At 37.7% G+C, this 144,179-nt stretch overlaps 1 protein-coding gene across 1 annotated transcript; it reads left to right on the top strand.

Moving 5' to 3' along the window:
• The first annotated feature begins 62,254 nt into the window (after nucleotides 1-62,254).
• KITLG (KIT ligand) lies at nucleotides 62,255-118,978 on the top strand. The gene is made up of 10 exons (XM_064702036.1): nucleotides 62,255-62,535; nucleotides 87,995-88,108; nucleotides 97,157-97,219; nucleotides 101,721-101,900; nucleotides 103,787-103,949; nucleotides 104,824-104,919; nucleotides 111,501-111,610; nucleotides 112,141-112,217; nucleotides 113,688-113,771; nucleotides 114,964-118,978. The coding sequence occupies exons 1-9, from the start codon at nucleotides 62,521-62,523 to the stop codon at nucleotides 113,725-113,727; spliced, it is 858 nt and encodes a 285-aa protein (XP_064558106.1). The 5' UTR covers nucleotides 62,255-62,520; the 3' UTR covers nucleotides 113,728-113,771; nucleotides 114,964-118,978.
• Nucleotides 118,979-144,179: the final 25,201 nt, after the last annotated feature.

Genomic DNA, 144,179 nt, shown 5'->3' with positions numbered 1-144,179 from the left:
GATATAAAATAGTCTTGCTTCTCTATGCAATAAATTTCATGATTTTGGTATCCAGCAGCTGCCTGAGCTCTTCTCATGAGTATGTGCTTTCACTGTGACACAGAATCAGTTTAAGCCTCTGCATTGGGTGACTATATTCTCCTCAGACCTCTAGGATGTGACCTTTTTCATCAAGAAGCACAACCTCATACTTGGTTTAAATCATTTAACAACCTGGTTGCCATCAAAACACAAATGTTTTGATGGCATCCAGGTTGTTGAATGATTTAAATTCTTATATAGCATTGATTTGTCTTCAAGTGTTTCATTTGTAAGTGTTTACTGTTGTCATGCTTATAGCTCTGTCAGTGGTAATTTCACACCACATAATTGATAAAATATGTTAAAAGTGTTGAACTAATATTAAATTCATGTGAGATCTCATGAGAAATGCCAGCATTTAAGGTCTGTAATTTTTAAGCCACTGAGCTCTTGGTATTGCTCTCACATCAATCCACCTTACAAAAATATAGTGCCACAGTTAATCATAAGTCTCCACAGAAAATGCATCAATATCTTTACATACCATGCTTTTAGCTCATAGGGAGGAGTATCAGTACATATATATATATATGACTGTCATTATTCATAAATCTATTCTGACTGGTATTTATTAGATTAGCCCATTCAAGTATTTTGTTAATAATGTCAAGTTTTAGGTGCTTTCTATTTTGCCTTTAATTAAAGTTGGATGGGCGTGCTAGTAAATACACAGATCATTTTGTTTAGTTATTCAACAGTTATTGAGCAGACAGATCCCTTGAATGTTTTATCAGCAAATTTTTTTCCAGTGTAGATGTATTAAGAAAATGAGTGAAAACTTAGTATTAATCCTTTATTTCTTATTGTACATTAGAGAATTACTTACCTTTATACTTTCTAACATAATCTCCTTTTTGTACCTTTTATCTTTGTCAATAGTTTCCCATACTTTATGTTTGATGTTCAGTAGCATTAGCTTCTCATATCTTCCACTTCTTATAAGTATTTTTGTTAATTTCTTAATTTCCACTCTGAATGCTGAGGCCTTTTGTTTAGTTCCATTTGTTTGGTTTTGATAAGAATAATTTTCCTAATGGACGGATAGCAAGCTTGACAGCATCTAGTAAAATGCTTTAAAATAATATCCAAATGTCAGTCGTGCTAAATTCTTACTATTATCTGATTTAGCTATGCTTTTTTGCCTTTATGATAGGATCTTTTAAAATCATTACATATACATTTTACTTTTATACTACTATTCTCTATGCACATTGTAAATGTGATTTACTGGAGCAGAATGACAGATGAGGGAAGAGGCTGGGAGACAAGCTTGCCTGGCATGAAGACAAGAAGGCTGTGGGGAGGCTTAATAACATCTTTCCAGTACCTAAGGGCAAGTCATCAACAAGATGAACTCAGACTCTCCAACGATGGGCATGGCAGAGAAAAAAAGGAAAATTGGGATGCCACCTTTACGTACACAAAAAAATCACCATGGCACTAACCAAGGATAACCAATAGAATGCTGGAAAGCTCAGGTAATCTCTGTCCTTTGAGGCTTTTCTGACTAGATGAAGATGTGAGCAGCCCCATCTGATCACACAGTTGATCCTGCTTTAAGCAGGAGTGTGGACCTCCAGCAGACCCATGCAGCCTGAATGATTCCAGTTCTGCACTAAGATCACTTACAACTGTGCCAGTATTTATTTTTTTCGTTTGCAATTCAGAAGGAGGATAATGTCAGCATTCCATTGGGTTGGTTATGACCATGCTTTAGGTTTCAATTTTTAGTAATAAAGATACTTAGAAACTCTATGATGTTTTAGAATTAGCCATGTGAGACCAGTTTTTGTCATTCTGGGTAGATTACCTAAAACAACACAAGTTCATTAAACATGTGAATGCCTCTACCAACCTCTCCCTTGTTCTTTGTTTTGCATAGTAGATAGACTATTCTCTATAACATAAAATCACCATTGCATGTGCAGTTGTCAAACAATCATTTAAAAACTCAAATTTGTGTATATTGCCAATAGCAAGCTGTGATAGAGTCACAAATTAGCACTCAAGAGTTGTATCAGTACCTTGTCAGAGGAGTTCAGGTAACAAAAGTTGAGCAGTCATCTGTCAATACAAATTACTTGGTTTTCAAGTCCTAGGAGAGTTTTTTATGTAATTTGGCTGAAGTCTATTTCCTATGTCCTGTATGCCATAGGCTGACATTGAACATTCAATATTCCCTTGCACTGAATGTAATACACACAAATGTTTTCTGCTGACATGATGAGGGCCCAGATGGTACAACTCAGTTCTCTGTACGACTAAAGAATTTTGGTTTCAGGATTTAATGATTTAAAAAGAAAAACTCCAACTGTCTCTTTCCCAAACAGTCACTTTTGCTTGGCTTTCTAATCAGTCTTTTTTCATTGATCAGAAATATGTGTGAACATGCATGCCTTTTGATAAAATTTAAAGCCAACACCTTAAAGGTAATTATTGCCATAATACTGACCTTTTCAATGCAGTGTTAATGTTGACATCTTAAAGTGACTTCTTAAAATATTCATGCTAATGAGAATTCCTTTGATTTCATGTCTGAATTCGTGACTCCTTGCCATAAACATCAGGAATATGCCTGTAGGCTTATGACTCTCCCATAAAACCAGTCACACTAGCAATCTCATTTTGAAGCTGGTATTAAAGTGGGATAGGCAAGTGTTTCTGTATTAGCATAATCCAGACAGAACTTGCTGCATACAGCTGAAGCATAAAACTTTTCCTGTTACATAGTTTGACAGCTGAGATGAAGATTTTTGGCAGGACTTGGCCTACAATTTTGCAGGATTTTGTCTGTAATACATAACTATAGTGGTCATTAATTCTCCAGGCTTTGGCTTTACTATTCAAAATCTACAGTCTATGTATTTTCTCTATGTAGTCTGGGAGTAAACTGAAGGGGATCATGACATAATTTATAGCTGAATTTTTACAATATGACATAAGAAAAACACAAGAAAATATGTTTTATCACAGCATGCACAAAAGCACACTCTCAGCACTTCCTAAATAGACATAAGTATCTCGGTGAATGTTATTTCCTTTTGTTTAATGACATGAGTCTTCTTTTCAGCTGCCCTTTTAAATCTTTTCCTTCACTTCATGAAGAAACATAAATTACTACTCTTCTTTGTGGGAAATATGGAGTGTATTGCCTTTAGTATAGAGTAGATTCAGATCTACATTTCTGCATTTCTTTCAAAGCCCTCAAAACCAAGGAATTGATTATTTAATTCTGAATCTCTTCAAACAGTATCAGGTAAAATGATTTGTAATGCATGACAAAATAATTTTTGCATCATCAGAACCCTTTAACCGAGCCAAGTTAAAATCCCTTGCTTATTTAAGTAGATGCATTGGGAGGGGAGGAGAGGAAGACAGGGAGAAAGAATTTTCATCCAACCACTCCATTTTTCTCTAAGTATCTTTTGCCCATTTTCAGAAACAGAAAATGTTGAAAGTTTTGCATTTCTCTGATGTCTTTCAGATTTAGAAAGGGGATAATATCTGAAGTTTAAAGACTTGAAAAAATAAAAAACCAAAGAATAATAATTTGGGGAAATGACTATGTATCAGAAGAAATTTTAATTCCTCTCCAATGAAGAGTTCAGGCTAATATGGGCAAAGAGACATCTCTACTAACCTGTGGTGCTTGCTAGCTGGTCAAGTAATTGTTGTAGACAAGATGTATGTTTTCAAATCATATTTCAGCAATACCAGTCTTAAGTAGCTTCAGCCACCTAAAAGCTAGGCGTTTAAATAATTTGTCTTACACGTAGTTCTTTTCTTTAAATATTTGGTAGTAAGGAGAGATTGCTGCACCTCACATTCCAGGTAAGGTACTCACAGAATGGATTTATGAATGAGAGTACTTTTAGAGAAAAACTAGAAATTATAAGACAATGAAGTATGGTTATTAGAAGATGAAATAAGTTAAAGATGGGAACTATAGCTACTGTTAATTGAGGAATCAAAATTCCTGGACTTAAAATTTTACATAAACAAATTTTGGTTCTTAAATGTCTTCTCTACTTGAATTCTCTTCTGTAGACTCTTGTCTAGCAGGAGTGGTTAGCCATATGAGGCTCTCTTCTGTGGTTTTTTTTGTGCTTTCAATTATAGTACACTTCTTAGTAGATGGACAACACATTTTATACTAGGAAGCTGCTGAAAGTAGCAAGCCCACACTTAGAGATAAATTGCTAATTATTTTAATTTTTCTGGTATGGAATAAATGTATATGCTATTTTCTCCACAAATTTTAATTAGTCCAAATCAAATTTCATATATAAGCTGTGCAGCGGAAATGCCCAAACAATTTGTGAGAATATGGTTCCTTCATGTAATGTGAAGAAGCCTCTACCTGCTATTATTTTGTTTAGCCATCATAGGTGTTTAATTACATTCTTTTGATGTCAGTAAAATAATTTAACTTCCCCTGAAGACATTGAAAGGCATCTGCTATATTGAAAAAAGAATTTTCCCATGCCACAATTTGAGTTTTACGCATAATTACTTACAAAACACATATCTCTATCTTTCCCAGTTCAAAATAAGTCTTATGCTTTAATAAGAATTCAGCCATTATATTTTGCTTTTAAAGTATAGTCACCAATACACATAGCAAAATGTGTGTTTTCATAACAAATAATTCAATAGCTGGAGATATATTTGGCAGGTGTTCTAATGGTGCAATTTCAAATGATAGTATTTCATTAAATAAGAATTTTCTATATATCCAAACAGTAGAAACCAGAACATAGCTGCATAATTTATAATAATATTTCGAATTTAGGAGCTGGGTCAGCATATTTGATGGTGTATAAAACTAAGAAGTCAGTCCAGGTCCATGATTTTCTAATGCTTATTTTGAAATCAAATTCCTTCTATTCTATAAATATCAGTATACAAACATAAAAAATAAGGCTCAGGTGAGTGTGCTCATCCCTTTTCATTAACTCTAGAGGAAGCCTAGAAATTTTACATAGAGAAGATTTAAAGATTAACAGGTGAGATGTATTCCACTGTACATATTGTTATCTCAATTCTACAAAAACCTTGGCATAGCAAGTAAATTTAGATGCAAGAATCAACCTTAATTTTTTTATTTGTGACTTTCATTCCTCATTTAATCTGATATTGTTATAAAATATAAAATTACAATATATGCTGTAAATATGTGCTGTAAAACAAAAATAGAGGAATATTAACATGTAGAAGGAATGAGCATTAAAATTCTGTCTAGCGCCATTGTCATCCTCTTGGGTATATGTCTTACCTTATTATTATTGTAATAGTTATCTGGGTTTTGAATGTAACATATCCACTATTAAATATTTTCATGGTCTGTGAAAATAGATTTTAGTAAATCCAAACAGTCAATGATCTATATTGCATATGCCATTTGTTTCATATGCAATGAAACCCACCTATCTCCTGTGCCTAATAAATTTGACCAGAGAAATGCAAATACAAAATGCTCCATTTATTTCTTCCATATGGTAATTATAAAGTAGTACAAGCTATGAAACCTATATATAAATTTATTTATTCTTCAACTATTAGAATTCATCTAGAGCTCAATGCGAATACTTAAGAATTAATAGCATTATAAATTGCTCTTATAACTAAAATTTAAGATATATCTACTTAACACAAATAAAAATAAACACTTATTCAAAGCTTTAAGTAGCGTAACTATTAGAAACATGGTGTACCAATGTTAATTTCATTGGAAACTCAGCAAGCAGGAAAGATTCAGACACTACTTTCCAACATCTCTGTGGGATGTAGTTACCAGCACCTTTTTTCTGGCCTTTCAAAATTATGCCTTTTGGAACCTAAGAAAGAAGATTATTGTCTTCAGGCAGTTACAGACTAAAGTGATGCTAGAGGAAATATTTACAATCCTAGAGATGTTACAGAGATCACACCTGGTTGCATGCATGTGCACAGAGAGAAGGGAAAATAAAATGAGAAAGTGAAGGGACAATGAAAAGAAATCAGCATTGAGCTCTGTCCTAGCAGCAGCTGTGGTAATATGAAATTGGATAATACAATATTTTGTAGGCTTATGGGATTTACATCATCCTAAATAGCTTCTGAAAACAATTAAGCCACCATTGCAGACCTTAGAAGATGTGATGCTGCCTGCATCTCACAATTTGATAGCTCAGTAATTTAAGTGTTCTATTCCTTATCAGTTTCAGTCCCTGACTTCTTATATCAGCTTGATCAATAGTTGAATTTGAAAGTAGCAAATGAATAGAAAGGAGTAGCAAAAAGCTGCTTTGAAAAGATGGCAGATTACTGACCAGACACAGTTCTTACTGGCTAACTCATAAAACAATATCACCAAACAGTCATTAGGAAGCCTAAAATTGTTTTAAATTCCCATTTTTGTGAATTTTAGCAAGCAGTGGCAGACACTCTCAGTCTTTTTTCCTTTTTCTGTATCTGTTTCCATAACTGATTATTTGACATCTGCGTTCTGACAATATCGGTCATGGTCTGTGTTTCAGACAAGTTGCTCCTTTTCATGCTGCCAGTATACCCAGGTAATGTCTGCAGTCCTGTGCTGAAATGTCCAAGCCTCAGACACAGGACTGCATACAAGCAGTTCACTGACAATATCATTTCCTCTGCCTCCTATCAGATCCCTTAATGGGAATACACACTAGCAACAAAAAAGGGAACCCATGCTTGAGCATCTCTTAGCATAGACTACTAGCTGAGATTTCATCTAAGGACAAGAATGAAGAATTATTCTCTTTGCTTCTGTCAAGGTCTTTGGGTGCATCTTAAAGCTAGTCAGCAGAAAAGATCAGCAGATTTCATGAAAGATCAGTGTGGATATCTGATCACTATCTGTTTCTCAGAGGAAAAGCTCCATTGTTTTCCCTATGTCTGACATGAGCGTTTTGCATGGAAACCAGTTTTATAATTTCTGAGCAAGGAAGTTACTCTTCTAAACAGCAACCAAACCATAGTCATATTTGATTGATGTTGAGTCAATGTAAGCTTGAGAGCTGTGGCCATACACTCAGCAGCCACAATTTATAGCTGACAAGCTAATAAGAGAAGCTGAGACAGTCTTAACAAAGATCAAGGCTCTTTTTAAAATAATTTGTTCTTTTACAATACTGCCACAGGTAAAATAATAAATTGCTCATGAGTGTTATGATGAAAGATTGCTTGGCAGTCTGGCTGGATATCAAAATGGTATTTTACAGAGTAGGATTAGCTGAATAAAAGGTGAAGTGTCAACACATTTAATTTCTAAATTATCATGAAAAAAATATAAGGCTATTAATACAATGAAGTATCAGTGGACTCTTTACTATTCGTGACATAATCCTTGAGGACATGTAATAATTGCCTTTCAAGTTCTAGTATTAATTTGCTCTTTCATTTTCACAACTGTATAACTGTGCTTTTGTGGCCAGGCTCTGATGGTGTTAACAAGTTTGGGTTTAAATGTCTAGGATTAAACTAAATTTAACAGAACCAGTAGTTAAAGCTTTACCCAGAAATTTGGGGGAAATACACACCTCTTTTTGGTATGACGAAGACCAGAATCCTCTCTTGAAAGCATTGCATCTGGGGATAAATAAAAACAACTAAAGAAACAGAAGAATTTGAGAACATTAAAGTTGGAAGACACAAGGAAAGATTTCCATGTCTGTTACAAATAACCACTTTGGTGATACCTTCATCTGCTGCATGTGGTATCCAGCCTTCCAGACTCCAGGTCCAGTTGTTTCTTTGAAGATTCCTCATTTTTCTAACATAAAATATTCAGAGTAAATTAATCACACATTATCTCGGAGATGCAGTTTATGAGTGGCTGTGTTCATTCTCTTAGGAAAATGCTGGCTACCAGACACACCATCCTGGCAGCACCCTCTCATCTCATGCAACTACTGCACCTAGTCATGATGGTGCAAAGACAGACAGACCAGAGCTTTGCACTAAATTGTTGTCTTCATCAATTGTTGGCACATGTCCCACCCAGAGGAATCACTGGTGTTGGAAAAATAGCCTTGGTCATAAGTCATTATTGTTTAGCACTGTGCTCAGTAGGTAATAGGAAAGATCAATGGGGTTTGAAACAGAAAGAAGCCTGAGAAAATAAGGGGACTGAGCAGGCAGTACATAAAAAGTAGGTGATCAGTGGGCTTGCCTGTTGATGTTCTGCACAAAGGGCTCATGTGCCTGGGTACAACATCTGTAAAAACCAGAGTGAAAGCAAGCACCAAGTCCTGGGAAGGGATCAGGGCTCAGAAGCCATGTGCCCATGGTGTGAGTGAGGATGTGCAAGTGGGTGTGTGAGGACTAGCAGGGCCTTGGACAAGCTGAATTTGCTGCAAGTATGTGACGTGGACTGGGGGCAAGGCAGGTGTGTGTGCTTCCAAGGGTGAGACCACAGGAGGACCTGGCTATGGAGGGGACTGGAGAAGCCCCTACTGTCAGGGGGACTATGGGGTCTGGGACCATAGGGTCTGGGGGCTCTGAGGATGAGATCAGCTGGACAGTAGATGGTATCTGGAGCAGCAGCTGGAGTGGGCCTGCAGACTCAGGGGTTCATGTGTCCCCCTGGCAGCAGACGAGGCTGCTGGGAGCCAGGGGCCACGGCTGCCTATCTGACTATCTAGGTGGATCCACCCTGTATGTATTCCCGCTAGAAGACCTCCACCCTGCTGAGCCAGAGAGGGGAGCTGTATGGGGCTGTGGGGTCCTGTTATGTGCATGGCTGGCTGTGCGCACATGGCTATTTGTGATGGGTGGGTGTGCATGTGTGCCTACTGGGAATGCATGCTTAGGTAATGTTGCATCATAAGCCAAATTTAAGGGTTAATTCATATAAGTTATGGACATATTATTTCCTAAATAATTATAATACATATTCTATGAATAAATGAAAAACAATACCAGGCTATCTTTAAGCTAACATTTTGCTAAATGTTTAGTTACTGATTTTTTTTCAAACTTTCTGTCTTTTGAGCATTGAAAAGTAAGGAAAATTGCACCTTCGAAAGGTTTTCTTAGACAACATTAGAACTCTTTTCACACTGTCCTGGAGAGGTGTACTGTACCAGAAGTTAAATGAGACAAAGCTCTGCTAAAAGGTCTATCTGGTGGGATACAGATATCTAAGCCATTAGTTTCCAGTGGTGATGAAAATAGAATAGCTGAATAACTAATATAAGGACATCAGTATTGTCTAAATATATGTTCAGAATTGGCATACAATAGATAAATAACATAGTAAAACTGTAGAAAAAGAAATTATAATTATTCCTCTGACTGGTTTTTTAAAGACTTAACCCCCCTGAAAAATATCACAATAGCAATGCTGATGCTGTCATTTACCCTTCAGTGAGAGTGGTGATAGTAAACCTGTAATTGTAAAAGATTTCTAGACAAAAATAAAACCATTAATGAACTCTTAATTGTTTTTCATCTCTTGCCATCTCCACACCAACTTCTAATGGACTGCAGAAAGTGCTGTATGACTGTTTTACTAATAGAATAGTGATAAATATCTTATTTTCTCTTTAAAAGAATCAACCTAATTTTATTTCCAGGTTGCTTTTTACAAGTTAATGAAGGTATTATGAATTCAGAAACATTCAGAAGATGAGCAAGAGCCTATATTTAAGAAACGAAAGCATCTGCTGACTGAAACTAATTAGCAGAAGGCAAAGAGATTTTTATTCAGTTCAGTGATACTGTTTTATTCAGAAAATCAGCTGTGCCATGCTTGGCCTCAGTTTTGCTAAGAAAATATCAGTAAATGTCAGTTAAAAAGACAACATTACTGTTCCACTGAATCACTGCTGCCCAAAGGTACAACTGCTCAGTTCCTACAGTAAAGCAACCTAGGATCTGCAGTTAATTGAATTGATTAATTCTATCCACATTACTTTGGCCATTGCCGACAGCATTTAGACTGATCTTCAGGAATGGGTTTATTCATCTTCTGACTTGACTCTCATCAAAATAATCTTCTCATCCTTTTAGGCATTTTTCTCTGTGTTCTGTGAATCTTCATATGTTCAAAGCAAAGTGAGACGAGTCTATAAGCGAAGCCTTTCATTTTTGTTTTGCTCATAGCCTATTTAAACAACAGTCTCAGAAACAAAGGTACCTATGTGAAAGTTTTCTGTGTTTCTGCTCCTTTAGTTAAAGCTCATAAAACTCCCAGTTGCCTTCTCTGAGACAGACAAATAGGCAATAAAAAACGGGGGATTTGAGTTGAAAATAGACAGACATACAGGAAGAAGACTCACTCTGTTCAAATATTTCAGACATGTATGCCTAACCATAAAAATAACAATAAAATCACCCCTTCATTTAAATATAATGAAGACCACAAAAATATAATACCTAAAATTAATAATTATTTATAAAACACTGGGTGACTCTGAAGTTGGGTTGAGTCATTACCGTATTGCTTCTTAAAAATCTGTGGTTTACTTTTCAAACTCATGGGTTTTCTCCTGGACTTTTGAAATCTGAAACCATGTCACACTAAGAATATCATATACATACCTACAGTTAAATTAGAAAAGAATCCAGAGTCCAAAGACCATTTCCCATTACCTCTACTTACATAGCTTTAAGAATCCAGATTTTATGCTGCTGCAATGTTTCATTCTCCTCAGAGATAAAAATTTTTCCCCAAACTCAAACCAGACTTTTTCTTGCTGTTTATGCCCATCATTTTTGATTCCATCCACCATGGATTCAGAGAACAGATTGTGCTCTTTTTCGGCAGGTACTTTGTTTTTGAGAGAAACTCAGCAACTTACGAAAGCCCTGCCCTTGGCAAAACTGCACATTGCACATGAGTTACATTTTTTTGAGCACAAAGGTTCAAGTTTCTATCACTACATATCTACTACTACTATACTATGGCAAATTCTGAGACCTACAGTGATGTAGGAATACATTTCATTTCATTTCCACTAGGGACTGGGTAGAATATAGAGGTGGGCAATCACTGGGATGGATATAATCCTGTGCAACCTGCTCCAGATGAACCTGCTTTGGCATCAGGGATTGGACTAAATTATGTCCAGAGAACATTTCCAACCTCAACAATTCTGTGATTCTACGATTCCATTGCCAGCGTCTCACAGTAGAATTCCCCAAGGCTAGTTGCAAGATCTTGTGGGTCAAAACAAACATTTTTTGGATTTGGCATAGCAAGCTAATTTCTTCCAAATCACCAGCAAATGTACCCAAAAAATCCAATTGTTTTTCCTTTTTGTGTTGTGCTTTTTCTTCCTATTTTGCAACATCCAGCACTCCAGAAAATTTTCCTGTGCAAATATGTGAATAAAACCGATAAAGGGTTAAAATGTCATTCTGTCTTTTCCATTTATTTGTGAGTCATATGTGAGTAGTAAGTGTTGCTAAACAGAAGACTAAGTGGTAATATTTTCCCATGCAGCAGTTACCTGAGCATTAGCAGAATCCCTTCTTACCACCAGATGCATATCTCCCAGACTGGAAGGATATGCTCATCCGGCTCTTTGATTCAAAGTAATTAGCATCAGACTTCCTGAATGAGAACATGTCCTGTGGAAACAGAAGGTGGTTCACAGCATTACTTAAGATGTTTGACCGTTTTCCATTCTGAAAGGTCATCTTGCAGAGAGAAGCTTTCTGGACAATTTCTATACTTTTCCTTCTAAAATTCTTTAAAATATACCTTTAGAGTGGTTCCTGAAATGAGAATCTTGTGTTGAGCTCTGAAAGCTGAGGACAGTCTTTTCCAGTCAAATGTTATCTTAGTCTCCATATTTCCCCTAAATCAATAAGAAGATTTTTTTTCTCCTAGATATCATGTTAGTATTTGGATTTCATAATGCAATTTCCCAGTGTTTTCCATAGAGTATGAAGGCATGATAGACTAAAATATTTTCATTAAAAAAATGTGCAAAACATGTTAGAACTATTTTCATTAAAAAATCATGTGTTTCTTCCACTGGGTCACAAATTATTTTATTTGTTATACAGTACATGGATGAGTTTCAGAAAGTTATTGGATAGAGATATCAGAAAAATATCAGAAATAGCTGAACAGGACAAGCAACATAGTTTGTGTATTGTTAGGAGGGGTTTTTAGCAGGATACACGTTTCTCTGCAAACTCCTACTTCCTGTGTGTGATATTTTGCTTGCAGCTTCTGTGAGACAATTCAATTTGTGTTTAATGTCCTCAAAAAACTCATAGAGAGCAAAAACTTTTACACTGCTGTGTGTAAAAGCAGTGCATTCAGGGAGGACAAGACTTCAGAAACTCTGAAACTAAAGTGTGTGCCACAAATCCTTCCCCATCTCTAGAATTAGCATTTATAGAAGGCAAAGGATGATAGCGTGATACATGATGGAAGGGATCCCATCTGCCTCTCAGTCAGAGGGGCAGTTCCTCCTTCATTTTCAAAGAAGAAGGAACTGAGGACCTGGACACCAAACCAAGCCAGTTTGAATCGCTGAATCCCATAGCAGAGTCAGCTCTCAGAGTTAATACCAGTCCGGTATACTGCTGGCATGTAAAAACTATCTTGTTACTCAGCAAATGCAAACACAAAATGAACTGCCTTGAGCCATCCAAGAGTCATGTGACCTTGGGAAAAAGGCAGAGTGCTTGGAAGGATGACAAAATCAGAGAACATCCAGGTAGGAGGGGACCTTAAAAGGATCACCCTGCCCAACCCTTCATGGGAAAGGGAGCTTGGATGAGATTTTCTAGCATGGGGTCCAATCACATCTTGACAACTTCAATGAAGTTTTCAGTGAAAATCTTCAGTCTTTCCTCATAAGTGAGGTTGTCTGCCTTGCAGCAGAGCTGATCAGGCTTGGTGGCACAGTTTGTTGTGCAGTCTCCTGGTCTTGCTTCCTTTGGAACAGAAGCAGGGTGAACTTGTGTCTGCTGAAGTGGCTGTAGGTAATACGCCCTAAAGAATAAAAGCAAAGGATTAGTTTCTTCAGGAGTCCTGAAAACCACAGTAATGTGCAGAGAATTCCCTGTGGTAGGTTTCTGGTGCTTCAGAATTTTTTAGCACCTGAGGGAGATTTCTAGAATGTCATGCTTAGGCACAAACATTAATCAAGTTATGGAACCATGAATTCTCTTCTAGAAATGAGCCTTAATGAAGTCTCATTTACTGTAATGGAGTAAAATACTGGCTGGGCACTTTTAAAGTTATCAGCCATCCTACACACAGAAGGAAGATGGGAAAATATGAAAAAAAGCTATTTAAATATCTAATTGAACACTACATCACCAAGTACATATTCATGGATAAGGAGGAAGGATAAATCATATTTGTCATAAGTATCTTGATATGATGTTGCCTCATTCCTCAATATAATGAAGAACAAGTAAGATTTAAAAAGACATTGTAGGAATAGCAAAAGAATTAGCAGCTGAGAAGCTGCACTGTGCAAAGGAGGACACTAGAAAAGATACAAGGACAGTTGAACACAGAGGGTATAAGGAGAAGAAGTTTAAGGCAGAAAATATTAAAGAGTTAAAGGGTTAAATGTTAAAGTGTCAGCAGCTGAATAAATGAGAAAGGCTATTTAATTACTGAAACTACATCTTATAAGTACCACTTATAAGTAAAATTATGTTATATTTTGGGTTTACATATTTTATTATTTCAATATCTCTCCAAAGAAAATGCTAATAATCTCAACACTCTTTGGAAAATGTTTTCACAAGAAGAGGATATCAAAGGGTAAGTCTATTGTTTTAAGCACATTTATAGCATATAAATCTGATACTGTCATCTCAAAATACTAATAAAAAATTAGAATTAAAAAGGAATTTAATTACGAACTTTACATGTAGCTTCTCAGCATTTTTACTGACTCAAATTTAGATGTCCAAGTAACTACACAGTTCCCTCTATTAACACATGATGTATTTCTGCAGACATCAAACTGAACACTCAATAATCAACAGTTTTCCTCCATATATTTCATGCTATCTATTAAAGGAAGAGTTAGACATTAACTAACAATATCTTTTTCATAATACATTAATGGCATCTCATTCTGAGCAGCCACCCATTCACACATCAAAAAGATTTTGCAAGACCACCTTGTCAAATAAAAGGATTTAATCATTAAAGAGTTGATTTTTACTGCCTACTCTTTTTATGGAATGAGGCAAAGGTATTTAAGGGAGGCCCAAGTCTGCAGGGTGCTTCTGCACTAATACATTCTCTTGAACAAGGAGTGGTAATGATTGTTAAACTTCTGGGCAATTTAGACAATCAATAGTTCAGATATTGTCATGTTTAACAACTATTTGACTTCCCTGCAATATATAAAGACTTTCAAATTCATGTGCATCCAGTAACACTTTAAATATGAGAACAAAATACTTGTAGAGAATTCTTCACAGAATGCTATGAGAGATCCAAATCTATTGCTACAATAATTATCTCAACAGAATTAAAATATGGAAACCTCTAATCTTCTTTATTTGACTTCTGATCTTGTTCCAAAAACTTATTACAAATGTGTAAAGAGGTTCATTTCTGCTGGAAGATCTTTGAAACATCATACAATTGTCTATTCAATATAATTTTGAAAAATGATGTACTCAGCACTCAATATATTTTTAATGATGATCATTTAATAATTTGGTAATTATAGCAAACACTTTCATATATGCTTCCAAATATTTTTGCATTCTTCAGACATGTAGGTGTAGTTTCTGAATATTGGGAATATTTCTGGCTGTAGTAAAAGAACTGTTTTGGAAATAGTCCCACCACTGGGGTTTTTTTAATGTTGATATAATAAACTTCAATATTAAGTATGTACATTTCTGTTAGTTTGGATTTTTTAATAACTTTTCTTCACATATTTTCAGTGTAATGAGAGGTGTAAAGAAACAGAAAGCAGTCATTATAGAAAGGAATTATAACTCCTTAACAATTATAACTCCGTAACAAATTTTCATATTATTACAAGCTTATCAAGGAACCAAAAGGAATATAAAAGTTTTACAAAAATGTGCAAGCTTATCTGCATGGTGAGAAGTTTGGTAGTAAACAAAACATTTTCAAAGCATTATGATGTATCTTTCTTAAATGACTATTTTCCCACCTTTTCTCAGACACTGCCAGAAGAGTTCCCTTAAAAGTGCACTCTGCAATACTGCAGAGTGTCAATGGTTCAATATAAAATAATAAACTAGAACATACATGCTTCTTACCCAATTGGACTGATGTAGGCGGATTATTAGATGTATGAGTTTTTTTCTATTCCAATAAATACCTCTCATTTACAAAAGGCTATCTTAATTATTAGTAAACAATGCAGAATACTGCTGGGTCTTTTAGATAATTTTTTCAAGGCAGAAATGTTTTGTCAATTAGATCAATAGTGAGGAAAATTAATTTCTTTCTCAAAAAGTTGTGCTGCCATTTCACTGAAAAGGAGACTTTTTTTTCTTGTTACATGTTCCAAAACTTACAAAATATTTGTGAAAATTTTTTTTGAGCTGGTCCTGCTAGCTGACATGCAGCATAAGGCACAGAGTTTATACACATGCCCCTCTGCATCTTCAGGATAGAGTTTACAAACACACATAACACTGTGTCTTACAATATTCCACAGATATATGTGACTTGATTTCTGAAAAAATACATAAAATCTTTTAAATAGGACTTAATACCAAGACAGTTTTACTGGGTAGAACTAAGGAGAACCTGGTTGTTGGGTCAGGACTCAAACTGCTGCAATCTATAACCTCTCTCTAAATCACAGAGAGATTACTATCAAGCAAAAGGTGACTCCACGGGCTAAAACAGATTTAAGGAATTTCATCCTCATGTCACCTGTTCTGACAAGTTTCTTTCTCTTTCGTACATACCAGGTGCTAAAATGAATGCTGGAATTCCTGAGGGCTGATTCCTGGGGGCTCTGCCTGCAAAGAAATAGAATAGTTACGAATGATATATTTTGTTTGAGTCTCTTATATTTTTAAAATGTGTTTTCAAATAAGATGGGGGACATGATGAATGAACAATTTCATTCAATTCTGTTTGAAAAGACAAAATTAAAGCAGTGCATCACCCCTGGAACTTTCTGGGATATTGCTTCAATAACATGTCAGTGAAAAAAGGTTGTCCATCAAAAATGCCCAGGTTTGATGGTTTGGAAAAAATTTTTTTCAATTTTTTTCCTCCCCCATGAGAAGTATAGCAGTAATACTTGGGGTAGCATCCACCTAGCTGGGAACCTGTGCATAAAGGACTACCACAATCATACTGAGTCAAATCAGCTTTGATATTGCTTTCTCAAAAATATATTCATGGGTTCTGCCACAGTAAAAACCCTCGCACAGGGCTGATGAATCCTTGCTTCCATCTGCCACCACCATTGGGTTTTATTAAACACAGTCTTCATCATTACTCTTCACAGAGCAAAGACCACACAGTCTTAGAGCACTGCAACTGTTGGACTAGGATTAACAAGAAAAAGAAAAAGAAAAAGAAAAAGAAAAAGAAAAAGAAAAAGAAAAAGAAAAAGAAAAAGAAAAAGAAAAAGAAAAAGAAAAAGAAAAAGAAAAAGAAAAAGAAAAAGAAAAAGAAAAAGAAAAAGAAAAAGAAAAAGAAAAAGAAAAAGAAAAAGAGAAGCCAAGAGGGATAATTCGTTTCTCCAGGGCAAATGATAGCTACAGCAAACAGCTTTACAGGCTCTCTAAGGATACCAAATCTCTGACATTAGGGTAAGTATACAAATCTAGATAAAACACCTACATGCTTTCCCTTGTCTCAGTTTCCTCAGCAGTTTGAAGCACTTCTTTGATGTCAGATTAGAATCCCCTAGGGTTTTTTTGATCTCTGCCCCTGTAGCTCATGATTCCTGATCTGATCCTGTCTCACTTGTGTATCCAGTTTTCTGCTTCTGGTACTTTCCCCTTCTTTTCTCTTAAGCATACCTTGGTCACTTGACTACTTCACACTGTCCTAATAAACTTCCAAAACTGGCAGCTATTTCTTAGTTATTTTCCTCTGCAACTCCATGTTAAAAATTGGCAACCATCTCCAAGTGTCAAAGGATTATGCAACCAGAGACCTTCTTCTGAAGAGAGTGGCCCACCATTCAACAGTGAAGAAGAGAGCACAAGCAGGCCCCAGACAAAGCAACTTCATTTTGTGTCCAAGCTGCAAGCCTTCTGTATTTTATTCAGTGTATATAAGTGATCACTGAGGCAATCATGGGCACACGTTTGAATTATGAAATGCCTTAAATTTGGGTGATTTTGAAGAATTCACTTTCTTGATGAAAAGTTTGAAATTTCCAGGAATACCAAAGTATGCTTTGCCTTTTTCTAGACTAAATTGACATTTAGGCATTTCTACCAAAACCAAGTTCCAATCAAATGCCCTAAAATTGGAAGGATTACATACACTTTGTTTGACAAAGTTGTAAACTTATTTTTAAAGATATACACAAGCATATAATATTAACAAACTGCATAATCTTTGATGTGAAGCACAGCAAACTTTTGGAGAAACTTTGGGAAGCAATTATAAGGAAACACGGAAAATGAGTTAAAAAGAACTACAGTTATAACACTTGCAGAATATTGGGTCTGAGAAACCTCATGAGATGTAAGATTCATTTAATAACTAGGAGCAAAACTTTGAAAGGCATTCAAAACAGGTATGGTAAGCTTATTCCTGATGCTGCAAAATATGATAATGCTACTCATTCATAAGAGAATTCTAATGGCAAAAGTAGCAAGCTTTGAGAATAACACAAATAATATTTCAAATAGACTTATGTAAGGCCAAGAGGCAACTGCACTGATAACAGCAGGGTAAGAGTCAAGCAGTTAGGCAGATTTAGATACTGGAAATAAATAATTTTTTAAAATCAATAAATTTTCTATAAAGTTTGTATATCTAGTTGTGTAGGAGAGAAAAGTACCTTAACTAAAAATATTTCTGCATCTAAAAGCACTAGTATTGCCAACAAGTACAGAGAAAAATTAATGAAAAGGAACTTAGAAAGAACATAAACATCTACCTTTGGTTATCTTACTTTAAATTTAAGCAAGCACACTAAAAAAAGAGAATAAACAAGCATTATCAATGACAGAAAAAAAGATCAAAGAACAATAGAGAGGAGTTTGGGGATGTGCTCGTATTGAACAGTAAAGGAAAAACGGGAAGAGGAAATTTAGCAAATTAATAATACTTGAAAGTATATAATTTCTGGTTGACATGAGTTTTTTTCTTCTCCCCACTCCCTAAATCCTTAAAACACTTTAATGATACTTTAAGTGACTCTTCCTTAGATGAGGTCAATTTTGAAATGAAAACCACTATTCAGCACAGATATATACATTTTTCATCAGTAGATTTCATCTCAAACTTGCATTTTCTCTTCCTTTGCATTGGATTTAGATGCTATTAGGTTTTCCTTATGGGGTCAAAATAGGTACAATACACAATTTCTTTGCTGAGTGAGATTTAGCTAACATGAAAACTGATATAATTGCCACAACAATTGAGAATTTTTTAAATGAAGTTCCGAATACTGAAGAAGCAAGAAGAATTTCCTCACATTTGTCCTTGCTGATGGCTGCAGTTGTTAGCAGCAGATGCTCCCATACTAAGGCTAATAATGGGATACCTATTGGAGCAGATGGAACAAGCATTACTGCTGGCACAGCATAAAATAACTTAAACTCACAGGTTTGAAAAATGCTTTCTGAAGGAGTTTGCAAAAATGCATCAACAGACATGCAGCTAATGGTATCAGAGGTAAATAAGGGCATTGCTCGTTGGGAACGTAATGACACTACTTCTGTGTATGTGTGGGAATGCAGACACAGGACTATTGGCAAGGAGAAATATTTTAATGTCCTTTGATCAAAATGAAAAAGAAAAACAGCTAAATAAATTTTGAATTTAAAATACTAATAAAGCTAAAGTGTAACAAAGATGTGGGGTGAGAATTCACTGTACTATAAAACAGATTACCTTGTTATCCATAATCATAAGCAACTGTTCATTACTTTGCCAGTCTGAACTCTTAATTTGGTTGAAGGAGTCTGAGATTTTTGCATTTATACCCTGGAGAGCTAATTTTGTCTCCAGGATGCCCCAAAAGTTTTGGCAGTTGCTAGTGCTTTTCCTGCCCCTCCAGAAAATGGCTGAGTTGATGAAGACTGATAAGAGGAAATATTTGCCGTTCCCTTGAATACTGACAGGGCTGAAAGCTAGTTTTCCTGGATGGGACAGGAAGACGAACCATGTTATGGTATCAGTCTTTCCCACAACCATCTCATTGGACCTCAGCAGCAAAGTCTTTTTGGAAAATCTTTATGCTTCCTCTCTGCCTTCACACACTGGCCAGAAGGAGCATGCCTCCTTTAAAGTGACAGACTGCCCCCAAACACAGCAGTCATTTCTTCTCAAGCCTTTCTTCAATTCTGTGCAATCCAGGCAATTCTTCTCTACTGACAAAAAAAAAAAAAAAAAAAAAAAAAAAAAAAAAAAGATATTTGTTTTTATTTATGAATTGTGGTTTCTTTACTGACTCATTCACAGGACAGAGATTTGGCAGCCGAGACTCTTAACTGAGGCTCTTAAAGAGCACCCCTAATCTGTTCAGCCATTAAGATTAGGATCCTTGCTGCAGTTATCTAAAGGTCAGCTGGTTTCCCATTGCTGCATTAGAAAAAATGCTGCTTACACAGAGGTGCCATTAGTATTAGACTATTTGCATTTGAAATGCTCAAAAACTGACATCATCAAAGAAGCTTAGATCCTTGTAAACATTCAAACAATTAACATTTAAGAGCTAACATCTGAAAACAAAATTGCTACCTAAATGCAAAAAAAACCTAAATTAAAAAGTAAAGAAAAATTGGGCAATATGCGTTTTGGCAAGCGAAGTTTTGCACTACATTTCTAGAAATCACTTTCAACAATAATATTTTTAAAATAGTCCATAGCAGCATAACAAATACTTTTTCTGCTTCTTAATGAAAGAAGCTAGGCATGGATTGCCTTGACTAACTTTGTGAAAAAAATATTCTACATGGCTTTCAAAAGCCCTTTTGCTGATTTGAAACAATTGCTAAAATCACAATTTACTCTCCTTTCATGCCTATAAATAGAAATTCAAATGCTAACAAAACACTCAATCATACTCCAAATTGAAAAAAAAAAGTAACAATTGAACAGATATTTCTCACTTGGTATAGTATTACAGAGATTATTAAGAAAAAGCATATTTATAAAATGCATTTCCAAATTTGTTAAGTGGAGCTTTCACAAAACTTGTGGACTGTGAGGTATAAGCATCTCTTGAACCATCAAGATAATAAACTTTGCCCCCTACCTTTTTACAAACTAGAAAGAAATTTTACAAAGAAACCTATGAGCTCTTAACTCCTGCAAAATTTGTAGAATTTTCCTAGGAACTCTTTTTGCATTCGAGAGGCCCTTACAACACCAAAAGTTAATCTGAAGCAAGAAATACAGAAATATTTCCAAGTTACACCTTTTGCTTTATTCTTTCTCAACACTGTTGAATTTCCCTTCACACTAGGGATAACAATGTATTATTGTATGATGCTGAAAACTGTGAGATCAGTGTATAATTTTAAAATCAGTTGTAAAAAATTATGCTTTCAAAATTATTAACATCTAATGCCCTTAGGCTATAAAACTTTGCTCAAAAAAATCTACCTCAAGGCTCATAATTTTAGAGATAAAAAGTCTACAGGAGGCAAAAAAGGAGACAAAAAAGTCTACAGTAGATTGGATAGAATAAGTCCTGGACATTGATTAATGAAAATATTGAAATGAATCCTGTAAAAGATTTTGGTGAAGGCCTTAACTTTACCTAAAAGCACAATTATGAGCAAATATCAACTAACCTGTTCAAACAAAGGTATACTTAACATGAATCTGTAGTACCTATGTCGATTAAAAGGGAAAAAATACCCGAGGGAAATTGCTTAGCCATAAAAGAAGGATGTAAGGTACTCTAGCTTAAAAAAATCACAAATCAAAAGGAGTTAATTAGGCAGAGAGATGAAATATCTCAATCAATATCAATATATGAATATTGAATAGTCTAGGTGCCCAAAGAGGATGTGTTTCTCAAAAATAAAAGGAATTTTGTTTCCTTTAAAAATATCAAGGAATTTTGCACTATTCTGATTTCAAGGTGAAATACTTAGTAGTAGAAGTTGTTTCACCTCATCTTTACATATCTTGAAACACTTCAAGATATCAGCATAAATTTTAAATTAATAAATAAAAATTAAGACCAGAAGCACCATAGGACCAACAGGAGGTTGAAGAGCAAATCTTGCTCTCACAACTTTTACATTGATTTTGTGAGGTTTAAATGGGGATATGAGGATTAAATGGAGATACGGAGAAACTTGCTTTTTCTTTTCTGTTTCACCATAAAATTGCCACCTTAGATTAGTTGGTACAGACTCATGAGAATATATTGTTCTCTCATTTTATCAAAAATATTTTTTCATATTATATACCCTCTCCAAACTCATAGGGTTGTGGTAGCCATCCTACTGCTTGTGAAAAAATGCATTTGAAAACATTCCTGAAATTAGAAAATTAAAGACATGAGCAGACAAACAAGTCATTCCAAGGTGTATCAAATTTTGAAACTTTGCCACATCAGTTTCTCTTCAGGAACTACCATATGCAATGTTCTTACCCTGAGGCACATGTAGGTTAATGACAGAGAGGTTATTCCTCTCTCCAGAGGATAAGCTCTCTCATGTTTCCACAGAGTGAGAGTATGCAGACTTTCCTTTGGAGTCTGTTGCAAATTAGCACATAGCTTCACTTTGGGGAAAAAAAGAAAAGCCTGCTCATATTCTTAGATTTAAGGTATCAAATGGCTTCTCATGGTAGAGAAGAAAGTTGAAAACATAATGGCTGATGGCTAGTGTTGAAAAACATAATGGTTGATGAATTAATGACTGATACCATGTCTATTTTGCCATATTGGAAATGATTGGGGCACAAAGAATGCAGTGATCAGAAATAAATACTTGACATCATATTTCCTACAGAAGTGTTTACTTTGGTTACAAAAATTAACTAAATTATTAGTTAATTTATTAACAAATTTACTAGATCAATGAGTCTTACAGACTGCACAAATAATAACTCCATTACAGGTATAATAACTGGCATTTATCCAGAGTATAATTAATAAAGGCACTCCATTTGGGCAATAAAAACTCCAAGAGATGGAAGCATTTTAAGATTACGCTACCTTCTAAAATCTTGAGCCTTATTCTTCCTAGGAAAATACACCACAGTCTCTTTCATGTGTGGAAAGTCTTATTAAGTCATTGCTTCCTCTAATTTTTAATAATATGAACAGATTGAATTTCTTGTATGGAGTAATTTTCTGATATCAGAACATTTTCTTGTTTTGCTCCTATACCCTATCCAATTTTTAGAGTATTTTTAAATTGCCAATTATGGTACTCCACAACTGGGCGCAACTATAAACAGAATTTTCTTTAACTCATTAATGTTTTTTAAATATAGTCTCTACACCTATATATTTTTTTCCTCCTCTGGCATTCTTGCTGGCAAGACCTCCAGAATGACTGTTTTTTAATACAGCAAAAGAAAATTTGGAGGACAATTGAGAAGTGGAAGAGTTAGTTGGTTATTCAGAAATCTCTGAGAAGCAATACATGTGTGTGTAACTGGCCAAGAAAAACAGAATTACTTCTTAAAATGTTGAGAAACAGTGCAATGGAGGCTGGCATCAAAAACTTAGCAGAGCAAATTACCAGCATCTCAAGACTAAATGAAAAATGACTGACAAAATAAGAATATCCCATGCAAAACTTTGGCCAGCAATTGGATCTCATTCTACATCATATTGATGATAACCATCAATCACTATGATGTAGGAGAAAAACCTATAAATTGTACAGAGAGAAAATATAAATACAGTCAAGGGGTCTAGGAAAATGTTCCTTACAGTTGCTTAGAGCAAAAAAGGGCTCCATAAAAACTAAGCTGGGAGAAGATGTGAGACTAGAAAGACATTTGGAGAGGAATGCACAAGTTAATATCAAAGGGCTGTGCAAAAGTGAGTTGCTGGCCTTTGACCAGCTCACCATTCTGAAAAGATCAGAACCTCAGACTTCTTTCAGCAGCACTTAAATGGTTCCACTGAAAAAGGTCAGCTGGAGAGATGCAAAGCAAGCACTATTACTCTCTGACAAGAATGAAGGAAAAGTTGAGGAAAATTAATAACAAGTCTGAGCTACATACAATATGCTATCTCCTCTCCAAAGTTATTAAGCCTTTAATCGACAAAGTTATTAAGCTTTCCAACACACTTAATATCTAGTCAATGGCGAAAAGAGGTTTTATTCTGAATAATAAACATAAAATTAGACATACTGAAAAATAATTAATACCTTCCAATTTGGCCTCCCACCTTACAGAAAGCATGTTACTGCCCAGAATGTGGATTTCTGTATTTAACTCATTATTTTAATGAGGAAGACTGATAGCACTCCCTTCATTGCTTAGATCGCTATGTACTGAAAGACAAGTTCAAAAGGTAAGACAATTATGCAAATTATACTCTTCAAATACCAGAGATATTTTCACATTAGTTTTTCTGTAAAAATATGTTTGATCTGCTGCATTAAAATCACACTAAACACAACAAGTTGAGACATACTGTAAACTTCATGTAACTAAATCTACAATGAAGTCGCTAGGTTTAGTTTAACAAATTTCCACCAAAGAAGAATTTTCAGTGTTAGACTTACTTGCTATAAAACAAATTTCTTACCTTTTAATAATGTGTTATTTATTAGCACAGGTAGATTTTTTAAAGCATCATGTTGACAGTCTTCTGAAAGCCATTGCACATTGCTTAAAACTGTTCTATATCTACTTGTGTAGTGATTTCTCTACATTTAATTACACTCCCTTCATGAATTCAGGACAGTCTCTAGCCTCAGTAGGTATGGAATGATCTCAGATAAGAACTCAACAATGTACTTTTGATTTCCCATGTACAATTGTTTTCCATAGTAGCTGCACAGAAATATAATTTTCTGCAATTATGAGAGTCTGGCAATCACTAATGTATTTCAAAATTGACCAGGTCATTTGTTTTCTCCATCTAAAAGCATTGGATACAGGGATAGGCATTCAGCAAGAGGAAACACATTAAAATGAATGGGAAATCTTGTTTTATAAAACAATAAAGAGATGCTTTCCAGATTTGTACTGCAATTAATTTCATTTGATTCTAAACCAAGACTTTTAATAAATTATTTAATTATCATTGTCGGTAGTTTCTTTTCTAGACAGCATTGGTCTGGGTTTTGGTTTTTTCTTTCTTTTTTTTTTTTTTGCTTGCTTAGGTCTTTAGGTAGCTGCACATAAATATCCTAATGTAAAGGCAGATACAAAAAAAAACCCCAAAAAACATGAAAACACATATCAAATGCTTTTAAATTTTTTTCAGCAGAAGAAGGTTTCCAATCTGTGGAATTTGTATATAAAGATGAAGTGGGGGCTAAACCAGTATTTTGCTTTTAAACAAAAGTGTGTATTTCCGATTTCCTATTTCCTTTTTAAAATCAAATTACCAATAGACAGAAAATGCAATTCACTGAACATCTGTTGTTCTTCTCTTAGATCAAATTGTTTAAATAGAGAAAGTTACTCTGTATGTGGCAAAGCAGGGGAAGCAGATGTCAACCAGCAGGAGTGGCTTTTCAACAAGAATATATTTTAAGACGGGCCACTCTTGTTGCCCCATTCTCCTTTGTTTGTCAAGTTTGAGATGGAAGATTATTTGCTGGACTCATCCTTGTGCCAAATTTTGGTTGGATTTAATTTTAAAATACTGGCTAGGGCTTTGCACTTCAGAAATTCTTTGGTTCAGGACAGTGCCCTGTACTCAGTAGTTATTGCAATTAGAAACTCATTCAACACATTTTAAACCAAATATATTGAAATTATACCTAATATATACTCATTCAAAAGAATAAAAAACCTGATATTGTAGGCCTGTTCTTTCTTAAAAGAGCTTAAACTGGAGGTATTTACATTGCTGACCTTTAAATACCTAACCCTAAATACCTAATTTCAGAAGCTAATTTTCCTGAACTCTTTGTCTAGCCAGCCAAAAGACTTGTACATGGAAGTTTTACATTAAAGATACCTGACTTAATCCAGCCAAAGTGCCCAGTCTGGGGAGATTACTGGAGTCCAGACAAACCATGAAAGATGTAGAGGATGGAACTCCAAGCTGACATCTTTGCTCTACAGTGTCCACTGTGACATGAGAAAGCAGCTGCATGTACCAGAGCCTCAAGGCTATTCTGTTTTCAAGTCTTTCCTATTGTTCATATCTGGAATGCTCTGATTCAGTTTCTTCCCAGCAGAAGAAGAACCATCTACTTTCCCTTGTGGGAATATTCCTTGGCAGAGTAGTAGACAACACATTATTTTAGTGCATTAATATTTATGTTTGAGGGTCTTATTTAAAGTACATCTTTGTGAATGCTGTTCAGACTTGCATCCAGAAAATATTTTTAATTTAAATCCAGTTCTTTCTTCGAATATAAACATTCTCCTTTCTACAATGTACATAAACTGCATAAATAAAAGGCCTTTTTCACCTCTGATATTTCATGTTTTAATACATTTTTCATCATTATGAAGAAAATGAATATGGCTTACCATATGTTAGCTGCTAGCTGTAGGCTAAGAAATGCCCTCCTGTCCCATAGAGACATATTTTCAAAAAATGTAATGAAGAACCTTCCAGGTTTTAGACCTGAGATTCACAGTGTTCATGACTGACCTTTCCAGATAAAAGCCAGATCTATCTTTGCTTAATATCACAAAATTATCTTTTTTTACATCATCTTCATTCAGGTCACAAAAATATATTTCCCATTTTAATCACAGGCTTGCTCTCATCAAATAATCAAAGGAATCAAATAAAAAAAGAAAGAGTTAAAAATTAAAACAGGGCTTCTGCAGGTCAGGATAGAGACTGTTGTAGTAAACAAGGGAGATGAAGCTCTAGTTTCATACACTTCCATGAAACTTACGTTACAAGTGTTCAGTTTTCTTCAGTTATTAAAGCCAAAGAAGTTGAAAAAATGTTGTTTTCAAATAAAAATGCCTTTTACTTTATGTACTCCTTACTCCAGATTTTATTTACAGAGGCTAATAAATGCTGTTCTGTTTAAATATTTTCTTCATGGGTAAGTGTTAGATATATGATAACAGCATTAGTCTAGCATCAAAAGTATACATTAAATAAACACAGATTTCATTTTCAAGCACATAAAAATACTTTCAAAGTTTTGTCCCTCATTAGGTATTTAATCTTCTTTGGTTTAGCTAATTGCAGATGTCCAGAGGCTTATACAAGCCTATTGACTTGTTTCTTTATCAAAGGTTCTGTAAGAACTTGTTTTAAAAGGGTGTTGATATTACACACTTAAAAGCTTTTTCTCATTTAATAATCCTGAACATGACAGCCAACTTTGGTTATGCAAACAAAACTCAGAGCTTTGTTTCATAATACTTTCTTCTGATTATTTTTGATAGCAAATATTAACTGCTTCCCAATTTCTCTACTCTTTATTTTGCTGTATATTTCTATACTAAATGATACTAGTACCCTTTTTCCTCTTTTCATTTAATAATCCTGTTGCTGTCACATAAGGATTAGGTCTTTCTGGAAGTAGTCAGTATTCTTAGCTGTTCTCTGGTAGCCCTTTTTTTCATTGTGCAAATAAAATGCTAAAATAGAGAAAAAAAGTTTTGTTTTTCTTTGCATTTTTTTTAAAGTAGGACAGCAGATATCAAAGAAAGAAGGGCAAGGAAACCCAAAGTATCTTCTAATTCAGTCCACTGTTCCCAGGCCAAACCAGCCATTCTTAAAAACATTATTGATGTATGTTCTTCTAAATTGTCTCAGGGAATTTTCAATGACATGAAGTTTCCTTTTGCTAGTAAACACTCCAATTGTCCAGGCATTTATTAAAATTGATAATATTTTCCTGCTCCTTGATTTTCTATTCTTTAATTCTTGTGCACTGGTCTCTGGAATTGAGTAAGGACTGTGATCTATTTGTAGTGGAAGTGCAGATGAAGTAAGGAATATTAGTTCTTAGAAAACCAAAGACATAAACCCCAAACTGATTTTATACTTCTACTTGCAATGGGACAGCCCACAACAACATACTTCTCACTTATACTGAAAACTTTTGAAGAATCCTAATTTTTCCTTTCCACTTCACATGAAGACCAGTGGGCATGATATGAGAAAGTCTGAGAGCACCAGGGATGAGCCTTCTTCACCACCTGCAGACTGAGATGACTGGAAGCCCAGCATGGGCTTACCACCCTTCCCTTGCCACCTTCTCCACAGAATGGGTTCCAGATAAGTAGGACAGTGGAAACCTTGCAAAATGAGTTGTGGTGAGCACATAGAGGTAAATTCTCTAATACTGGGGCAAAAAAGTATTGGAAGATGTGAAAGATGACGCATGCAAGCTTTTCTTCAGGGACACCTCCTAAATGAGTCATTGAACAGGTCTGGCAGCCAGGACACAAAAAGCAGTAATATCCTGGCAGAGGGAGAATACTTCAGCTTCTTCCCCTCTGCCTCTCCCCACCACTCCCTTCTCTCTGTTGGCTCCAAAGGGGAAATCCAGGCCTGACTTGAGAGGGCCTGGGACACAGGGGCTGCATGGCCCTTCCTTCTGATAACAAAGCATGCCGCATCCCATAACTGTGAGCCTCACTGTTCACACACGAGGGATGCCATCAAAGTACTCTTGGGCAGCTGTCAGCAATTAATCTTGCCAATGCCCACCCACATTCAATGGTGTTGTCTGATGGCACTGGATGCAGGTACACTGAGCTGTTTCTTGACAGAGTTGTTGTTTACTCAGTTCTATTACACCCCAGTGATTGCAGCCACAGTCCTCCCTCAGCATTGTCCTCATGCATGTCTCTCTCTACCTCTTTTCATAAACGCAAGTGGGTGACTAAAGTGTCCAATCTCCTCCTTTTCATCACTTCCCTCACCAAGAGATGCTTGTCTGCTGTCCTGGCCATGCTCTGTGGGTTTTCCCATTCCACAGCAGTCTGTTACAGCATTCAGATCCGGAGAGGCTAGTGTATTGACACCACTCCAGAGTTATTGAAAGTACTTGCAGCCATGCACAAAGCCAAAACCATGCCAAAGACCTTACTAATTTCAAAGAGGAGGTGATTGTGTCCCTGTGTCCGAGAGTGCTTCTGAGACTGTTTACTAATAATGTCATAGACTTAAGATTTTACAGGAAGTACTTTTTCCAAATCAAAGTCTTTAAGTGCAAATGATGAAAATAGTAATGAATATAAATAGTGTATCAAGATCTTAAAGTCTTCTAATTTACTGACTGTGCAGCTTGAACACTGAGGATTATCAAGCTATTTTCCTCTTTGGGTCTTCTATGACCACATTATAAGTATTCAAATGTCCCCTACTTCTTAGTTCTGTTTACCAATTTGCCTTGTTAACATTGATGATGTGGTGCTATTTGAAACCAGTAGTCTTATTTTAATGCTGTCCTCACAAGTATAGCTAATCTGTGTGGAAAGACATTCTCTGCCTCTGCTCCTTCTTTAGAATTTTACTCTTGTTTGAAGAAGCCAAAGCCTTTCCCAGTACCATAATCTGGGAAGAAGTCATTCATGTTCTAGGTTGTCCTTGTCTTCTCCTGGACCTTTTTAATCTGCCACCATTGATGGTGACTAATAAATGGTGAATAGTGCCCAGTCAGTCTCTGTAGAGAAGCTGATTCACCTTCTGAGGTTATTCAGCAATGCCCCTTCTAGCCAATTTATCCTTGTTACTGCTTTGCCATTGTTTACACTTGACTGATTATGCCAAATACTGTTGAATGCTTTCCAGTCTAACTTATGTTATTGGTATTTTTACCTCTGCTTTCTGAGAGATTGAGTAGGAGGCATGCCAGACAGCTTCCTCTTCCTTGCTTTCATTGACAGAAACTTTTGGCGGTAGTGTCCAAAAGCAGATAAAAGACAAGGATTGAAATGGGTGAGAAGAAAGGGGCAGGAAGCCCTCAGAGTCTCTGTATGGATGGGGTATGCATGCTAAGAAAATATTTGTCATCATTGGTTGTGATGATAATCATAATCTTTGACTGTTTTTTCATCTCTGAAGACTTTTCTTTACATTCTTTCCCAAAGCTTCCTTACTGCTCATGGTTTCTCTTCCACCATCTGTTAAATATAATAGTCTGTTAATCTGTTAAATGCTAAGCTCTTTTCTGCTTATAGCAAGTCCTGTCCTTTTGCTAGGTATCACCAGAAAGCAAAACCAGTGATGACAGGACAGCCACTTACACCATTTTCTTCTCAGCCTCACGTGGGAGGCCTAACACCTTCAATAACTGACATACACCCTTCAATACCTTTTTGTCCTCAACTCTTAAAAGAGGGTAAAGAGGATGGATTTGGATTATGTATTAGGAAGAAATTCTTTACAGTGAGGGTGGTGAGGCACTGGAACTGGTTGTCCCAGAGAAGTTGTAAAGTGTTCAAGGCCAGGTTGAAGGGGACTCTAGGAAACCTGATCTAAGGGGAAGTTTCCTGCTCATGGCAGGGGCTTGCAACAAGAGGTTCTTTAAGCCTCTTCCAACTCAAACCTTTGATTCTCTCATTCTACCTGTACAACACAAATAAAATTTTCTTACACTATTCCTGGGAGTGTAAGAATGCAGATATTACTTTAGTTTTTCATTCCTCAGTAAAGGATTGTTTCCTTCATTGCCAGAATTCCAGAAGTCCTTACCTCTAGCTGACAAGAAGCAGATGAATAAAAGGCATGCTGTTCTATATGCAGTCAGAAAGGGAGAAAATGGTGAATTGAATTCCACAGGAGCCCTTGTATCTGTAACGTCACGCCTTATGTATAGTATCTTTGTCAGCTTAGGTATTAAAATTATTTTATTTAGTCCAACTGAAACTACTAGTCTCTTAAAAATCTTGTTCTTTTACTGCATAGTGGCTTCAACTACCTTTGAGAAGACAGTTTTTATTTCTTATTGAATGCACAGAGAATTGTTCAAATCTCCATCTCTGAAATTCTTTCACAAGTAGGTGTCAAAGTACCTTGACACCTACTTTGCTCAAGACACTCTAAACATATTTTTTTCCCTGCCAGTGTGACCTTTCTATGCCTATTCTAAATTCTCCATTGAATAAAATTCAAGCTGCTGCTTCTCAGCATCAAGGGTTTTGTTCTCTCTGCATATAGTATCCTGAAAGTTATTCAGCCATGTCTCAAGACACCTTCTGCTCTTCCAGAAATACAACATTTGATTTGACGTCTTTCCATTATCTATGGTTCCCCTTTAAAAAATGGATTATTTTAAATTTATTTAATTCATTAAAACACTCCAATATTCTTTAAAGAATCCATCAGTGTTTTCCTTAACAGTCCTCATTATATCTTTAAGAAGGTGAAGAACTCCAAAATAGTAAAAGGGTAGTCGTATGATATTTTTCCATCTATAAAGAAAATACATAAAATATATAATTGTACATCTATTATCTGTATTGTCTTAATTTTTTCTAATATACCCTTCTCAGTCTTTTGAGGTTTCTGCAAACACCATTTTCTGCAATATTAGCAATACATTAAGTAAATTACAAAAATCATAGGTTATAATAATTTAGAAGTTTCAACACAATTGAAAATAATAGATTAGTATAAAGACATGAGTAAGAGTAAAAACATGAGCAGAATATCTCAAGAAACAGGCCATTAGACATTCTGGAAATCAATATCATCTTATATTACTATGAATTCTACTGAAATAAAATGCCAATTGTACCAGCTTTATTAGAACTATCAGAATCTCATTCAAAAGCAAATAACTGCAGTAAGTTTTGGAGAAGAACATACAGAGACAACATACTTGTTGAGATGTGTTGTATGACTGAAAGATGCCATGTTCAATAAATTAAATGTGAGAGATTTGGCAGCAAAAATACTGGCACCATCTAAGCTTCACACAGAGAAGAATTGTCACACTGCAAGGAATTATCCTCTATTAGTGTGGAGACACATGGTGACACTACATGTGTAATAAAATGTGTGTCAAAAAAATAAAAACATGGACAGACTAGCAGGTGTTCAGAGAAACACAAATTTTTAAAGTGCTTATAGAAGGAAGACTTACAGGAAGAAATTAATGGAGCTTTTATTTTTTCCTTATTAAGATATGGTTAGAAAAAAGAATTATTATTCACAGTTGTTATTTATGTCTAAATGCTTAGAAACAAAACCTCAGCTCATATAAATCTGTGCAGTTTATTGGAGAACACAGTAGTTATGCTGATTTTTTTGTGGAGGGTAAGGGACTAAAGAAATAAGTGAAATATAAGTTGATAAGGGGAAGAAGGAAGAGCATTTTAGTAGAATGTAATGAAAAAACTCAAACTGTAAAGAGCCATTGCATTTTAGAGCAGATTCACAAAAGAATTTGACCAATCAAGATTGCTATAACTAAGAAAGTGAAAGGTATTCATAAATTGCAATTCTTAATGGCACACGCGAAGGCCCACACAATATGACTGTGATTATTTCTTTCCCAATTTCAAATTTCTGAGGACAAACAAAAATACTGAATTAGAAGATTTTGAGGCTGTGATGTGTTTTTCTTACTTTTACATGCATTTATATATGGCAATAGGACCATAGATTCATAGTCTCTGAAATTATTATTCTGACTTTTATACAAACAAAACCCAATCATCACAGTTTAGAAAACTCCAACAAAAATATTTTAAAGCCCTGCTAGACAGCCTTGTCTGATACCTGTAAGAAGTGTTTATTATAGTTTGTTAGGAACTAACAGCAGCATTGTTGTTCGCAACAATCTTAATTCTGGCATGTGCTAAAAGGAAGGCACTCTCCCTGTGCCACAGTCATGTCATTTAGGAATTTTTATTATGTTCTCTTTTTTTATGGTGCCATTCCATTTGGCAGAATAAGATTTTTCAACTCATTTACTTTCTTACCTCTCTGCCTTTGTAAATATGACTGTTCCTTGCAAAATGGAAGACACAACAGGAGAGACTGAGTGGGTGTCTCTATGCTGCTGTATTAGCACAGGCTCCCTGCTCACATTTGAGTTTAGTTTCTACCATTGTGCATGTGCTTATGCATTGAATCAAACCATGTTAGCTGACCAGCTCAAGTACTTGTTGAAGTACTCACATTTTTTGCAAACCTCTAGGTGAGTAAACAATGGAAACTGAAAGCAGGCCATATGAACTGCTGAGGTGTTCCAGGGCGTCCAGAGAAGGGCAACAAAGATAGTGAATGGGCTGGAACATAAATTCTATGAGGAGCAGTTGACAGAGATGGACTTGTTGAGCCTGGAGAAAGCAAGGCTAACAGAAACCTTATCACTCTCTACAACTGCCCAAAAGGAAGTCCCACAACTGCCTAAAAGAAAGTTATAGCAAGGTGGGGGCTTGCCTCTTCTCCCAGGCAAGTAGTGATAGGACAAAGGGAAACAGCCTCAGCTTGCACCGAGGAAGATCCAGGCTGCACATTAGGAAAAAATCTTTTGCTGAAACACTGGTTTAAGCATTGGAACAGGCTTCCTAGGGAAGTGGTGGAGTCACCATCCCTGGAAGTATTCAAAAAACGAGTAGACATGGAATTTGTGATGTGGTTTAGTGGGCATGGTGGTACTCAGCCAAAGGTTGGACTTGATGATCTTCAGGGTCTTTTCCAACCTTAATGATTCTATGATAAGTGTGGCACTAGGACAGGTTGAGACGTACAGCTGCAGCTGGGGGAGTGTAGCACAGAGATGGGAATAATTGGGATCCTAGAAGTAGGAGAGTGACAACTCTCAAAGCAGTGGGGACAACACAAGATATGGGGGGGATTAGGAAAGTCATCTGAGGAGTTGAAGAAGGATTGATGAGGTAGAATGTGGAGTTGAGAGAAAGACTGTAAGCAGGAGACAGTTGAAAGGAAGAGATATGTAGATTGGAAGAAACCCAGAAAGAAGTAGAGTTTTCTGTGCCAGAAAATTGGGACTGGGAAGAGAATCAAGTGTGGGAAAGAGATAGGAATGGTTCTGGCTTCAAATTAGAGAACACACAAAAAAAGAAAAGAGAACAGGCTTTGAATGAATGGGCAGAAACATATGTATTCACAAGACATATATTTTCTGAAAGCCTTCAGTGGAGCTGGCATGGCCTGAGTCTCACTCAGCTTACTCCTAGTAGTGTTTAGAATAATAATATTCAGGTTTAATCTTGCAAGTTTCCTGTAATCAGAATTTCTAAAAGTCAATAACAAATCAGATCTATAACTCTCTGTTTGTTATTAATAAATGACTGTATCATGAAGTTCTTTTAAAAAATCTATTTAATATGTTTAAACAGAAATTATAAAAACAGAATGTTGCACAATCTGCTTTGCTATACTCTTGGCCAGAGTTAAATAAAATCTCATAATGAAATGGTTCAGTTCTAGCAACAGAACTCTGGTGGCTACACAGTAAATGCTGGTATGTATCCTAAAGGTTTCCCTTAGTTTTGCTGCAAAATGCATGGCTCCATGTGAACAGCATGGTAACAGAGGTAAAACTAAATATTGATTTAATCTCTCAGATGGCCAAAGAAGAGTCAGAACTGCTTTTACACTTTTCTGTCCCTGAAGTCATATCCAGGGTGGAACAGCCAAGAATGATTATATTATTCATTACACTTCTAATAGGTGTAACTTCCTTCTCCTCTCCTATATAGAAAGGTTATATGTAGTATTTTTGTCATTATTGTCTTAGGAGGAAGGAAATGAAGTAATTCCCTACACTGGCAACATCAGGAATCTTAATCTAGCCTTTCCAAAAGAAAGTTAAGGACAGAAGCTCTTAAAAATCACCTCTTTTATCTGCACATAAAAGACTGTTTTTGTTCCTATCTAATCATAAAGGTAGATATGGGGTTTTAAAATTATGATTATGATCTTAAAAAATAAATTGATGAAAGACTGTTTTTGTTCCCATCTAATCATAAAGGTAGATATGGGGTTTTAAAATTATGATTATGATCTTAAAAAATAAATTGATGAACTGGCATTGTGCTTTTTTTTTTAGTGTTGTATCTGTCCAATTTACAAATAATAAATGTTCTTGTAATTCTGCCAGACTTGCATACTCATTCTGAAATGTCACTCTGTGGGCTTTCTCATGTGTGTATCAAAGACCTGGCACAAAAGTGACTTGAAGTTAGTAGGAATATATCCATTGAACAGGCTTAAGATTGACTTAGAGGTTCCAGAGGCAAAATTTGAATCTAAATACCAGTATTTTCAGTGACTTATAAAGGTTTTAATAATCCCAGAATTTCACAGTGTACATGAATTAACTTTTTTTTGGTCACAATAGACAAGATAAATATCAAATATGAGCGTGTCCATTTCCCTGAGCCAATTAGATCTCAACGAGCTGTTCAAGTGTCCAGAACACAGAAAAATAGTCTGACTTACAAAACAGATGACAGTGTGCTGATGTGACACATGAGCTAGCTGCAAACGAGAATCAGAACATACTTACCCACAGACACAAGATCCAGTGAAAGCCACTGTACTTTGTATGTCAGAGATTTAACTCCCCTGAGCATCGTGCCAGAACGATGCTGTTATCCTCAGAGCTGCCTCACACAGCACTACAGCCTGGGGTGCCATCCAATCCAAAGCCCCTGTGCAGAAATTCTTATAATTGTAGAAAAATTACGTGTGGAAGGCAGAGGAAATGACAAATTGTTAATATATGTGATTTTATCTTCAAATTTCCATCAGTGAATTTACAAACCAGATACTTAAGCTGCACAGCAGCACTTATTAAAAACACATAAATACCAGCTTTGACATTGAAATAAGCATTAGTTTCTAATATGTGGAAATCAGATGCAGAGAGTAAGTGTGCTGTTTTTACAGCCTAATTTTAATTACAAATCTCTCTAACACCAGTTTCCAGGACTCTGTATTGCCAATACAATTACCAACATCCTAAAAATGGTTAGGTAAAGCAACATAACTACTGTCAGCATAATCCTATGCTAACATTAGGGAATACAGAACTGAAATTTTAGAACAAGCTTTTATCCTTAATCAGAAAACAAACCCCTCAGTGAACACTTTGAAGTGTTACATCTCATTAGTTAAATTCACAGCACCATTTTTTGTTAATTACATTTTCAATATTCTCCATCTCTCTCAGTCTGTGATGAAATCACAAGTAGAGATGGGTCTCCAGCTATATCATCAGCCTAAAAACCAAACCCAGATCACTAGCAAGATTGCTCATAAAATTGGCAGGGTGTAAAATTGCTTTTCACAAGGACTAAGCCCTCCTCTTACAGCCCTTTTGCTCTTCCAACTATATCAGAAGTCCCTCTTCCAACCTACCAAGCTCCCACCTCTCAGGTCTGCCCCAGGCTCTATGCACTAGCAGCCCAGTCCCCTTCCTCTCAAGCTGCTTCCTTAAAATCCCCATGCCACTTTCTTTCTTTCTTTTCAGAGGAATGAGGCAAATAAATTCCTTCCGAGTTTAGCAGGACTACTGCAACAATATAAGAAAAAAAAAAATCCCTTTTTTGATTGATTGAAATTTAAGAAAACTTGTAGTTTGTTACAATTTAGAATTCATGGGTATTAAAAAAAAAATATTGTCTTCTATTGTCCATTTTGTCCTGCTTCCAAAATAAAATTAATTGAATGCTGTTAAGATTTTTGAAGTATTTTAATGCATCTCCTCATTAATTTCCTTCTTTTAGCACCCTCTAACACCTTGCATTCCAGTCATAAAAGTACCAGGAAGATAGCTTAGCTGAAAAGTAAAATATTTTTCATTTCTGGCATTACATTGCAAACTAGCATTGTAGAAGATTACACTACCTTTGGGGTAAATGATCAAGCTAATTTAACTAAAATATTGAAACATTTCCCATTGACATCTTGATGGTAAACTGGTCTCTAACGCGAATCTCCAGTTCTAAAAACAAGAGGCTAAAGCAAGCTGTTTTATCATACAGAAAAAAGAAAACAAAGAAAGGAAAATATCAGTAAATGAAAGATTTATATTCTCTCTTCACCACACAAGAAGATCCAATCCAAAATATTTACAAGTGGAAGTGGCCAAAACCAAGCAGTCATCCAGATACACACACTATAAACAAGCAGGTAATGATCTTGTACACGGGTTTATTATTTAATGGTTCCACACTTCAACCAGAGACACTGTACAGCCAACAGTGTTTTTAATGCAACCATTTCATGCCTTCTTCTTCAATCACTGGAGTGTCATTCAGCTGAAGCCCCATTCATCAGGAAAGACAGAGGAATCATCCACCAAGAGCAGGGCAACACACACTATAGCTCCTTCATGTGAGGAAAAAGTGGAAAGAAGGAATTTTTTTGCAAACTCTTCCCTCAAGCATGATTTGTTGTTGATAAGTAGCTGCAGCAGCAATAGGCTCTGATCAAATTTGGTCCAGCCACTGAAACTGGGAACATAAAAGAATTAAAAATTTTTATTTTTAACATTAAAAGAGAAGGGACGGATTCAATAGGCAATAAATTGAAATAATACTCAGGGGATTGTCATGTGCAATTGCAAAGGTAATGCATGACGAGAAATAAGAGAGGTCTGATGTTTTGACTCTGAGCTTTCAATTTTAGTAAACAGTCTCCCTTTTCTGAAGTACATTGTGGGATAGTTTCTGTGGCAAATAGGGAATTAGCCTCCTCTGTGACAAAAAGACATAAGTTCCAGACTTTGGCAGCTAAATACATCACATCCCGCACAAAAATGTGAAGATTTCATAATCATATGAATTGCACAACTTCTGGTGTGTAATTTTCTCATAGCTTACCCTTTCATTGAAAGAAAATGTTCTTATTTTTTCTTTCCTAAAAATACAACATGTAGTGTAAACGAAGGTAGTGCCAATCCCTTCACCCAGATTTATTCTAAAATGCCTTCTGCCAACTGTAGATACAGGGAAAATAACTGTGGTGTCTCACTGAATACAGCCATCCTCAGGGTTGTGAGAGAATGTAGAAATTGGCAACATTTACAGTTTTATAAAGCAGGTAGGAAAAACTGTAACTGAGAGCGAGGTACTTTTGAAAACTCTTGTTTAGTCCTTTCATCTTCTTTTAAAAAAAAATCTCCTCTCTCCACACTTCAAATAAAATTTTCTACCCCAGTCACTGCAACAAATCAGATCTTTATTGTTGTTTCAGGTTCTTTTCCTTTGCAGTGGCTGCCATTAAGTACGGAGAGATGGTGCCTTGGAAGACAGCAGTTAGCAATCTCAAATGCTCTACTAATACTCATTGTCACAAAGATATAGCTAACAGTGAAGACAAAGTCTGTATATGTTGGATACATAACTGCAGAAACTTCTGCTTTTACTGTTTTCTCCTCTGAGCTCCCCACCAGTTCCCACTATTTTCTAACTCCATGGTGATCTGAAAGTCAGCCCAGCATAAAATTAATTCCTTTAAATAAAAATCCCAAATTTTAAACCATGCATTTATTTGTTGTTGTTTTGTGGACTCAGATGACTGCCAAAGCTGACAAGAAATGCAGTAGGGAGGTGGAGTGGACAAATAGAATCCTGGCAATGCCAGTAGAGATTAGCTTAAAAATTATGTTACAGCCTTATGCTCCTGCTTGAAGTCCTCAGAATTAGATGCAGGATACAGTTTAACTTAAATACTCTATCATTTGTTCATTCCTGGGGCTATAAAAAGGGTTATTTAAGCAAGAACTCCAACTGAACTGAAGAATACGTGTTAAAAATACATATAATTTATAGTATAGTTTGATCAGCTGAAGAAAAAACTTCTTAGACCAATAGTATCAAGAAAGCATTAACATACCTATGTGGATTTTATTTGGAACAGAAAAGACAAAGCTGTGCAGTTTACTTTTTAAAGAAAAATAATAGGAGTTATTAATTCTGTAAGAAACAGCAAGAAAACAAGCTGGTGTACTCTGTACCATATGTTCAATGACCAGTGAATCTCATCCCATAGTGATAAAATTAGTCAAGGGTGGCCAGCACTACTTACACAACTGTTTTTTGGTTCATTGGAAACAAAGGTGAAAATTGCTGTTCTGAGGGATACCGCAGTGCTTACTAGAGTAAATACAGCAGGTAATTTCAAGTCAGTTATGGAAGACATGAGAAGGTAAATAAAGTGAGGGTAAAGGTAGATATGATCAATCCATTTGAAATACGTAGACTCTTTTTATGTATTTTGAACATATGCTGTTAATTATGCTTAAATTATATTAGTGAGATTGAATGCAGTGAAACAAAAGGGCTATAACTGTGTTTTAAAGAGTCTCATGAAGGTTAAGTGAATCCCTAGGGTCCAAGCAGCCTGTTTTATTCTGCTATTCTGACATTTATTAGCATATGACTGTGCCAAGACATAGGCAGGATGATTCTGCAACAGAGCCTAACCAGATATACTAAAACATTTTAAAAATAATTGCCTGTATGCTCCACTTACGCTCTTAAACAGATGCTGATGCAATAGATTGCACTACACAGAATTGTTTAGCCTGTCTCTAGTCTGGATCTTAAAGGGAAGTTTGAGTTCCAAAATGAGGAATTCTAGGAAAACTTTTAGGAGAAATAATTGTATTTAGGAAACTGGACAAAAATTTTGTTTTTACCCTCTGGAGGTATGTTCTATTTTAATTCATCTGAGCTATATTCATCATGATTTAATGACAAAGAACTCCATGAAAGTGATCACAATATGCTCTAAAACATTGGCAGCAACAACAAAACAAAACAAAGTAGAAAAATAATGATTGCAGTCAGCTTCAAAAAGAATTACCTAAGAGTAAGGAAGCCTGTTAAAAATATGCTAAAGAGGGTAGCTGAAAGAAGATAAAAAGCTGACTAGAAGAGTTAAGTCCCTGCCAGCAGAATGAGCACAATTTAGAGACTACACTGAAGGTAAAAAGGATATGCATACTTCCTGTCATGAAAGGTTTGAGAAAGGCTAAAGGAAGCCAGCATGGCTAAACAACAGTACAAGAAAGATTAGCAAATGCAAGAAGGCAAGTTTGAAAACGTTGAAGTGGTGTCCAAATATGGAAACTAGAGAGGATGAAACTTTGGCAGGTTAAATATAAAAACAGAGTAAGGCAAACCAGAAGACCACTGGGGGAAAAATTGCAAAAACAGTAAATATTTTTTCAAATGTATCAGGCACAGGAAACCTGTCAGAGAGTCCAAAGATCCCGCAGATACTCAAAGGATAAAAAAAGTACTGAGGGAAGACAGGGCCATTAAAAAAAAACCAAACAAAATTGAACCTTATTTTTTTTGTTTACTGTGGATGCACATGAAGAGATTTTCAGAACAGAAAACTTCTTTACTGAGAACTCATTGAAGAGTTGACTGAAATTTAAGTGCTAGCTATGGAAAGAATATGTAAAAAAGAATGATAACAGTCAGGAACAAGTGTCATTCACCAAGGAACTCAAGAATAAAATAGTTCAGCCAGCAAATGTGATGTACAACCTTTAAATTAGAAATGTCTGAAATGTTCCAGCCTGTAGACTGGAAGAGAGCAGATGTGATACCATTTTTTTGAAATGGATTCCATGACAGAACCAATGAACTAATGATTAGTAAGCTTGCCATTTTCACTGAACAAATTGGACTAGTGCCTTCGACACACCTGAAGGATGGGATGCCATCCAGAGGGACCTCGACAAACTCGAGAAATGGGTCCATGGAAATCTCTTGAGGTCTAACAAGACCAAGTGCAATGAGCTACACGTGGGTTGGGGCAACCCTTGGTACCAGTCCAGATGGGGGAATGAATTGATGGACAGCAGCCCTGCTGAGCAGGACTTGGGGGTGCAGGTGGATGAGAGGCTGGACATGACCCAGCAATGGCACTCCCAGCCCAGAAAGCCAAAGGTGTCCTGGGCTGCATCCAAAGCAGCGTGGGCAGCAGAGGAGGGAGGGGATTCTGCCCCTCTGCTCCTGTATGGTGAGACCCCACCTGCAAGGTTCCAGTTCTAGGGTCCCAGCACAGGAGGTCCCATTGACTTGTTAGAGAAAGCCCAGAGAAGGCCACCAAGATGATGAGAGGGATGGAGCACCTCTCCTATGAGGAAAGGTTAAGGCAATTGTGATTGTTCAGCCTGGAAAAGAGAAAGCTTCCAAGACCTAATTGTGGCCTAACAATACCTGAAGGGAGTCTACAAGAAAGATAGAGAGAAACTTTTTGCATGGGGATGTAGTGAGGGCAAGAGGGGAATAGCTTCAACCTGAGAAAGAGTAGGCTTAGATTAGATGATAGGAAGAAATTTTTTACTGAGTGTGGTGAGGCACTGGAACAGACTGTCCAGAGAAATTGTAGATTCCCCGTGCCTGGAAGTGTCCCAGTCCAGATTGGATGCAGATCTGAGTAACCTGGTCTAGTGGAAATTGCCTGTGCCCATGACAGAGGGGTTGGAACTAGACGATCTTACTGAGCTCCTTCCAACACAAGTCATTCTCTGAAGTTGCTAGTAAACACAGCAATGAACAGAATCAGCAGACACATGCACAAATACAACATAGTGCAGAAGAGCTCGAGGCATTATTGCCTGTATAAAGGGAGGCTTTACCTTACAAGCCTCCTGGCATTCTATGAAAGAGATAACAAGCTTGTGCTGTTTCTTACTAGGATAGAGTTAATTTTCTCTATAGTAGCTAGTATGGACCTATATTTGGATTTGTACTGGAAAAGGTATCAATAACTCAGGGATCTTTTAGCTATTGCAGAGCAACATCAGGGCATTTTCTTCTCCTTATACTGCCCCAGCAGCAAGGAGGCCTGGGGTACTCAAAAAGCTGGGAAGGGTACAGCTGAGAGAATGGACCACCCTGACCAGATGGATATTCCACACCATATGGCATCATGCTTAGCATAAAAAACTGTGGGAAGGCTGACCAGGGAGCTGCTGCTCGGGGGCTGAATGGGCATTGGTTGTTTGGTGGCAGGCAATTGTTTTAATTTGCATCTCTTCTCTGTCTTGGAGTTTGTTTCCACTTTGTTATTTTCTATTATCATTATCATTATCATTATTACTATGCTGTTCTTATCTCAACCCATGTGTTTTCTCACTTTTACCCTTCCAAGTTCTCTTCCCCCCCGTTCTTCAGGGGCTAGAAGTGAGCAAGTGGTTGCATGGGACTTAGTTACCATGGGGCTAAACAATAACACAGCTGCTGCAGTCTACCTGAATTTCCAAAAAGCATTCAATGAGGTGCTCCATCAAAAGCCTTTGTGGGGACGTAGAATAAGAGTGAATATTTACTCACAATTTAAAGACAAATAAAGATAAAAACCAGTGTAGGATCAATTTGATACTTGGAAGAAGGTCTGCATGTATGCATGCTGAGATTTTGCTCCTTAAGCTTTTAGAAAATAGCAGTACAGTATTTCATGTGACTACTACATTATTGAAGGAGAGTGAAAACAAGCATTAGCTATGAAGTGTAGAAGGAAAGCAGGAGACATGACTGGATGTTAAAATGGCAGACAAAACTCAGTAAAGACAAGAGAAGACAAAAAAATGCTGATGGATCCCACAGGAATGAGTTCAAGGATGCAGATGTTTCTGTGCTCAGTACTCAGCAGCTGTTGGGAAACAGCTGTTTAACAGCTGTTTTTAAACAATGTTTAAAAGTATTAAGAAGAAAACAGAAAGCATCAGTATGCTATTGAATAGACTGTACCATCTTCCTTTGACAAAAAAAGGAATCATCAAATAAAACTTGTAATTGGCTGGGTGAAAACAGACAAGATAATGCAGCTGAGCTAAGGAGTTTTATGCCAGAAATTTTCAAAGAGCTAATAAAAGACAAAATAATCAAGAGGAACTAAAAGAAATATCCCTGATGCAGCAATTTAGGCATTGAGCCACAAATTCTTGGAAGTTCAGAGAGTATTCCAGGGAACTAATACTGTAAGCTTTCTTTACTGTATTTGTTGCCCTTGGAGAAAAGAAGACTTAGGACAGACCTAATAGCAGTCTTCCTTCCTTCTGGTACCTAAGAAGAGGCTACTGAGAAGACAGACATTGAACTAGAGATCTTCTGATCTGCCTTTCAACCTGAATGATTCTGTATTTCTATGATGAATTAAGTTTCAGAACCGCTAGAAACATGCTACTGGCTTTAGTCTAATCCAGTGTACTAGTTCTCATCATATACAAACGTATGCATTGGAAACACGTAAAAACTCATGGTCAAATCAAGCTCAGTAGGAGCTCACCATCTCTGTGAGCTGAATGTGTCACTTGTATTTCCAGCTTCAAGAAACAAGACTCATGGTCTGAGTTTTACCTTCATGTTTTCAAGAAGAAATAATATTGAAGTCCTCACAAATAATATAGATTCAAATATCCAATTTGAGTCCTTTAAGAGAGAATTTGAAAGCAGTTTTTTTCCCAGACTCTCCAGCAAGATATTGAAATATGCTCAGGCTTACTATTTTATCTGAAAGGTAGAGGGAATTATTAGGGGGCTACTGCCTTAGAGAAGAATAATAGGTAGTGGTTGAGAATATGAAAATGGAAAATAATTTGCATGCAACTGAACAGAAAATAGTGCAGTACCACTCTAAAAGGAGCAAGGAAAGGATGGAGTAAAAGCAACAAAACAATGACAATTAATCAGTTGTTTTAAAATCTAATTCTGGCCTGTGTAGGTTTGATCTTGTGCAAAGACAGACAAAAGGAAAAGTAAAGCATAGAAGCAAGTACTTACTGAAAGAAACCTTATGAAACACACAATTAACCTGATACACAAAGAATAGAGGAGGAATGGCTTTTGCTTCATTAGGTGCAACTGAAGCAGAAACAAATCATACAAGAGGTGGAACACATCAAAACATACATCAGAAAGAATCAGTATAGAGGAACAGCAGAAGTGTATGAGGTAAATCAGTATAAAAAAACAGCAGAAGTGTATGAGGTAAATCAAGTGTTATTGTTAAGCCATTGAGAAGTAGCAGGTGAAGAGAGCTGGATAAGAACAGAAAGGATTTAGCAGGGTGCTAGAAGACAAAGCAACATGGTTTTAAATGGAAGCCAAAAGAGGAGTGTCCTTGTTCATACCCCTTAACTCCCAATCCTACAGAAAACTGGTTGTGCAGGAGCTGGGATGGGAAATAATCAGGACCTGTATAGAAACTGCAGACCTGAGCCATATTAAGGATATGCCATTTTTATACTATTTCAGGATTTGTGTCAGTTTGTGAAGAAAGTTAATCCAGTCAGACTTGAAAAAAAGCACAGTAAATTAAATAATCTGGCTCAGGTTCTCCTGAATAATTATCTGTTCAAAGTAGCTTGGGCTGGTGAGTAGCTAGAATATATTCATTACAGAAATTACTGCACTCACTGATGAGCCTTTTGGGCCTTTACTGGCTGAAAACTGGTGTTCCCAGGAATGACAAAAGCATAGGTTGGGTGTACTGTGGGAGGGGTGATGATGTCATTTGCATTTATATCTTAAAGAACATTCATACTGTCACATCATAGCAGAAAGAAACACTTCTGCACACATCAAGGGTTTCTACAGGAAGGCCACACAAGAGTTATGCAGCAGTACTGCATCCAGAGTAACTTCAGCCCAATACAGGAATGACTCAATCAAAATCCAACAGTCTTTGTACTCTTTTTGTAGGCTGATGAATCCATCCATGAATATGTTTCAGTAACATGTGGCTTACTTCATGGGTGTATAGAAGTCTTTCATTCACATTTGTTTTATGGAAGTTGAAGATTTTATGAATATGTCTTTGATACACATGAAACTTGCTATTAAGATATGTCACAATGAAAAATGAAAACATATTTTAGAATGACCTTTAAGGTCTCACTGAAATATAAAATATGCAGTACTGTAAACTGCAGAATTGTGTAAGCTTGTTTAGGAAAAAAAGGCTTCTGGTCTTGTTAACACCAGGCAAACACAGGATATGTTTAATAAATTTGTATAACAATAAATATAATTATTCCATACATAGGGATAGAAAAATGGCATTATTCATATAGGTATTGAGGAGTGAAGCAGCAGAGACATTCAGGAACCAAGCAGAAGCCAACCAAATTTTGTCTTAGAATTTATTTTCTGTTATATTCTGTGACATGGATTTCGTCACTTTCATCACTTTGAGCTCAGCCAATAAACAAGATTCAAAGGTACATGGAGTCTTATGCCTCTGAGCTTTTTATATCCACTGGCAAGTTCAAGAACAGATCAAAGTTTTAGCTCCCAACGCGGAATGAAATAAGAGCATCTAAAAACAGAGTCTCTGTTTTGTGGAGTGCTTTTTGCTTCCCAGGAAATGAAGGCACAAAGTATGTATTCCCACCAAACAACTTTATAAAACATAAGCCTCCAGGTATTCCCATAGACATCATCTACCACAGCCTATCCAGTTTTCCTCCTTTTAGCTCTGGGCTAGTTCCATAGAAAGTCTGAAGAGCCCATAAATCTCTCTTCAGGCATTTAAGCCAACCTGTACATTAACATGTACAAACATTACATTGGCAGACTGAAGCTACTGGTGCCCCCACATCCACATTATGTGTGCTTCAGGGCTCATCCTTCAGACTAGACCTGCTCTGATGCCCTTGAACTGAACATCTTCATCATGTCCATGATTCACAGCTGCTCCAAGGACTGGTCCTGGTTTGTTGGACCCTCACTAGGGGTTGGAGCACATGTGAAAGTTCCTGCAGAAAAGCTTCTGAATGAATTGCACACAGATAAAAATTAGTACATGTGCATAAAAGCTGCTGTATAGCCAGGTCAAGGTGCATCAAGTGGGGCTGACTGAGAGTTAGCTTCAAAACTACACTACTGCCCTGAATCAACAAGTTCAAGCACATAAAGCCTATCTCCAACACGGGACTGTCAACAGTCTTCTGATTTGAACATAAAACACATAAAATTGCACATTAAATAAAACTTATGCTGGTAAAAAAAATAGCTCAGAATTTCCTCTGTGCAAGTGAAACCAAATTCTACCTTCATCTTCAGAGCAGCAAAATTTGCCTTCATATGAGAAATGGACTTACTCCATTGACAATGCCTTTCTGGAGGGTGGAAGCAAAACCCTGCTGAAAGGGCTGGTGTGGCTGCAATGCAGACATCTGTAGGGGAAGAGAAGGAGGGAGGGCTGATGGCCAGGAAACACATGGTCTTCCATTCTTCATGTTCTTTATTCTGTTGCTGGAGGTCCTCATTATTTGCACAACCCAACCTCCCTACTCCAGCACAAGGAGGGCAGGGTGAAAGTGAATGATCAGAGAAGTGCAGAATCATCCTTGCAAGCAGCAGGGTTATGGCTGACTGTTACTGGAACAAGAAAAAACACTTGGTCCTCTCTAAGGATGACAATATCTGGAAAATCACCAACTGTTGCAAGCCATTATACTCCTGCTTCTCTTAGCTTCAGGCACCTAGCCCTAAAATTACTACAAGGGTGTTGCCTGTTCTCCTTAACTTACTATGTGATAAAATTCTGTGCTTTTTGGACTTCAGAAGTTGCCCCGCATAGAGATGACTCTGCTGTGAAAACAAGGCATAGGCAAAATTAACTTAAGGCACAGCTGATCGTGGCCAAGCAGTGTTGACCTGGAAACCAGAAGGAGAATTTAAATGCTGTACAAGATAATGAAATGAAAGCTCCAAATCTCCAACTCAGGCAACTCAATTTGTATTAACAGGCAACAAAAATTGTCTGACACACATCACTGCCACTGTCAAGGAAGAATGGTGGATGCTAAAGGCCAGAGGTATAATAAAACAATTGTAACTGGAAGACTTGATGGAATGAAAGCTAAGGAAGAGAAAGACAGCATGATTGTTGAGAAATTTTGTTTCTCAGGTTGAGAAGCAGCATTAGAAAAACTTACAATTTATCTGTGATTTTTTTCTTGGTCAACTGCTCTAATGTTTTATTGACTTAGCCTTACTTAGACAGTCACAAGGAAAACACCAAAATGTCATTCTTGGTATATTACTTTCTCTTTTCCCCAGTGCAATTAGCTTAGCACTTACAGATCTAACCTGGCCTAAAATGAAATTGGAGAAGGTCTCAGCAAAAAAAAACAGAAAAAAAAAAAAAAGTGAGAATGTTGTTAGCCCAACCAAAGTGCTTAACACTGGCCTTAACTATTTTTATAGTCCTTGTTTAAAGTTTAAAGCAGTAAAGGATTAAGAACAAACACATGCATTTCTCCTCTTGTTTCGCTTGTGTGTAAGTAATTTTAAAGGTCAAGCATGGCTTTTTTGGTCCCTGAAGAAGCTCTCTACATTTTGAAACTCAAAAACATAGGCCAGATCATCAGCGAATATAAACTAGAAAAGTTTATCATAGTCAACACAGCAGGACAAATTACACTGGTTGAGATTCTGGCTGCTGTTTTGTAGCATTCCAGGAGGAAAATATTACAATGTTTTTTAAAGAAATATAACCTGAAAGAGGAGAGGCAGATTTCCCTGTTTGAGCCTCTGCCAGAGGGAATGAACTCATAAGGAACATAAATCAAGAGAATGAAAACAGGCAGTTGAAGCTTTGTTCTGGTGATGACAGGTATATTATTTTTTAGGTTTCTAGTAGAAAGCCAGGCTGTGCTCTCTGCCGAGGCACAAAGAGTACCATAGCTTGAGGATTCCATTAATTCCAGTAAGTATATTGATTTAGTCATTAGAAAAGAATCACATATGCCTCTGACACAAAAGTTTTCTTAAAATATTTTTCAAGCCCTCTTGGTGTTCCCTGGACAGAAGAAACAAGTCAGAAGCCCAAAGATTCCAAGAACTGAATCAGGAGTCTCCCAAAGCTGACTTTAGAATATGGCACTAATTATACTGTTTTCTTAGTAATGTTTGCCAAATATTTCTTCTGGGATATCAGAAAGGAGCTTTGGAATTATTATTTTTTTTTTTAACTATAATTCACTTCTCAGGTGTCTTTTTGCTGATTCCTGCCATGATGATGAAAAAAATGCACAGTGATATCCCAGGTCTCTCCTTCCAAACATGCCACTAGTGCAGATCCAAAGGATGCTTAGGACCTGATTCAAAAGGCAATCAAATCAATTATATATCTAATCAATAGAAAAAACAAAGACAATATTATTGGCCTCATCCTGTTTCCACGGAAGTCAAGGAAGTAAATTTTCAATGGCAACAACATAAAACAGTATTATTAAGTTTAAAATTCCCCATGAATAAAACACAGAATCTCAAAATCACACAATCATAGAATGTTAGAATGGTTTGAACTGGAAGGGACCTTGAAGATCATCAAGTTCCAACCCCATGCTGTGGGCAGGGACGTCTTCCACTTGACTCGGTTTCTCAAAGCTCCTAGCATCTTGAAAGACTGTGTGAATAAAAGTAGTAGCTCCCTATTAAAATTTTTTGCTATTAAAATCAGGCTTTTATTTTCTTTCCCAGTGTCTCACAAGGAGACATTTGATGCTCTAGGAGAAGGATTTTTGAATCTGCCTTTTTTTCTCTGTTCCCATGCTGTAATCACTGCAGAATTTAAAGAGCATATTCATGTGAGAACACTTTATTTCCTAATTAGGGACAATTGGTATGTTCAGGTGATTATTTTTCTGAGTGTCTGAGAAGATATGATCCTTCTCAGACAGTCTGGTATCATGGTCTTAGGTCAAAACAAATATTTTCTTTCACCATTTCTTTCCCATTTCAGTGCGAGTAAATAATAGCTAGGCTACAGCCAGTTTTTAACTTATTTTTATAACAGACCTGTAATCCCAATTCAACAATCTAATACAATAAACACTTCTGTGACTACTGTTAACAGAGGGTGAATAGCAATAGAATAGTTAACCAGTAGTTACATAAGGATTAATCCCAATTAATAGGTGTTGAAATTTAGGGACAAATACCCATCCTTCCTTCCTGGCTGTTTAAGAGATTTCTAATCCCAAATATAAGAGCAAGCATGGCCAAACATTAAGCTGCTGTACACTCCACATATAAGGACTCTTTCCTAGAACAAGCATGAGCACGGTACTGGGATTTAGACCACATGAATATAAGCCCTCAATAGAATTCTTTAAAGCATCAGTTTTCAGTATTTTGCATTTTAGAAGTTCAAAGAATTTCTACACCAGGATCAAAGTATGGGATTCAACCCCAAATATATGAATATCAACACACAAGCAAGGTTTAGAACACATCAATTGAATGAGCTTTTGCAATAGAGCACTCTTTCTGTGCTCAGGAGGCATTTCAGATTTCATGAAGACATGCAAGGTAATTAATTTCTTCTGGTGCATTTATGTTACCGTATTTTGCTCTTTGACACCTGATGTGGTAAAAATTCTTCCTCTGTAAAAATTTGTAAAATTGTGGGGTTTAGCTTTGATTCCTGAGGATACTTGTTCTAAGGTGACAATTTTCCTATTCTTCTCTGTTTTAAGACTGTTCAAAATCACTAATATATCTATGTAATAATTAATATACTTTAACTTTTTGTTTGCAGTGATATATACTCTGACTGTATTAAAATTTTATATATACATACACAGGCAGGAAAACTTTGTTCTGAATGAAGCATCTTTGTTGTGTCTACTCCCTCAAGATACATTAATACAAAGTGTCAGTATATAAGGAACCTCCAGAATTAGTTATCTCTTTAAACCATATGCAGCGATTACAGCTGTTCTGGTATGAATTTTCCAGCCTATGAAATCCTAAACCCAAAGCTATCCTGCTTTTATTAAAATATTTTTAGAATGCAAAAGGACTAAAAATCAGAGAAAATGCCAAATCAATATTTAGTTTTGCATTTGTTAGTGAGGACATTTTATCTCTTTATGCATCTGTTACATGGTAAATGAAAAGGAGAAGCAGTAGGTGGACATACAATTAGACATTCAGTACAATCAGGTCATCAAAGACACAGAAGTGTGGTTTCAACAAACACAGTCTATGTACCATTTATTAAATTTTGGAACTTTGATACAATACAGGCTAATGGTCACATTTGCTGTAGGGAATTTTTTATCTTTAATTTAAAAGGAGATGGCGAAGAATTTTCTGGTTTGCAAATTAAGCAACACAACAAGGGAAAACCCCTAAACTCAATTCTTCAGCATACAAGCAGACCTGAGCTTAAGATGTCAGTTTAATTTGAATAGCTAGCAGCCAAGGCCAGTTTCTACCACACATCAGAAAATGTGCTAGTGACTGCCACTGCCACCACCATTCCTGAAAGCCAAGTCCATCCTGTTTCCTTTTCTGTCCCATAATTAGAATCTTGTACTTGAGGCTGAAAATCAGAGACAATAAATCCATCTTTCTCCTTCACCCTCCACTTCCATTATCAAGGCTCTGAAAGCTTTAGGGCAGTTGCAGCTCTGCATGTACCCCTACAGAGCAGAACAGGTTCGTTTCCAGGTTGCTCATGTTCAGCTAGCATTTTACCAGATTGCTAAGGTTTTCCAGGGGAATACCAGTCCCAGAAAAGAAACTGCATTTGTGGCAGTTAGGCAAACTTAGAGAGTTTCATGATACAAAGGAAAACACATTTTTCTAGGCTTAGTTGCTGTTTTGAAGCATCCCTAGAGAAGATATTAGAACGTTTAACACAAATACAAGGAAAATGTACAATTAAAATGGGACATAGTACGCAACCAGGCTGCTTTCAGCTCCCTGTATAATTATTATAAACGTGCTTCTACACATCCTGTAGAAGTTCTGTATGTCTGGAGACAGAGTGGAGCCTTCTTCCAGCATGCTAGTTCCCCTTGTATATAATTCCTTTTCTGCCAAGTAAGAAACCAAAAGACCTAAAGTGCTTACTGCATGCTCATGTGGGCATGGAATTCCAGAACTGAATACTGCCATTTGTCTCTTCCTAATTATCATGAATTCTTCCTTTATACATTCAATGGAGATTGGATTAACACAGCTATTCTGTTTAAAAATCAAACCTCAGCATAGTCACTAGCAGTGCTCTAGTAGCTAAATTTATCGTATCTTATCTGGCTGAGGAATCTTTGCTGTGTTCCAGGATCATTTGTTAATGTCACAGCAGCCATCGAAATGGCAGAAGTTCGTTATATTGTTATTGTTCATACCGCATAACACAATTCTAAACAAAAGGTCAAATTCTGATCATGTGACTATGTATATAAATAAAGAATATTTCCACTGAGTAAGATGAAAGTGTTGGAATAGCTGGCCAAAGATCTAATTTATTATTGTGGCATTCACAGAAATAGCAATTAGAAATAAACACATGGACACACATACAGTGACTAGAATATATAACACTATCTTGCTATAAAATTAGATTTCTCCTAAAAAGCAAATGGGAAAAGATAAAGACTATGACAGCATTTCACAATAGTTTACAAGAAAATCTAATATCAATTCTAATTTGCTTGAAATAAAAACTTCATTTGGCTAAAGGAACTTTCCAATAGGACGAATATATTTTACTGTAAACCATTTAGTTTAGTTTCGCAGTTTTTTCACTACTGCCTTAATCCAAGAGAACTGGTAATTATGATTTAGAATTGAGCACAGTCCTTTTTAATCCTGTACTTTGGCCAATGATTATTGAAGGCTTTTCAAAAAATGAACAGAGGTGAGACCCATTTCTAAATCTGCCCATAATATTTTACTCTGGATAAGAGATAGGATCACCTTCCAGCACCTTCTTAGTTCTTCAGTTTCTAGTACCCTTCCATCCTCTCAGAGCATTGAAATAGGCTTGAGGATACCTGAACATGTCTGAAACATCCAAAGCCTGGCAGATGTCATGTCTCCCCAGACAAAGGGAAGGCACAGAGAGAAGGGGTTTAGAAGGCTGAGGATCTAGTTTATATCACAGCATCAGCAAAGGATCAGCCTCTCTTAGCAAGAAATATGGACACAGTCATACAAGTTTTGAAAGATTACTTCTTGTTGCCGTTACTGTCTAGTAAAAGAAAAGTTTAAGATATTCCCAGCTCCTTACAACACAATTTATTTCATTTCTAGCTTACCTTTACTCTATGATTAGGTATTTATCCTGATTCACTGCATAGCAGCATATAACATGAAGAACTTAGAACACATACTGATCCTTACAGCAGCCAAGAGATGTGCCACTACCTTGTGCAGGCTAGGGAGAACACTCAGACTTTATTTCCTTTGTATCACTCACTACATCCCACATCAAATCACATCAGGTGGTTCTATTGCAGAAAGAACAAAAGATTATAAAGACATTGATGACAGTTTTGAGACAGAAATGCTTCTCATTGTAGAGGTGCATTACACAGAACTCTATAGAGGCTGTGTAAACTGGCTATTAGTAAAAACCAGATAGTAAACAATTTCGTGCACTAATATTCACCAGAAAGTTATGGTTATTACCCTTCTGGCAGGAGAGCAAGAGATGGCATTGTTCTCCAGCTCTTGTCACCTATTATTCTTTCCCACCAGCACAACATGTCATCCCCTCCACAGAATCATAGAAGCATTTAGGTTGGAAAAGAACTTTAAGATCATACCATTACTCCAGCACCACCATGTTCACATCTTAACTATCACCCTGTGTCATATCCACACTTTTTTCAAGTATTTTCAGGGATGCTGACTCAATCACTTCCCCAAACAGCCTTCTCCAGTGCTTGCTTTCTGATTTGGTGCAGAAATATTTCTCATTTCCATCCTAACCCTCCCCTGGCACAGCTTAAGGATATTTACTCTTGCTCTATCACTTGCTCCCTGGGAGAAAAGATCAACATCCCCCTGACTGTACCCTCCTTTCAGGGAACAATAAGGTCGCCTCTGAGCCTTCTTTTCTCCAGGCTAAACACCCCCAGATCACTCAAATGGTCCAGACTTTCATCAATATCTCTGCCCTTCTCTGGACTTGCTCCAGCACCTCAATGTCTTTATTTCTCCAAAATAAACCTTCTCTACAAGTGTTCAAAATTATTAAACTTTTCTTAAGACAGTATTAATAGAATTTTTCACCCATTATTAAAGGTGAGAACTCAGGAAAGCCTCACACCTTGGCACTTCTGTATTGCTGCAGGGCGTATGGGGGGGGACCAATTACCTTATCTACATTTTCCACAGCTACAAGTGATTCTGAAATATTTAAAAGCTTGGATGATCCTACTTTATTTCCTTTACCAAGTTTTTTGTCCACTGAAAAATTTTATTCCAAATGCTGAAGAAAAAGTCTGCTTTCCCTATTTGTGATTTTTGTCTTTCAGGATTGGACTTAATATTTCATTTTACAAAGAAAAGAAATGTGTTGGGAGAGTAAATGTCTTAGAGAAGTTGAAGCTGGCAGCTCAAAGCTGCCTATTTGTCACTAGCTGCAGTATACAGCTGTAGAGCTCCAGGATCACACACTGCCAAGGGAACAGCAACCAATTTCAGTGCCAGGGCTGGGAGGCAAGAAGTTGGCAAGGATACCCTCCTCCTTCTATACAAATGGATATACAGGGAAGCAGGGACAGCTAGGGCTGAGTCTGAGAAGAAGGAGGAGGAAAGGCCATTCAAGCACAGAGGGCCAAAGCTCCTGAGGAAAGGCTGACATTAGAAGCAGCAGAATTTGTTGATAGAAATTTTTAGCTGCTGGCCCCCATCAGATTTAACCATATAATTTCCAGTACCAGCCTGAAGTATGCTGTCTGCATCACTACATGAACTCCTTTCCTGTCTGACAGAAAAAGCATGCCTTCATTCAGCCTCTTTTTAAGAGGGTAAGCTATGATAAAAGATAGAAAATGGAATTTATTTAAGTCGTGATGTGATTTTCCTGTAAAAAGGCACTAAAAAGGTTACATTATTAGTATAGAGAAAATATAAATGGATATATGTTAGATGTGTAACAAACAATTAAGCACCAAAAGTACACTAAGTACACTTCTGTAAATTCTACAATAGTTAAAGAACACAAGGTAACTAAATGATACTGAAAGGCAGTTGGATTAAAATAGAAATGTGTATATTTTACACGATTAATAGTCAGCTTGGGAAATTGATAGCAATACAATAATTGAAGAATAACTTCAGAAAATTTTAAGATTAAAATGAAGTGGATAACAAAAATAGTTTCATTGCATTTCCTCTCTTTTTCCCTCATGCTTTCCTAATGCTTTCTGAAATAACCCTTTACTAAATCTATGACTACAGAAGAAAATATGGAAAACAACCTTTCTGAAAACAGCTGTCAGAGAGCATTGCATGATGAGAGAAAAAGAAAGAAAGTGAAAGTCATTTAACACAGTCATCCAGAGCTGTAAACTCTGGGGAAACGGTTGCGACATGATTTTTTCCTTATAACAATAATACTTAGAATTCATGTTACTTCATAAATGAAAACAGACTGAACTCCATTTCCTTTTTATTAACCACTTTTTAAAATGAGTGAATTACTTATTAAAGGTATTAAATGAGTACATTTCACAGATCAAATGTATTAAATGAGAACTACCACTCTTACACAAAATCTTAAGAAAGATGAACAGGAAAGTACATCATCCTTTCAACGTACAGGTGGCATGTTTTCTATAAAATATGATCATTAACCCCACAAGAAATCCATCTGAGAAATGACTTAGGCTAATTCATGTATCACAGCTCTACATTTTGCATTATTTTCAAACTGAAAGGTGGGAGAAACATGTCTTCACATTTCTTGATGACGTATTCTGTCAGATCTCAGGGTTTTGCATGGATTAGTGCTATCTTAATGAAAATGAAAGTCAACCTAAAGAGTTTAGTTCTGTATTTCATTATGCTGTAAGCTGAACCATCAGTTTGTGTGATTTAAACTATTGGACAAAAAATTATTTTCAGACGTTTCTTATCACTCTTACCAGACCTCTGTTTTGAACATTGTCTCTCCAGAGCAGCACTGAAAACACCTGAGTGACAGTGACTCCTTGTAAATGGAAAAAATCCTTAACTTTCTACCTTTCCTCTCTCTTTATCCTGCAAAGGATGTAGATTCCCTGACTGGTCTCCCCATCCTCCCTTCTTCAGCACTTTAGAAGCTTTAGCCAAGTGTTTCCTTGAAGTAACGCAGGATGATGACCATTCCTCAGCGCACCATAACACCTTGTCGGTACAGCAGGACCTCATTCCTTCAGTGAGCTCCAAGAGCAGAGCACCTTAGTATGGGAGAGAATCCTTCAGCATAAGGTCATTTCTGCATTCTTCCCTTTTTTCTTGCTAATAGAATGCTTTGATTGAATTTCCAAACCTCAAAACAGAGGAAATTCCAGAATTAAGGTTGGCTTTTACAGCACAGGTGCTGTGGTTGGGTATTTCCTGAACATCTGTTTTACCAGCTTTTTTTTTTTTCTCAGTAAAATTTGAAAATACTATTTATAGTGTTTGCTCTAGAAGAGAAAGTCCAAACCACAGCTCTAGGCCTGGACACATTCTCTGGCCCCAGGGTAAGTGGCAGAGGATGGTTTGCATCCACACAGTAAAACTTTCTTCCTTCCCCAGAAACTGCGTGCTCGAAACAGGCCCTGGCTTGTACGCTTCCTCTGAGCTCAGGCCTGGAGATCACAATGCTGGCTGGACTGAACACATGCCAAAATGAGTGCTAAAAGTTAAGCTGCAGAGACCATTGCATGCCAGTACTTGAGCTCAGGCTTGGTCTCTGTTTCATTTATTAGTGTACGTATTGTCAGTAGGCTGAGGAGGAGGATCAAAAAGCAGTAGAGAAAGGAAAAAGCTATTTACGGTAAAGCAGAACTTCAGCCCAAGAACAAACAGGTATAAATTAACAATGAATATATTAGGCTTCAAATTAAAAGATGGTTTCCAACCACGAGATGAGTCAAATTCTAAAGCAACATTCCCATAGATGAACAAGAGTTAACTCATTTTATGCTGAAAATGGATAAATGCTCAAATCAAAGACTGAATGATGCAGCTCTTCTTGATGGCATGAATCAAGTCTAGGAAGTCCTTCTATTCCTACCTATGTTTTAATCCTTGCTATAGTCCTAACACAACCAGAATTTATAAAATAAAGAGAAAAGGGATGACATGATATGGCTGTGAGGTCACTCTACATGATACTGTATACCTCCCCCTTCCTTCAGACTAAATAAATTTTAAGAAAAAAAAATGTCAATTTTTCATTGAAGAGGAAAGTCTCAGTTTTCCCTGTAAACAGTGAATATTTACATCCAATACCACTTACACAGCATTTTGTTTCCAAACGAACCCATTTTATTGTGAAACTCCCTAGGGTTATAATTACTGTAACTAAGATGACACAGACCAATGCAAATCAAGAGATGTAGGAAACAAATCTAGGAACAGAGATATTTATTTCTCATATATTTATCACTTCCAAATTACTGGAATCAAAATGCGAATATAACAAGGAGCTACATAATTATGGTACAAATTATAAACTGTTATTTTCTTTGGGAAAAGAATTGTACAAGCAAAGTAGCACCTTTTATTGAGCTTGTATAGCCATAATTTATACATTAGGCATGATCTCATGAGAGGCAGAAAACATGAATTTTAGATGTAATAAGCAGTGGTTGTCCTGTCCTGTAATAAACATCTAGTTGCACTGTAGTTGTTCAAGGGGATGTATCAGCTTGAACCTGCCTACCTCCAATGTTGCCTGACTTGGTGATTGAAGTGCATAATTATCTTATTTTTCTCACAAATTGGAAAATGAAAAAAATGCCAAGAAAGTGAAAAATCATGTGAATGTTGGGGAAATAATGGTTATTTAATACAGTAACTATAAGTCCTTGTGATTGCTGTAGGCAGTGCGTTTTATACTCTCTTTGGATATGCTCCTTGGAAGATGTGGGCACATTAACTACAGCGCTCTGAAGAAATTGCTATCTGTAGAATACAACAACTGCTCTATTTTCATTCAACATCTCTGGGGACACCCCTCAGCTGATGACCGGTAAATTTCAGCAGGAGAATAGTTTTCAGAGCTAGGGCTAATAACTGCATCTGTTGATCAGAGATTTGAGCACTGTTCTCCAAAACTAACCAAACCCAACACAAAAAACCCTGCAAGGAAGAGCAAATCGTCCTTGTGGGCTCGGTATACCATCATTTCAGAAAGAAAAATGGTGTTGATTGTACTCTGGTAAACTGAGTCATGCTGAACACTGTTGAACATAACCACTAGCAACTACCACAGCACGGTGCACACAGCCCCGAGGCTTGGAAAACAGCTGATCTGTCCATCCTCAGGTATGCTCCAGTCTCCTTCTAAATGCCAAGAATCAGAGTTGGATGAACAGCATTTATCCCTGTTACCTCCCCTCCAACAGAAGGAAACAGAGGCATGCCCTGATCTTTCAGGAGCACACACATAAGTAATTCTTCAAAAGGCTAGTGTTTTTTAGTGCAATCCCAGATTCCGATCCCTCTTGGCACACATGTGAAGAAAACTCTGAGAGTTAAGACCAAAAAAATCTTTGAAATGCTGCTGTCCTCTGATCTTCTTGGAACTTTAGTGGCTGCAAAATTTTACGCGAGTTTCAAGGAGCTTCACATTTCTGCTAACATCTGTGAACATCGTGAGGGTCACTAGAAGCCAAAAGGGGATTGCCAAGGATCAGAAAACTTCAGCAGCATCAGCTTTTCCCAGGTTTTGTTCTTCAAGTTTCTTTTCTTAGCTGAGAATTCACCCATACCTTCTGAGATCTTCAGAGGCTAAAACTGTAGCATACTGAAAGAATAGTAGAAAAAAGATTTCATGTAGGTCAGATAATGGTTACTTTTTACTATCTACAACTATATTTTTACAGGCTCTGATTGAGTTTGAACAGCATCAGTGCAACTTCCTATTTTGGGCTTGTCTTCCTTGCCAAAAATTTCTCTTAGTAAAACAGAGTATCCTTTGCATGCTAATTAAACTAAATAGACAGAAGCACTTTTAAACTTCCAATAAAAGTCCATCATTCCTTTACTCCATCAGTATTTCAGACCAGTATCATACTCAAATAAACAAAGCCCACCTTCCTTCTACTGATAAAAAAGACTACACTCAAGCTTTTTCCACCTGCTTGTCTCCATATCTGCTTCTGGGCAAATAAATCTCACACACAATCATGGAACTCCAGCCTCCTTCACTGGCACTTCTTGAACAGATTTCTGATAGTTTGAAGCTCCCTGGCTCCACTCCTATGATGTACTGCTTGCTTCTTCTTTTTCCATTTAGATGGGTTTTGGAGAAGCATCATAATGAGACACTGAGCTACAAATTCTGTCATTATAATAAATAATTGAATTTCAATCAATTTTTTTTCCTTTGGAGATATCTCTGTTCATCCAGAATATTGCATTTTCCTTCAGCTGGTGTTAAGATCTGATTAGTGAGAGATGCCCCTGCCTGAATTAAGGTACAAACATGCCAAAGTCAAACACAGATTTGATTTATCAATGAATGTAAATTAGAGAGATAGGAAGAAACAGAAAAGAGGCATAGAGTGGGAGAAGAGACAGTTCAAGCAGGAAATAGTCACCACCCATGGATCCAGTGAGTGTTTCTGTTTGTCCTTCTTCACCCTGGGCTTCTCTGTGGAGGGGGTTCTGAGGTCATTCAAAACTTCACTATTTGTATGTTTTAACAAACAAAGGAGTACTTATTGGCTACAAACTTCTCTCATTCTATTGGTTAAATTATTCCCTCACTTCTACAGTTGTTTAGTTCTGTGCTCAGTCTATCTTTCTGAGTAAGTGGGTTTCTTGAGTTGATGGGCTGTGAGTCAGTGATTGCTACCTCCCCCTGCCAAAATTAACTTTTACCCAGTCTGAGCTGATTTCAGCACAGCTGCTGAGTTGGCTTTCCTTGTGGTCTGTAAGTTCTGCATTCTTTACGTCCATTATCAGTGATAGATTCTTCTCCCCCAGCCTGTTAAGCTCCCCCTTGGTCCGAGATAAACCCATCTTTTTCTTATCTCTAGTTCCCTGTGGTGGCTTAATTTACAGTCTAAATTCCAAGCATCCACGAAGGCATTTTCAGGGGGTTTCAGTGGCTGTTGGTGGTCAGAGATGTCATCTGTCCCATAACTTGAGGTGGTCCTTGTTTGGCCAGTGATATGAGTATGAGAAGTTGCCTCTTTACAGTTTGCCACAGAGGGAATTTTTGTCTGGATGCATTAACCAGGATCTCATCTCCACCAGGCCTGGAGTCAGTGCTATCCTGTTGCTTTGTTCTGTGCTTTTCTCATGAAAAAGTCCTCCTGTGGCCCTAACAGTGTTTGAGACAGGCAACTGTGCTCTTTAAGTCCTTACAGTTGTCTGCCAACTACTCTGCCAAATGAACTGTGATTTTACCATATAATAACTTAATAATCCTTAAAATCTGAGTCTGCGCTAATATATTACAAAGAATCAGTTGCATGGAAACCACTTCTTGCAAATCAATCTTTAGAGGCATGTCGTGTGAATGAAAAAAATACACCTGAATCCTGTGCTCTTAAGGTGCTTAATGAGATAAAAAGTGGCTCTGTGGGGGTGTGCATGTCCCCGTGGAGTAGGTATTGATTGAGTCATTTGTTCACTTACTGACCAGTGATATTGAATATCAGCAGAAGTTCCCTGTCACTTGTATACAGCACAAAAGATGTACGATGCTTAGAATAAACTAACAGTCCCTTTGTAACTGCTGAACATAAGGCTCAATTAAAAATTCAAAATATGTGCTTTGACTGAATATTAAATATTGGTTTTGGTTGTGCTCCGAAATTAGAATGTACAAGTTCACAATCACAGAATAACACCTAGAACATTTTCTGGTATCAAAGATAAAAGACTTCTTAGGGAAATAGTTATCCCAATGTATTTCCTCAGTGTCAAAGAAATTAATGTAACTTTCTGTAAATCTTGCAAGGTTTGTCTTTTCTGTAGAAAGTCATTCCACTACAATCACATACTTCTGTAAATAAAACCTAAAGAAGTTTGAGGCCATCTTTTGAGTTTCTTGGCTCTACATACCTCCATTTTAAATATAATTTTTTCAATTCTGTGTGTCTGAAGTAGGTTAGGAATGTGTGTACTTAGTACTCTGTCCTTAAAAAAGACTGGTGAGAGGGGATTTAACTGAGCTGATGCTACAGGCCAGGTCTCTGTGCCAGCAAAGCGCCCACATGCTCAGTCTGTAACCGATTAGACGGGATTAGTGTGCTGTCTTTCTAATACTCACACACTGGTGTTTGCCTCCACAGCTTAAATGGTTTCATAGGAGAAATTTTTTCAATTTTCCAAGTTGACACAGAACAGTTTTTAATCCAGCAATCTCAGCGGCCGAGGCTGGATGTCATCCTGCATATTCCCAAATTCCAGCTGTTCCAGCCAGCAGCCAAGCTAGCAACAGAATGAGTGTGGAGCTGAAGCTGTGGAAAGCACAGCAGATATTCCATAAAATTACAGAATAGAAAAACATTTTAAGAGCCATTTAACAGCCATTTCTTAGCTGGTAAAGATGGTGAGGCTTTTCCATTCATGTTAGACTGGAAAGGCTTAATTTTCAGTTGCTGGTATTTCCATACAGGTCAAACAGTATTCCTGGTGAGGACAATCCTGCTGAATGGGTGGAACTAAATCCTGTGAAGAGCTGGCATAACTAGCACTGTTTTCCATATCTTCCCTGTGAAGGAACAGGTTTGCACAAAACTATGACAGGGCCTGTGTTCACCCCCAAGCATTTAGAAATGCAAATAAGGTAGGCTGTAGAAGACTAAATGTGGTTTGCAGTTGGCTTTGGAAAGCTACCAGTCAATGCACTAACAGTCCATGGCTAATCACTTCTCACCTCTAGGAAATCAAAAGTTGGTACTATGTTGGAAATGGGCAAGACTAATAAAAACATGCTTTCCTATGGGATCCAGACGCAAGATATTAATGATTTAAACTATTAAATTCTGAACTTCATAGAAAAGCCTTCCCAAACCAAACTGAGGACAGACAGTGTCAGCAGTAATACACTTGAAAATTGCAAACACAAAAGAAAGAGATGAAAAGGGCACTACTTCACTATAGTGGGGATTAAACACAAGGGCAGGTTCAAGTCGGATTGGGAAAGGAGAGAAAATGTGCATGATGCCAGGGTGGTAAAGAAACTTAATTATGCCCAAGAGTGTTATTCACTCTGCACAGTTACCAATAATGTAACTGGATACAGGGCATCCACAAAATTTTTCCTGTCATGACTAATGGTGAACTGTGATAGAGTTCAACACAGAGGAAGACCAGAAGCGTTTTCCATAAGGTTGGTAACTGCTGTGACAGACTGCTCTTTCACACTTTCCAGGCCTTCCCCCCAGGAGACTAAACTGGTCATCTGTTCTAAGGAGAAAATATGCCATAACATTTTAATTTCCTGGCTCTATTTAGTTAAATGTGTAGACAGTGAAAGTGATTTGGTTGATCACTGCTAGATAATACACAAACCACCCTTTCAGTGACTGAGGTCCTAGATTTATTTTGTTGTTACAGGCTTCCTCCCTTTCACTGCTTACCTATTGCTTTAAAGGCAGAGACTATTTCTATATGCATATAAAAGTCTGACAAATTCAGCTCAGTAATAATCATGAAATGCAAAAAAAAACTGACAGAAAGGGAATGAATCCATCAGTATTGTCATGCTGTAAAAGAAAATTATTGACCCATTTTCCTGGATTTGATGCAGATTTTTATCTGAAAGATTATATTAGATGTTTATCCAAATATATAGCAAAGTTGTGGATGAGTTCAAAACCTTTCTGTACCTGAACAGCTCACCTTTACTTTGGCAGAAATCAAGTCTTTACAAAAACTTATCATTAATTCCAGAATATTAGACTGACTTTCTAATGAAATCTCTTATTGTACACTCTAATCTCCTTCAGGAAATGACCATTGACTGGGTCAGACTATTCTTCCTTCATTTTAATGTTCTTTAAATTTCCACCTAGTATGGCTGTTTCAGGAGATACCAGTTCCATAAACTGCTCTGCATTCCATTTAATTCACACCCAAAATTGAATTCGTATTAACCTTGGGAGCTGCGTTCTCTAAAGAGGACTAAAATTCTGTGGCTACTGCTGTGATGGATTGGCCAGAAGACTCCAAGCAGTAAGTCAAGTCGCTTTTCCACACCCAACACTAATGCATTATTTACACGGGATGCAAATTGTAACAGCATGTAAAAAGACCCGCAGGATCACCTTTGAAGAAGCGTTAGGAGGCACTGCTCAACAATTTTTTCTGTGTCTGGAGCAGGTACAGGAGTTTCTAAGCTCCAGCTGAAATGCTTATCCCAGTGCTTAACTTGCATTCACCGAGTATGGGAAAGCAGCGCTGGAATGGCAATGACAAGCCCAGGGCTGCCACCTCGGCCGTGCGCGCCGCTGCAGCGGCTGCTGCGCCGGGAGCACCGGGCACGGCCGGGAGCGCCGCCAGCCTCCGAGCCCGCTGCCCTCCCCGCCGCGGCCCGGGCCGGCGGGTTCAGCCGGGGGGCACCCCCCTTTTCCCCAGCGTGGGTGGGGGACCCAACCCAAGCACTGGGCTCGGCGCCCGCAGCCCAGCCGACCTCGAATGCCGCGGCGGCGTGCGGCTTCCCTGCACGCAGCCAGGGCCCCCTCGGGCAGGGCCGGCGACCCCCGCCCCGCTCCCCGCGGGGGGATCGGCTGGGATCGCCCGTCCGGGCACGGCGGACGCCCCGGCACAGGCCGGGAGGAGCCCTCTGCGCCCAGCCCCGGGGCCGGTACCCGGCGCCCCCCGCCCCGCATGCCCACACCCCCTGCGCATCCCCGCCCGCCCGCGGCCCCGCTCCCCTCCGGCGCTGGCGAGGGGCAGGCTCGGCTTGTTCCTGCCTCCAACTTGCCCCGAGTTAACTCGGGTTTCCCCCGCCCCGCAGGGTCTGCCTGGGCTCCCGGTCCTCCGGGAGGGCGGGAGGGAGGGGAAAGGCGTGTCCTGCCTGGGCTGCCGCCGCCGCCGCGGTTGGAGGCAGATCGGAGATATAAAAGACCTGGCCGGGGGCCGGCGGTGGCTTCAGTGAGCGCGGACGCTCAGGCCGTGGGGAGGGGGCGCAGCGGGGCGCGCGGAGCGGCGGCGGGACGGGCGGAGGCAGCGCGGGGCTCGCCGTGGGCAACCCCAATGCGTGGACTATCGGCTGCTGCATTATGCTGGAGCTACAGTTCCGCTGAAGGGAGTTTGCACACGGCCGGCTGGGCTGGACTGCAGCGCTGCCGTTCCTTATGAAGAAGGCACAAGTGAGTGCGGCCGGGCGGCGGCGGGGTACCCACCTGCCCGCGGGCGGAGCTGCCCCGCGGCTCCCGGCGGAGCGGGGCCGGGGCTGGGGCCGCGGGCGCGGAGGGGGCGCGGGCCGGGGCAGCCGCCGGGCGGGCAGTGCGCGTCCGCGGGGGCGGCGGCTCCCGGGCTGTCCGAGAGGCGGGCGGGGGGGACCCGCCGGGGGTGGGAGCCGCTGCCGCCGGGGAACGGGCTGGGGGAGCGAGGTGAGGGGGAGAAAAAATAATATCGCCCGGTCTTGCTCTCGGCGTTCCGCAGCCCGTGGAAAAGTTGCAGCAAACGGCCGGACCAGCGGCCGAGCCTTGAGAGGTCTCGGAAGGCACTGGGAAAAATTGCCGTAGTAAATCAGTTGTCTGTGTTTCCCTTGCGAGTGCGAGAAATAGGAAATAATGGGGGGCAGCAGTGCAGTGGCTGCGGTTCCCGGTGTCTCCCCCCACGCCGCTCCAGCGTGCGGCGCCGGGCGGGTGCTGTGGGAACCCCGGCATTTCGCCCTTCTCCCTCCCGCATCCCGCCGGGAAGTGCCGCTCAGTGCCGCTGCGGGGGCCCTTGCCATTATCTCTGCAGGTTCTGTAGAGATTTCAGTCACTACGATGTGCGTTTTTTAGAAGGAAGCCAGGGACAGACATGAGTGGAAAATTGTAACAAGAAGTGGCTCAAGGAAACTCTAACGGGAGAAAGTTAAAGGCTGGACTTCGCAAGGTGCCGATACCCTCTACCCGGGCAGACCCCAGCGAGAGCCAGGACTGCTCCCGAAAGAACAATGCATGGACACGCACACCGCTGCCTCTGCGCTGGGGTCTTTTCCCTCCTCCTACATTGCTGCGTTAGAAGCGAGATACTTTTTGCCTTCGTCTGTTTCTTGGCAATTGCTGGGTCACCTACACACCAGTGAAGACACTTCAGAAGTCGCTGGAAAAGACATAAAACATATTTTAAAAAAAGATCTTAGCAAAGTATTTTGGGTAGTTAAATAAATTTTTCAAGAGATGAGAGGAATTAGAGATACTCAAATTCTGAAATGATTTAAATCTCACCTGACCGAAGCACTGGAGAACATACCCATGTTTAAGAACTTAAAACTTGGAGACTTAATTTTTGTGATTCTGATGTACACTGGGGTTTTATCTTAAGTTATCAGTTCTGAATTTTAGCAATGTGTATCCATTGCTGTTATTCACATTAGATTACTATAGATGCCTTGAACAAGACATCTATAGTATGTTTCAGACCTTATATACACAATTATTTAAATGTACTGAATAGATTATTAATTGTGAAGGGTCTCTTAAAGTCTGAGAGTCATGTTTATATGTTTACGAATGAGGATTTATGAGTGGAAGCAGTGAAGCATTTTATTACATTTGAACTGTAAACTTATAAAAGTCAACAGACTACTTTTGCAAATTCAGAGCAAAGCAGGAACAGTCCATCTCTCCCAGTAAACTGGGAAAGACAGGCAGTCTTGGCATTCAGGACCATTTGGCTTGACTCAGGGGCTCACAAGCTGTAGCCTGTGGAACAGCTTCTTGTCATGGTGGTGAAGCATCTGTCAGCCTTCAAGCAGTTATGCTTCCTGCTTTTTGGAGGCACTGACAGACTCCTAGTTCTCCAAGGGGTTGTTTCCTGTATTTTAAGGAGTAGCAAACAAATGTGATACCAAACCATTAATCATTCCAAGGGGATCAGAGCAGGACATACTGCAAGAAGACTTGCCATTAATACCATGAAGACCCTGCGCAAAGAGAGCGAGCAAGTGAAGTGGGTACAAGGAAGAGAACTTTAGCACATGAGGGCACTCGACACATTATAAAGTAAATCTTAATCTATATGCTCTCTGTGGCTACTTCAATCATTGTCTAGACTGGTAACTGTCATAATGGAAAGAACAAGATCAGAAAACTGGGAAAAAGGTTAATATTTCTTACAATAAAATATTCTGCAATAGACATAGTACAGAAAGCAAGAACCACTCACTTGCTGAGCCTTGCAAACACTTGGTTATGCCTGGATATTGTTTAAAATAAATCAGGGATTTTGATCTTTGAGGTGATGTTGCACAGTGATAATATATAAGTCGTGCAGCTGAAGGAGTAGCTGAGTCATACATCAGCACAACGAAAGTGCTGAAAGAAGAGTCCTGTTGAGCACTAGACTCAATGTGAGCAAGTTGGTCCGTTTATTTAAATCAGTCTTAACCTGAGAAACCACAGGAACTGCAGGAGCACATTCCCCAACAGTGTCAGTCCTAGAAGTGATGTTTATGAAACTCCGTGCTTTGATGGACACATAACCCCCCTGTTTTAAACATACCAACACCTGGATTTTTCTTTATAAGTCATTATTTCCTTAAAGAAGTGATTAAGCATTTAGGGTTCAGTCATACAAATCCTTTTTCAATGAGGCTATTTCCATGAATTAATCTTATTGAAGGATTACTTGGATGAGAGGATTTGTAGGCTTAAATACTTAGTAATTAAAACTATTATCAGAAGTGAGTTTATGTCCTTTTGCATGCTAATATGACAACAAATAAAATGTCACTGATGTCTGGACAACCTTTTACAATTTGAATAAAACAGGGTTAGTGATGCCAGTGTGATATGATCTTGCAAAAACATGTAGCAGTTTTCTGATTAGCTTGCTCTTTGTGTGATTTGAAGACAACCTAAATAGGATTAAGTTACTAAGAAATATGTTGCAAAGAGGGGTCACCTGTAGGGTAGCTCTGAAGGCTGATAAGGTATCACAGATACATGGTTCAGGCACTTGATCTCTTGCAGTAAGTTAGATGCACATCCTCTTAGAAACCTCAGTATTGAAAGTGTCTTAGATTTCAGCAGAGCTTTCTGCCTCTGATCGTGTGCATTATTGTTGGCAGTTAAATTACCATCTTAGGTTGTCCTATCTGTATGTTTGGGTCACTAAAGTGGAAGCCTCTGTAGAAATTACTGTGGATCGGTACCTGGAAAAAGAATTAGTACTTAAATTGGCACTTCTAGTCTCCTGTCAGCAGGCTAAATCAGAAATGCAAATCAGATACCTGACACCTTGGTGTGAGCTTGATTTTAGGTGAAATAGTGTCTTCTGATCATCAGTCTTTCTTGCTCATTCTGCAAAAAAATGAACATTAGGAACTGGAAGATATTTGGAGCTCATGGCAGGTATACATCTGCTGCTCATTAAATAGGAAAAGAGAATTTGCTGTAGCCAGAAAGATGCTGTGCTATTCATATTAGGCAATGGACTAAGGTCTCTGTTCCCCTGGTTTTGACTCTGTTCAAGGGAATCCAGTTTGCAAGTACTGCAGCTGGAAAGAACATCCTGGAATAAAGAGTGGTATGGAGAATAAATAGCAGATGACCTTGAAAGATTCAAGGGTGGGGGGAGCATTTTGTAAGGACTGTTTAGTGATATTTTTATTGATTTCTTTTCTTCACCTGCTTTTATTATGCACCTGCAAGTTCTTATCTCTGTGAACTATTTAGCACGTGACTTTGTCGTTTAAAGTGAGGCCAGTAACCCAGTCTTCTCCTGACCCAGTTTTGCCATTGCACTGAAATCTGTTTTTTCCTTTTATGCACTGCGTGTCAGTCCTTCAGGTATGGCTCTGCAAGCTGACAGTGCCATTCTCAAGTTTTGTTATGTGATTTAATGGTATGCTGGCTCATGTAATCACCATATTGTACGAAAGTTAAGAGTTGGCACGATGCAGCCCTTGGCTTCAGATGGGCAATGCTCAGTATGCAGCATGTAAACACAACACCCATTTATTAGAAGCAAAGGAAGGAAAAATCTCCCTACGCAATTCTATTTGAGTGTTGTGGGAGCTGACATGAAAACGAAAGTGCTTGTTCTCGCCCTGGTCTTTGGTGTGCCAAACCTGAGATTAGTCAGCCTTTTAAACCCACTGTAAAACCGCTTGTTTTTTGTTGGTTGTGTTTTTCTCCATGTGTTTGTGGGAAAAGGAGATGGATGAATGTAAGGTGAGTGGCAAGTGGTAGCACTTCTCTTTTAATTGTGTTATTTGGCCCATGTTTGTATTGCCAACCCAGTCATATGTAAACCTGCAAAACTGACTTTTCGTAAATATTACCGATGCTGAAATAACTGGCTGCAGGGGGCACATGAAACACAGGCTTCTTTGCTGGATGGTTTTACTAATTGACAAATGTAATTAGTATCAGACATCTATTAGTATGTGAATGAAAGTATGAGAAAACAAAAATGGTGTTAAGTATTTTATTTTATTAAAGCTGGTAGCATGTACAGTATCAGAGGTCATTGATAGTATGATAATGAAGACATTAATTCTACTGTATGTCTGAATAAAGGCCAATTTAGGAGGTCAGATTTATGAACACTTTGGATCATATTAGTGTAGAAAATAATTGTCATCTGATTTCCTACACTTATCTAATAACCTCTGGGTGAATGATTGGTTGCTGTTTCTGTTTAAACCAGGTTTAAATTATATAAGGTAGATGCATACAGTAATGATTTTAAATCTCATTAGGAATTTTTTGCTCTATATATGTTTTTCCATTATTGTTGCTGTGTGGAGCAGAGCTAATTTTTTGTGCAAGGTGGAAATAGCATCAGGTGTAGCATCAGCAAGATCCCACTGCAGGTATTGTCTGAAGAAGTCCCTTATGGTTCTCACTGCTGTGCAGCCATACTGTGGAGCACACTGTTTTGCAAAGTGGGGAGGTAAATGCTGATCTTCGAGCTATTTCATCACCACTTGAAGCAACAGTAAAAGTGAGACCATGTGCTGCAGGCTTGGGGGACTGAGTGCAGGCTCCTCTGTTGCAGGGCCAGCAGCTGACTGCTGCTTCAGTGTGGTCAGTGCTCCTGGAAGGATCTCTCAAGCAGGTCTTCTGAAAGGTCACCTTTCACTTACCTCCCAGTTCTAAACTTTCATTGCTGCTAAAGAACACTTGGTTATTTTTGTTTTTCTTCACTTTTGCTGCAAAACCTACTCAGTGGAGAAAATTGAGTTTAGGACCCTCAAGATCATATTTAGCCCAAGCCACAAGAGCCACCCTTTCTCCCACCTGTATGACAGTCATTCACATGTACTTGTTAATGTTCCAGTGAAGAACTTCTAGGAGTCCAGCTGGCTATTTCAGTCTTCTTCTACCTTCACTGGCTTCTCACTGGTTTTAGGCAGCAGAGCTGGGAAGTCAGAGAGAGGTGGTGTGTCCTGGCAGCCTTGGAGCTGGGCCAGGCGGTGGGCTACACTCTGCAGCTTAGACTGATGCTCTGCAAAGTATGCAGGTTTAGTCTGGGCTGTCACAAAAGGAAGCATGCATGGTCTACAGCAATTAACTCTGAGTTTGTGAACAACTTTGATTCAATCCAGACTGAAAAGCTAATCTAGAAAAATTTACGTAAGCATACGCACTAGAGTGAGACAGACACACATTCACATATTTTCTTGGGTAGCATCCTAAGTCTCTGGGAAGCTTCTGACTATCTAGTTTATCTTGTTGAAGCTGTTCTGTTGAAGGCTTATTTGTTCAATCTTGAGGGTGGCTTACACATGAGCTAAGAATGTGGGGGAGACTGTATTTCAGACCTCAACTCCTAATTCACAGATTGTGAATCATGCCACCCTCGAAACTCCATTCAGAAAGATTTAAGCATTTTCAAGTCAGAGTCTGAAAATATCAGTCTGTCTGTCATATCTGTTCTTGTAGCTTGGCCAATCCCACGTGACTGAACCTGGCTTCAATCACCTTAAATGTCTTAGTGACAATAAACCCTTATCCAGTGTCTTATTTAGCAGGCCTTCTGCCTTTCATTTGTTCTGCTGCCATCAGCTCCAGGAACATCAGTTCACTGACAGTTAAAGCCAAGAATAAATTTAGTCCAATTAGCTCTGTCATCTATTCTTTAGATATACTTTGAGAAGTTTTTAGAAGCACCCTAAATACGGCTTTAGAGGTATGTGAAGTGTATGCAGTGTATTTACTGTGGACCTCTATTCTGCATTTGCTATGGCTGGAATCTCTGTACTTGATGTAGTCAGGATGACTTGTACTGATGACCTTCCAGTGTCTTTCCTCCTAAATGAATCACACTGTTTTGTAACTTTTCTCATGAGCTTATGCTTGCTTCGTAGCAGCAGACCAAGGTATGTCTTCCTTTTATGTTTGCAGCATGATACATCATTACTGGATAGATTCTTTGGTCTGTTTAGTAACACATGACCTCTTAATTACTTTTGGAAAAAAGTTATTCTGGCAGTATAAGTCAGACTGTAAAACCAAGTTGTGCATGTCCTGGCAATCTATCTCTGTTTAAAACACAAAATGAACTCTGTGCAAAGCATACAGCAGCTCTTTTTGTAAGACTTGTTCCAGGACAAAAGAATGAACTTGATGATGTGTATATAACACATTCTGAAAATGTGGTGTAATACACAGATATAAAAATTTCATTAAAAAAAATTAATCTATTTAAACTTTAAATATTATATTAGTGTACAATACTGATATAAAATACTATATAATGTTTGATGTTATAAAGTGCCTGTAATGTGGAGGGTTTAAAGTGTGTAGGAAAATTTCTTCCACCATTTCATGTTGGTCCAAAAACATTCCTGTCTCTTTAGAGAGATTTCATAATTGTATAAAATGGGAGTATGATACCAAGGTGCTGGCTTTTGTGGTCTAACTGAAGTAAGACACTAAGGAGTCAGGCATGATATATTTAAATTAATAATATGCTGTATATATGCAAAATAATTCACTAAATGAAAAGAAGTGCTTAGAAATTTAGGGAGGTTGAAATTTAAACATGCTAATAGTCTATTGTAAAAAAGTCCTAAGTTCCAACCCTCTAATTTCCACCCTTCATTTGCTCATTATTAAGTGAACTCAGCAAAATTTGTCTTCTGCATTAAATAGCAAGCAGACAATATTATGCATTATGTCTTTAAGCTGATACAGATCTGAATGTCAGTTCTTCCTGAGATTTGTTTTCCTTTTACTACTTTGAAGCATGCAGGAATAGGAGCATTAGTCAGCCAAATGAATTTAGGAAGCTTGTATAACAGTGCTTGGCACCCTCTTTCGTTTGGATTAAAAAACATGTTCCTGAATAAACAGAGCTTTTTGGTGGTTATTTTAAAAAGGAGGGAAAAAATGTATCTCCAGTATTCATAATTGGTGTCTTTTTCAAGTTACTGTGCTTCAGCAATGTGTGCATTGCATTTCTGTTCTAACAGCAAAAACTACCAGTGCTGTATTTGACACCAGTTTAAATGATTCTGATGGATGTTGCTTTATTTTCTAGGAAATGCAAACCTTTCTTATAAACTATAAATTTCATTACTGTCACTGAAGGTGTTTGATCTTCTGTTTTATAATCCCTGACAAAGAATATGCCCTAGGTTGGCCATGCACTCTCTAAAACTTCTGGCCATAATTGTAGTCTGTTCCAAACTGTTTAGATGTATTTCTTCAGTGTTTGTTCCATGAATAGTGGAATACTCGTCAGTGTTTCAGGCTGCTAAAATCAATGAAAAACTTGCTATTTTTAAAAATTGACTCCAATCTCAAGTCAGATGGTGTTCATAGTACTCCATCCATTTTCTTCTGGATTTTTTTTTCTTATCCTCATAGCTCAAGGTCACATCTGAAAATGTCAGCAAGTTTATCACTTCTTCCCCTCAAGACAGAAAATACCTTCATTTCTTTGTCAGCTTTCCCACCATCCACTGTGTTTAAGTTGGTGTCCTCACCTCTGCCAACAGAACTTCTGCACTTCCAGTATCCACAGTACTGCAAGTGTGTCTATCAGCATCTTGTTTGCTCACATACACCTTAAGCTTCATCTCCAGTGTATGTTCTCTATATTTTTTCTGGCATTTTTATTTCCCATTACCTTTTGGAGCCCACTTCAAATATTAGTCCTCTGAATAACCTGTTGTCACTGTATTTTGTATCATCTGTAGAAACAAAGTGTCTCTTTGGACTGGATTAGAATGACTCCATTGTTCTGTGGAATATATTGGTTTTTTTGTTTTACAATTCTTGCAAGCTATTGTTACACTTAGGAAGAGTCCCCTGAAATACTGCTCTGCCATTTCTAGAAGTGACAATACTTTTTTTTCTCTGTAAAGTCAGTAGTTTTCTTAATACATTAAGAAATTCTTGCTTTTTTTTTGTTTGTTTGTTTTTTTCTTTTAATGGTCAGATACTTATTGAGACCAAAGGAAATCCTTTTAGAAGTATTTGGTATTGCCTTCCCCTGTGTGTCTCAGCTCTGTTACCTAACCAAGTGAGAAATACCTGATTTGCTGCTTTCATTTTACTTTTAAAAAGTTCTGGTCTAATAAGTTCTTTAAATAATTGAAGTGAATTTCTATCTTCTCATTCAGTGCATTAAAAAAAAAATAAATCTCTTCTCACATGCAGGTTTTAGAGATCAGCTAAACATTTGCCAGTAATGGTCAGATTCTCTACAGTACTGTTGGTCATTTCCCACTGTAACAGAATGTTGTTGACATTTGCAAATGGCCTGAGACATATGTGAAGTTAATCTGCTTTTAGCCTACTAAAATCTGGTTCATTTCTATTGAAACAAGTCAATTCCATCCAAGAACACTATTTCAGTTATTGTTGAATTAGTACCTGTTCAAAGTGCTATTTGTCAAACAATTATGTTCTTTTTGCATTTATTCACTATGAAGGAGTCGTCCTCTTAACATACATACTCCATTACTTATTTCAAAGTAAATGGTGCAATTCCTGTAAAACTGGGAAGATTTTTTTCTCCTGTAAACCTTGATAAGTGTCACTCAAGTAAGCTTGCTAAAAATTATCGATTATGAGAATGCATAACTAGTCAACTGGAAAAAAACTGGAAAAAAAATGGAATTTTAGAGTGCAGACATTGAAAAGTAAATGCTCTGAAGATATTTACACTAATCTTCTCAAAAATGGGTTATATTTTCTGTGAGATTAATTACGGAAGCCAAAGAAATTTCATAATAGACTAGGCAAATTAATGTGTCTTCTTTAATAAGAATGATCCTAGGAAGCATTTGAGAACTAGGTGTAAAAATAATCCAAGAAACCACATTATATTGTGTCAATATTTGTATGAGCTTTCTATCAGCACATCTGTAACAAAGATGCTATTGAACCTGTACCAGAATAATTTCGCTACTGACAGTTGCCATTCTTTCTAATTCACATGAATACTTTTGATCAAATGTAAAGCTCTGTATCACACTACAAATGATTTACAATTCCATTTTTAATGAGTAAAAGTAAAGGTAAAAGAACTGTTTTTTCAAAGTGTTGTGTTTTGTTGTATTGTTGCAGATGCTGTGAGAATAGCTAATATTTAATCTCAGTTATTTAACTAAATTCATAATACTGTGTTACTGGTGTAAGAGTCATGTTTCATGGGCATTAGTATCTAAAAGGCATTTATATTTCTTCAAAATTGTACAGACTTAGGGAGCTTTTTTTCTCAGATTTTTTTCTGTTCAGTTATGTGTGTGTTTCCATAGGGTAAGCTGAATGATTTAACTTCTTTTTGGAATGCTTACCCGACAATTTCTGTGGTGTTTTTTTAAAGGAAAGCCACAAGGAGAGCTTCAAATTTAAGATTAGATATTTACAGTTCTCTCTAGTTAGCATAACTCAAACAAAAACACCAAGATACCATGTGAATGACATTCATATTAATTCTGTAGTCACAATTCTGTGATGATGAAGTTAGCTGGGATTTATGCTGTGTCTCCTAACTGTAAGGTGAGAGCACTTGTGTGTTGGTAAATATCATAGTAATAATGTGCCTGTTCTTCCTGGACACATAGCAGAATTGTGGGGAAACACTGAAATACCAGAAACACTTTGATGGAGTTTCTTGTTGTTAGTCTATACAAATCCCAATCAAAACCAAAACCAAACAAACAAAAAAAAAAACAAACAAAAAAAAAAGAAAAGAAAAAAAAACTCTAAAGCCACCCACAAACCACCAGGATATTAAAAATACAGTTTACATCTGTATGTGAACAGATGTAAAGATAAGGGCAGGATATAAATTGTAATTTGGGTTAATTTTAAGGTAAAGACAAGGTGATTATGACTTCATAGATTTGGTGAACATGGTGGTTTTTAATTTTCTTAAATATATAATACCTCAACATATTAACTCTTAATTCTTGTCTTTAGAATTAATGAATATGTCCAGAGTTGAAAAGAATTTTTCCTACCAGTTTGCCTCTATTGTTGCATTGCTAGCAGCTCTTGCTGTATTTAATTTGCTTGGTAGAAGGCAGATGGGAACTCTGTATTAATAGTGTTCAATGAAAGGAATAGAAAAGCCCAGTTCCTGTAAAAGAAATGCATTCAATGCATGAAATATATTTGTGTTTCAAAATGGATGAACAAGGAGGAAGAATGGAAATTACTTATTTAGATTCTTAAAAAATAAAGACCTAATAAAAAACATAAGTAGCCCCACAGTGTATCTCTCTTATCTTAACAGTTTAAGGGGAAAAAATTAATTAGGACAGAAAGCAAAGTGTAGGAACAAGTCATTAATTTGTAACATGGCAAAAACCTAAAAGGTAATGTTCTCTAATTGTCAGTAACCTCATATAGTTCAATCTTGTAATAGGGTTCACAGATTGATGACAACATGTGCAAGCTACATAAATTACTCAGGTTAATTGAAACTAAAAGAGATTCTGAGGAACTTTGTAAAGGTTTAGAGGAGATGGGAGAACAGATGGTGTGATGGCAAGTGGAGTTTGTTGTGTTGTAGAGCAAGGGGGATGTATTTTGGAAGGAATGTTTTGAACTAATTGTAACTGAATTAATAAAGGCCATTCCAATTACTTCTGAAAGGTACTTCCAAGCTCTTATTTATGTTCTTGTAGCAATGCTTGGTCAGAAAAATGAATGAAAAATCGCTATATTGTGCCTATAGTAGAACAAATCAGACAGCATATTGGGATGCAGAAGAAGCAGAAAGAGAAATTTGAAAGTGGAGTGCTTTTATGATAGTGTTCATCAGCCATCCAAAAAAAAGTCCTGGTTTTTCCCATTGAAAAAGGAGCATAACAGAAATAGGGATCTTAAAATAGGCAAAAGCATTATAAGGGAGCAATTTACATACGATGAGAGACTGAAAGTTGATTGCAAGGAACTACTGAATGATATGCAGAACGTAGTAGAGAGAATGATTGCTGGACATTACTGTTCCTTTCTTGGTATAAGAATAAATAAATATTTAACAGAAGAGGCTAAAACTGGCAATGCCGCCTTAACACAAAATTACCACTCTGGAAAGGTTTTTGACACTAGATATAATATGGCTTGAAATGCAGCTTGATATATGTTAGAACAAACCCAAGAGGTCACATGCAGAAAGGGGTAGTCCTAGTCTTCTCATCCTTGCACATCTCATCTCCTCCTCCCCTCATTCCTCAGGGATTACTTTTTGTCTCTCAGCTGAATTGGCTAGTCACTGACTGAATTTACTGGCTTGCTTAGGGGTCGGGTGAATGTCAGAGGGAGGGAAGCTGCAGAGAAGGAGCCCTCAGCTCTCAGCAGCAGGGAGCTGTTAGATGGCTTCAGACCATCTCATTAGCCTCCTTGACTGAAGAAAAAGAGATTATACACTTAAGTAAAATGCCATGGTTATTTCAGTTTACACCCTGTGCATGAAATGTTTCTCATCTTCTAATTCATGCAACTCAGAAGAAATTTTTATATAGGCAATGCATTCTGTAAATCTGAATTATCAGGTTTCTTCAGTTTTCCGTGGGCACCAGACTAATCATGTACTGATCTGACACTTCTTATTTTTCAAATCTTCATTGCCTTAATTGTACAAGTCAGGTTTGGCCTAATTATAAACTCAGTTTCATATACAACCATCTGCCAAAATTACCATCTGTAACAATTCAGCCTTTAGCTTAGAGGAAAGGAAAACACTTTTAAGATATATTGTAGCTGAACTTCAATTACATGGGAAAGTAATGACAGCTGAGATGTTTATACTGAAAGATTGTTCTTTTACCATGTGACTATCAATGGTGAGAAGTCAAAATTTTAAACTTGTTACGCAGCCCTAGCCATTGAAAACCAGTGGAGTTTCCATGCACCATCCCCGAAAGATACTCTTGTACAGCACTTCTGTGTTAGCAGGAAAAAACACTTTAAAAATGTTTCCACTTTTAGAGGTGCATAGGAATTAAAAGTATGCTTGAGTTTCTGATGCAGTAATGCACTTGTTGGATTTTTGTGTTAAAGGAAGCATTTTGATCAGTCTCACCCCATTTTTGCTACCTTAAACTTATGTTTTCCTGGAAAAATGTTACACATGTGTTGAAATTCTTAAAATGGCCATTCTGGCAATCTGCTTTCTTAAAAAAACCCAGCAACATATGCCCCAGGAAATAATTTCAGACAGATTTTATAGAATTAACAATGGCATGATGCATTTTAGTACATCTTGAAAAAGGAATTTACACTTGTTTTCTACTGTAAAAATATGCAGTTAGAATAATAATAACAACTTTTTTTCATGTGCCAATATTTTTGGCATATGAAAATGCTTTTGGTTTAGATCAAAAACCTGAAAAAAATATAGTTGACTTTTCTTACTAATATACTAATGTAATTACTTTAAGACAAGGCATAATGTGTTTGTAATTCCAGCTTGCTGAGGTAAATGGCTTATTGGCTGCCCAGTGCTTACGTTGTCTTGCAAGCATACTTAAATGTTTTGAAGATTAGTTTTTAATTTGATGTGTCTCTTACCTGATTTGTCTGCAGTCTCACAGGCTTCCAGGCATTTGAGAATAATCTCATACATTTGTCTATTGCTTTGGATAAATATTCTTTTCACAAAAAAACATAGATCCATTATTAATGTACTTATATTCTAATAACAGTGTAAATGTAATGTATCCTTTTACAGATCATTACCTTAAAGCTAAATTGTTCACTTTGGTTTTATATATGTATAGGAAGACACGCAATTCAAATTATGTAGGAAAAAAAATGCTGTCTGACATATGAGGGAACTGAGTTGAAATCAGGATCTGGAAAAAGTTATGGCATTTTGTGAGGATTTTTTCCCTGGTAGCAAGTGTTTTAAACCTGATTTTGTCTTACTCTATGTTATTTGGAAACAGCTAAGATAAACTTGTATGAATCTCACAGGCATTTCTTGGAGCACTACTAGTATGTGCAGCTCAGTTTCTCAGGTAAACTGATAAGAAGTATGTACACAAGATCTAATGAAACTTCAGAAATGTGTAGTTTTAGGGGAAGTGGAAGCCTAGCAGTGTTTTTTATGATCAGCTCAATGAAACTTTGTTTGGTTATTGACAAATATGGAATCAGGGCTCCAAGTTTTTGAATGGTAAGGTTCAAACTTACACATTTCCCAGGGAAATACCTTGACAGACATTATGCTGGCTAATGGTCTGTTAACTAGTGTACCAAGAAATCCTCTGTACAAAGAACAGAATTTTTGCTGGGACAAAGATGTTCAACATGTTGAAAGTCCTCAGGGTTTTCTTGTATCTCTTGATGAAGGAAGATGAAAATTTAATACCAAGGACAGGAGATGCAGGTTTCATTTTTCACTTTTTTGGCTTTTTAGTATGCTGACTCTTAAGCGGCTTGCCTGTAAATACTTTTAATCTTTTCCCCTACCAAAGTATTTACCAAAATCTTTGGCAGTTTTTGTAAAAATTGACTATGGATAATTGCTAAAATGTCCACAGGGGCGGTTTATGGGAGCAGAAGCTGACCTCATTGCCTAACAATATGTTTTGTTTGAAACAGACAGAACATAATGTGGAAAGGATTATGTATTTTATTTAAATCTCAAACTGTTTCTGGCAAACAAGCTCTGTTTTGTTGAATTTTCCTCATTCATTCTCTTATGGCACAGTGTACAAGGTGCTTGAAAAACATAGCATTTATCTGTAAAATCATGTTTCTAAATCATGAATGACACATCATTAATAGACATTATGTGGGATAAAGTAAATTTTGTGATGAAAAATAGTGAGAAGGAGCAGAAACGCAGGCTTCATTATGGAAGACCATAACCTTGCCCCATTTCTGCAGCTGAGTTGTGTAATGGCACTCCCTCATGCTACTGGAGATCAATATGTTCAAAATACTTTTCATCCTTTATACATGCCCCAAGGTAATAATTTAGGTTTAAAATAATGTTTATAAAAGCATCTTTTGAATTCTGAAAGGATAAATAACAGTTTTTGTTACTTATGTTTAAAATTTTAGGTGTCACTACTGATGATAGAAGGAAACCTAAAATATCTGTTATTTATTTCCCAAGAGATCCAAGATTTAACACAGCTGTAGAGCAGAATGACCTTCTTTCATCACTGTTGCAGTTGGTGTTGAAACTTTCACCACAGGCCTGGCGAACTGATTTGTTCATTGTTTTATATTTTTAAATCTCTTTGTCCTGATTTGAGCAGGGATGGAGGTAATTTTCTTCCTAATAGCTGGTATAGTGTTGTGTTTTGGATTTAGCATGAGAATAATGCTGATGACATGCCGAGATTTTTAGTTGTTAAGTAGAGCTTGCCCGAAGTCAAAGACTTCTCAGCTTCTCATGCCCTGCCAGTGAGAAGGCTGGAGGGGCACAAGAATCTGGAGGGAACGTGGTCAGGGCAGGTGACCCAAACTGGCCAGAGGGATATTCCATGGCATGTGGCATCATGCTCACCAGTACATGGGGGAAAGCTGGCTGGGGGCCACTGCTGCTTGGGAACGGGCAGGTCAGCAGGTGGGGAGCGCTTGAATTGTGCATCACTAGTTTTGTATATTACTATTATTTTGTTGCTATTGTTACCATTATTATTTTCTTCTTTTTATGTCCCCTTAAAATATCTTGACTCAGCCTATGGGTTTTCTCACTTTTATTCTTCCAATTCTCTCCCAGATCCCACTGGGGAGGAAGACTGAATGAGCAGCTGTATAGTGCTTAGTTGCCTTCTGGGGTTAAACCACAGATACAAAATACAAAATCACTTTCCTCACCAACATACATGTTACATCATAATTTGGAAAGTTCTCAACTGGGGCTTTTGGGGGAATCAAAGCGAAAACTTTTTATTTCCTGTTTCAAACCTTTTTAAGTTGATGCAGGTGCTGCTGTCTGGAATATATCCAAAGAAGCCAGCTTTTGTGAAAAGTAGATTGGATATACTTTTTATGTCAACAGTTACTTATCAATGGGAGAAACTGCTCTGACTAATGAAGAGAGATCCCATTGAAAGGTTGCTTGACTTAGTGTTGGTTTGTTTGTCTTCAGAAGCAACCACCTGGCTGGGTGCTGCACCCATTGAGACAGTTGTAACAATACTCAGTGAGAGTTAGGGCAATCCTATATTTACACTTTCTGGAGAGGAGAGTATGTGAAGCTAAGGTACTGTAGAAAGCAAATAAATAAAATTTGTAATCTGAGAAGAGGTAAGAGGGAAAATTTTGTTTATTTCCATGAGGTTTCGGGGGAGTTTATGTTGCTTTTTTGTCATGAAGCAATGAAAGTCAAATGGACTTTTTTATTATGCATAGCAAAGACTCAAATGGTAGGGTTGATTTTTATAAGTACATGAAGACAACACACCAGGAAGATGGGATCATGAATGCACAAACAAAGGAGCAGTGTTTCCATGAGAATGCATTGATATAAGCCACTGTCATTTACAAACCACTGTCACACTGGACAGTACCAGGCTTTTATTATCAGAACAGAAGATCTGGGATAATTTCCCAAGATTCACTTAAGATACTCTGTTCAGTTCTGAACACCTCACTACAAGGAAGACACTGAGGTGCTGGAGCATGTCCAGAGAAGGGCAGCAGAACTGGTGAAGGCTCTGGAGCGCAAGTCTTAAGAGAAACAGCTGAGGGAGCTGGGCAGCTGTTCTGCCTGGAGAAAAGGAAGCTCAGGAGAGTGATGAGCTCTCTACAGTGACCTGAAAAGAGTTCGTAGCCAGGTGAGAATTGTTCTCTTCTCCCAAGTAGAGCAATAGAACTAGAGGAAATGGCCTCAAGTTGTGCCATGGAGAGTTTAGATTGGACATTAGGAAAAATTTCTTCACCAAAATGGTGGCCAAGCACTGGCACGGGCTGCCCAGGGAAGTAGTTGAGTTATCAGGCCTGGAGGTATTTTAAAGATGTATAGATGTGATGCTTTGAGACATGATTTAGTGGTGGCAATGCTCAGTTAACAGTTGGACTTGATCCTAGAGGTATTTTCCAGCCTGAATGATTTTGTGAATATTCCCTCCAATCCCGCTTCACTCCACTCTTTCTATTTAGTTTTATCCAGTTATATTAAAAATACAAGCTATCTTATCAAAGGAGTGGGATACAAAAAAATTGAATCTGGACCCTATGTATCCCAGGGGTTACCTGAAGCCCACGGTGTCTTTGAAAACTGATACCAGCTGTGGCGTGGGGCAGATAAAGTTACTGAAGAGATTTGTGCTCCAAGAATACCAATCTTGTGAATGTCTGTCAAGGAGGACTGGCTAGACCTATCCCTGTATGTTGGAATTCAGGTTAGTAATATCATTTGCCTTGAGTAGCAGATGATGCCAAAGCCATTCTGAATGGACTGCAGAGGACCACATTTGCACATACTGGTCATGAGACCTTCTCAGTGAGAGAGGGACTGAGGAAAGCTTCTGGGGCTGGATCCCATGATCTTTATCATGATAAAAACCATTAACACAAACTCTATTTCCTCACCTTATTCTGAGGGTTCTTGTAGACCACTAATGTAGACAGCAACTATAAAAAGTCTGGAAATGAAAAGTCTTACAATATGTAGTACAATACTGATGTGAAAAATTGTCATCCATCAGCACTGTCAAAGCTTATACTGGTGTTGGCATATCAAAGAGCTCCAAACAGTGTTCTTTAATCACAGCTAAGCTTGTAATTATAAAAATGTAATACAGTTAAGGTAGGAGCTTGAAACACAGTCTCGACTATACTGGCATCTAATTTCGGTCTGTGTTCACCAATTACCCTTTTGTAACGAGATCCCATATCAAGCAGGTCAGAGAAATTAGTTCTGGATTTATATCTCTATAAAGATACAGCCTATCAGGGATGTTATCAAAAAAATTCTGAGTCCAGAAACAGAACAGTGGCTTTCTGAGAATGCCTTTGGTTTAAAACCAAGTTGACAATTCTGTGATTTAAATTTTGAAAATCATCCCCTGCTTATATAAAAAAGTATGAAAGAATTCAAAAGAAAGAAAAAAAAGTGCCCAAATTCTTTTTAATTTTTATAAGTATTTTTTCCCTGATGTTTGCTTTCCACAGGCTTGAGCATGAACTGAAAATTCTTCAGATTAATAATTAATTAATTAATGCAGTTTATTATCTAGCAAAGTTTCTGTGCATGAAAGACTAAGAATCCACTTAACATTTTTTGCTTCGTACTAAGAATGATATGGGAGGACATTTTCATCATGTACATGAGTTCTGGTGTGTGCCAAGTATCAAAATAGCTGTTTTCACTTTTCTGATTATTTTATTTATTTTAATTTATTTTGCCAGTGTAATAGTTCTTCCAACCCAAACAACATATAATTTGTAGCAGATGGTAAGAATTAAAGATCCAGTACAGAATTTCTATAACAAGTCTTATTTCCTTTTCTTTACTGGTGCTTAAAAGTCTAAGATTAAAGAAGATTGCTTGGTACATATTTTCATTAAAATTCAAAAGAATATTTAATATAGTGGGGGTTTTTTTTGCATGAATTTGGCAAACAAGCAAGACCTCTGAAATAGATCTTTAGAAAAAAATGTTTAATTAAGTATTTTATCCTAAAGACTGTCTTTTCATTCCCTGAGGAAGACAGATCATCCACCTCCATATAGTGTGGGGAGCTTTTCCTCCCTGCAAAGATAATTTTATCTTATGTTGCCTTCCCTTTTAAATTGCTTAAAAATGCCATTGGGTCTATGCTAGAATTCTGTAAGTTCCCAGTAGGGGAAAAAAAAAGATTACTTCCTCTTTGAAGTTTGTGGGAGGTTTTGTTGAGTCAACTGAAGTCTGGTTGTCTGCTAATTTCTATTTTGATTGTGCATGTATTTGGATCCCAGTGCTTTTTTTACAGGACAAGAAATTATTGGCCTTTATCACTCTATAGACAGAAAGATGAAAAATTTCAGTATCAATCCCGGATGTTTGCTATGGAATTTTACAAGAAGTGGAAAGGGAAATCTCTCTTGCCAGTACACATGTCCTAAAAAGACTGCTAAGTGCAGGACCTCTGGAGATCCTGATAATCTCTGATTCTGATTTTATAGGAAGATTTTTTTCAAATTATAGAAGTTTTTAAATTCTTATCCTTTCTTCCAGCTGAAATACTTCTGTCCTTTAAATCTCCTGGCTCTTTCACTGAACTAGAATGCCACCTGATGGATTATTATCAGTAAATATTTATTCAGACACTTTTAACACGAGTTCCAGAGGCAACATTCATGTATAATTACCTGTCTCTTGGTAACTTCACTTCCCAGTACTTGGGAACTAAACAAACTGGCTGCCATCCAGGACAAGTTTAGGATGCATGGAAACTGCCTGAATCCCTGATTGTCAAGTGAGATTAAAGAGTGGACAAAATTTATTATGGATCAGATTACATTTTTAAAGAACCAGAGCTTATATTTTTAGAACAGCCAAATATTTTGCAATGGTATCATTATAGAGATTGGAAATAAATATGTTAATTTACACATTAAAAAGACTTTTTTGTAGTTTACTGAATGTAATTGCAAAATACCTGAATTGCATTGATTTGCAAAGCAAACTCTCTATCACTTTACAGTTCTTGCTTATCACATCCATCTTGGTTTCAGCTGAAATACACAAACCACACTCAGCAGGAGTTTGGGTGTTCCCTACCAAGTGTGCAGTAGCACATTGGCTGGAGCAGCCACCTACTTCTGTCAAGAAGAGCTGCAAGGGGTAGAGGATAATAGCAGTTGGCCTGAGGTCATATGAAATGAAGTTGGCATATAGTCTTAAGCAGCTTCCCAGTTTTCCCAAGGTCTGGATGGTGGGAAAGAATGGTGTGACTCATCATTTTCTCAGCACTGTAAAGACTACATATCTTAAATTTGTCTGATTCAGGAAATAGATGTGAATAACTTGGCAGAGCTAGAGAATGGTTTCTCCTTACAGCTGAAAAAGAAAAATATTGGAGAAAAAGTAGTTCTGCATTAGCACTTAACAGGTTTGGGACTGCCTTTTATCCATTGACCTGAATAAAATTATTTCCAGTTCATTAAGAGTGTACCTTAGGAAGGGAATTGGCCTATAAGCATCTGAATACAGCAACTGGCTTTGCAAAAGCAATTTGTTTTGCTTCTGCACATATGGCTGGTGGAGTCTAGCAAGTTCCACTTTAACATTCTGCCACCAAATGAACAGTTAGATGAAAACTCCCATTCTTGTGGTCACACAAGTGAGTGCAAAGACATTCTAGGAGTCTCCTGTGGATATACACCTGAGTGTAAAGTGTGGGGGATGAGCTTCTAGGGTTGGGAAAGTTATAGAAAGGCAAATACAGTATTGCCACAAAAAGATCAAACAGCTATGAAAGAAGCTTGCCTGTTGAACTCATTTGAATGTAGGTAGCAATGGCATCTCTCCCTGCTTATATTTGTAGCATGAACTTGCTAATTTCCTTCCCCCTAACCCCTTGAAATACCCTCATGTTATGTATTTTAGATATTATGTGCAGAACTGAGTAGAAAATATACTGTGTTTTGTAAACAACCAAATATATGTTAAAATATTTTGTGTCCAAAACATTCTAAAACTTACTTTGGAAAAGAGTTGTTATTAGTATTTTTATAGTCTGTGTTTAAATCAAAATGCAGAAAAATATCTCTGACACTCTCTGTTGCTTACTTTTACCATTATACTCCTTACTACACATCATTGTTAAAAAAATAAAGAGTGGTATCAGTCACTAGAAAAGTATGTATCTGGATTTTGTAATCATAACAAAGCATGGAGGGTGTGATCCAGAGATTTTTAGGTGTCTCATCACTGCAGAGTGACTCACTGAGCTGGAGTTATGCATTTTGTTCATTGGACTGCCAAAAGGTTGTTCAAGAAAACCCACAAGTTGACTGGGGAGCTTCGCAGAAGTTAGGGTGCCCAGATGGAAGAGCATGTGTGAGACAAGGATACACACAGACATGGTGATGTCTGCTCAGTGAACATGTCTATTTTTCTACATATTGGCTTGACAATGTAAAATGCATATGTTGTGAAAAATTCGGGTCGGGAGTACCAGTGTACCCCTCTTTTTCCCCTTTTACCCAGGAAGCCATAATAGACAGGAAATCAGCTCTAGAAGTGTAGGTGTGGCACTTGGGGACGTGGTCTGCTGGTGGATTTGGCTGTGCTGGGTTTATGGTTGGACTTGATGATCTAAGAGGTCTTTTCCAACCTAAATGAATCTATGATTCCATGGTAATTACAAGGTAGATATATCAGAGAATCCCAGCTCACCTCCCGTGAGTTGGAATGACCTTGGTTGCAGGAAATGTAACCCAGGTCTGCCACTCAGAGAGAACCCCAGTTGATAGGCTGTTGTATTTGGTGAGACTAGGGCCATTTTTGGTGGTCAGGGGGTGTACACTAGACTTAATCCTTAACTATGCTTTATTCAGCAGTGCTTCTTTCAGCTACTCTGAAGTGATTTCCTGGGTACTTGAGAATGTGCAGGGGACATCGCCTGTTCCAAATGTGCTTGCCAAGTACTTCATTGTTCCAGAACTAGGTGGTCTTAAGTGGGTGACTTCTTTTTCCACACTTAACTCGCTTTTTTGGGGGCTTGAGCAATGTTTAGTACTCTAAGCAGTATTTAGGTATGGCCATGTTGGGTATTTAAGTTAGCACTGCCATTTGCAGGTGTGAAGGTGTCACTGAATACCATGGAAATTGTAATTGGATTACATTCTGTATAAATGCTCTTCTTTCATTTAAAGATTTTTCTATTCTGGCAGTTAATTTCTTAATTGGTTTAAGACAGTTCTTCCATGACTTTAATTATTTAATCTCTGTCACAGCTAGATAACTAAATAGACCTAGGAAAGAATTACCGTGCTTCTATGCATCTGGATGCTTTGTGGTTTAAAAAAAATAGCAAAGAAATATATTTTCTTGCTATTTACATTTTCTCTATATCTTCTTACAAAAGGTTTTTCAAGGCATAAGTATGAACATTGAGTTACCTGTCCATGATTGACCAACCAGGGTTGTCTGGGGCAGAAGTTCACAAGCTGTGTCTCAGCAAAGCAGCATGTGAACACTGTCTGAGGGGCCAATATTGAAAGATGTTCCTACTCCAATGTTAACAGAAGTGGAAAATAAACTTGGGATACCTAGCCCAGGGTGAACATTGTTCCATGTTGTCAGCTAACCTTCTTCAGCTGTGGCTTGGTTGTGATTAATTGGGTGATTTGCTCAGGAAACTGGGCAGAAAAATTCCATGGCTAATATGATTTGAATACAAGAAATTTTAAACTGGAGAACCCATTCATCTGTGTAGTTACTGCCTCTCCCTGTGCTTAATGCTTTTTTTGTGGTTTGCTATTTGCTTTTTTTAAATGTCTTCAGCCTTCTTGTGATTAGAAGTGTTATCCGGACAAACTAGAAATTTGGGAATGTCCAGACTTTCCAAAGTATGGTTTATGTAGCAATGTGGTATTCCCCTTGCGGCTTCCCTCTTAAGGAATTAGCTGAACATTAACATGATTGAATATCTTTCATAGCATACTGTGAAAGAGATGTTAAACCACTCACTCAGCAGCCTTTGTCAACAGTTCAGATTGTAAATGAAGTGATTAAATGAAAAGGATGTTGATTTACAGCTGAAAGGGTGGTCTTCCACACATTGGATCACTAGCTGAGCTTCTTAAATGCTGTTTGCTGAAACTCTAGATTGTGGCTTCCAAGCAATAGTGCAAATCATTTGCAGAATAAACAAATGAGTGTACTTGAAATCCTTAGTTTTAATTATCCTTTTGAGTCTCATCATTATTTTTTTCCCTTTGCACAAACTTAAATATTCAGTATTTAGAGATTTCAGAATCTAAAGACAATTGAATAATTTTTGAGCCAAAAATAGGAAGAGGCGCTTTGGTACACTTTGGAGGTCTGCCTCCAGTCTGCTATATGTCTTCAGTTTAATGCTAATAAATGATGTGTGATTAAATTCTTAGGCCAGCTTTGAACAGTCCCATGTTAACTTAGGGGTAATTAAATATGGAAATTTGTTATGAGTGCTGTGTAGGTAACTTTTATTTATGCTTAGTAAAGTATAAAATGGGCATCTCTATTTAGAAAGCTATTGTTTAAGGTTCCCATTTGTTCTGTCCTTAATTTAATTCAGTCTATTCAAGTTTTGCTCAAACAGCAGGTTTGGTCATTAGTAAATAACACAAAAATAGCTCAACCCTTTCATCTGTACAGTCCTTACATATAGTGTGCCTGAAGGCATGCGTAATGTAAATATTTTGTAAGTGCAAATAATTAAAAGATTTTGTATAATAGACATGTTAAAACTAGCAGTATTTTGAAGATTTTTTAGTTCCTGTTGGATGACACAGGGAGAAAATAACCAAGAAAAAACCTCAAATAATCTCAAAATTTGCAAATCATTTGGTTTTAATAGCAGTTATAAAATTATTATGCTTTTAAATCCCATCCATTTTTACATAGGAGAAAAAGTATTATTTATTTACATATTTATATAATGTACAGTGATTTTTAAACTTCATGTACAAAAATATTATTTATTTACATAATTATATAATATATAGTGATTTTAAACTTCAGAAGTACAAAAATTGACAAGGTGCATCAAAGTTCTGCTTTTATTTGGAGTGCACTACAGTGTTTATTAATATTACTTAGCTGATCTGCTGATAAAACATTTCTAGTTAAAGAATTTTGTTACTTTTTTAATTATTAGACTGTTGCACTGAGCATCATCCTATGACCATGACACAGTTCAGTAAAAACTTCCATCTTTACATACTAATCAATACTAAGGAATCCAATAAAGAAATTGTCAGTTCCTGGTGTAAACTCTATCTCCAACGAAGATATCAGGGAAAAGTCCCTGCCACTGTAACTGCTAATGCACTGGTTTACTCCAAAGGTTGAACTACTCAGATTTTGTTCTTGAAAGCAGTACAGTTATCATTATAGTTATAATATAGTTGCAGTATATAGTTGTCATTAACTTCTTGCCTTTTTTACTGCAATTCATTTCCAAAAATTGTGAATGAGGAGGTAGCCTGTTAACTTGAGGTCACCTTTTGTTTCCTCTGTGATTCTGGAGCTTATGAAGGAAAGGAAGACGTTTCTCTTGATCACTTGAAATCAGTTATTAAACAGCTTTGAGCTCTACTACACTGCAAGGAGATCTCAAAGGTCCTTTCTAAAACTAGCAGCATCTTTGCATTTTCCCAGAGCTCAAATTGTTTGTATATATATAAAAGCAAAGCTTTCTGTAGCTTAAAACACAGACATTTTGTAAGATGGACTATTAATTATTCTCAATCCTTCACCTTGGTAATTATTCTCAGTAATTATTTGTACAAATATTAAAATAAAATTATTTCTAAATACTAGTTTTGTTGAAGCAAGAGACATTCTCAAAAGACATGCATATTGTAAATGCACTTTGCTCAGAATACTTTTGGTTTCTTTCTCTGTGGTGTCTGAGAGTACAGTTTAGGGGAAGGCAAGTGCAGGCTGCACTGAAATCAGCAGCCCTGGTTTGCCTCATCTTTGACAGAGTATTTCAGCTGTGTCAGTTACGTGGATCAGAAAGCTGAAAAATACTACAGGAAAGCAAAAATGGAAGTTGTCTGCCTGGTACAACTGACTAAAACCATCTCTGCCAGTGCAGGGGGAGGGGAAGCTGGATTGTCTTTTTTACCAGCTGCCCATGCTGGTTTTACCTAAATATGTCAGGAAGCTGTATTCTAAGAAAGCAAACGACCAGTTTTACTTGTAGGATAGATACAAGATTTAAGAGATAAAAGATACAAGAAAGAGATTACTCTTGTCATTTAACAGTTCTTTTAGCTAAAGTGCCTAGCACTGTTCTGTCAAGTTTATGAAATTCCTGAGCAACCTTTATTATCATTCTTTCTTAGGCCCTCTATATTACTATAATGATGCATCTTTTTAATCTGTGATTTTTCTCTTGCTTTCCTAGAGAATTGTGTCGCAGTTGTTTCATTTGCTTTGCTCATAAATTGAAAGGCTGGAGAGCACATGAAGGCGAGTGTGGAAGCTGGAGTTCTCTACCTGTCACACAGAACAGACGGGGCTGAGCTGTGTCTTAGTTTGTGCAAAAGCAAATCCTGATCTCAGTCCTGCCCTTATGGAGGCTGAGGAGCCTGCACAGGCAAATTCCATACTTGCCGTAAATGTACACCATCATCGGCTTTTGCTGACAGCTTCAGTCAGCTGGCAGAAGAAGCTTCACAACCCGAGGCAACTTTTGATTATCCATAACTTAAATGCTTTAACATTCTGGAACTAGGGATCTGCAGCTTAAACTTGGCACAGGGCTCTGTGGGAAACCAGCGAAGCACAAGGAACAACAGAAGGCGAGGAAGTTCAGGCAGTGTAGCCAAGGAGACACCCAGGTGCATCGCAGCTAGTTATCTGGTGCTTTTCTTGCGAGTCTCACAAGCCTGTGTCAGTACATTGCATTGCTGTTTCCAGCAGGATTTAGGAGGGGAATGTAGTGCCAAAGCCAAGCTGGCACTTCTGAGAGGCCAGAGCACGTCACTTGGAGAAGATGTACTGTATTGCTGCTTGAGATGTCAGTACTTGGGCAGAGTCCAGCTGTGGGTTTGCTTGCAGTTTAAGTACTCAAATGAAATGGCTGTGATTACGAACCTTCTCCTTTTGTCTTGATCTACTCTAGTATAATTTTGTTCCTTATAATTTATCACATTAGAGCCACAGATCTGTCAAGTGAATGACAAGTATACAATCAATTGTATTTTGATGATAGAGATTTGTATCTTTCTCTTCCTTGCAAACTTTGCAAAAACCCAGCTAAGAATGATCCTGTGCAAGTAACCTAACGCCTCAATGAGGTTTTCCATTAACACTCTAAAGATACTTGCTTCCAGAAAAGATCAATTAAGTGCATTTTCATGGATTCCTGCCATGAAGATGATACTGTAATGGTGGTACAAGTATGCCTTTATGAAGGATAAAGAGTATTGTTGCCACTAGACAGCACATATGAAAAACATTACTGCAATCTCTCGTTGCTTCATATTTGGCAATTGCTTACTTGGGGTTTCTTATTTCTTCTTTACTAAACAGACTTGGATTATCACTTGCTTTTGTCTTCAACTCCTCCTACTTAATCCTCTTGTCAAAGCCCAGAGTTCCTGCGGGAATCCAGTCACAGATGATGTGAATGACATTGCAAAATTGGTAAGTACCTTTTATTTTACATTATTCATGTTAAAAAAAATTGTCAGTGTCTAAGGACACTTACATTTCTAAGCAAATTAGTAAGTCTGTATTGAAGCTAGGGCAATATTAAAAGAAAATCTATCAACATCTGTCACTTGAACAAAATCTTTTTTTGCAGTGAAAACAATTCCAGTGTTAATTGAAGAGATTACCTTGACCAAAATGGAGTGTATGTACATATGTAGTTTCCTGACTCCAAACTTCAGTATCAATTGCCAAAAATCTTTATTTCCTCAAACATTTTTTCAGAGCAGATTGTTCCCCATGCAGATGAAAGATTATTGTCTTTGTGTTACTGACTTGCATGGAGCAGGCTGGCAGCAAACAGAGCTGAACTGAAGCAGAGTCTTTACCTTGGGTGTATGAAATACAAGTGGCACACATAAAAATAGTGTGGTATTAGACATCATTGTAGCAGTCAAAGCAATAACAATTGAACAGGTTTTGCAGTCTTTGGGTGTGAGTGGGTTACACATGTTCTATGTTTCTCTGCTGGCTGTACACAGAAGTTGAAGTCTGAAAGACTCACAGCTTCATATAAAAACTAAATTCACTTAAGGAAATTTTAACTGTTACTTAACTTACCACTGCATTAACCTGAAAAACAGCATCTGCTTGTGAAGTCAATTGGTGTTTAGCTCCACTGAGGTTAATAATTATGCTGTTTTGCAGTAGTGCAGGATATAACACCAAGGTTTCTAAGAAATAATATATACTGAACACTTAGCAAGCATATCTTCATCTGCATATTGAATCTAGCTGAAAATTGTGGCTTCATTGTGGGAAAAAAGTTGCAACATCAGTGTTATTATTGTCAAACACTTATATTAAAACCCCTAGCATTTGCTGCCTGTGCAGTGTTCTTAACTTGTTTTTTGGTCCTTTTTATACACATTGGCACATAGTGTGAATCTCTAGGTGTGCTCTATAGTCCTACTTAAATGTTTAGTCCTTCAAATTAGTCCCTTTAGGCAGAATTTTGAAGTATTGGCATATTTATTCCAGATAATATTTCATCTCTTGGAAAAGTATTAAGCTTTGATGTAAACCTGTTGACAGCAAGCAAGAACAACAGAGTTCCTGTGAGGGCTGGTGAAATTGTGTAGCGCAGGGATAGTAATAAATTTATGTCAATTATGGGTCCTGAAAACAAATGCTTTAACTTTCCCTGTAGTATAACTTAAATTTCAAAATCATATAAATACAGATTACAAAAAATGTGCAAGCAGCTTGAACAATCACACTGTCCAGGTTACCCTGTTCTTCTGCTACTGTGGAGCTTGAGTAGAGTGGGGTTGGGCTGAGCTTCTTTGGACACTCCTCCATGAGGATGCTGTGTGGTCATTCTCCTGACTTAGACCCGTATCTTTCAGATCACCCTACAAATGCAAAATTGAGGTCAAGTTTCCAAACAAGTTCAAAGATACTTTGGGTTGGAGAAATAACAGACAGATGCAGACAGATGCAAAACATAGATCCTCTCTGTTTTGAGTTGCATGAGTTGTTTTGAGGAAAGCCTGTCTTCCTGTTTTGTCTGTGTTAATATTTGCAGAAATAATTTCAATGAAGTAACTTGAGAATTAAAAGGATAAGGTGAAAATAAGTTTAGTTCTATCAATTTAGCATAAGAACTCTTTGTTTCAATTAATGTGACTAAACTGCATGTTTATCCTTCTCTTTTGAAATTCTGGCAACTAGACATTGAGAACGAAAATTTAAAAATACATAATGAGGTTTAAAGTACTTTTAAAACAAAACTTTGTTAGCTGACAGTGTGAATATGAGGAGGGAGAAGCCTAAAGAGAATACTGACTGATCAATCTACTTTGTAGCAAGTATAGGGTTTTTTATGCTCTATGAACTATATCCTTAGTACCTATAAAAAGGACTCCAAAATGATATTACTTAAAAATATGGTTCAGGTGACCCTATAACTCTTGCAAATTGAAGTAAAAATTTTGTACCATTTCTGCTTTTTGAAACACCATATGCTCATTGAATTAAGGAGCAATATTCTGATGATGTGTGTCTTCAAAATTCAACCCTAACCCTTAGCCACTCCTCGTATGACTCACTCTCTTGACCCCTCCCCAGCTTTGCTGCCCTCCTCTGTTGTTCCTCTTGCAGTGAATGGCCCAGAACTGGACAAAGGACTTGAGCTCTGGCTTCACCAGTGCTTGTACAGGGAGACAAGCCCTGCCCTGGTCCTGCTGGCCACAGTATTGCTGACACAGACCAGGATACCAATGGCCTTCTTGGCCACCTGGGCACATGTTGGGTCATATTCAGCCAGCCCTCAACAAGCACCCCCAGGTCCTTTTCTTCCAGGCAGCCACTGCTCCCCTAGCCTGTAGCACAGGGTAGAGTTGTTGTGATGAGTGCAGACCTGCACTTTGCTTTACTGGACCTCAGACAACTGGTCCCAGTCGACTGATGGAGCCTGTCCAGCTCCCCCTGCAGAGCCTTCTTACTTTCCAGCAGATCAACTCTGCCACCCAGCTTAGTGACTGAGAGTGCTCTTGGTCTCCTTGTCCAGATAAAGACAATGAATAAACTGATACTGGCTGACCCCAATAATGAGCCCTGGGGAAGACTAATCACCACTTTGTTGTGGCATCATTCATCATCAGTCTCTGGCCCCAGCCATCCAGGCAGCTTTTACCCAGTGAAAGGTGTACTTGTCCAAAGCATGAGCTGCCAGCTTCTCCAGGAATATGCTGTGGGAGACAGTATCAAGGGTTTTACTGAAATTGAGGTAGACAACGTCCACAGTCTTTCCCTTTGTCTGGAGATTCTATGGGCCTCTAAGTAAGAGTTTTATTTCTTCACTCATCCAAAGAATCTACGCCTGCAAAACATAGGGTCTTTAATAAATATCCTTCTCTTTCACACTGAGAACAAATTGTAGCCCAGAGGATTTCACAGAAGTGTTATGTGTACAGTTATTTATTACTCATAGTTATTATGACGTCATTCACAAATTCTGTCACATTTGGACACAGTGATGTAAGCTTTATTCTCAGCCAGACTGTCATGTTCTTTAACCCTTTTTGTCCACATTTGTGAGTATAGCCCCATCTCTGTGTACAACAAACTATCTGTTCAGCGTTAGTGCACAAATCCCATCACTTAAGGATATTGGACTCTCTTTCTCCTGTCTCATCACAAATTATCAAGCATAACTGGTCTAGAGCCTAGCCTCAGTTTGGCATGAATCCTCCTCAGAGGCAGAGTATGATCTCTTTCATCTCCCCAAAATGTTAGTCTGTCCTGGGCTATTTCTCCTCACTCTAAAGTTACATCACCATGTCTCCCCAGCCACTCAGGTCTTCAGCAAAGGTGTCTGATTTGGCTCTTGATGTTTCACAGACCCTTCAAAGTTCACTTTTAAAACATTCATTGTTTTTCTTGTCATAATAGGAGAAAACTTTTTCTTGTAGTTCTCTGGACAAACAAGTGCATTTTTCTTCCAAATTCTTGGTGGATAAAAATCCAGTCTATGAAAAATCTTTTTCTAGCTTCAGCTTCTGTAATTTTGCTCTTCTGTCTGTACACATGCTGCTCTGACCCATTCTCCTCTACTTATTTCCTTCAAGCTGTTCCTCCTTTTTTTTTCCACTATCAATGGCAAGCTTCTTGGGTTTATCTTCAAAGGTACTATTAACACTGCCTGTGTTGTCATAACACATGCTGAGTTTGCCCTCAGCTTCTCCTCATTATTTTCCATGGTATCTGTTACACTGTTTGTGGTTGCAGGGAAAATGCTCCTTGATGATCCAGGCAGATGCCCATCCTCTTCCTATCTCATGCTGAAATTCTTTGCAGTACGAATCCATGTCCCTCATTTGGCTTTTTCTCCAGTATGCTTTCCCCCACCCCACACACACACTTGTACTGCAGTGCACCTACAGCTTGCTAAACAGTGCCACAATTCCCTATCCAGTCTTTGTTTATTTGGTACTGGGCTTGCTGTAAACTGGTACTGTAAACCCTCTACATCACTTGTAGAAAACTCCTGAGCATGACTGTGGCTGTGTTCTGCTCAACTTAATTGTACTATAGGGATATGAGAACATGCCTCAGTCAAGACCCTGAGTGAATATAGACATTAGATGTCTACTAAGCCTAAGCTATTGGAGAATTAGGAAGGCATGCTGTGCGGTGCCTGAAAATGTGGGTCATTTGCCTAATCAACTTTGTTTTGAGTAATAAATTGAGGACAGATGTGTGCTGTAACTTGTTTTCAGTGCTCTTAATCTGGATTTTCACTAGCACCATGCTAGACTCACACCAGAATAAAGAATTGGAAAGAAATTCAATAACTATAAGGTTTCTGACTATTAGTCAAGGTAAGTCCAAACCAGACTGGTATCTCTTCATAGAAAAAGTGACTTGTATACTTTGTAGGATTAAATTTATTCACATCTAGGTAATGTAATTTTGTCATATGAAGAATTTATCCTAAGTAAAATGATCTTAAGAAGCAAAGAACAATTGAACAATCATTTTTGGTTTTTTTATGGTGAGAAGTTCAAAAGAGCATAATTTCATACCAATAGAGAATGAAAGTATTTAGAGAGCATTCATTCTGCACTACTCACCATGTGACCTCCTGCTTCTTTTGTAATGAAGATGTCTGGAGGGAAGCACGTTCCTTGATGAGCAAATGTTCCATATTATGAAACTGTAATTGCAGTACCTGTCAATAAAGTCTGTCCCCATTGTTCTTTTCAGCACAGTGTCAGCAGAAAACTGCATCTCTGTAATTGTGCATTTGATTTTGCATAAGAATTAGAAATCAGTTCTTTATATATGTTTGTTAAATATGAACATCAAAACCTACATATAAATAGAATTTTCACTGAGCTGTGCAGTTTGTACAGAATATACCTACATATTCTTGTTTTGTTCATTAGCAAAATCTAAAGTATCTCTTCTTCCATGAACTGCTTCTCTAAAGCAATTTTCTTCTTTTTAATTTTCTTCTTTTAATGTAGGAAACCCAAACAATAGTCAGGATTTACTGACCAGTTCCTTGCTGGAGACATGCTGTCAAATACTTTGCTTTCACATTACATCTTTGCTGTAAATATGTACTTTACACTCTCTGCCACATTTGATTTTTATTTTTAAATGGATTTAACTCTCCTGAGTGAAGGGGTTATAAAAAATGATCCAGAGTTGTTATGTTGCAAATAATCTGCCACTATGACTGTAAAAAGTGTGAACGGAAATCGTTAGCATGTTGTCTTAAGCCAAATGATGAGGATTTTATTAACTGCTTCATTAGCAGATGAAATAGAGTGGATTGCAGAGATGAAGGATAGACTGTGGAATCTCCTGAAGGAAAAGACGCCAGGGAAGCAGTGAGAAAGAGCTAGAGAGGGACTTTTGACAAGGGCATGTAGTGCTAGGACAATGGGGAAGGGCTTTAAACTGAAAGAGGAGAAATTTAGATTAGATGTAAGCAAGAAATTCTTTACTTGAGGGTGGTGAGGCACTGGAGCAGGTTGCCCAGAGAAGTGGTGGATGGCTCTTTCCTGGAAAAGTGTCAGGACAAAGCTGAATGGGTCTCTGAGCAACCCGGTGTAGTGGAAGATGACCCTGTCCATGGGAGGGGGTTGGAACCAGACTGTCTGTAGGGTCCCTTCCAACTCAAACCATTCTATTATTCTGTGAAAAGAACCGGAAAAGGGAAATATATAGAGAGAAATTCAAGGTAGAAATTATATCCAAAAGGAAAGTATGTTTTTTCCCATCATATGCTTCAGAGAAAAAAAGAAAACACTGACAATGGAAAATGGTAATTTTATTCTATTAGCACACTTTATCTTTTATATGTGTATAAAAATTATATCTGTGCTTGTCTCCTTATAATTTTCATTAAAATCACAATAAAAGAAATTTTCAAGAGCAGTAGGCCTCATTTCAAAGGATGTGACTGCAGATAGGTCATCTCTCATGTCTGCTGTTGCAATGAAAGAGTAGTTTATGGAACCCAAATTACTTTTATATCCTTTTTTCATCTCCACATCTATGTGACCATGAACATTTTTTAAAACATGTTTGGGCTACACAATGTTAACAGTGCTGTATTAAATATTCAGATCTCTCTATGTCAAAAGTAATCTTACATTCCCCAGTTTAAGGTTTTGTTGCAACTGGGAATATAGCACTTAATGTTGGTTTTATATGGATTTAAAGATTCTTTAAAGAGCTAGATTCCCTGCTCTTCAACTCTTCTCAGCCTGTTAGGATATCTGCAATCACACACAGCCACTAAATCAGAGAAAAATTTAATGACATTTTAATAGCAAATCAATGCTTTTGATTCTGTATGTTGCTTTGCAAGATTATCAGTTGACATTCTCTGTAATAATCAAAACTGTTACTTCTGTTTAAACCAAGGTAAGTTGTGCAGGCAGGTGTTTTGTGGCCCCTCAGATTTATCACTGTACTCATGGAGCTAAGAAGGGGAACTAATAAAAAAGCCATTCCAGGACTCAGGTGGCTTCAAGGGACAGTTCTTTTCCAAATACCTTTGCTTAGGCAGGTCAGAGCCACCTTGTCATCTGCTCCTTGTTGGAAGGCACAGCAGTCAGGCACCCTTCAGAGAGTGGGTGTGCAGGGTCCATTCATTCCTTTCAGGATCATTTGAGCAGATGAAAATCCAGTGGTTGTGTTTGGATCAGTCTTGGTGGTTAGTGTTCAACAAAATTTCAAGATTCATTTCAGCAAAGCAAGGGTGTAAAAAATGCAGGCCTAGTACAGACATATCTTTCACTCTTACATGAGGGGCTTTACCCTATTTTCTGTGTGTGAGTTGGGAAGTCCAAGTGCAATACAAATGTAAGTCCCTCACTTTGACTGAGATCCATCGTTTACCAGCACAGCATCTGACACGTGGACTTCAGTCAACAAAACTTTAACAGCTTTCTTCTTGAGGCAGTGCATGTATTTTGTCTTTGACACCCTCCTCCCAGTGATCTTCATTTTTAGTAGTAAATTCAAAAATATCTTATCTGATTCACAGTCTGTCAAGGAGAGAAATATCTGCGGCTGAGCTGCTTGCTCCAGCTCTGATTGAGAAGGTGTAAGGGCTCTTGGGCACTTAAATTTTTTTAACTGTGCGTGAAAAGTGCTTGAGAGGCTCTGGTGCCAGGAAAGTAGATTGTATACATAATGCATGTCAATTCTTGTAGTGTGCATTTATATGGAACAAATTTAATCTTCCAGTGACCTTTCTTAAAGAACAGTGGTTTTGCTGGCATTGCTAAGTGTGGAGTCCCTCTAGAGTGAGTATGGGAAACTTTGCACGTAGAGTAGCATCTTCACCATCTGTACTGCTTAAAGTGCTGCTAATCCCACCTCTCTAGGCATGCAAAGGAAGCTAGAAAAAATATTGAGTACCTATTCATATGCTGTGATGCTGTGATGTTTTAAAGAAAGGAATAACAGACAAAAAATTTGGATGAGGATTTAGAATAAATCTGATGCTCTAAAGAAAGAACAAATGTGTTGAAATATTTTTCAGTATTTATAGCATCTTGAATCAACTCACCAAAATGCCAGGTAAATAGAAATTAATACAGAGAATTTTAGTGGTGCTTCTGCTTTGGGAATGTGTAGGTATAAAAATAAAACAAGAATAAAAGAAGAAACAAAACTGTTTTATGGGAGGGAATTTTTAAGGGTCACTTATACAGAAACTGTTCTAAAGCTGCAGGAGAATAGTAGATGTCATTGAGCTGAAAAATTGTATCTTAGCCCACATAAATTAAAAAATATCTGGAATTCACTTGTGTTTGGCTATATATAAGCGTTGCCCTTGATCATTTCTAAAACCATAATGTTTTTAAATAACTGGTTTAATTTTTAATTGAAACAAACTTTTAATTACTAAATAAAACATTATGTTTTGCCAAACAAAATACTACCTAAAAACTGCTCAGGAGGAAAAGAAATCCCTGGGCTGGTTGCTATAGCAGCAGAATCAAAAGCAGCCATAACAGAATGATCTTTAACCTGAAGTAGAAATGTTTTTGCACCAAAGGAGCTACATCTGTGCATGTTGTTTTTGACTATGTGGATTTCAAACCAGGATAAGAAGTATCAATTGACACTTTCATTGATAGAAGATAGGTTTATTGTATTATTAAGCGTCATATTATGATGCTTTTGAAAAAATATTTCAAAAAACTGTGGATTTGTGGCAGTCCGGTGACTGTTGGACTGTTCATCTCCCAACCTAGCACATTGCCCAGATGTTCAACTATGTCTCACAGTAGTGTTGGAACCCATCTGTGGCAGATTGTATAGGATAATTCAGTGGGAACCCTTCTTACACTCCTTGTCTTTGCTGCAGCACACTTCATGCTCGCCATCTTCTGCAAAGCTGCATCTTACGTGTGTGGAAGCTCTCCTTTGCCCCAGGACATTGCTATGATATAATGATATTGCTCATCATTGCTAAGAAGCACAACTCCAAAGTTAATGTTGTTTTTCTGACCTGGTACATAACTAAGCACAAGGCAGGCAAGTATTTAGCTTTAGATGGATGTTGAAGTTGGATGTTATTTGAAGGAAAAAGGGCAAGATACTTCTGGGTCCTCTATTGTCTATAGTAGAAGTTGTCATGTAAACACTTCAAGGCATTAAAAGACAGAAGGGCAGTGGAATTTCTGCAGTAAGGAAGAACATCAGATCACTTATTCTCAACCCGTTGCTGACTTTAACTTTGCTGGGAAGCAGTAGCACTGACCATGATGAGATCAGATCTGGGCATATTGCAGAGCTGTGGAAAGGTGGTTCACTTGTGAATAAATAAGTGTCAGGAGGAGTTCCACAGGAGAGTAAGCATGTAAGTAAATATTCTTGCCTGCACCTGGTAATTTACTGAAAGTTTGTGTTGATATTTGGTAGATTTTGTTGAATGCAGTAATGGAAATAAAGTCTTACTTTGTGTAGTAAGTAATAACATTTTTATTATCTGCTTTTATTATTCAGGTTGGAAATCTCCCAAATGATTATCTGATAACCCTTAAATATGTCCCGAAGATGGATAGTCTGGTATGTACAACCACTTCAGAGTTATTCCCAATAAAACAGCCCACTGGAACCAGTAATGGCTGGGCTGTAACATTCTGTACCTAGTCCTATGTCTTAGCAAGTTACAGTTAAATAATGTTTGTTTCACTTTTCATATGGTTCCCAAGTATTTATTTAATAGAAATGTCGAGCGATTCCCAGCCCCTTAAAACTTTTATAATTACAGGGATTCTAGGAAAGTCTTTTTCTTCGTATTAATTTTTTTAACTTATTTTTTTGTGAAAAGTCAAATTTTCATTGTGTTAGTATTTTGTCAATATTATTTCATTGTGTCAGTTGAAAAATATTACTTTCTTAAAGAAATAGGTTCTCAGTAATTGTTCTTTGGAACATACTCTAGAAGTCCTTCTTGTTTCAGCCAGTGGAAATGCCAGTAGAGCACAACAAATACTAAGTAGCCAGTAAAGAGAGCCCCAAACTGAGCAAATGGTGGTGTCAGTAACTAAACAAACCAGTAGAATTTCAAACATACTTTGTGTTATTATTTCTTTATAATCCCATATTTAATACTGAGTATTCAAATAAGTATTCAAATAAGTATTCAAATAAGCACTATCTATACATCTTAAAATTATATAACATTTTTATTTTAAAACTGTATTTTTTTTTGATCAATCTGTTACATATTTTTTGTTTATCCTCAGTTTAGCAAAAAACATTTTGAAGTTTCGTATTGAAAACTTGGTTGTTGCATACATTGCAATAAAAAGGAGGAAAGGAAGCAAGTTGAAAGTACAAATTATATTGAATGCTATATTGTTTTAAGGCAAGGAGAAAAGTAAGAAACTCGTGATTTTGTCAGTTAAACTGAACAACGCTGCGCCTGTCTTAAGAATTAATCATTGTACAAATACATCACTAGCTGAAAAATATCTGCTGGATGTAAGAAGCTGGTTTTGTGTCTGTGCAAAGTTTTCACTGTAAAAATCCAATTTGTATGTGATAAATGTATGAAAATGTGCCCTACCCTACCACAATGTAGCAAATCTAGCAATATTCCCTATTGATATTGGAAAATTATGCCAAAAGCAACATTCAATCCTGAATAACAAGAAGATGGGAGGAGGAAAAGGAGGGTGCAGGATAGTGAAGGGCACTGAGTTGTGAGGTTATGAAGGGTTATGTCAGATGTAACAGTGTTTTTAAGAGTTTTGCTGGAAACTTGAGGTTTTCACTAAAACTTAGAGTAAAACCCAGTTTAAAGTTGGTTCTTTAGACAGGAAAACTGCAGAATAAATGCTATGAAGTCTGGTACTAGGTCCTATATAAATAAAACTAATAGAAAATTTTCCATTTCGTAGAATATCCAATATTTAGAGAAAAAGGAAGCAAGATTGGCTGTCACCATCCTCTGACTGCTGGGCTTTTTGAAATTCACTGGTCTTGCTGTCTGATGTGATGACATTCACATCTGTGGAGGACAGCTGTAGCTTGAGTGCTGTTTCCCCAGCTTCCAGCCCATTAGCTGTTGGGCTGGATTGAGGCCACTCCCTCCACTGCTCTCCTGGGGGTGTTGGCAGATGAAGAAGGCCAGGGAACCTGCTTGAGCAATGAGTCCTGGTTGTTCTCACTCTTGCCTCTCTCCATGGTTCAGTTTTGACTGCCAGTATGCAGATTCTTTTCCATTCTTTTCAGTGCTTTGTCATCTTGGTTCATCATATCCAGAAATTTAGATCCCGTTTACATTTACAGCAAGCAGCCAGGAAATAAAAAGGAAGAAGTTCAGAGCTGAGACTTTCATGTTCCCTTTGCACAGCCATTTCAGTCATGGTAATGGCAGGTGCAGCTCTTGGCCACATGCCTTCACAGGAGAAGGTATTCAGCAGTATTCGGATCCCACTTGGCCAAATTCTTCTCTGGGAATTTGAGGCTGTGTTATGCATACCACAGCAAGGGATAAGTAGGCTTTACTCTGGTCCATGCAAGCTGGGAAACCCATGACTTGGCCTAAAGTAAATGCCTTTTGCTCAACTCTGAAGGGATTGAAATGGTGCTCTGCAATTTTTTTAAATAGATTTTAATCTTCAGTGCATGGATTGAGTGGGAAGTGTATTCAAGGTAGCAAGTCCCAAATGTAGATGACTAAAGGTAGGAAGGCAGGGTGAACACAAAGCAGATGGGAAGCCAGTGTAGTGCATGTAACAGGAACAGACTGATCCATCCATTAAACAAAAGGGTTGTTGCATTATGCACTAGCTCAAGTCAACTGAGTGGCTTTAAAAGTAGTCTTGTATAGAATAAACTGTGTAGTCAAACCTGAAGGTTAAAAGGCAGAGATGACAGCAAAGGGCTAAATTCAGAAGAGGAGATAACATTTAAACTTCTACAGAGATGTAGAAAGTAAAAGCCAAATGAGAGCTACCCTGAAGTACAAGGGAAATCACATTTGCAATTGCCCTAAAGTGTAAATCTTGGTCAAAGTTTACACAAAATATCAGAGTCAAGCCTCCATTTCTCTTCGCAAAAAAAGTCATATTTTTCAATTAGAGCAGTTTTATCCATGTTTTTGGTAGGTATTGACATAGCAAGTGATTGCACAGCTTGACATTACTGAAAAGAGAACTTAGAGCTTTTGTGAAATACAGCTTTGTAGGTCAGAACAGTTCAGTTAGAGGAGACTCCCACACGCATGCTAAACCACAGGAGCAGCAAAATAGACTCCCTGCTGGAATTGCCAAATGCTCACTAGAAGAAGCAGCAAGCTTATGCTAGTCCCTGCCAGAGGATAATGCTCACCCACAAAACCTCAAAGGAAAAGGTTTTCAAGGTTTCCAGTTCAGGGAAGCACAGTAGTTAGCTCTGTGTCAGTGTTCCCACCCCAAAGCAGAGGAAAGAAAATGCGTTGCCTGTCTTGTGGGGGCAGTGGGACATGGCACAACATACGCTGCTTGAACAGAATATGTTTCAACAAACTTTCTCTGATTTATTTGCTTCTGCCTCCCCCCTCTTACTGTCCTCAAAGGAAAAAGGGGAAGCAGACTCAAGTCAAATGCTATCCATTTTGTTTTTTGTTTCTTTCTTTTTGAAGTCGTTGTTGAGATAATTGCAAATGGTGATATCACTTACTTGCCACTGGTTATCATTGTGTGAAAGAGTTGTACACAGAAGTGGAAATTCAGGTGGAGCTGAACAATGTATTTACGTTTGGTTCTCTAAGCCTGGAAGCCTAATAGTCTGATTAGTCTTCAGAAATGTGAAGTGTATTTTTTCTTGTCAGAAACGTTTACACATCAAAGCAGAACAACATCTGTGGATTTGGGTCTTTTAAAAAAAAATAATCCATATGCAGGTTTATTGAAGAAATTGAGTAAATGAGATTAAGCCTAGAAGTGTGTACATTGCCAAACATTTGTTGTGTGTTGCTGAAGGTGGATTCAGTGGGCGCTGCCTATCCACTGCACAGCAATTGGAAACTGGTTTAGTGATACTGAGAGTACTTTGGGCTTGTTGGGCCAAGATCTTTGTATCTGGAAGTCTTTAAGGAGACATTTTCAATATTGGAAAAATAATGTTATATATAAAATAAATTCTCATAACATTTGCCATTAAAAATTAGCTTTTATTGGGAAGGTATTTACAGGTACAAATTGCAGTTCTGACTTATGCATTACCTGTATTTTTGCTGATCATGCCATGTTAGGAATTTTCCTGAGCTGGGTGACCTTTTCCTCTATTTGACTACTGTTATATATGTAATATATATCTAAGTAAAAGAAGTTAATGACTTCCTCTAAGACGGCAAGATGAATTATCAGGTTTCAGTCATGTGAACAGCTGTACAAACTTTGTCTGCAAACTAATTCTATAGGTGTTAGTGTATACAGTGACAGGCTGTGCAAAACACTTTTGTTATCAAAGATTCAGCAAGAAGAAAGGCTTTTAGATCTAGAAACTGCTCCCAGTAATGACATTTAGTGAAGAAGCTGAAGAGAAAGAATTAACTCAGCTAAAAAGTTTAAAGGTGGATAAAAGCACACAGGGACTTCATGCAAAATTTTTATAGAAACTCTCCTGAAAAGAAATTTAAATCAGGGATATTTGGGGTAAACTGAGTCATGTAAGGTAACAGCAATAAATGAAAACTGATATTTAAAGAATTGTTAAGGCAGTAGGAATTGAAAAGAAAACAAATAGGTTAATGAAAGCATGGACTAGGGTTCATAGAAACATGTTCCAAGGCTCAAGTGCTCAACACACTGACACTTGGCATTCATTGAGAATTTAATGAAGGGATGGCATTTAACAAACAACCATATATATGTCAGTATCAGTCAGAATAGAAATATTACCAAAAGGAATGAAGAGAAAATTGGTCACATTAAAGAAGAAGAATTGTAATTTGTACTTTTGAGATAGTTTAAATTGGAAAGAACAGTCTAATTTACTTTTACACATGTTTACCCAGTTTTTACAAATGTCTGATATTTAATTTATATCTGTTTCTCTTTTTATCCCCTGACAGCCTAGTCACTGTTGGTTGCATTTGATGGTGCCTGAATTTTCAATAAGTCTACATAATCTTCTCCAGAAATTTTCAGATATTCCAGATATGTCGGATGTTTTAAGCAACTATTCAATCATCAATAATCTCACAAGGATAATTAATGATCTTATGGCATGCCTTGCTTTTGACAAAAACAAGGTAATTTTATGCAGGGTTTCAGCTTTTGTACTGGATACTTATTTTTTACTTTCTGTTGGACAATATTCAGTAATAGTTTAGGAATTTCCAAGGCTTTATTAGATTTGTTTTCATTTCTATTCCTGTGCATCTGAAATCCTACTTTGTTTAGAAATGCCCTGAGTACACTGTACTAACATTGGTTAATTTTTTTCTCCTGTTTCAAAGAAAAAAATTTTAGAAGGAATTACAGTATATACAATGACCTGTATGCAGTTATTTAAAGTCACAAATGCAGTGATCTTCCTTAAGATAATTAATCCATTCTGATCTTTTTGAAACTAGCAGAAATCTTCCTTGTGTATCTAGCTTAAGTTATATATTTTGCTAGTGATCTTAAAGTAAATGTAAAGATGATTTGGTTAAAGTTATTAATGTACTCTTAGTATGTATCACAGTGTGTGAAGCTCTAAAAGCTTTTCCATGGTTTAATTAACTTTTTTATATAAAGGCACAGCAAAGACCAGAGGACATTGGTCCATTTCCATGTGTTTCTGGATTCTGACAGCAGCTGGAAGGATTCTTGTTCAAGAGATGTCTCATTTTCTGTGCAGGCAGGGAAGGGGGAAAGAAATTAATTTTCTAGTCTGTTATCCAGATCTGACCAGACTATCACTAATTAAAAATAAGTTCTGTAGTTGAAGGCTTTGTCCTACTGAATAAAACAGGTAAAATACACCACGTCCTTTAGAGCAAGTATTTTATCTTCCATATACAGTTGTTTTTATCAGTTAAGTCCATAGTTTTTGTAATTGTAGATTTTCAACACCCAAAATGAATCCAATAAGGAAAACACTCAGGTGCCTTTAGAGTGGAATAATCTTGTAAGCTTGCTATGTATTTGCATTGCACTGCTGTGAGTATTTAGATATTCCCTACTTTTCCAGTTCAAATTGAATTATCTCCAGACTTCAGTGTATATATTTTTTTTCCTTTCTATTTTTGTCCTGATGATTCAAATCACTCAGCTGTGATGTGGTTGGGGAAGAGGAATTTTATTTTGTAGAATCAAAAAGTAAATATCCTGTAATTCAGCAAAACAACTAGCTATTGATTTCCTTAGAGAATAACGATCTTAAGTCTAGTACTTTCAGCATCAAACATAAAATAACTTTGGAGCCAAAACCAGGAGGTTTTCTTTAGGACATACTTAAACCATGTTCTTACCACTGCCCTCCTTCTTAAGAGTACAGAGTAACCCCAGGCCAAACTGGACTTGCTGACAGTAAAAAAAAAATAAAAATAAGAAAACCGTTAATAATCATCATGGATCTCAATCATGTTGTTTAGTCTGGCATCACAGACATGTCTGTTAGACCTCAGAGCGACTGGGCTTCCTTGTGCTTCCTTGTTTATAGTTGCTCTTGTTTTTAGGTCTGTTATCAGGGATCTCAGCCTGTTTCTGAGCAGTGGTGTACCCCAGCTATTGTATTTTGTTTCCCATCATCTTGATGACAATACCAATGATTGTTGTGTTCATGAGTTGAGATTAAAAGACTCGTGTGAAACTTTGCAAAGTAATGTGAAATCAAGGGGGGTTTTTTAATGAGGGGAATTTTAAAAAGTCTCTTGGTTTTCAGTATAGGATGGGAGACTGTCTTTCATTCCTTAGCAATTTTGCAACACTGTATTAATAATTCATTTCTATTTGCAAAGCTAATTTGAAATCCTCAGATCAGAAGGCTTCTTTGTTTTATGAAGATTGTGTACAGCTAATCTGGTTGTCTGCAGGTTAAAAATATAAATGATTTTGTATCATCTTTGGGTACTTTTTATCATTTGTTGAGGTGTTGAAATGAGCATCTCCCTTGACCTTCTTTCAAGCTGAATTCTATATTTTACTCTAGGATTTTGTAAAAGAAAATGGTCACCTTTATGAAGAAGGCCACTTCATTCCTGAGGATTTTTTTAGGCACTTTAATAGTACCATTGAGGTCTACAAAGAGTCTGCAGACAGATTGGATAAGAATGACTGCATTCTGCCTTCAACAGTAGGAACACCGGAGAATGGTAAGAGGGGTCTCCTTTTGGGGAGCAGAATCTAGGCAGATAAAAGTGTGTGATTTTCCTTGGATTTCAGAGATGCTAAAGATCTCATACTATGCCTCCATGTCATCTTTTTACTGCAAGTGAAAATAACTACTGACACTGAAGGTTGTGTTTCTGTTCAAAGTCGAGTTCTAGTGCCATCACTCCTAGATACATCATTTCTCAGTATAATCAAAATAACCTGGCATTATGCTGCTCTGTTTCTATTCATCCAAAATATATCCTGAATTTTTTACATTGTCCTTCCTATCTTCTCTTAATGCTCTATTTAGTTTTATAAGGCGGTAAAAGAGCCTAAGATTGCACAACTGAAAGGAGAGGAAGTTAGGACAAATTGTAAATTGCAGCAGCCTCAAGTCACCTTCAATTTCATCCCACTTTTCCTGAACAGGGAAATGTTTACTTCATTTGAACATTTTAACAAGCTCAGGTCAAGCTCCTGCAGCTCTTTCTTATCCTTCCAGTAAATGGAGGGCTTGTATTACCTTTTCTTTTACTCTCTCCTGTGACAGATATTAGCTTTTTAATTAGGGCAGTGTGTTCAGTTGTACAGTTACATCAGTAGTAACTAGAAGCAGATCAGTGCCATAACTTAAGAACTTGTAAGCAGTAACTTTTTTTCCAGATTAGCTATTCAGCAGCAGCTCAGCATGTAGACACTTCTGCATCTTAATAAAGCTGCCTTTTTTGGCTTAATCCACTTTATGAAGAGTCCTACAGCCAGCTTTTAAAACAGCCCTATAGCCCCATTAGAGTAGTCCTGTAGCCCTTCGTCTAATATAGAGGGAACTGTATTTTAAGTTTCATAATTCTGACACATTCATTTTCTATTTAGATTCCAGAGTCGCTGTCACAAAAACATTTTTGTTTCCTCCTGTTGCTGCCAGCTCTCTTAGGAATGACAGCATTGGCAGTAGCACTAGCAGTAACAGTAAGTACAAGTGATTGAATATATGTCTCCATTTTGTTCTGGTAGCTGGTTGTGAGAGCTCAGAGGAAAAAAATGTCATTAATTGTGCAAATTAATGGGAAGTTACATGTTCCTGATGGTGTACCATGTGTTTCTCAGCTGTCATACTGAAATGCAATGAACTTATCTAATCAAAATGTAGAGATGCTATCTAGTTACAATTATGTGACAGCAATCTACAACTTGGAGAGGGCAGGCCTCTTCGTTTTGGCTGTCATGAGGTCTCACTAGTCATATGGCCTCAGAAAATTTGGCCAGACATTTCATTTTAACTCTCAGAAAAGGAAGTTGCTCCAAATGAACAGAATAGCTACCCTAAATCATATGAGGGTACTCGCATGAACAAAGAGGATACCTGTACATTGCATTTTGAGAGTACTGTCTATCCCAACCAAGCTTTACACCAGCCCTGAGGCCAGTCCCCGTGTTTGTTTGGTGTAGTTGCAGTAGGGCCACCTCCACAAGTCAGCATGCTTTCACTTGGGGTTAATGGCAAAGTCACTGCCTTTCTGGCAGGCTGCAATCTTCTCTCTGGCATACTCATGTCACCTTTCTTATCTGTCTTAGTCATTTATTGCATGACAGCTCCCTGATAAGAGTCCAGAATTGTTGCTGTAAGAGCCTCAGCATTACCTATCACGAGGTCAGAAAGGGCATAAGCACCTGAGGTGAAAGGAAACAGTGAAGTTTCAGGGGCTTTTAATGACATCATGTACAACAAGGTGAACACTATCTAGAGCTTCCCACGTGAACAAGAGGGGATTTTCCTTAGAGGTTCCTGAAATGGTGATCGAAGTTTAACCTTGTTGTTTCCTTGTTCTCGTTTCCCAGACACGTCAAGATGACAATGTGTATCTGGCTCTCTTTACAATTTCCCCTTTTCACTCCGCAAAGATCTATGTTATCTGAGTGTGTGATGATGAAGTATGTGACTGGTACTCCCTGTGCTTGAGGAAATATGTGCAGAGGGGCAGCCTGATGTAATGGCCTAGTGGGCACAATGGTAGCTTCTGTTGGTGACACAATTGCTACTAGGCCTGCTACTAGTTTTTTTCTCATGATCCTTCTCTTTGGAATGTGTAATCTAGTTACCCTCTGGGCTTTTAGCACCATGCATGCTACCTTGTAGTTGGCTCACAGCTGCTATCAGATTTGAAGCCCTTCTTGATTGCTTTCTAATTAAGAGTGGGTCTTAAGTCATCACAGGCCAGAACCCTCAGAGTAGAAGGAATTAAAAAACCCCCTCCACTCCTGGCTGCCAGCCTGAGTCTTTGGAAAAGAGAAGACTCACTGCCATAGATTCCTTGCCAGGAGGTCATAGAGCTGTCTGCAAATAACCTGATGAGCCCAGGGCCAACTCTGAGGCACTAGGAAGGGGTAAAAGTATTCATACCTGTCTCTCTCTCAGGTCTGAACGTGTGATAATTTTTGCTGTCATTGCTAGAGGAAAAATATTCAGCCACAGCCTGAAGCAATGAGAATGGATCAAGAAGCCAAAAGAGACAGATTACAGGAGAAGTTCAGATGTAAGGGGTTTGACCCAGTATAGTGACAGGAGGAGAGATGCCAGGCTGTGCAGTGGTGTGGCACCTGTGTCCGTACTGTGGAGGAGAATGCAGAAGCAGGATTATTAATCTTGTTTTATAATTGGAACTGATAATCAAGTAGGAAAAAAGCCTAATTAAAATAATGCAGTTAATTGCTTGGCTGCCATATGCTGTACAGGTGTGTTTTAACTGATTATCATTCTCTTAAGCAATTTATTAGAAAATTGGATATCAGTTAACAGCCTTATGTAGAAATGACATGAGGACTGCATGTCTGGCTGGGTCAGGGGACAATTTGAACTCATAATCAGATTAAATTATATTAATTTGGATGCTGACTGGTTACACTGTAGTTACTCATTTGGAGGTTTTTTGCAGGGAGGGAGCTGTGGAATCTTTATTGACATCACTGGTTTATTTCCTGAAATAGCCTTTAGTGCCAATCGTAGTTTGGTCTTGACTTTATTGCTGAGGAAATTTTGGTTTTAGTTAATCCTTACCTTCTTGGAATGAACAACAGTGAATAAACCTTAATACTTCCCCTGTGAAACTTCCCCAGCATAACATTCCCCTGGCTTCAGTATTGTTCTCAGAAAAGCATCACTAAATTCAAATTTCAAAAAGGAAAACATTGAGAAGAGGGGAAGCCTGAAAAAAAAACATCTTCAGACACAAGCTGCAATAATTCTTTTTAAATTAACCCTTTAATTCTAAACAGTTTTAACAGCTGAGTTATTCTTCAGTTTAATAGTTTCCAGTGTTTAGAAGTATTCAGTGTTTGCAAAAGAACCCCTCAAAATTAATATATTTTGAGTCTATTAATACAGTCTGTGTAGTCTTTGAACTGAAAATTCAGCTTAAACAAACCTGAAGTGCATCATCCAATAAAATAATTTGTGAAATATCATAGAAATTGTATATAAATTAGCTGTTATGGATTTATAATTTTGCTATTTTTGTGGAGTCATATTTCATTACTTCATTGTTCTTACACAACAATAAAATTAAACTAAAATAATAGCGTAGAATCTCAACTAAATATACACAAAAAGTCTTAGCCCAGCCAAATGAAAAATAGAACAATTATGCTATTCTAATTGTTTTTTGAATGGGAATAGTGGTTTATTCCTTCTTGTATATTGAATGTAGACTTGTAACATGTTTCCCCTTTATCTTTTCTCAGAAGCACAAAGATCTTTTCTTATTTCTCATAAAATTCTCAAAAGACTAGCACCACCATGCCATAATTTGTTCTTTCCTCTTTGTGTTACCTGACTGTAATCCACTGAAGCTGCAATTAGCTGTTAAAGTTCCAGTCTTGCTCATATTTCTCTGCATGATTATACCACACATTGCCTAGAGAATGTAGATGAGATGGTTCCTATGTAAAGAAGGTGGTTCAGGATAAGAAGTCTTGAGTCCTAATCTCTTCTTTCAGTGATTGAAGCCATCAGATGAATTTCATGTTGCTCTGATCAAAGCTTGAACTTACTAGCTGTGACTAAAACTTCTCCTTTAATTGAATGCCATAACATTCTTTATAATTTCATGAAGAGCTCAGTGTTTCTTCCTTACATTTTTGTCTGTAATTTCCTCACAATAATTTCGCTCTTTTATTTAGTCCTGAGTACCTCAAAGAACATGTAAACACAGAGATCTCTGTAACTGCTTTTAGGAAGAAGGACTCCTTTTTTAATTAAGCAAAAATACCATCGTTTAATTCAGTAATTGCACAACAATTTTAAAATGCTCACCTATGGCTTAATGCAATTGGTGCTGCCTTCTGTGCCTTTGTTCCGTTGTTCCAACTTAATAGTTAATGGAAAACCCTAATGAACAGGTGAGAGCTGCTCTGCATTTTTACAGATAAGATCTTGTGGTAATTGTGCTGGAACTGAGCAGAGGTAAACTGGAAATTCCTTTGAGACATATATGGCAAAAAAAAAAAAAAAAAGAAGCCAGTGCTTTCAATCACAATCACACATGATTCAAGGTAGGAAGCAGTTCAGTAACTTCATTGTGTAACTGAGTGGCTTTTAATGTAAAGATATTTTGTTCACAGCTTAACATCCCAATGTCCATGAAGACTACACATAAATCAGCATCAAATGAGATCACTTCCTTAGGGCATCTTCCACAAGATACAGAGTGAGAGTTCTGAGAGGCACTGGCCTGCATCCACTCCCTTTTTTCACTCTGCTGGATAGAGTCAGCAGTTCCTCTGGCATTGCCCAAAGAGCTCATAAAGTTATTGGTACACCTGGTTTCTGCTATTCCTTTTCCTGCTCTGCCTTTACAACTGATGGTAATCAGGATCTTTCTGTGTAGAGCTCCAAAGTTTCTAATAGAGGAAGAGGTCCCTGTGGTAGCCAGCTTTCTTTCCTTCTCTCCATTTTCTTCATTAAGACAAGTCCTTGAGAGGTTCTTCAGACTGAAAATTCTTCAGCCTGTTCTGTTTTAAATTTTAATATAAATAAAAGGCACAGGAAGAAACCTGCCATGACTCATTTCATTCTCCCCAGATCTTTCAAGAGAATTTTCTCTGGACTTGAAAGTGAAATTAAATATTCTGGTTTTGCTTGCTTTTTAAGGTAGTTATGGATTACTTAACTTTCAAATTAATTCATATACTGGCATGTTGTGGAAAACAAAATCTGTCATTTTTAAAAGATAGGCTAGGGAGAGTATCACTATGGGACTGTATTTAGGCTCCATCCCTGGATTGCATGTCCCCACATGGAAAGTTAATTATAAATTCCATTCAGTTTGCCATAGATGATGAAGAAATCACCTGCATTGGAAATAACGTTTCAGAAATCAGATTTTTCCAGTTTTAGATACCTTATTGTAAAGGGGTCTCTTCTGTTGTCTTAAATTGCATTAAATTTTTGAAAAATACTGTTAAAAACAAAGGTACAAAACTATCACTGATTATGCTGCTTGCAGAACATTTCTCTAGAAGTTCATGTAAAAAAGAGCATGCTTGCCATGACATGCTGCCCAGCACTGTGGGTAAGCAGAGGCTTTTTGAGGTTATACACTCTACCGTAACATGTTATCAAACACATTATACTCTACATGACCTGTAGAGTCTTCGTTTGAAATTTATTTCACTTTTTAATTTTTTTCTGAAGTTTACAGGGTGGAATCCAGAAAACATAGCCATCCCCATATGATTTACATAATTTAGCTGTAAAACTCAGCAGTCTCTCACTGAGAAGAATGGCATTAGGCAAATGAGGATTGCTTTCTACTTGCTTAGAGCAGAAGAGCAATATCAGAATTTTCTTCTGAGAATACAGTTTAGATAAATGAGCACAGGAGAGCATTTCTAGGGTTGTTCAGGCTGGCTACATCCCCTTGATTTTGCCCAGTTTTCTTGCAGATCAGTTCTGCAAGCAAACATCCTCTGTGCCTAATCTGAGACAGAAAGTAGAAAAGTTATGTCTCCCCAGTTAATGTCTGCACTTGGCTTTAACGTCTGAGCAGAGAGAGGCAGACTAATCAATAGCCTCTCTTTTTCAGCTGTTGTTCACCTCTGTAGAACTTTGTCTGCTCTCTTTCCCTTCTGCAGACAGATTTCTTTCACGGTAAGCTGGCATCGGTTCTGCTTGACTGATGTTCCCTTTTAGTGTGCCCAATCTACCAGATATAGGTGAAACTCAAGCCCCTGCAGTCAGAACGTAGACTTTGTAAATAGTGTACGAGACACAGAGATATATGTAGTATAATGAATATATAAGATATAGACTTTATGTTGTCTTGTTATTTCTAGCAACGTTGAGCCTAGAAAACACAGCTGAATTCCAGAGATAAAAAGAATATTTGTCTAAAACTTGAAAAATGTCAACAAGAAAATCTGAGAGTTGAAAATGAATTGCTAGTTAATTATAAGAACACTTCTTTCTAAACTAACGTATTTTCTTGGAGGCTGTTTAATAATGTACTAAACACATGTTGTTTGACCCAGAATATCATACTGTGTGTGCTTAGACATTTGCTGTTTGCATGAGTCACGCAAATTTTGAGTGCTGTCAGTTCATTTTCATTTCTATGTATCCAATCACCTACACTTTTCCAGTGCTTACAGTTTGGTTCTTTTCCTGTAATCTGTCAATACACCCACCATTCGAGCTGCGGACACCCAGTTTGAAATGAACCAAACCTGGGTGGACAAAATACCAGTCTCCTGAGGTTCACTTTGCATTTCAGAAGGAGGGTCCCCAGGTGATTCTATTGGACTTTCCATGTGCTGCCCTTGAAGGGAATAAAGGGACTGACTGAATGATTGAAGGGAGGAATTTTAGTCTCAGCTTGCAGACAGCTCCCAGTGAGGGGAATGGAATTGTTGTGTACATAAAAGAATAGGATTGGTGCTCTTCTATGCAAAATGTTAAAAGCTATCAAGAAATGGCTATAACCAAATAACACACTGTTAAACCTCCAGGTGCAAGGGTTTGACCTTGCTGAAGTCAGCGGTACCTTTCCAGGAAGCTTTAGAAGTGATCAGGTCTATTCTGTTACATTAACCTACCCTGAGAGCTCTTGTGTTGGTCATTGATTGGTGGCAAGGCAAAGTGCCTGCAGGCAGTGGGAGCTGTCTGATGGAACTAATGCAAATGCATGAATTGATATATATTCTTTTTCAAATAATTGCTCTGTCTTTCAAAGTAAGACCTTTAAAAATTAAGAAATCCAAAACTTTGACGTGTAGGAAAGAGATGATTCTCTACAAACGGCAAAAAGAGAATTGGTTTTGGTACTTTTCAACATTGTTGTTTCAGAAGTGGGTGGAGCATCCTTGTGGTCAAAAATTTGCTGTAAGATTTTGTATGAAGTGCATCTTATGTACATTGCACTTTGAAGTATCTGTTCTGCTGTTTAAGATGCTGTTATGTAGGTGGTGCATGAAAGTGCTCTTGCTAATAGTGTTGCCCTGAAGACAGTTTTCTGCTATAAATCTGTCTTCACTAATGAGAGTATCTTTAATTACAGAAGAAGCACTTGGCTTCATTAGCAGCTCCAGCCTGCAAGGGATCAGCATAGCACTGACATCATTGCTGTCTCTCCTTATTGGCTTTATTTTGGGAGCCCTATACTGGAAGGTAAGAGATACTACATATAATTGTTTACATAGTGATGCTACATTTCTTAGCTGTGGGAAGGTGGGAATAAGAGAACCATTCTGTATTAGAAAGCAAGTGACACCTCTTTTGATCTCCACTTAACTGTGACTTGCAGATGTAAATCTGTGTGTCAAATTCTTGAATTCTACCATCAAAGTGGAAATCCTGTCTTATCAGCATGATCACTCTCTAATTGGAAACAAAAATTGTGTGATTCACCCAATTTTCCATTTCTCCTATTGTATATTGAGAAAGGATTCTTTTTTTCTTTTTTTTTTTTTTTTGCTTTTGGCCTTTATGCCCCTGCCTACAATACAAAACCTTCAATAGTAAAATTTATATCAGTAGTAGATGTATGTTAGAGGACAAGGTTTGGCCTACATTTTGCAAGATGACTTTGATATTGAACATCTGAAGCAAATTGAAACATACAATTGTTTAGTTACTAAAGAAAGCTTTAGAATATTTATAGCTTTAGAATATTTATATTTAGTGCATTTTCTTCCTAGAAAATACATCCCAAATCCAGACCAGAAAGTGATGAAACTACACAGTGTCATGACTATCAAGAGGAAAATGAAATAAGGTATATTGTTTCACTTAAAATTTCTACTTACAGATGTAATTTTATCTATGAGAGCTACTTTGTGTTTAGCTGTGTGACAAACACAAAAAGGCCCCAAACACAAGGTCTTGCTGCAGAGATAAAGTATGTGCTTAGAGTGTGCCATTTAAAGGACTTTCTGGTTTAAGCATAGAAGTTGATATGGAGGATAGTTCTGCATACAGTGTTTTATTATGGGGACATTATTTTATCTGTCTTTATTCCCACTGTGAGAAAGGATTGCTGAGACCTATAGGAAAACCAACAAAATAAAGTAAATGTTGTTATTTGCTGTGTGTTATAAAGCTAGGTTGAAGTTATAGAAATAAATAAAAAGCAATGTCTTTCTGGTTGTGCTCCTAAATCCTTTTAAATACCTTTTACAATAACATTTTTTATGTTCTTTCACTTTTTTAATTTCCCCAGGCTACTATGTTTTCTGGTTTGGTTTATTTTTTATATTTGTGGAAAGTTATTGAGAACTCATTCAAATGTTAATAACTTCTTAAGGTCATCCAGAAATTATTCACGGCTTTCTTCCTACTTATACACTAAATTATCTGATTTTTAAAGAGAGAAAGTTCTGAGAGAATCAAAAATATCTTAGAAATAACAGTTCAAGTCTTTGAAGTTCTTTGTACATGACTTGGGCAAAGAATTCTGTGAAATCCAGGAAAGTATTTAGGGACATTTTAAGTAAGAATAAGTCTATGCTAAAGCATTTTGAGAGTATTGTTTAGCTTCATAATTAATGATGTTTGGTCACATTTTAACTGTGAATGATTTATAGGGAAAGATTTCATGCAGGTGGCAGAAGGACATGTCCTGCAGTGTTCTCACACTGTGTGAAATGCCTGGGCTGCCCATTGGTTAAGGGACAAATAGGCAAAGTTCTGATCTAGCAGTTTGGTCACAGGAGCTGGAATTTTCTGTGTTTAAGCTTGCTAAAGTAATAAATTCTTAAAAAATTTTCTTCATATACAGAATATAGAATGGAAGGCTGTGTATTTATTTCATCAAGTATATTAGTTCCTACAAATAACTCATTTTGCACATCATCCTCATAGGTGTTAAAACCTGTGAAATGAACATACATCTTCCTTTTAATTTCACAGAAAATGCAAAACATATTTTATATGAAGAAAAGGTGACACATTAAATGCAGGAGAGGACCTTTGCAGGAACTTGAAACAGATTGCGTTTTCTATCAGATGTCTTCATAAATATATGGCATGTGTTTTGGCATACATGGCATAGATGTAGATGCCTATTACAATTTTCTCCTCCCTGAGAAATTAGGAATTTTCATCTACAAGTAGGAAGAGCTAATATCAAACATAAATTATAATTCTTGGGTCCCCTTCTTTAAATTTTAACTAATTTATAAACTCTTCTATTCCATTTCCTTGGAAGGCTATTACTGTAGTAATAAAGTACCTTTTTTTTTTCCAGTATGTTGCAGCAAAAAGAAAAGGAACATCTACAAGTGTAGCTGTTGCTTTTTCTCCCTCAACACTGTTACTGTTTTGTGTACTGGTAAGTTGGTTATGGTGCGAGTTTTACCACAGACTGAACTACTTTCAGCTGCTGCAATATAAAGTGATTCAGAGTCCATTTTCAGGAAAAAAAAAAGAAATCTTGCTATCAGTAGGTAGCATTTAGCATTGCATAAGATCTTTAGCAGCTAATTTAATTAATCCTGTTTCATGAATATAGACCTTTGATTTTTAACTTGAATGCTTCAAAATGAAATTTACAAGAACTCCAGAACAAAGCCCAGCTACTGCTTCTCCTTTTCGGTGTTAGAGCTGATACAGAGAATCCTTCAGCTGTTACACTACAGCTGTTTCAAAGCAATGTGAACTAAAAAACACAATTTGGTAAAATTAGCAGGTGAGTGTAGGAGAACAGGCCAAGGAGAGCTGAGCTTTCATATCATTGTAGCTTAGTCAGCACATTTCTGTAGCCTGTGTGGCTTTATCACAGATGCATCAGTCTTGCTTTAGTATATAAGAGTGAGCAGCAAAGGTAAGTGAGGTTTCTCAGTCCCAGCTGTCCTCTGCGGAGCAGCACTTCTCTGACAAGAAGCTGCATACCACAGAAACTGTGCTGTATTTAACCCATGGCATCTATGTAAGAGTCTGGAAAATTCAGACAGCACTGGGCTCTTTACATCATGAGAGGAAAGAGCAGCGTCAGAGTATAACAGACAATCTCAGTCTGCAGGTCATCCTGTAGCACTTACTCTCAGGTGTTCAATATGATTGAATTATCTACAGCTTGAGAGATTTTTCATTATCCTTAACTGCTTTGTTCTACCATATGCTCATTGAGAAGCAAAGCTGTCACTGCACTGGACAAGTTGTTCCATTTTTCCAAAGATGTAAACTCAGTTTGGTTTGTCCAGATGACTTCAAAGGGAAGTTTGCTGCCAGAGATTGCCAATACCAAAATGCCCAAACAATTCTGTAAAACATGAGAGTGGTTCCATTACCTTAGATGACATCAATGAGCTTTTGCAGGCAAGTGTGTTCTTGCATCAGGAAAGTAAATCTTATAACATTTTTCCTTCTCAGTAAAGAAATCCCTATGCAAGTGTCATTAAATTTATTTCCAAAATTATAAGAAAAAAATGTCTATGTTGTATGTCTGGGAAAAGATCTATTTTTTTAGTAATACAGAAAGAAAAACTAATCAGTAAAATCAAAATTTCTGTTTTTCTCTTCAGGCAGGTAACAGTTCCATGTTCGCTTCATAAATGAAGCAGCTTTAAGCACATTCGTATTCCTTCTGGAGTGACAGACTGAGTCTGCATCTGTTGTTGCTGCCCATGACTCCATAGACATGATACAGAAATGAGGACAATTTGTGTTTGTTACTGTGAAACCAACACTGAATTGAACAATGACAAGAAGAGTGTGCACTTAGCAGGACTGTATCTTATGTGAATATCTACCTTGTGTGACATTTGAAGTTTTTTAATTGCATTAATACTTGCAGCTGACTCTGGCAAACAAAATATGTCCTGAACAAAAAAAGCATCTTTCAAATGCCTCCAACAGTGTGTAATCATTGCAAGTCACAAATACCTTTGCATCCTTAATTTAAATTCTGTGTCGTCTACCTTGATGTCTTCAGATGAAGGTCTCTGAACTGACAGAAAACACAGAAACGGATACAGATAACATACTCTTCAATTTTGTATATAGAACTTGAAAGCAAAGTCATGCCCTGAGCTCGTGCTCTAGACTTAGACTTATAAGGAGCTGTGTTTATGCCTGTCAAAGGCAGGGAGTGCAGCAACACGTGGTCTCTATCGGCTGCCAGGTGGCTGGTTGCCCACCACAGAAAGCCTCAAGAATTCATCAGCGTTGGTGGTCTCTGTTCAGGAGAACCAAATACTGGATGAAGACAAAGTAAACAGGAGGTGAATGTACCTCATGGAGCTTCGAAGAATTAAGTGTAACTGCTGAGTATGTGAACACTGGTGAAATTTCCAGTCATGCTAAGGCAAAGTAAAGAGTCTGAATTGCGTTCAAACATCACAATAAAGACAAACCCATGAAATGCATTTTAAATTCTGAAGATGCATGCCATTTATACCTTATCTGTAAATGTATAGCATAGAAAATCTGAAAGATCCTGAGAGTGTATTTAGCTTTTACTTACATCAGCTGTAATTAATGTTTGCATTGTGTTTTAAGTGATTAGTAAGCTTTAATATCTTGGCGTTCTCCACTCTTGAAATTTAATTCTTTTGAAACAAAAGAGAAAGGCTTTGTTTCCCACCTGTCTTCTGCATCTATTACTGTTACAGTATCCATGGAATATGAACAGGACTGATGTACAGATGTGCATTTTCAAGTAAATCCTAAAAATACCATGGTGAAAGTTACAAATGTAGTTGTGCATCTTTTCATCTTATCTCTTCCCAGATAATGAGTATGAATTATTTACCTGTATTAGGGGTTGAAATTCAGAAGGGTAAAGGTAAAGGCTCACATGAGGTGACAAACTGTCATCTGTCATGATATTGTCCAGCTCAGCCAGAATTTTAGTTTAAATAACTTGAAAACCTAAAAAAAAAAAAAAAAAACAAAAAAAATCCCACCAACCCTTTTAAAGTTTTGCATAAATTTGGAGTTCTCCTTAAAATGTATAGTTACTAAATTTTTTAGGAGTCCTTGTGGAAGTTTTAATCTTCTGCTCAATTTTCTGAGAACGATGCATACAAAGAATATGTCATACATATAATATATACGTGCGTATGTGTGTGTGGGTTTGTATGTCTGTGTGTATTATTGGTAAAACTGTCTTTCAGACTTGTAAAGAGAAAAAAATCTCAGAACCTTGCCATACTAGATGCTGCGGCATCATCAGTAGCTACACTGTGTGGAATTTTGACTCTACTGTAATAAGGTTGAAATTTCTCACAAATTCACTGAAAGATTTGATCATGCGGAATTTTTATTTTTACTCAGGCCTTTTTTGCACTATCTGTTTGTCAGAAAAAGGTCTTCAAGTCCTCCTCAGCTGGTATAAATTAGCATAGTTCTGTTAAGAATAACAGAACTTGCAGTTTGCATCACCTAAGGAGCTTCTCCTAGACTAGATCAAAAGAAGCTTAGCGTTAGAATCAGGACTTCACATTTATTCTGAAGATGCTGGAGCACTCACCAATTGATAACCAGGGTTGCTCATCACTTCTAAAAAGCAAGAGCATTCCTCAAAAAAATGGAATTCCCAATATAAAGCTGAGTCTTCTTTGAATCTCTCTAGTTCTTTACTCACAAGGCCCTCAGACTTTGAGTTTCAAACTTTTTTAAGAGGTACCCTAAAAGAAATGTCAGCATGATGTACTGATGGAAATTTGCACCTTATTGGTAATGCAGAGAATAACTGCGTACTGGGTTTGACTGAATGGAAAAGTATCCAAAGTAAATGGAAGCAATTATCCTTACACATTCTATGAAAACCTTAAATACTTCATAAAATGTGCTCTTGAGGCTAGCTCATGCATTTGAGGGTTTGGGTTTTTTCCTTAGCTTCAGTAAAACAAAAATCTTATATTTATTAATGTTCTTTGTTGATAAAAAAAGTTCATTTTTCTAAGTGCATTCTTTCCAGAAAATCAAATACTCAATTACTCTTTATTTGGGTCACATTGGTGTGCCCCAAATTATGCTTTGATATTCAAAAGCAGCCTATTCAAATTTTAGGCTTCTTAATCTTCAACACTATTGAAAATACCAGTTGTGAATTGAAACAGAAATAAAAATTGATTATGACAAAATGTTCACTTTCCAGTCACTTTCAAATAATGTCAGACACTTTAATCTCTTCCATGGAGCAAGGTAAATTTTGAGTTATATGAGAACAGAAAGAAAGCTCATGTATACTTTTTGACCTTCACATCACAAACACTGTTTGAATGTGTTCAAAAGTCGTGTGACACCTAGAGTAGCAGAACTGTTGTTGGACCACATGGTTTTCCCATTCTTTGCCCTCATATTTTGAGAGATCTGAATGCAAGAGAGATCTGATTGAGTGTTCTCAATCCTTTTGCAACCCAGAAGGAGACTTCTGGGCATTCATGGATACACTAGGTGGCATGGCACTTTGAAGTGGCATCGTGAATTTACTGGAAACTTTCTGTGCCCACTGAGGAGATCTTTACTTTGGACATAGTGAGATTCTGAAAGACTACTGACTTGTGAGACATCTTTGAAATCAATGGAAATAGAGTAATGTACTCTTCAGTTGGAGATGGAGTGGCAGAAATAGACTTTAATTGCTTCTCAACTTCTAAAGAAATTTAACTTCTAAAGAATGATCAGTTTTTCAGTCTTCTTTTTGGGTAGACAGAGCCCATACATTAACATACTTGGAAAATCAGCACACTCCCTCTTAGAATAAAACTGGGGGGAAAAGGGGTGTTTTATTTTTTTCTTATAAAAGTCAACAAAATTTGGCTTTTGGATATCTGTGGTTTGGTGAGAAATGTAACATTTTTAAGTTTCCTTTGAAATAGTTGAACTTTGCATGCAATTACTAGTGGCCTTGTGAGAATAAAAAAGCAGATAGTCTTATACTGAGTAACTGTTCTACTTTAGATGTGTATTTACTTGAATGAATTAATGGTACTTATTTCATCACAAGGTCATTTTATGAGCATATAAAATGTGCTTTACTATGGAGTATGTGTACAACCTGCACATGTTTTAGATTCTCATCTGCGGCAGCTCTGTTTTCTCTGTTGCTCTACATAATATGCTGAAAGTGTTCAGTACACAAAACAGAATTATTACTTTGAAATTTTAACAGTACACATAAAATACTGATATTTTGAGTTTGATTTACGTTTAAGAATTATCCAACATTTTTCAATTCATAAATCTGATTCAGCTGTCTTAAATGCAGATCTACAGTAATGGTGGCATGTTGTTATTTTTTTATCAAATTAATGGAACGTGGAAACTTCAGACTCTTTAGTGATAGAGACACAGACGTTTGCTGGTTGCATTATGGGCAATTCATTTATTTCAATGTAAATGTCAGCACAGTTTTGCATAGTTACATTCTGACTGAAGGTGATCAACAAAGTTTATAAAATGTGATGTGTATGTACATATGTGTCCTCTTAAAGATAGATGTTTTCCCAGATCCCTTTTTATACCAGTTCAGATTTGGAATTTGCATTATATACATATGCTTTATTGTTCTAAATAAAGATATTATGCACTGTCAAATATTTAGTACATTGCATTGTATTAGTCCCAATTAAGACGTTTTTATGTCCTGTCATCATCTGAAAGAATTCTCTGTCAGAACATATGCTGCTTGATTTGGACTCCTTCCCTTGATGTGGACATTTCATGATAATACACTTCTTTTGCAGGGAGTGGCATTTACCAGGAGCTCCTCCTGGTAAGGATGACATCCTTCCTTTAAGTTTTCAGCAGTTTACTGTGGCTGTTCTGTAAGAAGTCTGGGATGGGATGAGTTTGGGAGATAAAAACGGAGCTGCTCAGGGAGCTCTGGCACCTCTCCCTTCCTGAGAGAGAATGAAAATATGCCAGCTGAAGACAAAGAGGTAAACCTGCTGAGACTTTCAGCCTGCCTCAGAGAGCATTAATGAGCCTTGGAAGACAGAGGGGATGTTGCAGTAGGCAGATACAGAGGGATTTGTAAATAAGGATAAAGTAGAGGCAGGACTGATGAGGAAGAGTAGAGCAGGGTTAACAGACTGGGACACAGGGGAACAGAATCTGGAGATGCCAGAATTTGGGGTATGGCTATGAATGAAAGCTGTGGCTGCTGATCTGGACACAGCCAGAAGTGCAGAGTTGATGGCTTGAAGTAGGCCATGAAACAGCCCTCACTGCTGGTGTAGCAGGAGTCATGCCCTGAGGAGCAGTGCTGGTGGCTCTGGTGGCTCAGCAGCAGGATGGCACTTGATTCAGCTCAGGCTCCATGAGCACCACGTAGCTGCAGAGTTGGAAATGAGTGTACTTCATGAGCAAGCTGCATTAGCACAAAAAAAACTCCAAGTTGACCTGGAATTTCAGGAAGGCAGAAGTAACAGTAGGGTACCTAGAAATGAGATTTGAGCACTCTTAGCTAAGAAAACAACTCTTACTGAAATCAGAAGCTGGTAACTCATAATCTGGTCCAATGTCCAGATGGAAATTGGTGGTGAGGGGTGTCCTTCAAAGGTCTTCATTGAGAAGAGTAGTGTTTAGTATCTTCATCAATGCCACAGACAATGGGATCCAGTGCTCCCTCACCATGTTTACAGACAGCATCAAGCTGAGTGATCCCAAATGTATCTCAAGCTGCATAAACAGGAAGCAGGGCCAGCAAGTTGTGAGAAGTGACTCTGGCCCTCTGCTCTGCTCCATTCTGCAGGTGACACTCCACCTGAAGTATTGCATCCAGCTGTGGGGCTCCAGCACACAAGAGGAATGGACCTGTGGAGAGGGTCCAGAAGAGGGACACAAAAAATGGTTTGGGGGATGAAATATGTTCCTGTGAAGAAAGGGTGAGAGAGTTGGGACTATTTAACTTGGAGAAGAGAAGGCTCTGAGGAGACCTTATGGCAGCCTTCTAGTACTTAGAGAACACTTACAAGAAATATGGTGACTTTTTAGTAAGAACCATTGCAATAGGACAAAGGACAACGGTTTTAAACCAAGAGAGGACTGATTCAGATGAGATATAAAGAAGGAATTTTCTACAGTAAGAAAGGTGCAATACTGGAACAGGTTGTCCAAAGAGGTTCCCGGAAACATTGAAGGTCAGGTTGAATAGAGCTCAGAGCAAACTGATCTAGTTGAAGGTGTCCCTGCTCATTTCAGGGAGGCTGTTCTAGATTGTCCTTAAAGGACTTCTCCAAGCCAAACTAATGTATAATTCTATGAATTGTAGCATAAGCATATGGAGTAAAGGGCAAGAGGGAAGGTCTGGGAAAATGTGCAGCTCTTCAGCCAAAGTGACACCACCATTATATTTTTGGTAGTCTGTTTTACAATGTTTGGTGCCTTACATAATGCTGACTAACTGCATACCAGCATCGCTGCTTAATCTGAACTGTGCAGATTTAACTGTGCTAAAGGATTGAGAGAAATATTTACCTTCAGTTTTCCAATTTTAGTTTCTCCAAAACAATGAATATAAATACCTCGTTCAGGAGACGGAAACAAAGGCTATCTTTGTCCAAATCATGGGCAACATTAATAATGACATTTTCCTACTTCTGTCATGCAGAAAAACAATGCTAATTATAATAAACAACTGTTTCTTGATAGCAATATGTTTTAACAGCTTAACACTTCCATGAAATGACTGTATTTTAGATGAGCTGGATATATGCCCACTCCACATACACTCCATGCTACACTCCAGTGTAATTTTATTCCATGTTAACAAATGTGTGTTACTAAACACATTTTTGCCCAAAGCTTCTGAATGATAATAAATAATATGTTTTCATCTTAACAAGATGGGTTGTTTCAGGATTTCACACTACATTAACAGCTTATAGAACCACTTCCTTACTACTCTTCATGTAGCTGTTTATGACAATTTTTCTCCCAAAGTTCAAACGTTTTTAAAATGGATTAAGTTTCCCAATAGCTACAAAGAAGCATGTACTAACACAATCAACTTTTATGTCATTACATACTTAAAAGGAATTATTATGTGATCGTGCATAGTGGAAAATATGGTTAAATTAAAGCAGACTGCCAAAATCACAGAGAGTGCAGAAGAGAAGTTTAGCCCCCTTTTTCCTATGCCATATCCCAAGGTAAGTAATTTAATGTAACAGAAAAAACCCCAAATGCAATTATAGTTCCTTTGACTAGAGGTCCCTTCTGCAAAATTCCACCATAAGCAAGCAGGAACTAAAAATGCAGATGAGACGTTTTCCAGACAGACATGAGCCTTGGGCTTCTGGCCAGCCACAAAATGCGGGGACCATTTTCATTCTCTTTTGGCAAGTTATTTTCTTGAGCTCATGGAAGAATATTCTGCTGAGATCACAAAAGCCTCTTTGTTTGTCACCAGTTCTGCTCTGCAGGATAATAGCATGATAGCAAAATTGGCCCAATTAGAGTAAAGAAGCTGCAGAGCAGAATGTATAGCTTTTGTCATTTTAAGTGACTACCACAAGTGACAAAATGTCATCTTAGAAATTTCCCCTTGTCATCTCCTACATTGTGAATGATGATTATTAGGACCCCCCAGGTTATTTAATCTGTCATGTTCTTAAAGTCAAATATTTTAGACCTTCCTTTTTCTCAGCAGTGCTGTCATCATTAACAAAACACAGAACAGCCTTCACCTTTAGAAATTACAAAAATGGGGATGTGTCTCAAAACCAATTAATAGCATCAGTGAAGGCAGAGACATAGCATCTAAATCTTTTAAATATCATCCCCAAGAATAAAGCAATGAGTTCTTAGAAGTAATTACTCCTTTGCCAGAAGTTGAGAAGAAAGTATCTCATTGACATGGTGGTACCACTTGGCAATTTTTTCTTAAGTCTTGTTTCATATTGTTCCAGAGGAATCCAATTGCCTCAGTTTCTAAGCACTGTGTTTTCTTGTTGATATTTTTAATGTACCAACCAATGGATCAAACAAAGAGTTGTGGGAATGAAGAATGCTATTAAGTGCTATAATTGGGTACTCACTGCATTTCAAATAGAAATTTGTGCTAGAATCAGTGCTAAATAGCAAAGTTTAAGTAGGCATCCTAATGTACCTATAATGTAGCGTGCACGTGTGTGGGTTGAGGAGTGCTGGTGAGGGTGGAGGAGGAGGTGGTGCTTCAATGCAGCAAATTTTTTTAGCAAATCAGGTAACTGCCATGAACTTCAATCATATACCCTGAAGGAATGGCTGCATATCACAGAATATCTTCACAAATCCAACCCTTGGCAAGAGTGAGCTTCAGGATTGCCAAGTTCCATGCACTGATCAAAAGGTTCACTGGGCATCCCACGCTGTGCTGTGCTCCCCAGCCTTTGGCAGCTCAGCACCATCGCCCTTCCTGCTCCATGACTGTCTGTGCCAGAACCACACACACCTACCCATGTTCCCTGGGGGTTCAGGTAATGAACCCATCTATATTTCCATATAGGCCACCAACGTTATTTCATTCAGAGCCAAAAATCTGGCTCAGGGTTGCATAACTGGTCTTGTGTATTTCAGCTTGGACTATAACTGGAAACTCAGCAAAGCCTCAGGTTTTCTCTCTTGCGTATACACACCTTTGTGTCCTGTTATTATCCAGTCCTTCCTTCAGCCCCCACCCAGACTTCCAGTGCTCTCCTGTTGAGTCATACTCTGCAATTAAAGCATCATGTATCCTCATTGCAGTTAGCAGCCCTACCATTAACAGCTTTTATGTAGACAGTAAACAATTGGGTTAGTATTTAGGAAGAAAACACTTCAAAATGTTTAGCAAAAGCTGACCTTCTAGGGTCAGCTGTAACCAGGGTACTGCTGGTCTGACTGCAAACTGCACCGCACAGCAGTATGCGTGCCAGCTGTGAGCACAAAAATTCCCACAGTTTTCCTCAGAGGAACAAATTATTTATGCTGAATAAATATGTCAACCCTGTTTTCCTCTAAAAATATTTGCCCATCAGATTTTAAGATAGCAAGAGCTAGTCAATTTAATCAGATGCTCCTTCGTGCAGTCCTCTCTCAGAGGGTTCCTGCTGATAAAACTTCCTGAGCAGACTGACTGAAGTCTGACCTCTCCTTCTGGGGACCCTCATGTTGATGTTACTCAGACTGACTGTAGCCTGCAGCCATTTTGCCAGGTTTCATCTTGCTGCATCCTCACCACCTCCTGTGGCCCTTGCCTATCCAACCACAGACTCAAGGTCTGTGCTCTTCCTACCCAAAATTCTGTGTCCATTACCAAACCTTGCTGTGTTGACCAAGGCTGAGGAGCAGCACATATTTCCAGACCAAAGACCCATTCCAACACCTTCTGTACCTTCTTGTGACCATCCAGGCCAGGCTTGCATATTCTGACCAGTCAGACACAAAGGCATACGTCCTTGGAGGCAAACTCTGCCCACTGCCTCCTGACACCACAACAGCGGGGCTGCCCCACAGGCTGTGGGAAGCCATGCCTTTGGCTTCCATCTGCCCTGGTCTCAGGAGTACTGCACTGCATTTTGCACAGCAGCCCAGATTCAAAGGGAGAGAGAAGCATGACCATGTACCCAGCTTGGTGAGCAGGGCACTGAGAACCCCTTCATTTCATTTTGCCTCTTTCACAGACTAATGCTTTAAGAATTTAGCTTTAAGAATTTAGCTATTGTGTAATAGGAGGAATATATTCTCCTTGTGTGCAATGATGGGTCTGGGATGGGATGGGGAGCAGGTCCCTTGTGCCCAATATTAAAAATGAAAGCAGCAAAATAGAAGCACATTTTCTAAAGAAAATGTAAAGATAAGCAATAATGCAGGAACCCAGTATGACTGAATGCAGTCCAAGATTATTGGTAAATTCCCTGATGGTTTTGTAAATATCATATTTAAATATCATGACAGTGGCTTAAAAATAAACCTTGACTTTTCTACATTATGAAAAATGAAATATCTTTGAGAAACTGTACATCAGCATAAAAATTAAGTAGCCCTTTCAAAACTGGTAATTCTTAAATTCTGCTAAGCCTGTCTAGCTCTGTAAATAGTGACAGAAAGCAACCCAAAAACTTAAAAAAACTACATCCAATAAACAAGTCATATACAGCAGCTATGCACTCAAGCAGTCAAGTTTTGGAGGTGCGAACATCATTTATTTTTTAGACAAAATTACTTCCAGGTTCTGGAATTCTCAGACTTCTTCAGAGGGCAGAATAAGCATAAAAGAAGAGGAGATCATAGGAAATTATTAATTCATATTTACCAGTTAGTTATATGAAACACTTGCACAATGGAATTTCACACAGGGATTCCTGAATTCAATCTGTCAATTCATAATGGACATTTTACATTGCAAATAACCATTTAATCTGAATTGAACGTGATAAGTGAGCAATTTTACTATGCGGAAAAGTATTAACTGTCATTATGTAAAAAAAGTATATAATTTCCACTTCAAACTTTTCTGTGTGGTTCTGTAAAGTGGTAACACTGCTCTAGTAAGGGCAAAGTTCAACTGCAGGACACAGAGGCAAGCATCATTTGATTTTGGCAATTAAATAAAGTGTTTGGAATATCAGAACATGCCATCTACTTGATAAGATGTTACTTTTTGTGGAAATTTAAAAATCTGAGGAAGAAGCAGCAAAAGAACACAAGCATTTTTTCTTTGAAGACTGCAAGATATCTTTTCTGTTGACAACCATTTTATGACCTTAAATACTTCTCTGCTCTACCAGTAAGGTCAGCAACTTGCCTTCACAGCGACCAAACACATTTCTGAGCTGAACTCCACTGCAACTGTTTCTTTATGAATTGTTTCCAGTCTCATTACAAGATTCTTTCTGTTTCAACATGTTTTGGATCTAAGCACTTTGGAAATCAACCAAAGCTACGGTTCTAGTGAAAACTTATCTGCAGAGAAGTCTCTAGTTGTTCTATGCTAGTTTCCCACCAGTTACCACAGCTCCTCTGCCTGAGGTTACTGCTCTCAGAGCAAAGCTGGCAGAGCAGCTCAGGTAAGCCTTTCTCACTGTTTCAATATCAAATCAACCAGGAAAACTTGAAACACTTTAAAACCTGCTGCTATTTAATGAATGAAGCTGAGGTAGGTGATAGAGCACTACAAGGATTGAGGACTTCTCTCAGCACACATTCTGCCAGTTCTGGAGGGAGAGGCAACATCCAGCAAAGACTGATAATGGACACCTGAAAATGTGAAGAAATCACACCACAGCCAATACCAATTGTCTGTCTGCAGTCTGCTACTAAAAATAAACACACAAACATGCTGACAGAGCTGGCTGGCAAATCAGTCATCCTGAGAACAAACTGAGTGTAGCAACACAAAAGCTGATATTTGGTCATACTACAAGACCTTAAGAAACGTCAGAGGATGAGCTCCAGTTTTGAAATAATTCCCTGGAAACTAGATTTACAATTATCAAGAATATTAAACTCTCCCTTCTTGCCTAGTTTCCCGTTAGTTGAGGCACACTTTTGCTGGAAAGTGAAGCATACTTTCCTGAGAGTTTCTCAATGACAGCAAGGACTTCAGAGCACCAGTGGAGCAAAAATAACCAAATCTACTGGCTTTTGCAGCTGGAAGGAGATACGGAATGGAAATAAATTTTTAAGTGCTTTTTCTGAAACATTACATCTCTGGGTTCAAGAAAAGCTTTTGAGTCACTTGGGTTGTTTGCTGCAAGCACTGATGCGCAGATTTTGCTTCCTGCAGTAACCTTGAGGACAAAGACTCAGTTTTTGCCCTAGAAAATAACATCAGTTACATTTTATCCATCTACTGGGAATATTTACTTTACCACATCCAAAATTGATTACTGTCTGCAAAATTGTTGCATTTAGAATTCAGCCAAGCATAGTATCTGCATTGTTTATTCCAAGGAACTAGCATACTTTTTCCTTTTTTTTTTTCCTTCTACACAATAGTTTGAAATCTTTTTCTCTTAAATCTAACCTGCTTTGGTTGTGTGTGTCTTCATATCTTGTTTGACCTTGTCTGCCTACCTCTAGGAATGAAAAACTACAACATTTCATCAAGTGAAAGTCTTAAAAAAATATTAAAGCATTTTCAGTTAAAAAAATCATCCATTTTTGGAAGACATTTCATATTATGTGGATCTAACTAAGGTAAGGTGGGTCTAGATAAACCTTATTATATTAAGTAGGTAGAAAAACCAAGATACAAATATTAATAAGCATCAAAGTAATAAAACACAAATATTCCAGGTTTTGACATACCACCTTCTTTTCTTCCCCCTGCTTATATCTCTAAGTTCTCTTCTCCCACATGTATAGAAATATAAAACGAAATTTTCTATCAAAAGTTCCTACTATGTTGTAAAGCTTTAAAATTGCTCAGTTTCTTACTTTAGTATTTTAGGAAAACAGGCTAGAAGAATAATCCATCCTTCCTCCAGTATAGAGTCAGTGTTATCTTCATCAGTTCTGAAATAAGTAATTTTTTACTTGCCAGTGCTAAAGAGCTCATCATCTGTCTGGGTCTACTCAAATAACAGCAATCTTTATTTTTAAAATATTGTCCTTTAGTGTCTCACTTGCTGCATAGAGTTACTTGCTTTCCTAAAGCATGGAGAACAGACTATTACCTTTCTCTCTTCAGAAGTCTTCTATACATTTAAAATCTATTAAATTGGGTTAATAAGTTTTTGGGTGTTTTTGTTTTAATTCAAACTGTGCTTTGATAAGAATTATTTTTGCAGCTAAGTCACCACTGCAAGCACATTTCTGGTGCAATGAAAATGCCAAAAATGGGAAAGTATCAAAATCCTTTAGATCAATAGGTTGTACAAAGCTGGAAAACACACATTAGCCTGGGAACTAATTATTCAACCAAGATATAATAATACATGTGATTATTACAGGAATTTTTCAAAATATTGTTGTTTGTTTGGGTTTTTTTACTGCCTTAAGAAAGCACACATTATATAAGTTACATAGTAATTATGTTTCCTAATACCTGTTCAATTAAGTCAAAATGCTCTGAACATTTGGGCTTCAATCTTTACAACCATCCTAAGTCATCAGCTTTTATGTTTTTGGGCAGATTAATCAAAACAATGAAGAGCTCTCTGAGTCACACTGGAATGAGATCAGCTGGCTTTGAATTTCAACAGCAAGCTGCAGTAAAACTTGTTTTTTGACATGGGCTTTACATTCAGTTTTTCTCTTGCTCAGATAAAGAGTCACTCACGATCAAGTTGCAGCACCACTATAGCACCCTTTGGAGCTCTAATTTATTCGAAGTATACTGGAATTGTCTGTAACTGACTTGTATTAGCAATGGACATACATATGATAAAGTTTGATTCTCAGACAAAACCTCTGGATCTGTAGCCAATTCTGTGCCACAGGCCAAAAACGCAAAAGAAGCTCCTTTTGAGCAGAATTTAAATCACACCAAAGTGTATTTGTATGAATTTGTATGAATGCATTTGAATGGTCTCCTTTTCTCTGGGAAGAAACTTAAGTTCAGGGGAGGGGTTTAATGTTTCAGACTGATTTGTATTTGCTTATCCACCACAGGAACCTGAAGCTGATTCAAAACACGGGTGGGAGCAATGCAGCAACACCAGACTTGGCAGAAAGCCTGGTGACCTTCACTGCTGGACATGGGGGTTGGACACCATGCCTGTCCACCAGAGACTATGGAAAAGTGATACCTGCTACAGACACTGGGCAGGTCTACAACTTCTTCTTTCCTATGTCTTCTCCTCAAGAATCTTGCTATTATGCTTTTTTTTTGTTGTTTTTTTTTTTTTTTTAATCCCCACAGATTCACCCATTTTTGCCAGGAAAGGTTGAGAAACAAGTACACACATGAGATGAAAATCAGGGAAGCACAGACTACCTCTGCTCATCCTCTTCACCTATTGGCGAGGGTCTCTTGTAAGGGGCATTCTGGTGGTAATGTATTTGACCTTGTGCATGCTGGGGACATCACAGGAGGAATATTCCATCCTTCCTAGCAACACATTAAACCCAGCTTTCTCTGAATTCATGTGCAGCTTGGTCTATCTAGCTTTTTCATCTCACCTAGCAAGGAGCAGCTTGTGGCTGCTAGCAGTGACATGAGAACAATACTTTATGTAAATAACTAGCAAGTGGAAGTAGTCATTAATGCAGACAGTTCTGAAGGCAAGTGAAATAGCTTTGGCAGAAAGCAACATTAATGAGACTGTTGCTTAGTATTGTAGTCTGATTCAGAGCAAGACTTTCTGACTTCCCTATTTTTCACTGTATTTCCAGGAATACAGCTCCCCAAATGGACTTTCTGCTGTTGCAGAACAGATTATTTGGGAAGCTGCTCATCTCCTCTTGACTGAGTAGGACAGACACACCAGTGCAGCAGAACACACTGGAGTGTACATATTTCATCTGAACATGCACAGCCCCACGAAACATTCTTGTGCCTATGCCAGCTTTCAATAGCTGGACACAGCAGACTAGTCTGAACCGAAGGCAAGCAAAGGCAGGGCTAACTGTCCCATGGAAAGGGTTTTAGGGGAGGCTGAAGGGACAAGTTCTCCATTGTTAGCAGAATACTGAGAGTGCTCGGGGATGTGAATTGTTTTGGTCTTGATTTTTTTCCCTATAGCGCATTAAGAAAGCTCAAAGATTAGCAGGGAAGCAAGTGAATATCTGTTTTATCAGGCATGTGCACACATAAAACACGCCAGAGCTAGTAACAGACCCATAAAAGAGACAGTTCAATCCCCAAAGTGGAAGATTTGACAGGTATATATCTATTTGTCTATACTTAAATAATAGTATCTGACCAAAACTACAGGATGACAATGTAGGTTGGAAGGGCTGCATGGAGATTGTCTGGTCCAAAGCTTGCCAACATTTAGTGTACTTCTGGAGGGGTGTCCACACTGAGTGGGTTTTTAGGACCTGTCGCTCTCTGCCTCATACTGTGTGTCCCTGCACCCTTCATTTTATGTAATGAAGTATGCTCAGTGATTACATTCCTCCTGTTTAATAGAACATTTGTTGGAATACAAAGCACTACATAAATACTTTCACTTCACCCTTCAGACAAAGAACTGTAAGACTCAGACCCATTGCACAATCTGCTTTACACTCAAGTAGGATTTCTATTTTTTCTATTTCTCTTGAGGGCTGTTTTTTTGTTTTTGCTTAAGCACCAAGACATAAAATAATTTTGTGCATTGACTAGGGAGACTGAGAAGAGAAAGAGCTTTCAACCTTTTAAAAGAGTGAGTTTATATTGCATTGTTGGAAGGTGCTGTGCTGTGTGTATGACAAGTGAATGAATCAGAAACCCGAGCCTGGATACTCTGTAGTTGTTTACAGTTACTGCCTCTGTTTTCCCAAGGAGAAAGCAATCCTTTCTGGCCTGTGACAGTGTTAAAAGCATAGGAAAGTTTAACTCTCTATTCTTTCAGCAAAAATCTGTGTTCTGCCTCACTTCAAAACTATTCATATACTAAGCTTTCAAAGACTTTAATCTCTGTGAAACTCAATTCCCACTCCTTATTAGTTACTGGAAAGTGAAAAAAAAAAACAAACCAAAACTACAAACCACAAACCCACATGACAATTGTAAACAAATACTATGCTAGGTGATGTGGAAGAAGAAGGAAGAGCTAAGTTAAATTATTTACTGATTTCACATAGAAAGGAAGAATAAAATTGTCTGGGCTGAGTGATCCCCAATAAAGAAAAAAAGAGAAAATATGTGGCATATGAGATGTGAATTTTTCATAGAACAATCACTAAAAAATTATCTTTTCTATACCAGCTATTCCATATATTTCATATACAAGTGAATGTTCTGTCTCTTCAGTGGAAAATACTGGACTTACCAATATACAAAGAGAGAGATTATATAAAGGTTTTTTTATTAAAAACACTCTAAGACAACTGCCATAGAAGAGCTCTTACCAAAGTTTTTATCCTGATCAATTTTACTATTTTACCAAGATTCAGAGTAGTATTCCTATGTTTCTTTACAACATCTTGCTTTGCAGAAGGGGGCAAACAGCTGCAATTTGACTCAGGTTCTTGAACCAAAAGAAACAACTCATACAGCCAGTGACTTTCCCAGCCACACATCATCAGGCTCAACAAAAGAACAATTAATCTCTTTTGAATATTAAAACAACAACTAATTTAGAAGGAAATGCCAGAGTACTGAGATGTTAGATACTAACACTCAATGAGGATTTTCATAAGTCTCCATTTAGTTTGGTATTCCATCATGTCTGCACAACAAGCCCAGAACAAAATAAGATGCAAATGAAAAGAGTTACTGTTCAAGCCCTTCATCATGAGTTTTTTCCAAATCTAATCTAGGATACAGTGTAGGATTGGCAGTATCAACACCAGCTGTGGCTTTCTGAGAGGGCAAAGGCAGATGGACTTAAAACATGACACCAGGAAGAAGGAAAGAAGCCAAAGCTTCTTCAGCAAAAATCTTACTAAGGTGTCATACCTGTTATACCTGAATATTTCTGAGCAAGAAAAATGTCTTCTTGGTAGTTTTGGTTTGTTGGTAATTTTATTTCTCTAGTCATGCAAGCAAAACAGTGTAATTATATTGCTAATAAAAATTTGACTAAAACCATAGCTGTTTCATACAATAAAGTTTTTAACCTAATGAAAAAAAAAAGTAGCAGAATTCTATTTTGGCCTCTAATAATGTCAATATACTTTGAAAAAACTTAACCTCTTAGTATCAAAATGTCAGCAAAATTTTCTGGTGCAATATTATTTCACAAAAGATGTAATTATTTTATTTTGTGTTGAAGCCAAATAGCAGTTCATTTATAGATATGGTTTATCTGTAGATACACCAGAAATTACAATATCTGGGTTAAAAGGTGTTTGCCAGAAATTACCTACCAAACTTGATCACAAGATTCATCCTTGAGATACTCAGAATCTCACTTAGCTGCTGAGCATGAAATACAATCATTGAAAACTGTAGGTAGATTTCTTCTCCATAACTTCTGAAAAGCAGACCCTGACATAAAGCCCAGGTTAGACATTTGGAGCTGCTCCCTCTATTCATAGTTTAATGTATTTATAACCATGTAAATAAATTGTCACTTTAAGTTTGAAACTTCTCACGCAAAAAGTTGTTTTTTGATTGAAATAAAAAATATGTAATGGTCACCTACTGCTAGAAGTCACAACAAACACCGCGGCAGGGCGTACTCCAAAACAGCAGTACATTTATGGGTGAGATAGGTTGTAGACAAGGGAACCTACAAACTGGCAATCTACTTAGTGAGGTAACATCCAAGTATCAAGAGAAAATCAAGACCCTTCTATAATCCTGCCCTGTCTTCTGCCTTCACTAAGCTTACAGGATCAAAAGTACATTTCAGGGCAGCTTAGCAGTTAGCAGACTTCAAACAGAAAGACATATCCATTCAGCTAATGTTGAGGCTTTCCCTTATCTCAGTGAAAGCTGGGGGAAATGAAAGCTTTGCACAGCCAGGGTGGAAGGGAGCCAGCACAGCTCTCGGCTCGGGGGGACTCCTGGCAGCATCACAGTTTGCCCCAAGCTCCCAGCATTGCTCCTTCCACAAACTGTACCAGAAGAGTCTCAGAGTTTCTGGCTGGCCCTCCCTGACCATTCTCTCTGCTGTTCTCAATGATGGTGTGCCCAACCCTCATTCTATTCTCCTACTGCCCTTAATCATACACATCCTGCACATGTCAAAATCCCCCTTTGCCCTCTGCTCCTTTGCTCATCCTCACCAAACACACCATGTCTCTCTTATGTGCTTCTACTTAACTCCTTCTGGCTCCCAGAAAGCTTTTCCTCCTCTCATAAAGGAGCAGCTGGGTCAGTAAGTGGAAGGGTGTGAGAATCCAGCCCAAGGGCCCTTTGCAGGACTCGGTAAGAAGAGCTGGGAATGAACAGGAGGACCTGGCGAGCCAGGAGCTGACTCCCATCTGCTCTGGCAGGCTGCAAGATCAACTCAGATGCTTGCAGGGATGCAGCTTCAGCCCAGGGGGATGCAAATAAAAAATTTGGGTGCAGGATTCTGCAATACCTTCTATGGATTGCAAGAGGTATGTGACAGAAACAGGTCAGAGAGGAAAAACATAAAGAGCCATGACTGGCCAGGTGAAAAAGGAATGCCCAGAGACACTAACTGAGACCATACACACAGCTTTCTGTTCAAAATAAAACCAAACTCTCTTACAATCGAATTCAAATTTAGTTCAGATATGACATTAATGCAATAATGACAATTGTCTGTAGGAGACTGTTTATATACGTATGGAATTACTTCTCTATTTACAAACTCCACACATAAATGTTAAATCTATATAATTTCATTGGAGAAATAATACAAAATAAAATTTTAAAAAGCCCTAAAAACATGACAAAGGCAAAAATACCTCAAACACACACAGTAGTATTTATTCTTCAAAAATCTTAGTGTCAAACACTGATTTCACATTTTTTTTATTTTTCTGATTCTAGTATCTCAGACTGACAGAATTTCTGTCATCTCTCTTTCCTCTCCACCATGCCTTCCTAGGAAACTTATTTTTTCTCTTGGCAAACTTGTCAAAACTGAGGGACCAAATGCTTCTAATTATGACAGAAGATTCTCTGTCTTTTTTCATCCTCTTATTTTTTGATTCCCTCTTGAGGAACTTTATCAAATCTGCTTCCTTCCATATGGAATATTTCTGAAATACTGTGAGGAACAGCCAACAGTAGCCACTTAGATATGTTTAGCTTGTTAACTCCTTTCTCCCTTGCTGAACTCAAGGATTGGGTATGCCAACACAATAAAAGTATTTATATATATAAAGCCACAATTTTTGCCAATTTTCATGATCGGATCATTTTTAAATGAACAATATTGTTATCTGAATCCATAATGTGCTAAGCTGGAGGAATCACTACAGATAGAGAATATAAATATCTTAGTCAGAAAGCCTGCAAATAACTAGGGAGTCACTACTACACTGCTCCCACCCTTCCTTTCCCATCCCCCCTCAGAAAAATCTATAAAAACTCTTGCGTGAATGAAGCTGCATAAACTTAAATTCGAGGGAAGGCACGCTAAAAATAACTCGACCTCAAATAGAAGCAGCTTCTTCTTTTTATTCAGGCATTGCCTGCTAACAAGCTGGATCAGATCATTTTCATCAGAAAGAGTTTACTTTGCAGGGTCTTACCTGAATACTAAAAAAATCACACCACGCTAATCAAAACTGACATAATCTTTCACCACATGAAACAGCATTGAAATATACAGAAGCACCATGAACACAGCCTATGAAGTAAGCAGCATTTCTGTCATTGCTTGAGCAATTCTGCATTTCAAAAGCAAAATGTACTTCCTGTTAAAATATGTTGGCTATTATTTTAAGGATGCAAGATGGAAATAATTCCCTCATAATCTTGTGAAAACTCTGAACTCTCATCAAGTATTCACATACATATTGAGCTAAATCTAAGAAGCAGACATCCCTCATAGTTTTATATAATTAAATGTCACATCAGTGGTGCTGAAAATGAGGGAACAAGCTGGCCCAAATCCATTTCATTAATGCCTGGGAAGGAAGTATCAAATGTATCTATTCACCTTAGTTTACATGATGTTTTTCACTGAATAAAACTGTCTCTCTTATGCCTTCATTTAACCCCAACACATACCAATTGGATCTCTGAAGTTGCCCATGAAACAGCACCCAGCTTTTTAAGAAGTAGTTTTCACTGAAAGCACATATTACTGGATTCTAGCTTCATCTACACTGCCAATAATAGTGACAATGTCCCCTGGGAGCATTCCCTGGAGGCCCAGGCCAAGTTGCTGAGCAAGGGTCACATTCTGACTGCAGATGGTGATGCTCTTTGAAGCACACAAGCTGTATGCATGGTGAGTATGGTGAGTATGCATGCTGAGGCAGTATCCAGCTGAAAGTTGTATTATTTTGTTGTGGTTGTGCCCTTGAAAGCACCAAATTGAGATTGCTGAAGAGCCCAACAGCATGGTGGGATGCTCATGGTACACATTCCATACACTGAAGTATGGAGTAAAGGGGAGGAGAGTTAGCGGAGGACTCTGAACCTGCTGGGGCTTTGTTAAAGACAGAACAGAACAGAGAGACTCAGACCTTGTCCAAAGAAATTCTGAGAAACCATTACTGGACCAAAGCACTTCCTGCACTCCATCACAGAGGGAGAACTGACAAGTTAGTTCAAAGCAAGAATTTAGGAAAGAATTATCAAGTTTATTATGTGCTAAACAAGATCAGGCCTGAGGAAAAAGCAGAGTGAAGTCACTGGCAGTTTTTCCTCCCGAATAGCTGTCTGCTTGCTCTGAGCTGGGGACACACCTGTCTTTTCCAAATTCCAAAGAGGATCTGTGAACCTGTCGCTCACCTACCAAAACCTGGCATTGCAGAACACAGTCTGCATCATCTGTCACAGTTTCTGTTTATGATTCTATTTTTAGGGTTATATTTTTATATCAAAAACAAACTTTGCAGACAGGATTCTGCTGTCTGCTGTTTTCTTTGCTTGAGGGAACTTTTCATAAAGCGTAGTCCCCTGAGATTGCCCAAAAAAAAAATATACAAAAAATAGTTTTTCCTTTAAATAGAAAAATTATTTTCAATGAATAATTATTGGGTAGGCTTAGTGTTGTCTTATTTAGCAATGGCTTTTATTACCTAGTAAGGGAGGAAAAGCTGCCCAAGAGAATTTGGTCCAAAACGGTATGATACCAAATCTTGGCTCAGTACTTCCAGAAGGTTTCTGTGGATGAGCCAAGGGCTTCCTGCTGGTTTTCAGGAAAGCCCTGGCTTTGTTTATGGTTTGGGCCTCTAAATCATATTCTTGGACTAATTTCTTTCTCAATTCTTGCATGGAGGAGGCATGAAGCTGCACCCAGGTGCCTGAAACCCTCTAAATATTTTGTTCTGTGCTTTCTCCCCAGGAATTAAATGGCGTTTGGACTGAGGGGATCATCCTTGCCTCTCTTTGAGCCATGTTTTTTCTGTTGTTATCTTCCCCAACATAGACTATGGCTTTAATGCCTTTTGGAAATTCTCCCCATGCAAGCAAACTTTCTCAAGAAGCAGCTTTAAGTGTTTCTAGGTTTTGTAGCCCTATAGGCTCTTTTGAAGTTTTTATACAATAGTGTGAAAATACAAATAAAAGAAGATATAACAAATGTGGTCTGTGGAAAAAAAAACCCAGTGCTTTTTTTTCTTCTGCATGATTTTCTAGTAAATGAGATAATATGCCATTAGTTTTGAATGATGTGCTATTAAGTGGTCATCTTGAATTAGAGCTGCTTTACTAAAGAAAAGTGATAGTAAAAGAAGTACTAGAAGGCCACTTAAAAAGATTTTTTAATGGTGTTAAGATTGTTGACCTTTTCACAATGAATTGGGAGAGTGTTATGCTATTTCATTTCTGAGAGACCAGTCTTATTTTTGGTGATGCTGCAACTGTCTGCAATAAGATTTGAATGATTTTTATTAATGTACATTACTCATAATAGATGGAGATTAAAAAAAAGAATTGCAATTATACATGTTTCTTTATAAAGAAAGGAAGACATGTGTTTGTTTATTTTTGTCTGCTGGACAATACAATGGTGGGAGGCAGTTTATTACAACTTTTCCCACAGGCTTGCCCTTGGGAATAGCTCTTTATAAAATCTTGTTCTTGTGGCCCTACAGAAATAGAACATAGTGCCTTTTTTAAATTGAAAATTACTACACCAGGCACTCTACAAAGCAAATGAGCTAGAACAAAGCTGTGTCCTGTAGTGCGATATGCATTTCTCTGAATATGTACATATGCTCTCTTAACAGAATATTTAGAGAAAGTGGCATAGCCACAAAGCATATAAACAAAGAATAAGTCGATGCGGCATGCTTAGCATTTTTCTGGTGTCCTTAATGGAAGTGAACTTTAAAATGTAAGGAGTCATTTTAACTTGACCTTTCTGATAAGGTCTGTCACAATCACCCTAGCTGAGACATGAAATACCTACTCTCCACCTGTAATGTTTAATTTAACACAAAAATAAGAAAATATTTATATAGCATCACGAAACATCCATTAACACACTGGCATGAAGCGTATACAATCCCCAGAGCAGTCTACAAGGAACACAAAGCCTAGCCAAACCCCAGAGATGCTAATGTAGATTCCTTGGTATTCTGTAGGCTGTCTCCTGAAGCTGCAGAAATCCTAGTGGCTTTAGATACTATAAGGAGCTTGCCAGAATTTAGCAGGAGAACGGGAGAGGGAAAGACTTTTTCACACAAGAAGGTTACATGATATATTCAAAGTGACTTTTATCAGGGTAAGGTTTTTACCGCCTCCTAAGATCTTCTGAGTAATCCCCTCAGATCAGAGATTTTCTCAGCTTTTAGCTAAGAGAGATAATCGAATTGCCGCTCTCTTGCTCTCCAGCGTCATTCTGTTTGCACTTGTGTATGCAAATTGCTTTCTTCCCCAAGTTCTGCACAATCCACTTGGCCCTTGTAAGGAAGGGGAAAAGACACAAAATAGAAGAAAAGCAGATGGAAAAGTAGATGCGAGTTTTGCATAGGTTGCCACTTCTCATTTCTGCGGAACATATTTATGCAAAAGCTGCTAAACTCAGGGTTGTAGCCAAGTATTGAGACACTCTGATGAATGTGGAGATCAATTGTTTGTGAAGGCAGAAAGGGTTCTAACCCAAGCTGATACTTTTAAGTTAAACAAATTATGTTAACTTTTATTGCTTAACCAGAACGATTACAAATGTTACCTGCCTGTATGATACAATCCTTTCTTTTTCAGTAGGCATAGTCTAAACTAGGCTAATGCTGTTTGCTGTAAAAATCTAGGGGTGTAATCACCATACTTTATTTGCAACAATGTCGTGAAAATGCTATTTCTAGAAAATAGTAGGGACAATTTTAAAGGACACAATTCATTGATTTAGGAAATAGGAAATGCTTTTACCCTACAATGAATGACTTAGATACTTGCTCAGCTCACCTTGAAAATAATCTTTCATTTGCTCTATGGAAAAATAAAGTTAGCCCTGGATCATACCCAAGAAACATTAACTTTTCCAGGTTAAATTAAGCAGACACTTCTCTGGTGGCAGCAAAGCTGAAACTTTGCCCAAAATTCCTGTGTCTTACAGAGTGAACTTTAATTCTGTTAAACCTCATCAGGAGAATTATGGTATTTGAGAAGTGGGAACAGCAAATCCAGGATTTTCTTCCACATATATAGTCAGACTAAGTTAAGTTGTTTGCAAAACAGACTTCAGACATGAAGGCTGTGAAGCATCTTTCAGCTTCCTAGATGACCTCTGAAGGGTGAAATGGCCCTTAAAAGCTAAAATGCTATATGTTACTTCCTTTTAGTTCTGAATATTTGAGAAACAGTATCATGTATTTACATTTGGTAAATAAATACTTCTTTTGTTTGTTCTTACATAGCCCAGTTTGAGATAAAGGCTGATTTAAGTGTGTTGCCTGACCCCAGAGCATTCCATTCTTACTTACATGAAGAGCTTAAAAGCAGGTCCCGGTCCAGGCTGACAACATTCAGTTCCCCAGTGCATTTCACTAAAGGACTGAAGAGCAGCAGTAAGAGCATTCTGCCCTGTAAGCTGAACAAGCAGGTTTTAAGGGTGTTAATGCAGATGTCTGAGAAAAAAAGATACTTTTTCTGGTGAGGTGCTAATATAATTTGATTTCTACTGAAAAAATAATTTCTTTCATTAATTACATCTCAGTTTTTTTAGTGATAAAGATGAATATTATTGAATGCAGCATTAGTGTAGCAATGCAAGTTGGTCAGTCAATGCAATATAGTAAAGGTGCCACTAATGATACTTGCACTGTATTTAATTCCAATTTCCCTTTATCACTGCATACTTTCCTATACCATATTTTTTCCTATAAATAGAATTAATGAAATAAACCCCACACATTTTGCTTCCATTACACATGGCTGAAGAAAGCTCCACTTGTTGTTACTGAAATCATCATAATCATTAATAACTTACTGCTTCTCATTTTCCTGATATATGGTCAAGATAATACAATCATTTTAGGAAGTTGTTTTCTGCTCCACCCTGGGAACGCTCTTCAGTGAAAACAGGCCTAGTTATCATCTCTGCTGCCCAGTAAACATAATGCCCTTTGATTCTGAGTTAAAAACAGTACTTTCAAAATTTATCTAAAGAGGCCATACATGATTTTTAAATTTGGTTTTGATCAAACAGGAGAAACTAGCAGAGACTGGCACAGTCCAGCAATAAAATAATCATACCCCAAAGACCTCCACCCTTAATCTGAAGAAGTTTGTCCCAAACATAAATTTTTAAAAATATTTGCAAAATATCATGGCTGAAAAAACAGATGCCACAAGTGTCACAAAAGTAAAATACTTATTTTCAGATAAATTAAATTAATAAATTTAACTAAACTTGTGCTTTAAAAATAACATCTTCCAATTTTAAACTTGGCTACCAAATTTAACTTAAAATTTTTATACTATCCTTGCTATTAATCCCAAACAAAATAAAAAGATCCTAGAGATAATGCTGACACACCCTCCTTCATTTTAATGTTCATGAGACATATTTAGTTACTTGTGCTGGAGCATCCAAAAGTATACCAAGAAAAAGAAATCTGAAATAAGGTTTTGCAGTTAACTTACAGTGCCAAATTACATGTCCAACATGCTGTATTTGACCACTATCCTCTACTGCTGCTCCTTCCTTGCGATTTAGCAGATTTGCAAGCTCCCTCCAGCCTTTGATGGACTTGCTCACACCATGCTCTTCTTGGGGCTTCCATGAGTATGGTACCATCCAACACTAATCCGAGACCTTCTGGCTCACATGTGCGCCATGCACACCCCACAACCCTCCACACTCCTCAAGACAACTGTGATTTCTCATTCTGGCACAGGTTTTCCTTTCCCTTCTCTATCTCATTTGCCTATGGAGGCTTTCCCCCTGTTGCCATTACAATTTTTTTTTAAGAGGGCTCAGCCCATGCAGGTGTGCCTTGTTCTCTTCCATTGAAAAAAAAAATCTCTTTCTGTTTGTAAGTGACTAAAATATAAGCACCTTATATATATATACTTTCCTCCAAGTTACCCCCAAACCCAACCCTGCGGGGGCTGTCTTGCCTCCTGTCCCTGGGTGCCCGCTGCCCAGCCTCACACTATCTCTACCTTGTATTTATTCTCCTAAGTACAAGACTTGAGGGTCATATTAAATGCTCCTCCAGCTGGAGCAGAGATCCTCCTTGCCTAGATCAAGGTGCAGGCCAGTGACTTTTGCACTCCACCAAAACTGGGGAGCAGAGATGGAAGGCAGACAGCTAAAAGTTCTCCCTAGAAGTCAAGAGAACAGGCACACTGTTTTGAAGTGCAGAAATATTTTATTGTCAAATATGAAAATATTTTCTTTTTGGCAAGTACAAAATGTGTTGTCCCTGAAACCAGTCCATGCTTGACTTTAACTTCAAGGACTGACTGCCCTCCTGGAAAACTAATAGAAAACAACAGAGAATATTTACATCTTGGCCAGCCTTCCTACTGTCCAGCACACATTAGGCACAGTGCAATAAGAATACATCAGTGAAAACTACCCTTTCCTACCAGGGCCATCTGGACTCTCTCAAAACATTTGAGATTTATGTTCCCAGAGGCCCTCTTCAGGCTATGGTGTAGGGAGATTCCTCAGAGGAAGTCATGGAATACACATACAGGCAATGCTACTGCTTGGCCTTTCAAGGCAGCTAAGGAATAAAGACTCACCTACAGTAGTAACTCGGGACCAAAGAGCAGTTCATAAAATAAGAGTTGTTTCCTCTCTGCTGGAATTGGAATGTCTATGACAGCCATCAATAAAAATTGTCCATGGGAGAAGACAGAAAAAACTGTTGGGCCTTTACTGTCCTACGGATGTATCCTGCCAGGCACAGTTCCCAAACACTCCCTTGTCTCTTCCTGCCTGTCACAAAAGCTATTTCTTTAGGTCAGGAAGCCTCTGGCAGCACAGCTACTGTTCTGAGTGAAAGCCAAGACCAGCATGGCCATGGATATCTGTGGAGTTCCCCTTTACGGAAACCGTAAAAATGCATCCTATGTTTTGAGTAGGGAAATGAACTTCTCTGGTCTGCCTGGATTGGCAAACATTTGGAACTTGTGGAGTCATAGAGTCAACCCCTCTAACTCTCTCTTGTGCCCTTTGAAAATGTGAGACAAGACTGTCACTTTTTCACCATCTCTGTGGATTGTTTTTATCCTACCCTGGTCATAAGAAATGCTGCTGCCATAAGAAAATGCCAAGTTATATATCTTGGAAAGAAGCATCTTGCTATTATCAGATGATAATGCTCCTGTTTAGGCTGGTGGAGGTACCAGTTGGTTTGGTGTCACAATAATATGAAGCCAATGCATCTTTGGAGGCCACAATAGCTAAGAGGTGCTAATATGTAACCCTTAGTGATATTTCAGCCCTTTGCATATTACAAAAGGCATTCCAAGAGCTAGGAAGTGGAAATGGTCAACGAGTTTATACTTCAGCATCACCATGCTGCCATGGTACAAATCAGAGTAGCACAAGCCACTTGTGTCTGGCTGATTTTGTGAAATGGGATATATAAATATGATGTTAATGGCAAGAGTTAAGAAGTCTGCTGCCTTCCTACTTATGTGCTACTTATTAATCTGACAAGCTTCATGCTGTGGCAGCAATCTCAGTCTGGTATTGTGTCTCTGTCTCTCACATTCACAGCTACTCTGCATTTACATGAGTCAGACAGCTGGATCTGCAGGTCTGATACCCAGGAGAAGTTAAGCCTTGCACTGCAGCTGAGGAGCCTATCACATAGTTAATTCTGAGTTTAAAACAGCTCCACTAGAAGAGACCTGAGCAACGCTAGTTGCCAGATGCTTTCTTCACTACATAAACTAACCCAGCATATACTCCTGATCACAGAGTGGAGAAGTGGCAGATCCCTATTTATGTTGCAACAGCAGCTGGTACTGCAATATATACTGTAGCTAACGGCAGACTTCTTGAATAATACATTACAAAAAGCTGCAGACAAATTCTGTATGCAATCCAGTGTTTTATGTCTAAAGTATTGAAGTCAAGGGAGGCAAAAAGAATGGCTGTGTTGTTTTAATTTGAAGGTTATATAAATTATTTATAGATCAGGTCAATCCATATACTTTCAATAGGGTAAGAAACTGTGAAGAGGACGAAAGACCTACATCATGATGCTTATTTTTAAACAGGAGCACTGTTTACACTGAAGGGCTATGTCTGTGTTGTTATCAGATGCATAGAAGCCAGGATTTAAAAGATTGACTTAGTAATAAGCTTAGCTCCAAATGAATATGGCTAATCTTCTAAAACACATTAAAGTATGTTCTATGACAAAATGTGTTAGAGAAAAAAAATCACCTACTTTGTTTCTGTACGGAGCATCCGAGTCATTAAAATATCATATAGTATTTTATTCCCCAATTGACTGGGTATGCAAAAAATCTGACGGACAACTGACAGCTGGAGTTTCTCAGATCATGTGGAGAACAATACTTAATGCAACTATCAGATGTTCTCTGGAGAAAGATTGGTTATAATGTAGCAGTTGTTACTTACCAAAACTATCCAAAATAACAGAATACTCACCCTATATGGAAAAATGTCGCATTTTGAGGTTTTACAGTGCCTGATTAGCTGAGCTAGAAGACAAAGGATCCTATATTTCCTAACAATGATGTTAGGAACCAACCAAAGTGTTATCAATGGTAATTAGGGAGCAGGTACCAGCCTACATATGAAATTCACAGTAATTAGATAGTTCATAGGAGTTAAAAATAATTTCCAGTGAATCATATCAAAACTGAAGTAAAAAATGAGGGGAATTTTGGGTCGAAGGTGGGTCAAACGGAGAATGATAATGCTGTTACTTCATTTTTTTAATGGGCTTCTTAGAGTAAAGAAGATAATAGTAGGACTTTTAATCTGATTAGAGTGAATATCTGGTTAATAATCTTGTCTAATTACTCTAGTTAGAAATGTACTCTTGTTAGAAATGTAAGAGTTAAAACTCTGACTAGAAATATTGACAAGATTATGTCCTTCTAGTTTATACTATTCACCCAGAAAGAAAACTCTTTGAGGAAGACCATAAATATTTCTTTAAATTCCCTGGCAAACATGTTTTCTTTTTAGCCACAGACCTGTGACTGCTCACAAGAGTGAAGGAAAATTGTTTACCTGAAAACAGAGAGAACAATTTCTCCCAAATAGGAAAAATAATTAAATTTTGACTTCTCACTTCCTCTGTAAGTATTTTAATCACATTTGCTTCACAGAAGCAAATTCTTTTGTACCATGATATAAATGGGAGAGTGCTGAGAGGTGAGGGGTGAACATCGATTTGATGCCATTAGCATCAAATCAATTTGAGAAGAATCAAATTTTAACAAAGCATAAGCATGTTAGCAACTCTACTAGGTTATTCCTCTCTGTATTCCTTCTAAACAACTTTTGAAAACCCATACTGCGAGTTATCCACTCAGTTGCCTTGATAAAGACAATACAAAATGTTCACAAAACAGTTCATTAAATATACCCAGAAAATTGTTAAGTAAAATTGCGAGCAAGATCTATTTAACTACTTTCATGTTTGGGTCATTGCTGAGTATTTCAGATAGTAATTTAAGATTTGGACACCTATGGCCTTTAGCAAATCAGCCTCATGATTTTGTTACTTCTTGAAATCAACCTGCTCTGAAATGGTGCATCAATACACTGGCTAATTTTAAAATATAATAGTAAAGGTACATATTTTACAACGTGGGAAAGAAACTTGAAGGGACAGGGACGAATGTGAGATGCAGTAGAAAGGAGGAACACATCTTTAGCTGTTAGAAAGGAGCCAAACAGCCTTATGCTTGGATATTCCTTTGGCACACTCTCAACAAGACTATGTACCATACTAGTAATACACAAGTTAAGTGGTTATATTTCTGTAAAAGCTGGAAGAATCAAAAAGTACTTGTTTTTAGCAAATTATTTTCATGAAGGAATTTACAAGGGATGGACCTCATCCTTTCCAGGTATTACTTTGCAGAGTTCCACTGACTTTTAAGGCATGTATCTGTTTTACACCAGGTGAGAGTGTGGCCCAATGAACAATGCCACAACTGTAAGAACACTTTAACTAAACAGCCTGGAGTCTACACCTAAAAAAAAATCATTATCCCCATTACTTCTCTGAAATATCTGCAGTCAGGACTTCCATAATACATAGAAAGACATCAGAACACCTGAAGGTTTCCTGCTATTTGGAGTGCTGATTAGGGTAGCCGCCAAGAGTTCACTGGGCTGGTCTTAAGACCAGCAGGAAATTAGTAAGCCCCTTCCCTCACCCCTTTGGTAAGGGATGGACAAAAAAGGAATTGAGATGACAATTTACTAAAAGCACAAAGTAATAAAATAAGACAGGCACAATAACAACAGCAGCATTAATAGCAAAAATATACAAAAAAAGGTAAGGTATTTTACTGACAAAAAAACATTCACTTCCAGGAACAAAAATAAGATGCCAGACACTCCCTGCAGTAGGATCCACATTGTTTCTCCACAGAAAGGTTCTATGGTGACTTTTCCCATGTGCCACACCACAGGGTATTTGGGAACAAAGGCAATATGCTGGGGAAGCTCACAGAGCC

The sequence above is a fragment of the Zonotrichia leucophrys genome, chromosome 1A (assembly GCF_028769735.1).
Source record: "Zonotrichia leucophrys gambelii isolate GWCS_2022_RI chromosome 1A, RI_Zleu_2.0, whole genome shotgun sequence".
NCBI classification, from domain to species: Eukaryota; Metazoa; Chordata; class Aves; order Passeriformes; family Passerellidae; genus Zonotrichia; species Zonotrichia leucophrys.
This window is presented reverse-complemented; position numbering and strand designations above follow the sequence as displayed.

Coding starts and splice junctions, on each gene's coding strand:
- KITLG (XM_064702036.1), top strand. Junction 88,109..97,156: donor TGAATGACATTGCAAAATTG/GTAAGTACCTTT, acceptor TTTATTATTCAG/GTTGGAAATCTCCCAAATGA. Junction 111,611..112,140: donor TGGGAGCCCTATACTGGAAG/GTAAGAGATACT, acceptor TTTTCTTCCTAG/AAAATACATCCCAAATCCAG.